Source organism: Dryas octopetala, chromosome 2 (genome assembly GCF_963921425.1).
Source record: "Dryas octopetala chromosome 2, drDryOcto1.1, whole genome shotgun sequence".
In the NCBI taxonomy this organism is placed as follows: Eukaryota; Viridiplantae; Streptophyta; class Magnoliopsida; order Rosales; family Rosaceae; genus Dryas; species Dryas octopetala.
In genome coordinates, this window is record NC_141367.1 from 26259579 (window position 1) to 26394421 (window position 134843).

Here is a 134843-nt window from a genome sequence, read left to right on the forward strand (position 1 = left end):
GGTAGCTCGAATCCCTATGCATTGTGGGCTCGCACGTGTATGGCGGGCAAGCAACTGTCGTCCAGATCAACACCATTCTCTAAACGAGTGGATAAGACTTAAAAGAGTCCCCCGGACATTCCCAACGAGCTCTTTCTCTGTTCTCGCTCAACCACACAGCAATCAAGCAAACACAGTGAAAAAAACGAAGATTCTGCAATATCGAAGTGAAAATAGAAGTGGGTATGTCTTTAAACGCAGTGGTTCGGCTTCCATTGTCGAGTTCGAGGACCCATGAAGATGGGTTGGTCAGGCATTCCCTGGTGTCCACGAAGACGACCCAGAAGGAGCAAGAGGATGAGAGACTCAGGGGTAAATTGGTCCATTTCCATATTTTTCTTCCTTTTTCAACGTATCACTTACCAGTGATGTCTGTGTCTGGCTCTGACTCTGAGAGAGAGGGAGATGAAGTCGTCCAACTGAATGGCTGTTTAGCCTGTTTATATAGAAGACGCATCTACGCACGTAAACTGGCTAATAATTGAAGCCCAAGATCCCATGCTGTTTTTTAAGGCCCACAAAAGAGCCCAACAACTAAATTAAAAGCCCGTTTATTATGGCCCATCCAGAACGACGTTCCCGCGTGCGCAAAAGTAACTGCAACTACACGGCGCCGTTTAGCTTGCTATCAGATTATCCTTATCCCAAGGAAGGTTTCTGGATTTCTCCAGAAACCGTTGTCTGAATGTGACTTCCATTCCTCTTCCAGAAATGTCCGCACCTCCTTTAAATCTCGGACAACCCAGTTTTCATACTCACTATACTCCTCCACTTTCTATTGCATTTTCTTTCCCAACCACTCTACTTGCCCTAAATTAAAACATAACCCAACATTTAAGTAAGCAAAAAAATGTCACAGGCCCTATCGAATTTGAGCCTCTTTGTCCCAATGTCATCTGGGAGGATCAGACCCAAAAGTGTTGGTTACCCTGTCTTCTCAAAACCAATCAATGGGAGCGTGAAGGCCATGGGAGGCGATGCAAGAGACAATCTTGACCACTTGCAGAGGGTCAGCAAGCACCAGCAAGCCCAGCCCAAGAAGCGAGTCGCCAATCCAGCCCCACCCGTAGGTAACTCACTCACTCACTCACTAACCCAAAACCCCATCTCAAAATTACACAACTAGAAATGAAAGATTGGTTTTTGCAGGGTTGTGGGACCGATTTCCAACGGCGAGGACGGTGCAGCAGATGATGGAGACAATGGAGAGAATGATGGACGACCCGTTTGCGTACTCGGGCGGGTCGTGGGCATCGTCACCGCTGCCAAGCGAGACGGGTGGGTACAGCAGGGGAAGGACGCCATGGGAGATCAAAGAAGCCGAGACGGAGTACAAGATGAGGTTCGACATGCCCGGGATGACCAAGCAGGATGTCAAGGTCTGGGTGGAGGAGAAAATGCTGGTTGTCAAAGCTGAGAAGGTGCCCAAGAAGAAGAATATTGATAAGGATCAAAATCAGGAAGAAGATGGTGATCAAGAGTGGTCTGCTAAGAGCTATGGCAGGTATAGCAGTAGAATTGCTCTGCCGGAGAATATTCAGTTTGAGAAGATTAAGGCTGAGGTTAAAGATGGGGTTTTGTATATTACCATTCCTAAAGCTACCAGCACTGCTAAGGTTTTGGACATTAATGTTGAATGATAAAATTCCTACATCTGTGATGGTCCTGATGGAGCAGAGGATTACCTTTTTTTACTTAACAATTGTTTTGATTTCTAAGTTTTGAAGTGTATGAAGAGTTTGAACTGTGCAAGTAGGACGGTCTTTTATATTACTTTAGCACAAAATTGCCTAAAGACCAAGAGCCAATCACATTAATGCCTTCCCTGCACAATCCATTTAACTACTCAACAGCAAATGTTGATCACATTGTTTTGAAAGTGAAAGACATCCTCATCCCTGGGATTTGAACTTAAGTGTGATGCCATTTACGGAGAGGAGCCTTCCGTACGAGGGAATGGCTTGTGGGATTTATGATTGAAATCGTTGATTTTTTAAATCAATAATGCTATTTGTCCCACATTTTTTTTCCCACATTTGTATCCCACCTGATGTGTCATTACTTTACTGGAAGGGTATTTTTTTTTTCTTTTTTAAGTTTTATTTTTTAATTTGTAGTGTCCAATGTATGAATGTCATATAAGATGGTATGCAATTGTGGTATAAAAATGTGGTAAGTGTAGCATTACTGTTTTTAAATATTTATACGATGATCACTTATGCATAAATTTAGACAAATTGAATTAATTGTGACCAAAATAAAAAGATGGAAATAGTGATTTTGGTAAATAATTAAATAATTTTTTATATTCTTAATTTTTTGCAAAATTAAGTTTTAGAAAAAAAATGATTTTGATTATTAACTTATAATGTGGAGTGATTTCTACAAGCTATATTTTATTATGTTTAAAATAAAGTATTTTTCAGCAAAATGACTTGCATTATAAACAATTAAACATGGTCTAATATTTTGAGTTCTAGACTTCTAGGATAAAGGGGTCCCTAATCTGGAATTTGGGTTTAGGAAGGGGGGGACTATTTAGATCACCCTAAAGGACTGAGTTGACCACCTTTTCATTTGTTTGTTTTTTTTATTTTTTTTTTATTTTACCCTTGAATAAAAAAAATAAAAAAAATCATGTTTCTAAATTTGGCCAGCCACCCATTCCACTGTCAGCACGACCCCATCCTTCCTCATTGTTGGCGTGACCTCAGCTCGATTTCCTTTATTTTTTTCTCTTTCGTCTCTCTGCCTTCCTCTCTTTGTGTCCCTCCTTCACCGGACCACTATGGGTGGTCGGTGTGATCCCCGATCTAATGGTCTATGAGGTTGTGCCAGCCACCCATGGTGGTCCGGTGAGGGAAGGAGGCAGAGAGGTGGAAAAGAGAGAAGGGATATGGGAGGTGGGGTTGCACTAGTCAAATTGGAAAAATTAGTTTTTTTTTTTTTTTAATGCAAGGGCTAAATAGGAAAAAATAGGCAAAAAAAATAAGAGGGTAGTCAATTCAGTTCTTTTGGGTGATTTGAATAGTCCCCCCCCCCCCCCCCCCCCCGGGATATAGTATTTGAGGTCTCACGTGCAGGTCTTGAGTTTGTGGTTCTCAGTCTAAAGCATTTGGCCTATTATTTTGGGTTTGAAGCCTCAAGTCATGAGTCTAAGGTTTTGGGTCTGGATTTTGAGGTTGGCCAAAAAAAAAAGAAAAAGAAGTCTCAAATCATGAGTCTAAAGTTTTGGGTTTCGAATTTGAGATGTGATGACATAGTTTCAAGTCTAAAAAATTGAATAAACTCTCGTTAAATGAAATTTAAAATAAAACTCAAATCTCATCCTTCTAAAATTAACACATCTCATTTCCAAATAAAATTGCAAGATCAAATTGTAAAATATTTATTTAACCCCAATGTCGCCTCTAATAAGGGACAAACTTACATTATATGGACAAAATCCAAAGCCGTTGTGAAACCTCTATAATTAGACTGATTTGTCTGTCTTGCACTGAGGGGTTCAAATTCAAAATCAACGATTATAATTAAAGAAATGCAAATCAACGATAAAATTAAAAAAAATGTATGGTTTGTCTGAATTAGCTAATAAATTAAAGTGTGAGATTCTGTCCATAAAATTTAAAAAGGTCCACGCATAATGCACATTATACACGTCCGAAACAAGTCAAGAAAAGAAGAACTAGACGTTGGAGCCAAAGCTTTTATTTTCCAACTAGTGGGGCCCAAGTCACACACTCCATTTGTCCATCACATAAAAAGTTGCTACTTTTAACGTTGGATCCATAGAAATGCAAAAAAAATTCCAAGAAAATAAAGAAGGAAAATAAAACCTGTGCTTTTTAAGGCAATCAAAAAACCCGCACACACTGACTCTGTCTCTCACAAAAAAAAGCTTCCTTTTTCTGCACATCTTGGGGTATAAACCAAACCAAACATGAAATGGACCCAAGAAGGCGCCTTTGCTTTGCTTGAGTTGGGATTCAAATTTATTGCCAAATATTGAATGAAACCCTTGGAGGGATTGATTTCATTCCAGAAAACAAGACTCTGTCTGTGACTTTGTGTGACGGCTCAGAAAGAGAGAGAGTGAAAGTGTAAGTGGCATTGTTTTCAAATTGAAGAAGTTTTAGATGGGTGAATCAGCCTGCTTAGTGAGATCGTTCTCTCACCCTTCCGAGTCTTCCCATGAAGTCAAAGAGGTGCGTCCTTGCAAAATTTCCCATTTCTTGGATTTATCTTTAATGGGTCTTGATCCAATTGCTTTGTTTTATCCGTATTGTGGTTTGTTTGTCTGCTCAGAAATTGTGGAAAAACGATAACTTTGGAATGGGTATGGATAAATTAGAGTTTTAGTTATAGCCATTAGCCATTCCGTTTGTGGTTTAGGGGCCGTAGTGTTAGCGTTTCGGCGGTTCGTGGGTTTCCATAGGTTGCCTTCAGTTGTTGGTTTCGTTCGGTTTATTCCTAATATTGCGTTATTGCTTTAGTTATTGAGAAGATAGAGTGAGAGAGAGGGCCTTTTAATATGCCTAATCAAAAAGCAACTCTTTCAACCAGTTTTGTTATCTTAGATTACAGTGATTGAGCTTCAATAATTTTTCATTACATTCTCTAAGATTACAGCAGTGAGCACCTTCATGGTGGTTTAAATGTCATGTTATCTCTCAAGTTTCTTGTTGAAACAATGCAATTTTCTCTTTGGATGTATTTGCAGGGGGACCCTCTTCGTGCCCTCGGTGAATCAATCTCCTTCGGTAGATATATGTCCGAACCTCTTGATTGGGAAAAGTATTCAGCGTTTTCCCAAAACCGCTACTTAGAAGAAGTTGAGAAGTTCTCCAAGCCAGGCTCTGTTGCTCAGAAGAAAGCTTATTTTGAAGCTCACTACAAGAGAAAAGCTGCTGAGAAAGCAGCAGCATTGCTTGAGGCGAAAAATGCAGGTGCCAGTACTGTTTTGGAGTCAGCAACTATGTACAAAGGTTGTGACAGCTCCTCTGTTGACGTAAAGTCAGCAAATGGAGAGAGCCACATGGTCATTAATAAACAAGAGGAAAATATTGTTCCAAATTCTGAGGTAGTATACTCGGCAGCTGATGTGAATGGCCATAATCCGAATGCTGAAGGGAATCGATTGGAAATTGCCAAGGTTGAAGGAACCGAGGCGGTGATTCAAGAAAGTGTTAAGGTGGAGAATTCTGTTCAGGTTGATATGGAGAACTCTATTGAGGTTGAGATGGAGAATTCTATTCAGGTTGAAATCTCAAACCAATTTGAAAATGATAATGACCAAAATAAGATTGTTGCTATCCAAGAAGAGAAGATGCCAACTAAGGTAAATTTTTGAGTTTGCCCTTGCGTTTATTTTTTAAATTGCTTGATCCTTTTTTTTTGCACCACTCCAACTGTTATCATCTTATTGATCCTGCAGGAAGCTGCTGGCGAGGAGAATCTAGCTTCAACAAGCAAGAAAAGATTGATGAACTCTTCCTCAAGGTTATCTACTCAAGGTAGAGCATCAAAGGTCCCATTGTCTCCTTCCAAACAAGCAACTCGTGTGCAAACTATAAATAGGAATGGTGCTAACCCAAAGGGTAAGAAGTTTGAGACAGATTTAGTTGACAAGAGGAGATTAACTACAAAATCACTCCACATGTCAATGCATTTCACTTCTCATGCTGGTGAAAGCAGTAAAAGAACTTCACCAGTCCTGGAGAAGATCAGAAACTTAGGAATTAAGACAACTGTGCTTAGTGCTTCCATAAACAGTTCAGTTTCTCTGCAAACTACAACTAGGGTATGTACTGTTCTTACCAACTTTCTTTATTATATATTTATTCTTCATTCATCATATTTGTGTGACCATCTGTGTGCACAAATGCACACATGTTACATTCCTGTGATATTTCCAATAGGGAAAAATTGTTGACACTTCTAAGACGATTTTTATTTGCAAACTTCAGGCATCTATTAATGGGGTATTAAAGAAACCTTCGGTAAACCCATGGTCCAAGGATAGAAGGTATCTTGCTTTCTATTTTACATGTCCACGAAATACACCACTACATTGAGTACTCTAACTTACATGATCATTTATATTATATACAGGGCAAAAACATCACTTAATAAGTCAGTAGCAGGAGGAATAATTGCAGATGGGATGTTGAAATCCGCCACAAAAGAGTAAGAATTCTAATGACATGGCTCGAAGGTTTTTGTTTATGTAGGCTGTGTGGATTGCTACCTAAATTGGTTGTGCTATTGCTACATCTCACTTTGTTTATAAGGAACTAATTACTTAACAGGCATAATTAATTACCTAGTATTCTGAGTTTGTTGTCTATATGAACCAAAATAGTTAGTAACTAGTTTACAGAGGAACTGCTGACAAATTTATAAACTTATGGAACTGATTGTTTGGCAGACGATCTTTTACTGCAAGCAAACCAAGATCTCCTATCAAATGCTGTCCTTTTAGCCTTAGGAGTGAAGAAAGAGCAGCAAAACGTAAAGAGGCAAGATTCAGTATTAAAGTTTCTTATTTCGTCATCATGCCATGGCTCATTAATTCATTAAATATTTATGGCTTTTCTTATTTAGTTTTTCTTTACTTCATTTGCTATGCCAGTTCCTTCAGAGGCTGGAAGAGAAGAAAAATGGAAAGGAGGCTGAAGATAAGCAGCTGCAAATGAGATCTAATAAGGTTAATTTCTTATGACTATACTTCATTGTTGACTAGTAATTTTCAGTCACTATTTGCATGAAGTTTGGTGTAACTTGGTAAATGCCTTGCTTGGGTGCTGGGGTAATTTGAAAAGGTGTAAAATACACAATAGTGTTCAGGAATCTAATGATTGGAGATGATTGGAGGATTATTTACAAAAGTTGCCCAAGTTCAGAGTATAGGTTATCCCAGGCTTGTGGAAGTTTTCCTTTGATCTATTTAGTTATTACAGAGGGGATTTTTACTGAGGGGGTTGCTTCTTCTTGGAGTTTTGCTAACAGCACAAGTGGCATAAGACATGTGCAAACAGCACACTGGTGATTGGGTGATATGCTATGTAGAATGACCTGATTATTTCCACGTAAAACTTGTGAGCAGAAATTAGTGCAAGTTGAAACTTTGTAATGCTTTCTTTTTGTTTCTTTTATTTTTACTTTTTGCTTGGTCAAACCCTTTAATGTTACGCTTAAAGAAAGAAATATCTTATGCAGGAAAAAGCAGTGCGGGATGTTAAAAAATTGCGTCAGAGCACTGGCTTAAAAGCTAAACTAAATGAAGATCTGTCTTCTGGATCCCAATTGTTAAGTAATCACTTGAAGAAGGTATACACATTTTCTTCCAAAATTTGTTTATGTAAGGTGCTATCTTTTTGGACTGCATGTAAAGTGCTATATCATACTACAATTACGCATTAAAGCATACTATATCATACTGCATTAAAGCATGTATTAGAACTGCAGTAAATGCTTTTTAACAGTGTCTGGAAAGTGTCTACAGCGATTTTAGTTTTTGAAGCAATGTCTACTACTACTCTTTGTTTGGTTACTTACAAGGGGAAGCCTTGAGTCTTTAACCTTTCCATTTTATCGCATCAATTACTTTTTCATTAATAGAGGACATGTATTTCTTGCAGATCCCTCCAACATGGCCCCAGTCACAAAAACTCGGGAGGCTGTCAACTCCCAGCAAGGTCCTTGACCCAAGCTGCCGGCCTTCAGTCAATTCTTACAGCTCCAAGGGTGCCACACAAAAATATAACCCTAGCACAAATAGATCGGTCACTTCCCTTTCGAAGAAGAAGGCTCGTGAGAATTCTTCTCCCAATATCCAGAGTTGAGAGGTTCTAGTGTAGGAATGAATATGCATGGAGATTGAGAGACCCAGCCAGTTACCACCTAGAGCTACTTTCTGTAACCATGCAATATGGAGAAAGAAAATATGTGAGAGCAGGTTTTCTTCTTGGGTGGGGGGCGGATTTGTTGAGAGGTCTGTCAATTAGAAGTCAAGTTTTGTAGGGCCATATTTTATTTCTCTGTTTGTTTCTTTTGTTCTTGGTAGTTGTAAATAGATTCTACCCGTCCTGGTCGTGAGAAGATCTATATTAAATATACAAAATTAGAATGATTGCATAGTTTGGTTGTGCCACGTGGACATCTTTATTATTATTATTTTTAATTTTCTCCATGTGGTCACTATAGATTTGGAAGGATGAACCTGTTATGGTACCTTGCAGGTTTGCAATGCATCAGTAATTTTCCTATCCATATATTGTCACCAAGAGTTAATGAACAAATACCTGAAGCTATGCCAAGTTTGATTCTTTCCACAAAATACAAAGACGTTATGTTTGGCTGGTTTTTAATTGAAATTATTTCTCGTATCATAATTTGTGAGGACAATGTATGTTATGCAGTTACAGCCCATAAAAACATTATCTGCCATGCAGCATACTTCCCTACATGCGTATAGAGATACAAGAAATCTAATGCAAATCCCATCCATATTAAAGAAGCAAAATTATTATGCTAGAGTTTGCCATAACCCCTACTATAAACATTTCAACATTCAAATCCAAACTGGTCAGAGATAACATGCAGATCCACTAAGTTGGACACTTAACTTATATTGGTTTACCAAACAGAAATAGCTAAGGATCATTCTTCATTGAAGATGTGCAAAAGAGCAGGGCTGGGAAAGAGTCAGGTCATGTTATGAATAGACCTGCATCTACGACAGAATATTCTGATGGGTCACTTGGATACTCATAGCCAGATCTCAGTGCATCATACAAGTGAGGAGGAATGTCAGTAAGAAGTGCAGCAGGATCATTAAAATCCAAAAAATCTATATTTTCAAGTCCACCATAATCACCTTGATTCCAACAAATTTGCAAGTCATTGTCCAAAGAAGCGAAAGGTGACCCACTTCCCAAGATTAGGTTCTTTTGGGCAGCTTCCAAGTCAGTAATGTAACTGAGATTGAAGCCCTGATTTTTCATTCTTGATGTACTGGTGGAAATGCGCTCAAAAACTTGAGGGTCTACCACACAGCTCTTGGTTTGATCAGGAAAAGAGTCTGTTACACTTATTGTTGGACTTGCATGGCTAACATGATTGTTTCTGTACTCAGCATATGAAGGTTTACTCTTAATGGCGGCAGTTATATCTTCCTCCACAATAGAAGGTCTAGAAGGTCTTGAACTAATGGAAGGAATTGACTGTAGTTGATCAGCTTGGAAGTGCTTCTGTGGACCAGGCAGTGATGGCTTGCTGAAGCCATTATCTAACTGAATAAGTGGCTTGTGTTCTTCTTTCAATTGAATTTCACTCCAAGAATACTTTGTTGGGATAGTGGAACTAAATGTTGTGAAGTTTAGTTCAGATTCTGATGATGCAAAAGAATGATTGGTGCCCTTCTGTGAACTCCTGATCTTCTGAGAATCGGGAACGTTGCCAATTAAACCTTTATTGGTTTCTGCATAAGTCTCCATGTGTGAACTCCTGGTCTTCTGAGAATCAGGAATATTTCCAGTCAAACCTCTCTTGGGTTCTGCTACAGGCTCCGAGATAATCCTCTTTATATCTCCTTCATGGATCTTTGGATCCACACTCTGAGAAACTAAGTTATTGCCAGAAAATCTGTAGCTGCCATTTGCAACATCATTTTGTTGAAGGTTGATTGAATTCTGAAGGCTAAAGATTCCTTGAGGATCTTTTGAGGAATAATCAGAATGCTTAATCCCACCAGAAGAAGATTTAAGATCATTTTCTTTTTGCAGCCTACTCAAGTAGAGCCGATACTTCTGCACAGGAAAGATTCTCCATGAGAATAATCATGCCAGGCAAACATATAACAAACTTTTTATATTTGTCTTCTCCTATTTTCCTAATCATATGTTTGCAGGCAGAGTAGACTGTGTTCCATACAATTTGTAGAATACAATAATATTTGGGTGATAAGAAAATAACTACATCTACTTTACAGAAAAGTAGAGAGAAAGAAATCAGTCAACACGGATAAGATCAAGAATTATTGTCCATCCACAAGAATTACATCTACTTCAGGTGACATACCAGCATGTATAATATCAGGAAAAGAAAATCATAAACATTAGATTGTTATTAAAAGAGTGATACTTTCTTAGAGAAGGGATGATTACAATAACTTCTTCTTACATCTGTCAAAATTTTGAAAAACAAGACAGACCAAACAAATGGGAGTAAAAATCTGTTCTCACTATATATACCATTGGATAGAATACATAAGTCAATTATTGAGTGCGGTGTATTCTGGCTATCAAAATACCATTATGAAAGTGCTGCAGTGTACAAAACCTACTAGATATGAATTTTAGATGTTATCAGCAGAAAGACTTAAAAGTGAGATATCTACCTGCAAGTGGCTAGCAACATTTTCTCTTGTCAACCAAGGTACATTCATCAGGTCAAGTATTTTCTTCGGACCAACTTCTGCCAAACAGACATTATACATCATCGCTCTGTAGAAACATAATAAAGATAGTGGCTATATCATTGGAAAACAACACAAATGGCAAACAGACTTTTGAAAAGTAGCATGATATATATATATATATATATAAGTTCATGATGGTGACAAAAAAGGAAAAGCTCTATTAGCTTTATTAGCGACAAATATACTTACTGTCAAATCCAATCTGATGTACCGCCTTTACAAATTTCTGATGAAGATCTACAGACCAAACTACTCTAGCTTTTTTGGTAGATGACGAATCACCAAAGTCTTTGTCATCATATTTGTTTTCGGCATCCTTTCTTTTTCTTGATGAAGTGAAGTCTTCTGCACTAAGCAAGTATCCATCTTCATACAGATCTGATCCATTTCTTGTCAAATGAATACCTTCAATACTTTCATGACTCTCGATGTCTCTTATCTCATGTATCTTTTTTCTGAAGACATGCTGCCATATATTTCGTAGTTCTTTCATTCTTATTGGCTTAAGAAGATAATCGCATGCTCCATGTTGAACACCTTTCATTACCCTACTCGTTTCTCCATCAACAGACATCACTGTACAGGTACAGAATTTATGATTTGTCAGAAACTAAATGGCAAAAGGAAACTTTGCTATTGAAAACAAAACTTTATATGCCAATGGCAGAGTACTTACTAATTACTGGAAGATCCATCTCAAGTCCAACATGCTCGAGAAGTTTAAAACCGTCCATGTCAGGCATGTTCACATCGCTGATTACAATGTCATATCCATCTTTCTTTTCACGAAGCAAGTTTAAAGCATCTATTGCCAAACCGCATGTAGTCACTGAATCACAGGAAAAAAAATGTCAGAATTACTGAAAATTTGATGCTGTCATCATAGAGTGGGTTGGAAGCTGAATATATTTTATGACTGGCTACAGTCATTCTGTATAATAGTCAGACAAAAAAAAAAATTCAGTATGACAGACAAAATTCCTTTACTGAACAAGCCGAACTTTATAAAGACTTGAAAAGAAAAATGAATCATCCAGCATTACAAATATAAATCTTCTCTATCTTGATTAGACCATGTACAAGAAAGCATGCATGAGAACATCCCCCATATAATCATAGGAACTGACTGAAGCTATGACTGTAAGAGGAAGTTCAGAGAAATGTACTCCAATTTCCTGTGAGGTACTACAAAAATTTTATTGAGCGAACATTATAGAACATAAAAGTATGATTAGGATATCAAAAAGCCCTCTTTAAATCGACATGGCAAGATTGGGAATATAAGAGGGATTTATCATTGCTAAGAAGGCCTGTGATGGCACTAGTTGAAACAAAGATATAAACGAAAATGTACCAAAGGAGGGTCGAAATCAGAAATCCAAGAATGGATGAAGGATTTGAGTAGTATCTAACCATGACCATTTTTCCATACAACTCATCTGGATAAGAATTATACAAGTACACTATTAGAGGCACCAAAGAATACTCCTGTTGCCTGAGATTGACCAACTTTAGGAAAACTTTTCAAAATAAAAACATCAAACAAAAATTTTCCCCTCATCTAAGCATTTATATTTGATTGAGAAATAAATATTCAACATTCAAACCAGCTAATAGAGGAAACACCTTGTACCCAATTGTCCTGCTATCACATTATCATTATCCTCCATAACAGCCTGTAGAAGTGTACAAATTAAAAAGTCCGGCTGATACTCCTGGTATGCATTCAAGCACACCCAATCAGTAGATTGATGAAGGGGTAGACAATAAAATACTCTTCTCATCTAAATCCTGATAACTCTGATAATCAATTTGCTTATTTGAAACTGAAATATCTAATTTGTTGCTTCAAAAAAGTAAAAAATAAAAATCCTAGCACTCCAAAATTATCAAATAAGATCAGAAGTCCATCAAGAACCGCAACAGTAATTCACAAAAGCATCATCAGCCAGCCCCAGACAAACTTCTACACCAATTTCACTGCTATGCATGGGATATTGTCCTAATACCTTCACATAAAGCATGAATACTGAATTCTACATGCATAGAGTACCCAGATAAACATTTTTAAAGAAAATTATGTAACAAAGCACCAAAATAGAAATGAAGCATACCCACGTACCCTTCACCCTTGGAGTCCAAAATTAACCCATAACTTCAAAAACCCATAACAAATAATTGAAAAGGCAAAATAGAGAGAGAACATAAAGCTTTAGAGAATGATTGGAACAGAGGAATAGTGACAAATACAGAGTTAGCGTAAAATAACCTTCATAGGAGCACTTCTTGAGCATCTTTTCTAAGATCTTAAGCCAAGTGGGATCATCGTCGACGACGAGAACACGGAGACCAGCCGGAAACGAATCGTTTCGAGGAGAAGCGAAGCTACTCTCCATGAGGGAAAAAAGTTAAAGATGGGAAGAGTTGAGATTGAAGTGGAGGGGGTAGAGTGGGGACTTACAGCTCAAATGAGACTATATAACTGAGGACTGTCTCTGAGTTTAAAAAATTGGTTTTTCTTTGGATTTTATGGGAAGCGTTTAGAGAGAGAGAGAGAGAGCCCACGAATATTTGGCGCCGGATAGCTAACGGTCCCAGTGGCTCACGTTAGCCTTTAACTACCTTTTGGTTTTTACCCTTTTTGTCTCACAACCCCAACAATAGTTTGTATGGGGGTTTTGATTAAAAAGAAGAAAAAGATAACAACTTTTTACTGAGGAAGAAATGAAGAATATGGGAAAGAGAAAAAAGATGGTAACTTTGTGAAATTGGGGGTAGAATCTTAGGTTAACCAGAATACCAGATAAAGAGGTAGAATCAAAACGTGGGGTGTGAAAGAATGTTTGAATGAATAAGGCAAAAGTCAAAGATTTGACCTACAAACAGATTGAACAGTAGAAAAATTCATACTTTAATAGTCTAGTATTCGAAAAATAAACTTATTAAGAATATATGATTAAAATGTATTTGTATACCATATATATGTTAGTATCCATATAGTAAAATTTTCCTTAACCATATTACCATATTTTATGTGCAAGGCTCTTTATTTAGGATAAGGTTCTTTTACAATATTGCATGGTGTGTCTAAAGCCGAAAGAAAGAATGAAAAAACAATGCTGCTCTGCTGCAGCCCCTGCTTTGTTGGATAAACAAATATTGTTTATACTTGTAGACCTTGGGAGGAAGATGAAGCAATTTGTTCATAGTTTCATATTGGGATAAACCAAAAAAGGGTTTGAGGACACGTGGAATGCATTTCAGAGACAAAGGTGGAAAGTTGTTTCAAGCAGATCCGAAGCGGTCGGACAAAGCCAGAGACCATCTGAACTTGAAAAAACAGCTGAAATCGATCCCATTGGTACAAATCCACAAAATTTGACCTTTTGTTACTTCCAACCAATGCTTGTTAGCCATGCATGCCCTCAAGAACAGTCTGACAACCTATTACTCAAATCCCTTCGGTGAAAGTGGAAGAGTATGGAAAACCCTTTATTTGTCTGATGCCATTACCAGCAATAATTCATGTAATTCAAAGCATCGACCTTTTATGTTTACTTAGAAGGGTAAGCATGGCACATTGTGTGACCCAAAATCAAGACTTGGTTAGAACCCCCTCCTCCTCCCTTTTCACTAGCATTAATGGACCCAATAAGAGTTCAAAGAACACAAATCCAATAACAGAGGGACAGAACTTCACATTGACATAGCAACCAGCTGTCACCATCTCATTAGTTCATGTCTTCCACGCTTTGATTTTAGTCATCTTTTAAACATGAACCAGTGAGTGCATATGATACTAATCGTGAAGGAACATAAACTTTTAACAAAAAGAAGGTCCATATATATATAAACTACTTTCTAATTACTCTAATTAATATGGCCTCTAGAAACATGACATGCACACAGTGACATAATCATGTTGAAAAAATGACAGGGTTGGCAGATTTTTCTGAAATATATATGACTAATGGAATAATAACCCATTGGAAGGATGGTTGAAGCTGGCTAATCATTGTTGTTAATTGAGGCCACGATACCCCCCTAGCAGAAAAAAGATTGAAGCTACGAGAGTGCCATTTGCTCCACATTGGTGCAAAATAAAGTGGCATCTTTTTTCAAACTCCATTTTAAAAAATGATTTATTTGTGCCAATCATCACTTAATTAATTTCTCTGCATCAGCATTAATTCAACAACAGCAAGTTTCCTCAAGGACTCTGTCTTGCACTGCATACAACCCAAAACATTGCCATGTGATTTGAGCCTAAAATACATGTTGAGCCGCATTAGTGGCCGAACCATTAGTAACCCTTTATATTTTTCTCCTTCAACTCTCAGAAACAGGGGTTTCAAACTTTAAAGGCATACTTTTTGTGAGTGGGGTAGAGAAGCTAGGGACTTTGAAGAAATAAAAACTGAATGGCTCTAAAGGGAAATGCCCACTTAGAAATTCTTTATCTTCTGGACAATTATTTACTTAAAAAGAGGGTGAGCATGATTGGTGACAAACAACTGAGGAGGATGAACTCCATGCAACTTCTCATGAGTGGAGTACCTTTGTATTTGTTTAATCAAAAGTTATTAGAAAATGGATCTGCCTTATGCTCTCCTATGATGCTTCCCCTGTTCTTTACCTGTTTATTCTTTTTAACTTTTTATTTTTGTTTTTCACTCTCTCTCTCTCTCTCTTTAACTGTTATATTGATGCTGAATAATGCACTCAGCAATCATTCTGAGAATATGCCTAACTAAGCCCTATTTTTTGGCACCACTTTACTTAATGCCTCAGATGGTGTTTAACATGAATTTTATAATTTGGCCAAGCCCTCAATGCGTCTAATAGCTTAGCAGTGGGTACTGGTTAGCGAGTGATGAGGAGGATGGCTGTATGAGACAGAGCTAATTTTAGATTCATGGGCCCAATTTAAATGATGGTGAACCAAATTGTCAATTAGGCCTTTTGCCAGTTCCTTTACTATAATGATTGGGACATTGAAACCTATTCGTTCCTGTATTTAACATCACTGAATTACATGGGCTTAGCACAATTATACAACTAATATGCTTCGTGGAACAAAACATTCTGAATTTGTGATAGTAATATAGCACGCCAATAACTATGTGCAACAGTTAAAGCCTTATTGCCAATAAAGCTTTAGTATAAGCTGTGACAGAACTTCTCAACCAGGTTATGAAGTTTGTTTAACCTTGTCACCCAAGTCCCTTAACGATGCAGTCAAGGTATTTTAAGCCATCCAGTGAAGTTAAACAGCAGGGTTTAACATGAAATAGCATAATAGTTTGCTTCCTGTTGAGGGAGTGTATGTGTTTGTTCATCATCACAGGGTAGGCACAAAGGTATCCCACCTCTTGGAACATCCAGCTAATCCCTAGCGAATATGCAATCTTCCCGTCCTACATGTACCGATATGTACCGGGGCAAATCTGCTGGTGGTGGCTTCAAGAGCTAAATTGGGGCAATTCAAGCTCAGGATCATTGCTTTTTAAAACAAACTCCTGGCTATTGAAGCAACACCTAGGGGTTAATTATTCATATTCAACAATTGTTTTTACTACAACTCAGCCAACAATTTCTTAAGGCCACAGTTCCTTACCAATGTGAAAATTATGATTCTATTGAATTTCATTATAATGAAGTTCTATCATGGCATGACATTATCAACAAAATAATTCAACTGTACTGACATGCTCTTATTATTTTATTGTCAAGCCAGATAAGAAATAAGGATGTGAGACCTTTTACTATAAACAGATTCATGACAGTAATAATAAGTGTTAAATATTGTAAATTCGACCATTAATTATATGATACATCATGAAGTAATGAGCAGAAACCATAGTACCAGCAAATTGCTTGCCATTTCCATTCCAACACTCAGGTTCCAAAAAGCTGAGTTGAATGCCAGGCATACCTGTTAAGGCTGTTATACATATCAATATTAGTGTATTCAGTGCCATTGCCAGACTTGCAGGTACCTTAGTCATTGGAGGCTGGCAGGCTGCTCCTTTGTGTAACTCAAGAATCTCCAAAGCTACCTGCTTATCGCCTGAAAGCAGGCATTCAGTACTTCAGTTGACCATATACAGCTACCATGAAACAGCTCATCAATTTGCCATGGTAGTTTACATTTAACTTCCCTATATTAGACTATATATACAATGGGGTACTCAGCATTTTGAGTAGTTCGCAAATTCATTCTTCCTCTGTATGTCAGAGCATGTAATCATATACCACAACATGTGTGGCAGGAACAAGTACAGGTAGACTTTCAATATAAAGGTAGAAACGTCTTAGATTATCCCTTGCAAGGGTTACTGCATCAATCACATCGCTGTTGCTAGTGAGAACCCACAAATCTCTAGAGCTAACTCTCTTTAGGCTGCGACGGCAAAAAGGGCAGGATTGTGATCGTGCATTCCTGTAATTCAGGTACATCACAGAAGAAATATTTTCCACAGATTATCACCAGTAAGTAAAACACTTATCAGTTTTTTACAATAATTGAATAAGTGAAAGTGGCAATTGATGGTACCAGTCATGGAAGCAAGTGATGCACATGGAATGCCCACAGTTGGGCAACACCATCTTTGTACAGTTTTCCATGCATATCCCACATTCATCATCTCTCTCTAGATCTTTATCAGAAAGCTTCCTCCGCTCTTCCATCCTCTTTCTGCTCAAAACTTCTGTGCACCAGCTTCTCTTATTATTGTCTTCCAGTTCGTTGAACTCGTCTTCAAGTTGTCTAAGATAAGGGTACATTATAGCTGCAACGGTTTTTCCAGCAGAATGCATTGAAATGTCAAAGAAAATCTACCAAGAGACTGGGTGATTTTTTTAATATGAAGCCAAGGAGGTTAGATTCTTTAATAAGAAGCTAACAAGAGAAGAACATACCATAAAATTCCCTTATGGTGACCTTCTGCTCTTTGGAGGACATTGAAGGCACTCCATCAACATACACCTGCACAATTATGCAAAGCTTAATTTGGGGTTTAATTTAGGCAACAAAAGATTCTCTTTTCCTTTCTTTCTTTTTTTTTTTTTTTTTTTTTTTTGGAAGGAAAAAATAAAAATAAATAAAGCATACAACCAATCTAATCAGAAGCCAATAACAACCCACCTTGTATACAAGTATGTGGAGAAGGCCTAAATAATTGGGAAGTATATCGGTGCAACTACAATCCATCCATTCAATGAAATACAGGAAAAAGGGAGCAAAGGGGCTGTAAGACAATCTCATCTGGATACAGTTCCCACCATAATCTCTGGGAATAGCAGCTGCCCTGCAAAAACCCATCTCAAAAACCAATGAAAAAAAATATCAAAACATACTTGAACCTCATCAGGTTACACACCAAACAATAAGAGTAAACACCCTGGGGAACTAACCAACGTAAAAACAAAATTTCATAAAATAATTATGTAGTGGCATGAAAATGGATTTTTTTTTTGTTCTTACATGATTTTAGAGGTAGGAAAATTCCAGAGAAGCGAGGAAATAGGTAACATAATGGCTATAATATGTATGAGGTTGAAGAATTTTTCACCTACAAAGTCCTTAAGCAAACATTACTAAATTTACATGCACAACACCCAACTTTACCTTCCTCTTAACTGACAAATACCATCTAACAACCCCAATTGAGTTGAATTACCTACCCAACAAACTACACAGAAAAGGAAAATAAAACAGGGAAAATGCATATGGATTCCACAGCTTTGGTTGATCAACAACAAAAAGAACCAAACTTAACCATAAATATCTAACAAAAACAGTTTAAAAAAACATGACTCACAAGCTATTGGCATGCTGTATATCAGCTTCAAGAGCTTTGATAGATTCTCCATAAGAAGATTTGCTGGTCTGTTTTTGCCGCATATGTTCTTCACTTCTTCCTTTTGAGTTGTGAAGGAAGGAGAAGGAATGGCAAGACAAAAAGAGGAAAGAGGGTGGGATAAGGTGAAAAGAGTGAACTTTTTTAGGTGGGCGTTGTTTGGTTTTGTTTTTGTTGATGAATGTTTAACGTGGGAGACATTAGATGGTGGGTTTAAAAAAGGAGAGAGAGAGAGAGAGAGAGAGAGAGAGAGAGAGCCAAGCTTTGCTTAGTGTTCAAACCTCTCACACTTGAACAAAAGAAAGGGATGCCTTCTCTCTCTCCCTGTTGCCTTCATTATTTTATCAGCTGGGTTTGGGCTTTACCATTATCTCCCAAGACCAAATATGACTTTTGATACTTTGGACTTAAAGTCCTCCTTAATCATTGTTGTCAAAGAATAAAACCACCCACGTAAGCATATGAATTACAAGTAAATACTGGTAAAAGGTTTTTTTGTTATTATTTTCCCTTTTTTGTCTAAATATTGGTACATGGATATTCACCTTCTTGTTTTGGGCCTGGACTACATTAACCAGTCAATTAGGACCAGCCTTTCTAGCTCCACGGGTCCAACAAAAAATCAGAATAACATTGGGTTTTTTGTGTGTGTGTGTGTGTTTTTAACTTTTTATACATTTTTACTTAGGGTGGGTGACCCACCCAAAGTTGCAGCCCGTGACTTTCTAGAAGAGTCGTACTTGAACGGAGCAAATTGTATGTATGGTCGATCCAAGAAAAATCAAACTTGGGCTGCAGCTTGCAAGGGGTGACTCCTTGAAATCAGTCTAACTAACGCCCAAAAATAATGGTTATCTATATAACAAAATAGAATAATTTTTGAATTATCTCCGGTTCTAAATAGTTGAGATCATTTCGGCTTAAATTTAATAGTTGGTTATCTATTTTTTAAATTTACTTTCTTACCTATGAAAATTGGTTTACCGCCTTTCTTTTTAATTAATTTTTTGTTATTATTAAACTGATTACATTTATCAAAATATCGATATTTGCGCAATAGAAAGAGTCGTTTCACACTCGCGGGAGCGAGTGTGGAGAGGCTAAATTAATTTTCCCTTAATTAATTACCACCTCTCTTTCCTTAATAAATTTTTTCAAATTTACTTTCTGTTATCTATTAAACTAATTACATTTGTCAAAATATCGGTGTTTGTACAATAAAAAAAGTCGCTTCTCACTCACGGAAACGAGTACTGAGAGGCTAGTATTACTACATATAAGCAACATTTTAAGCATTCTCTTCCACTCCCGATATCTATCTTATTATATTGGGATAAAAAATATATGATGTTATCCAAATACACCCACAATAATACTTGGATTATTCTCTTCCTTTTTATTTTTTAAACTTCATTCTTGTTTGTGAGATTTGTTATCTTAGTAAAAATAACCAATAAGATTTCGCCACATGGTCACCTCATCATGATGTGACACAAATATTGTTCAAACAACTGAATAAACTATCATTGTACGCCCATCTTTGGTCAACCCGACCTGATGAGGTCGACTTGATCATGCCAACAACCTATCATGGCCGACTCAACTTGGCCGCACCTCATTCTTGGCTAAGGCATAAAGCCACTCGTCCATCGTCTGCTTAGACGGCTATTTAATTGAGCGGTTGGAGATTAATTGAGAGGGCAACCTATGCCCTTCCCTTTGAAAAACAATTCGACATGTGGACCTAGCTGATTGATGTCATAAGCAATCTTCCTAGTTTTTTTATTTCATTATGACTTGGTTAGGGGTGTGTTTCGGACGGATCAGATTAGAAATAGAGTGTTCCAATTCTAATCCAAAAAATTTCAGAATGAATTTTCGATTCCAAAAAATCGAAATTTCAACATCTCATTCCAATTTAGAATTTTCGGATAAAAATTTGAAATTTTTCAGATAAAAAATCGGAATCTTCACGTTACCTTTTGTTAGGGGTGAGAATGGGTCGGGTCGGTTGTATATCGGCCAAACAACCGACCCGATCCAACAAGGCCGATAATGCAATTTTGACAACCAACAACCGACCCACTTATTATAGGTCGGTTGCGAGTTGGTTATCGATAAGGCCGATATGGCCAATATAGTCGATATGGCTGATATAGTCGATATAGGTGGGTCGGTTGAAATTATTAAACCAATATTTGATCAATTTCAAAACCAACATTCGAACCAACTTTGATGAGTCGGTTGGTATTATCGGCCCGACTTGGTGGATCGGTTGTTTGTAGAATTATCGGTTGACCGATAATGGGTTGGTTGGCCGGTAATGGCCGATAAAACCGACCCATTCCCACCCCCACCTTTTGTTATTAGTAAAAAAAAAAAATTAGTAATTACACGTACAAAAAATGTGGGTGTTTTTGTTAGCATTTATGTTATTATGATACACATATATTTATAATGTACATATGTTTATATTAATGGTATTAGTTATTTTTTTTAATATATATGTATGTATATGTTTGAAACAAATAACAAATTAATGAAACATATAATAAAAAATTAAATAAATGATATATATTAATATAAATACGGAATAAATTGACATAATTTCAGAAATATCGAATCAAAATGCCGTTGGAAAATTTTGGAAAATTTTGGATTGAAATTTACAAATACATTCTAATTACTTTTTTTTTTTTTCAGAATTTTTAAAATTCGGCATTTTTGAATTTCGAATTTAACTTGGACATTTCAAAATTAAAAATTTTCGTATTAAAATTGGTCGGATTTGAATTTTTCAATTCAAATCACACCCCTAAACTTGGTCGTTCCTCATCGAAAATATGTGTAAGGAAGCTCATCTGCCCGCGAGTTTATGGTTCCAGCAGGCAACCTAGCATACCAATCTGGAAAGAAGGAAGACTGCACGCCGCCCCTTTACTAGATTTTCTTCTTTTTGCGGTCAGTAGTTTGTTGAAAAAAGAGACTCGCATCAGGGTAACCTAAAAGAAAGGAAGCCCGCCCTACGGGAGGATGTGAACCGAGCTAGAATGACCACACGTAGGTCATGACAGATCTTCATCTCCTAAAAGATCTTCCCAAGATATTTATTAGGTTGAAATAACCACAATCACACATTTGTAGGGTTCCCTTCCTTTAAATAGAAACTTTCACCAAAGTAAAAAGGACTTCTCTTATTTGTCACATAAAGAGCTCTTACATAAACCAAACCCTCTCTGCATATTCATGCAATGAAAATGAAATACAAAGAAATATATACATATGGATGTAGCCCAAATTAGTGAACCACCATAAATTGCTTGTGTTCTTGATTTCCATTATCTTTTACACCCATTATTCATTTTTTACGTTAATTACCATTTGTTCGTATCAACAATTCTCAAATAAAAAAGCCATTATAATCGAATGATACAATTCATTAGTCACTCGAATCATCTTCTAACAAAAAATATAAATTTTGCTCCAAACCTGCAATACAATGCATTACAAAGTTGGTATCATTAACTTTGAAAAGCCACAATTTGCACATTAATTCGGAAAAGATCATCTTAATTTCTTGGTTCAAGTTCTATCTATAAAAAAAAAAATTAGGAATCATTGGATCAATTAGCCATATCACAACCATACCACCTCTAACTTCTTTTCAATAAGTGTCATAAGTGATGAGATGTAATTTCACAAATATACATTTTCTAATTTATTTATTTGGGAGAAGAAGAATTTAAACTTATATTTCTTCAACAAATTAGACAAAAATATCATTAAGTAATAGTTAGTTTATAAGTTCCCTAATATGGTGGTAGGTGACTAGTAGCCTAAGTAGATATATGTCCCTTTGCATTTACTTATTGTAGCAAATAACTACTCTATGTTAGTTTGTTGTGCACAACCATAAATAATAAAGGGAAAAATTTTCAAACAGGACACCTAGTTTGGGGTCAATCTTAGTTTAGGACACCAGTTTGGGTTTGTGCTAGTTTAGGACATATATTTAGGATTTGTATTAATGTGGGACAATCCGTCACCTCCGTCAAAAATTCCGTTAAAAATAGACATGTGCCATGCACATGACCTATTTTCAAGGGACAAAATGGACAATTCACCATAATATATTAAAATAATTAAAAATAAACAAGATTAAAACTAAAAATATATTAAAAAAGTTTAAAACTATAAACACAAAAAACACAAAAAAAAAGGATTGAAGAGGGAGATGCAGATCTCACCCCCCCCCCCGGTTTTCACTCAGCCCCAACCACCTCCGGCGGTGGCTTTACTGCCGGCGACGACCCACCCTCTCTTCTCTCTCTCTCTCTCTTATTCTCACTTCTCTCTCTCTCGGGCAGCACTCCCTGCACACACCCAGCTCCACCCAAGTCCAGCCCCTCCGGCCACTTTCCCCGACAACCCAAGATCATCGGCGAGCTGTTCTCGCCGGCGCCAACCCCCCCAGACCAGTCCCCTTTGCCAGCCCGCCGCTCTCTCTCTCCTCTGTTCTCTCTCTCCTTCGCGCCCCCTGCAAGCGCACATGGCCCAGCCACCTGACGCCGACCACCTTCCCGGCCGTCTCCTCACTTCTCTCTCTCTTTCTCTCTCTCTCTCTCTCTCTCCCTCTCCCTCTGTTCCATCTGCGCACCCCTTCTCCACCCAGCCCCAACTCGTGTTTGATTGTTTCTCAATCTCATTAATCAGATCTGTAATTTTAGATCAAGTAATTTGGGTTTTGTCTAAAGGCGTATGCTTTGATTCAGATCTGTAATAATATGAAGATGGTGAACTATTTAGTTTAAATTGATGGAAAGGGTTTTGGTAGATCTGAAATTGGGATGTATATGTGTATTGGGTTTTTGCAGACAACATCGAGGCGTTTGGCTGATAGGAAGGTGGAGAGGTTTGAGAAGAACATAATGAAGAGAGGTGCGGATATGAAGAGAGAAAGAGAGAGAGGGGGGAGGGTGGGTCGTCGCCGGTGGGTAAGGCCACCGCTAGAGGTGGTTGGGGCGATGTGCAGAGAAATAGAGAGAGAAAAAGGAGGGTGCGATCTGCAGAGAAAAAGAGACAGAGAGGAATAGAGAAATGGAGGGAGAGAGAGAGTGAGATAGAGAGGGGGGATGGTGGGGTCACTGCCGGCAAGTATGGCCACCGGAGGTGAGTTGGGGCTGGGTGGAGAAGGGGTGCGCTGCCATCTTGTTCTTCTTTCTTTTTTGTTTTAGTTTTATTTTTAATTATTTTAATATATTATGGTGAATTGTCCATTTTGTCCCTTGAAAATAGGTCATGTGCATGGCACATGTCTATTTTTAACGGAATTCTTGACAGAGATGACGGATTGTCCCACATTAATACAAATCCTAAATATGTGTCCTAAACTAGCACAAACCCAAACTGGTGTCCTAAACTAAGATTGACCCCAAAATACGTGTCCTGAATGAAAAATTTTCCCAATAATAAATTTGCTGGACCACCAAGTTCGACATCACCGATTGATATCGACTGCTGTGTGTTTTGCGCGTGGGGCCAGTCCAATTTGGACCGACTCACCGACTTGACTATCAATGTCCAGTGAACAAGTGTCAGAAACGGTGGACTCTCAGGATGGATTTCAGCCCATTATTTATTTACAGTTGTGGACATGCTTCACAAGTTCACTATCAATAAATGGGCCCAATTGAGTTCTTCCTCTCCTTTGATGGGCCCTGTGAGCCTGCAACAGCTAACACAATAAATGAGATTTTAAGTCTATATCTACTTTTAATGACAGAATGAGTGAATGAATTTGTTGTGTTATCTCTACCAAAAAAAGAATTTGTTTTGTGTTATTATTGATGACCATAGATGGGGACCATAAGCAATTCTGTCCAAGCCATTAAGCCAAGATAAAAAGGGTGCATGAGTGATGAGCCCATCATCTTCATGCTTTTTCAAAGTTGAGAAAAAGCTGAAGACAAGTTGGTCCAAAGGTATATGAGAAAAAGAGATTTTGTTGTAAGCAAAAGCAAAAGCCAACTAAAGCAGAGAGGATATTTAAATGCCTTAATTGGTGCTCATAATATTACTCCTTTCTTTCTATTTCACTAAAGATGCTTTTTGCATTTGTCAAGGTTTTCATCCTAATTCATGTCACATTATGATCATTAACATAATAATATATCAGGCTTTTTCCGCCTACCATACTTACATATGATTTTGCAAATCAAATAATGTAGAATGTATCATAGAATTTTGTGTATTGTAACACCATATATGACATTTATAAATCACATCTAGAAGAATACCTTATTTTTGAATAATAAAAATAAAAATTTAAAGTTTTTTTTTTAATTACATAAATTGAGCTTGTGTCACACTCTTTTTCAAAGTACAAGGAAAGGTGAACCCAAAATGAGCCACAAATCAATTTTCTTAGAAAAAAGAAGATTCCAAAATCACAAAAAAGAAACGAACGTGAATGAACAATGCACAAACTCGTCAGTCAAGAAAGTGAAAGGGTAAGTGGAGTACTAGAATAGATGGTCACTTGACATGTTGAGCTTAACAAACAGTTTGGATTTCATCAATCACTGAACTCAAAACTCTGAACACTCGTAACATCAAAAGAATTGCTTTGTCTTTCTCAATATGCCATGTTCAATGGGTTTTTTATTCCAATTCCTGGTTATATTTCTGTACTTTGTGTCATCTGTTGTATGCCAAGTTCAAGGTATGTTCTTCTTTGGTTTATATTTAAGGCATTTTGGAGAGATTTTTCAACTGGGCTTTTGATATCTGCTTTTTTTCATGCAAATTGAGTGAATCAAATGAAAATGGTAACATCTGCTTCAATTGAATATGCAGAGTTTATCAGTATAGACTGTGGAGGCACAAGCAATTACACTGACCCAAGTACTGCGCTAGCATGGATATCAGACATGGGGCTCATGAACAAGGGCAAGTCAGTACCAGTAGAAAACCCAAATGGAAACTTGGTGCAGTATCAGAGACGCAGAGACTTTCCCATAGACAACAAGAAGTACTGTTACACCTTAAGCACCCAAGAGAGGACAAGATATCTAATCCGAGCAACGTTTCAATATGGCAGCCTGAAAAGTGAAGACACATACCCAAAATTCGAGCTTTACCTGGATGCAACTATGTGGTCGACTGTGACTATATTTGATGCTTCAAGATCATATGTGAATGAAATGATCATCAGGGCATCCTCCAATTCGGTTGATGTGTGCATTTGCTGTGCAACAACTGGGTTTCCATTCATATCCACTCTGGAGCTGCGGCCTTTGAATCTTTCTATGTATGCTACAGATTATGAGGATGGTTTCTTCTTGAAAGTGGCAGCTAGAGTAAATTTTGGTGCTCTAAGCAAAGATGCCATAAGGTAAGAAATTAAGGATTCTCTCTTTCAAGTGAAAAATCTTTTGAAGACTTTTGAAGAAGCTAGTTTTAGTGCAAGACATTTAGTCATTTGATGCCTTCAGTGCAAGTATATTGTTTGTCTCAGGTACCCAGATGACCCCTATGACAGAATTTGGGATTCAGATCTTGTGAAAAGGCAAAATTATCTAGTGGGGGTGGCCCCTGGTACAGAAAGAATCAATACATCAAAGGATATAAACACAAGGAGTAGGGAATACCCACCTGTTAAAGTAATGCAGACTGCAGTTGTTGGCACAAAAGGAGTGCTCAGCTACAGATTGAATCTAGAGGGTTTCCCAGCAAATGCTCGAGCTTATGCTTACTTTGCTGAAATTGAGGAATTGGGTGCAAATGAGAGTCGGAAATTCAAATTGGAGCAACCTTACATGCCTGACTATAACAGTGCAGTGGTAAATATTGCTGAGAACGCAAATGGGAGCTACACTCTCTATGAACCGAGCTACATGAATGTGAGTCTGGAGTTTGTTCTGTCATTTGCCTTTGTTAAGACCCCAGATTCTACTCGAGGGCCGCTTCTAAATGCAATGGAGATAAGTAAATATGTACAAATTGCTGCAAAGACTGATAGGCAAGATTGTAAGTCCATGATCTTATTGTATTACTTACGAGTTTTCATCAGATTGACTGTGATTTACCATGATGATCTGATTACTATTTTTGGTTTTAATTGCTAGTAACTGTTCTCAATGCCCTTCGCTTCACGTCTTCTGAAAGTCTGTCAGTAGATGAAGGTGATCCTTGTGTTCCAACTCACTGGGAATGGGTGAATTGCAGCTCCACAACACCATTGAGAATCACAAAAATGTAAATTCTTCATACCTTCTTCCAGACAACTCTGCTTCATGTCAATTTTATTTTATTGTCATTTGATATAAGTGAAAAAGATCCAACTATAGTGAGGCTGCAGTATGACACTTGCAATATTCATCCAAATTTGTTATTGATTCACAAACTAGGGTATATAATCTGCCAATAACTCTACTGAATAGCATAGGAAACAACTTAAAACGTACAAAACCATCCAAAAAGACATATATAAGTCGGAAAGGAACTTTGTAGACTTTAAGCTTGTGGTCCAAAGTCAAAGTCAGAGCCATCGTTAGGTAAACTATTGTTCATCAATGCACCTTTCATGGTGCATATACATAAGCTGAACTCAAGTGCAGGAAGAAATCATTCACTAGTTATTGCATTTATACAGAGTTGATTGCTTATAGTTTTTATGATGGATGTCTATTAAAATCCCTTTTACAAACATTAAAAGGTATTGCTTCAATGGATTATTGCAAGTAAAGTAACTTGGTTTGTGAAACACTTTGTCGATCCTAAGTCATAAAAACCTATTCAACATTTTAAGTTCAAAAGCTCAACTGCAGATTGAACCTGACCTATGGTACAGTGACCTGTCAGGAAAAAATTTGAAGGGTGAAATTCCATTGGAGCTTAAAAACATGCAGGAGTTGACAGAGTTGTAAGTGCTATATTCCTCTTAACACAACTGTGTGCTTTTATCTTTTCATTGCTTTCTTAATGTCTCTTGCAATCAATTTTTTATTTTCTCATTTAGGTGGTTGGGTGGTAACTCCCTTACAGGACCATTTCCTGACATTAGTACTCTTATCAATTTAAAGATTCTGTAAGCTCTTCAAATCTTGCTTCAAATTTTTCATATTTAAATTTAGTGAACATCTTTTGTTTCAATGATGCATTTCTTTGTATTTTTTTCCTACATGGAGGCATCTAGAGAATAATAATTTGACTGGTCCACTACCTTCTTACCTGGGCAGCTTTCCAAGCTTACAAGAACTGTAAGTAGCAATCTACTTTTGGTGCCCCATCTTGAGTTAGACACTTCCATATATTGCCCATGATCTACCTTAATCCAACATAAAGCATTTATTGCCTGATATATGTTTTGAATATGCAGTAAATGTGAACTCCATATGTGTCAGGTACATACAGAACAACTTTTTCAGTGGGGAAATTCCTGCAGGATTGTTAACTGGGAAAGTCACTTTTAAGTAAGTGTGCTTTTAATTGATGTATGCAATGCTATAAACATGACAATAGACAATGAACTATAGACAATAGTGTATATACTTTTTTTGAATTGAAGACACATCTGTATCAAGTGTAGATAGTTTGAATTCCAAGATATATATCTTAACCCAGAAGATTTATCAACTGATACACTCTTTTATCTTGCAGGTATGAATATAATCCTGGACTACACAAGGGGGCACAAAAGCAGAATCATTATAAGTTGATAATTGGAATTTCAGTTGGAGTACTAGTGATTGTATCAGTTTTACTCTTGGGGAGTCTATTGCTATTGCGTAATCTTCGAAGAAAGTCATCTCATCAGAAAATTGATGAAAGAGGTTTGTACACCAAGAATCCGCTTACTGCTGTCACAATTTCTGCAATCCAACATCTTTTCTTGTGATCAGGTGATTCTCTGCGCACCAGAACCAAGCCTTCAACTGCATACTCAATATCGCGGGGTGGGCATTTGATGGATGAAGGCATAGCTTACTACATTACACTCTCTGATCTGGAAGAAGCCACTAACAATTTCTCTAAGAAAATTGGCAAAGGAAGCTTTGGATCTGTCTATTATGGCAAGATGAAAGATGGGAAAGAGGTGGCTGTTAAAATAATGGCTGATTCATCTAGCCACATGAATAAGCAATTTGTGACTGAGGTAGCCCTTCTGTCAAGAATTCATCATAGAAACTTGGTTCCTCTAATTGGATTCACTGAGGAAGAACATCAATGCATACTGGTTTATGAGTATATGCACAATGGAACCTTACGGGATCACATACATGGTCTACTCTCTCATCACTGCTAGTTAAAATTTTTTCTTTGAATTTCTCTTCTTCGTTGTTAAGGAAGCAGTTTCATCAAAATCCATGACATAATTTGATGACAACAGGTTCTACTACCATCCAGAAGCACTTAGACTGGCTCACTCGCCTCCGTATTGCAGAAGATGCAGCTAAAGGTTTAGACTTCTTTGTAATTCATGCATCATTTTTTAAGTTCATGCTATGGACACATTTTTACATATGTATAGGTCTCGAGTACTTACACACTGGATGCAACCCCAGTATCATCCACCGGGATGTAAAAACAAGCAACATTCTCCTAGACATCAACATGAGAGCAAAAGTGTCAGATTTTGGATTGTCTAGGCAAGCTGAAGAAGATCTAACCCACATATCAAGTGTGGCTAGAGGAACAGTAGGCTACCTGGATCCTGAGTAAGCCGTATTTATCATATATGCGTAATTCACTATGATGTCTCCTGTATGCACTTAATCAACCATGTTTATGCTCCAACAGGTATTATGCTAGCCAGCAATTGACTGAGAAAAGTGATGTATACAGTTTTGGGGTTGTTCTGTTGGAACTGATTTCAGGAAGAAAGCCTGTGTCTACAGAAGACTTTGGCGCTGAATTGAACATTGTTCACTGGGTATGCTTTCTAATCCACTAAAAATTGTTCTTCAAGTACTAAAACTTGTCTAGAAATTCAATGCTAACCTTCTTCTAGAACAAATCGTCAAGCATCATAAATACTAATCACTCAAAATTGTTGTTTTCCAGGCAAGATCCTTGATTCGTAAAGGGGATGTGGTAAGCATCATAGACCCTTTCCTAGAAGGAAATGTCAAGATTGAGTCCATTTGGAGAATTGCTGAAGTTGCAATCCAATGTGTGGAGCAACATGGAGTCTCCAGGCCAAGAATGCAGGAAATAATTCTGGCTATACAAGATGCTGTGAAGATTGAAAAGGGCACTGAAGCCAACCAAAAAATATTATCTCCCAGCAGTTCAAAAGCACAATCTTCCAGGAAAACTTTGCTGACAAGCTTTCTTGAAATTGAGAGCCCTGACTTATCAAACGGTTGCCTAGTCCCATCTGCAAGATAAGTCTGCACCAACCCCACCTTAGACTCACATATCAGCATAACATATGCTGTGTCATCAGTCATATAAATGCTGTTTTGCTTTTAACATTTACACCATTTTAACACACAGCTTTGCATTCAAGTTTCATAAGAAAGTTGTAATACTTTTGCACAGTGTGTACATGTTATATTGGGCAATGTTCTCTAGGTATGTTGTTGTCTGTATAAAAATAAGCTTACCTCACCATGCCCCTTGGGACATCATTCGTGGGTTATGTCGCCAAAACATACCTAATTATGTTGGCTACTAACTCAGAGTTGCCCACCTGCCTCCAAATATCTTTCTAAGGCGATGTTCACTTTGATGTCCCGCAACTTATTCTTCTTTTTTAAGGAAAAAGGTTTAAGTAGATAACTACTTATGATTATCTTATTATCATCAATTTCAACCACCGTTTTACTGTCATGAATGTTTATTTCTCACCGTTACAACAAAATTCTCTCACGTTAATTATGGTTTTAAAAAACTCCGGTAAACAGATATGAAATATGTGTATGAAAAGAATAAGGGTCCGTTTGACACTGCTTTTAGAATTGATAAAAACATTTTCAGATTAGTAAAAACGTTTTTGGTTACATTTGACATAAATAAATAAAAATGTTTCTAAGTTATAAAAACGATTTAAAGTAGTTTTTTTAGAAGCACCGGTCAGGTACTTCTACAAGAAGCACTTTCAAGTGCTTTTGTATGAAACACTTGAAATTTGTTACAATAAAAAATTGTAAAAACACTTACAATAAAAACGTTATTGATTATAAGTGCTTATGTGCTTATATACTTATGAACATAAGCGCTTACAATAAAAGCATTATTGATTATAAGTGATTTTAAGTAGCAGTATCAAATGGATCCTAAATATAGTTCGACCCGTTTTTTTTTTGTTTTTTTTAATTTCCTGGATAGTAGAGAGTAGTGGACCCATTCTTAAGTTAGAAAAATAATTTACCTAATTTAAAGGGATTTCTTTGTATAACCAATTAACCACCACAATAATATAATACTAATGCTTACCAGCAACAAAAATAAATAAATACATACTTGATAATGCAAAATATTATATTGCTTTAACGCTTTCCATATGGGATTCTCCACCTGATATGTTCAGTCAGTGGATAAAGTCCAAAGTGGACCCTCTGATCAAGTGGTATCAGATGATCGGATTATGTGTCAGTTATACACACAAGAGAAACCCACCACAAAATAAATCGTACATAATCAGGCGTTGAATTGAACGATTAGAAATATTCATAAAATTGGTTTCCATAAATACCATTGATTATAAATTTATAATAATCAAGGAAGAGCTTGAAAAAGGTACCGTGGGAAATATTAAAAGAGAACCAAATATGTTAAAGAAAGATTAATAGATTATGATAAGAACTTAAATAAAATGAGGGCATCCCAAATTCCCAATAAAAACATCTTCTTCATCATCATCACAGCAAAAGACGCATTTTTTCTTTTACGTATTCTATTTCTGACCATAAAAGCAGGCGACACCGAAAACAGTCATTCTCAGAGAGCCGCCTCTATCTCTATGATACAAAGATAAAACCAAACAAAGCCCTAAGGAAAGAAACCTCTGTGTGTGTCCCTCTCTTGCTTTGTCTGTTTCTTTGGGTTTTGGGGATTAAGTTCTCTGAAGCAAAAGAGAAGAAGAAAAAAGAAAACTTTGTGTGGTTCATCTATCTACTAGGTACTCTGAGAATAGAGAGGAGTTCTTGCTTTCTGTTCTTGTTTCTTTGCTACCCAAGAGAGAGTTTGTCTGTCTGTGTGTGTGGGTGTGATGGAGATGATATATTACCAGCTGGACAGGGCTTCTTACCAGGACTCCTTGAATGCTATAGAGGCTGATATACAGCATGCCAATTCTCTGTAAGCTCTTTGTTTTTGTTTTGTTTTGCATATCTTTTTATCAAGTGGGTAGTTTTCTGTTCGATTGCCAAGTCTAATTTTGGGCCTTCTGATAATCATGATCAACTCCATAATTTGCCAATTGAGGCAAGAAAAAAGCAAAACCCATATATGATTGTCTGTTTCATATCTAGACCCAAGTTTTGCCCTCTGCCTATAAGCCAATTTGGGATTTATTTTTCCATTTTCAAGTGCAAAGATCAAATTTTTAATTTTTTGGTTCAGACTTGATCATGGTTCAGCTATTAGGTTGACTTGTAAAGGTGGATACTGCCTCATCGTTTGTGCCATATAAATAATTATATCTAATTTTGGTTTGGATTATGTATAGAGCTGCTGCAATTCCAACAGCCAAGGGTGGTGCCCATCTTCAGATGAAATTGGTTTACAATCACTTAGCTCCCCTCTTTCTGTTTTTGTTACAATGGATTGATAGCTCATGCACGTGTCTACTCCCAAGATATCTAAATTTCTTCCACATACTGGTCTACAAGGTTGGTACCTCTTCTCTAGTCTATTAGTTCTTTATGATTGTTGAAAAAGAATTTACTTCGGTTGCTTTATATAATTTGAGCACGCCTTTCAATTAATTGCTCTTTAATCTAATACAGGTATACACAGATGGCAGGCCTAACATTTCAACACATGGAAGGAAGGCAACTATAAGGGATTTCTATTGTATGTTAAATTGTCTACCCTTTGATGTTATCACTAAAACCATTGGATATCAAATTGTCAATTGGTTGTGCTACAATAAATTAATTCTAACTTCGTCTGTTTCATCAAAAACTGAACTACAGCCGTTATCTTACCATCTCTTCAGCGGCTTCATGGGAATTTGGGGGAGATAGGTGATGCTAAGAAAGGGTATCCGAGCATGGAAAGCTCTGGAAAGAAGATGATTAAAGGAGATGATGTTAGTCTTGCCAAAGCTGAGTTGGAGAGAGAAGAGGAGTGTGGGATTTGCTTGGAGTCTTGCACCAAAATGGTCTTGCCCAATTGCTGTCACGAGATGTGCATCAAATGCTACCGCAATTGGTAAGTACAAGCTTTCAAATGTATCCCTTATATGTATGTCCCTTTTGCTTTTAGCTTTTTGCCATGAATGTTTAATGTTAAAAGAGTCATTATTCCCTGCATGTGAAATGTTTTGTTTCTAAATTGCAGGAATAGGAAGTCAGAGTCCTGCCCTTTTTGTCGTGGTAATATAAAGAGAGTTAATTCAGAAGACTTGTGGGTGCTCACTTGTAATAATGATGTGGTTGACCATGAAACGGTTTCTAGGGAGGACTTGCTGCGTTTCTACCTGTATATCAACAGCCTGCCAAAAGATTATCCAGATGCCCTTTTCTTGGTGTATTACGAGTATTCTAATTTGATTTAAAACCGAAGAATGGTGTACAGATAGTGTAAGCCTCCTGTCAAATGTAAATAGAATCTGGTAAGGAACTTCCATTGGATTTTTACAGAGGATAACAGTTCCCATGGTATGTATATTTAAAATTTAGAAGTCAGTTTAAGACTGCTTCATTATATCAAAGTTCTCATTTCTGATACTTGAGTTCCATTATCTTATTGGCTTGTTAAAAATCCATTAATAAGCACATCCACATACACTTATTAATCAGGGTTGACAGTTCTGTAACTTATTTGTTGTTGAATGGCTAGAATGACGGTGATGAGAAAATCCATGTAAAACTCATTGTGGTGTGGCTTCACATCAGAATTCTATCAGAGTGGGTCCTGGTTCCTGGTTATTTTATCTTAACAGATGACAGATGTTATGATTTGCCTCATAATATGTAGCAACCATTGTTAGTTTGAATTTGCACACATGGTTGAACCCTTTTGCTGTAGCAAATTTTTGAAGCTAGTCACCTCAGAATCAGGAAATGAAAGACTGCAGCCAGATTATCATAAAGTCAAATAGCTTGGGTAAGCCTTTTCCTTCACATTAGCTCTCTGCATTTTGATAACTATTCATATTATGAACTTCCCCTTCAGCATGATTGTACTCTGCAACTGAAAGCATAATGTGAAAATGGGCTTGATCAAAATATGAAATTATAAAATATTGAATCCAATTGATAAAAACATTTTTACATTTGCTTACTAGAATACTTGACACATTTGGAACAATTTGCACCTCTTTTCTGAATTCAAACCATAGTTCTAGAAAACCAGCACTGCCAACCAAGACTTCATTATGTTGTCTATAAACAACCAACACTTGAGCTGTAATCCCATGACTTATCTGTTAGCATTATAGTATCAAACCTTCTCTTGGATTCCTCTGCTGGCATCAGAGACAATTCTGGCCTTTGGGGAAAGGTAGTAGGAAAGAAAGAAGAAAAGAACAAAGTTTCAGCTTCTTGGACAATGGAAAAACTATTCTCTCTGCCAATATCACTATTTTAAGGAAACCCTATTTGTAGTTTTCAGAGAATGTATCTAGTAATGGCCAACGAATTATACTGGGTAGACATGTATGACCATCATTAATCAACTTGTAATTATCAAAAGGCAAAATGAAACTATACTGAAGAAACCTTCATCTTAGATTTAGTCCGCTCTAACTTCAAATTGGTATTTCTTATAAGTTATGGCTGGCGTTGATTTGTATCCAATATATTTGTTTTTCTTAAAATTTGTGTTTTCAAAATGCATTATCGCGACTCACGAGCTACTATTAAATTGGACAATAATCCAAATAACGTGAATAACAATCTTGTGTAGAAACGTGGTCAACCTATAAATGTCTTGACCATTACAATTAAATCGGATATAATCCAATCTAATAATAATTTCTCCTAAATCTCATCAATTCCAGAATAATATTTTGATTTAGCTCTTATTAACATACAGTCACATACTTTGACATATGTTTCTTATCGGACTTTAGACATTATTTGAAACTAAGATCTATCGCTTTGTCACCCTATCTCAATGCCAATTTAGCTAGAAATTCATAGCATTTGTCATATTTTTTTTTCTTCTTTCATAGCATGGTATTTGTCATATGTTACATGAAAAGTTTTTTTATTTATTTTTTTATTACATAGTAAGCAATCTAATCTCATACTATATTTGAATACTCACTCATGAGGAATTAAGCTCATCTCAAGAAAAATATTAAGTTCGTTAGAAAAATAAAATGAGTTTAAAATTTTGTATACTTAGCTCGTAAAATTAGTGAGTTGCTTGTATTTTTTGGTAGAGCTTGAGTTACCATATACTCAACTTTGGTATACCTAGCTCATAAAACTCATGAGATAAGCTATGCCGAACTTGAAAAATAGTATACGAGATTAGATTGAACATAGCTTTTAGAGCTTCATTTGAGCTTGAGCCGAGTTCGAACTCAATAAATATTATTCGGGTCGAGCTTGAGCATCTTGGTATTCAAGTTGGCTCAGCCTCATTTACACTCCTAAACTTTTTTTATTATTATTTTTATTTAAGAATATTTACAACCCCTAAGCTTAAAGCTGTAATGTTACATTATTCATAATGGTAACGGACGAGATTGAACCCGAATGTAAAGTTCAGTAGTAAATGCTGCTAATTGTGTCAAGCACTAATGAGAAAACAGTAACAGTGCCACAGTGGCCCTTCACCGCAGACAAGTGTAATTAAATAACGGAGAAGGTAAAAAAAAAAACCGAGAAAGAGGAACAGAGGGTGAGAAAAACTGGGAAAATTTTAGTCAGCTGCGCGGGCAGTCTGCAAAATCAGACACACCACAACCGAACCGGAAGTGGTTCATATTCTCCAAATCGAACACAAAAATCTGATTAATAAAGCAGGCGTTTTCTGGTCTCTACGGAAATCCATTCCAAGCTCAAACCTTTCAGTACCCGAAGGCCTTCAATTTCCATTCCAAGGGTTTTTCTTTTTCGGTTCACGACGAATTCTTATCTCTAGGATTGATTTCTCATGATTTAGGGTTCCATAGCGTGCGATTGGTTGATCTCTGATCTCAAACCTTGTTGCGATTGGGTTATGAACCTTTGAGATGTCTGAGAACCGTGATTCGGGGAAGCTTCTGGTGGAGGCAGACCAAGCTAATGGCTTAGCGGAGTCGCCGTCGTCGCCGTCATCGTCGTCGCCGTCGTCCTCTTCGTCGTCGTCGTCGACCAAAGATTCGAATGCGGTTCCAGATGACGTCGCTGAACCTGTCAATCAGGTAATCGATTTTATGAGATTTTGCAGGGTGCAATTTCGATTTGATCTAATACGTAAACATATCATATGATATCAATTTAATTGCAGAAATTGGACGCAGTCGAAGATGATGAAGGAGTTTCGGGAGATCAAGGGAGAGTGTTGGAGGACGCCGGGAAGGAGGACGCAGAGTTCGTCGATTGCTCGGACGAGTACGCGTTGGAAGAGGTGGAACGCCTGCGGACTATGCTGGAGAGTACTATCGACGAGAAAGATAGTTTTGCAAGCCAATTCGAGGTCGATAGTTTTTATTTTATAAAAATTTCTTTATAAAAAAAAGAGTGATGGTTTTCAAGTAATTTATGGGTTTTCGGTATTGACTGTGGGTGCAGGAAGAAAGAGAGGCTTTTGCTAGAGAAGTTGCTAGTCTTCGGTTTCAGCTTAAGGCTCTAACTGACCAACAGCCATTGCCGGATGAAAGTGGTAATTTTCTTCGTGAGGCAGAAAGTGAGGAAAATGATAAGTTTATGTGTACCCGGTGGAATGAGTTGATGAGCGAGTGTTCTGGGTTTGCTCAAAGGGCTTTAGAAAAACGGTTGCAGACTGAGGCAGCGGTAAGAGAACTCGATGGAATTGTGTTTAGGAAGGATCAAGAAATCGAGGGTCTCAATGCGAAGGTCAATGAATTTTCAATACTGAATGATGTTGTCACGATTTTTCTGAATTCTGTTCAGAGGTCTGCAGAAGTTTCATCTGAGTCTCAGCTTGAAAAGGATGCACATTTTGAAGTTGTAACAAACAGGATGTTAGCTTCCCTTAGCGGTGTAGTTGATCAACAAGAAATGGTGGATGATTCTGTTGGTGGAAAAGGCACTTCTATGTTAGTTGAGAAGTTCACGCAGATGCTTTCTGAAATTGAACAACTTAGACGGTGTTTGCCTGAGGCCAGGTTAGATCTTAGTTCGCAGGAGTTAGGGGGGGTTTTTGCTGCCGCTCGTAATGAGTTGTTTGAGCTCAAAAGAAAGGAAGCAGAATTTGTTGAAAGATTGAGCCATCTGGAAGATGAAACTAGAAAATTGGCTGAAGAACTTGACAATCAAAGAGTGAAAGTTGAGAAAGTGAATGCAGAACTTGGGAAAACAAATATGGAACTGGATCAGGAGAAGAACAGGTGTGCTAATACCAGAGAGAAGCTTACTATGGCTGTGACAAAGGGGAAGGCATTGGTACAGCAAAGGGACTCATTGAAGCAGTCCCTTGCTGAAAAAACGAGGGAGCTTGAGAAGTATTTGATTGAATTGCAAGAGAAGTCAAGTGCACTTGAAGCTGCTGAATTAAGCAAGGAGGAATTAATTAGAAGTGAAAATTTAGTTGCATCTCTGCAAGAAATGCTATCCCAAAAAAATGAGGTTCTTGAAAAATTTGAAGACATTTTGTCTCATAATGGTGTACCTGAAGAACTTCAATCTACGGATATTCTTGAGAGACTTCGATGGCTTATGGATGAAAACAACAAACTCAAGGGCATTTCCCTGGAATTCCAGAACTTCAAAGATGCTATGTATGGGATTGATCTACCAGAAGTTATTTCATCTTCCAACTTGGAATCTCAAGTAAATTGGCTTAGGGAATCATATTCTCAGGCCAAAGAGGAAGTATTTATGTTGCGTGATGAAATTACTGCAACTAAGGAAATGGCACTTAAAAATATTGATGAAAATGATAAACTCAAGGACATTTCTCTGGAATTCCAGAACTTGAAAGATGCTATGTATCAGATTGATCTACCCGAAGCTATTTCATCTTCTAACTTGGAATCTCAAGTAAATTGGCTCAGGGAATCATATTCTCAGGCCAAAGAGGAAGTTCTTATGTTGCGTGATGAAATTACTGCAACTAAGGAAGTGGCACGTAAAAATATTGATCACTTAACTGCTTCACTTTCAGCTGAATTGCAGGCAAAGGAATATCTCCAAGTCGAATTGGACAATCTGACATCTGAATACAAAGAGATTGCTGAGAAAGAGCATCAAGTGTCTTCAGAGAAAGCTGAGATGGTCAAAGTGTTACTTGATGTCTCTGGAATTATAACTGACAATGAAGAGGTTTATCAGCCTTCCTTGGACATTGCCATGCTCATCGACAGATGCATTGGAAAGATAAAAGAACGGAGCAGTGCCTCATTTGATTCTCCTAGTGTTGATGTTGAGCTGTTTGAAACAATTCAAAGCCACTTGTATGTAAGGGATCAGGAGTTGATGCTGTGTGAGAATATACTAGAAGAGGAGATGATGGTGAGGTCAGAGGTGAATAATCTGTCAAAAGAGTTGCAGGTTGTATCTCAAGAACTTGTAGCATTGAAAGAGGAAAAAGGATTCCTACAGAGAGATATTGAACGATCAGAGGAGAAAAATTCTGTGCTAAGGGAGAAGTTGTCCATGGCAGTCAAGAAAGGTAAGGGACTGGTTCAAGACCGGGAAAACATGAAACTTCTTTTGGAAGAAAAGAACAGGGAGATTGAGAAGTCAAGGCTTGAGTTAGAGCAGCAACAATCTGCACTGTCTGAATGCAGGGACAAGATAAGTAGTTTGTCTGCTGATGTAGATCGCATACCAAATTTAGATGCTGATCTTGTTGCTATGAAGGAACAACGAAATCAACTCGAACAGTTCTTACTGGAGAGCAATAACATGTTACAAAGAGTAATTGAGTCGATTGATGCCATTGTTCTTCCTGTTGATTTAGTTTTTGAAGAGCCTGTGGGGAAGGTGAACTGGCTTGCTGGATACATAAATGAATGTCAGGATGCTAAGGCACATGCACAGCAAGAGTTGAAGAAAGAAAAAGAGGAAGCCAGTAATCTGGCTAGTAAGTTAGCAGAAGCCCACTCAACCATAAAATTGCTGGAAGATGAATTGTCGGTTGTGAAGAATGATATTTCTCAACTTGCTGAAGAAAAGAGGGAAATGGAAGTTGGCAAGACCAATGTTGAAAAAGAGTTACAGAGAGCACTAGAAGAAGCTGTTTCCCAGGCTAGCAAGTTTGATGAGGTTTGTGCAAATAAAAAGTCACTAGAAGAGGCTTTATCACTTGTAGAAAATAATGTATCTGTTCTTGTCGGTGAAAAAGAAGAGGCTTTAGTCAGTAGAGCTACTGCAGAGACAGAGCTAGAGAAAGTGAAGGAGGAAGTTGATATTCAGACCAGCAAACTAACAGAGGCCTACAAGACCATAAAGTTACTTGAAGATGCACTATCTCAGACGCAGGCCAATGTTTCTTTACTTAATGAACAAAACAATGAGGCTCAAATTGGTAGAACGAATTTAGAGGTTGAGCTAAAGAAACTGCAAGAGGAAGCTGGGTTCCAGGATAGCAAGCTATCAGATGCCTGTGCAACCATAAAGTCACTGGAAGATGCATTGCTGAAGGCAGGGGATGATATTTCTGTACTTGGAAGTGGAAAGAAAAATGCTGAAGAGGAGATATTAACACTCAATTCCAAGTTAAATGCATGCATTGAAGAGTTGTCTGGTTCTAATGGCAGCATAGAAAACAGGTCCTTTGAACTCACTGGTCACCTTAATAATCTTCAAGTGCTAATGAGGGACGAGACTCTATTGTTGACAGTGAAAAGATGTTTTGAGAAGAAATTTGAGAGCCTGAAGGATATGGACCTCATTCTTAAGAATATAAGGGGCCATTGTGTTTCCATTGGTTTAGAAGAGCTGCAAAGGCACCAAGTAATGGAGGTATGGACAAAGCTTTCATCTTTATTCTTCCTTTTGTGCATGCTATGTTGGTGGATCAACATTCGTCTACCTTTAGAGCTTGCCTTTTTCTACTTTTATATTCATTATTTGTTGTCAATGTCATACTTCTGCCCAGGAAGAATATGTTTGCTAATATTTCAGAAGGTATATACTTCAACAAGCCAATCAAGCATGGTCCTTGGATTAAATATGTTTTTTTCTCGCTCTGATAAAACCAATTTCCTTTTATTTAGTCTCTGATTTAGAATCCCCAATGACTGAAAATATTTGTGATGATTGCTCTTATTTTCTGTGAGAACAGATGATGCTCTCAAGATTTTGGTTCTCTCTTATATGTTGTAGCTATCTCCCTCTTCTGCACATTTGTCGCATTCACTCTCTCTCTTCTTATGTATACGTTATAACATTAGAAGAACTTGATTTTATTTCCTCGCTCTTTGTTCTAATTAGTTCCTTGTATTACTTATTCCAGGAAGATTCATATGTGACAAGAGCTTTCTCAGATGGTCTTGACAATATTTCTAGTATTGAAAAGGATATTGGTGAGGTCAATGTTGCAGATGGTGATGATATGTCTTTGTATTTGAAAAAGACTGTGGAAAGGTTGCACTTGCGAGACAATATTCTTGCAGAAAAGTTTGAACACCTATCTTCTTTTGTAGATGAGTTTATTGCAACTCTGTTAAGAAATTTACAGGCAAGAAGGGATGAAGTAATAGCTATGTTTGAGCACATGGAGTCTTTTAAACAAAAAGCAAATAGTCTGGAAATATATAAACAGGAACAGGAGAATACCATAGAGAATTTAGAAAATGATCTCAAGTCTCTACTCTCTGCTTGCACTGATGCTACCAGAGAACTGCAGTTTGAAGTTAAGAACAATTTACTTGAACTGAGCTCTGTTCCTGAGCTCGAAAATTTGAGACACAATCTGTCCCTAGAAACAGGAGTAAATGGTGGAGAGACCACAGATACACATGAGCAAGGTCTTGACGGTAGCAAATATGGCAAAACAGCAGAAATGTTGTCAGTTGCTAGTAGAAAAGTTCAAGCTTTGCTTAAACAGTTTGAGAGCACAAGCAAAGTGGCGGCCTCTACAATTGAAGATTTGCAGATTAAACTGAAAGAAGCTAGAATAACTTCTGAAAAAGCAATTGAAGAAAGGGATCTAAGACAAAATTGGATTTCCAAGTTGGACGCTGATGTGGAAGCATTACAAAATTCATGCAGTAAGCTGACACTTAAACTAGAAGATTATCAAGCCAAAGAGGATAAGTTTAAGGACAAAGAGGCAGAAGTTTCATCCTTGTACAATACTTTGTTAATGAAAGAACAAGGTGAATATCTTTTTCTTTTTTTTTTCTCTCTGTTCCTTTCTCTGATGTTACCCTGAGATACTTTGGCTGCTCTAATGACTGTAAGTGCTCTAATGACTTATTTGTTCACATTTCTTGTTTCAGAGGCTGAAGACTCCCTCCTGTCGCCATCTGAAGTAAAAATCCTCTTTGACAAAATCAGAGGGATTGAAATTCCTATGGCAGAGTCAGAAATAGGAGACTTAGGGCCCTATAATTCAACTCATGTGAAGAAGCTCTTTTATATTATTGATAATATTACTGACTTTCAGCATCAGATAAATTTATTGTCTAATGAAAAAGAAGAGCTACAATCAACACTTGGGACACGGATGCTTGAAATTGAACATCTGAAAGAAGAGGTTGATAAATATGTCAGAGATAGACAAGATACAGAGAAGATGAAAAATGAACTGTCTGCGCTCATATATAGTTTGGAAAAAATTATAGAAATCTCAGGCGGTAATGATTTAGTTGGAGACCAGAAATCTTCTGGTGTGAGGGGACTTCTATCAGTATTAGAAAAGCAGGTTATGGCTTTGCTAATGGAGTCTGAAAATTCAAAATCAAAAGCCCAGGAACTTGGTACTAAGTTGGTCCAGAGCCAAAAGTTTGTGGCTGAATTATCATCCAAGGTTACTGTACTTGAAGATTCACTTCAAGGAAGGGCTGCTCAGCCAGAGATTGTTCAGGAAAGGAGCATCTTTGAAGCACCTTCTTTGCCTACTGGTTCAGAGATATCTGAAATTGAAGATGTGGTACATTTAGATTTATATTTCCGTTATAATTTCCTTCTTTCTGCATAGTTTTTCACTTGATTCCTTTTGACTTTTGTATTTGATACAAGGCTTTTCCAGTTAAGTTTAGGTGTTCAAGGTAAAAATGATATAAAATTATGATGGTGATTGAGGTTTAGGATCATAAAGGTTTGTTAGTTGCATGTTGATGAATGTGTGCTTTAAAGATGGAATATGCCAGTAGTTTTGTTCAACATCCTTGTACAATATTTTCTCTTGCATATCAGTAGTGATTCATTAAGGAGTTGTGATTATTTGCTTGAGACCTGGAATAATTGAAGTTGTTTGTAAATCAATTATCATTCAGGGAGCACTTGGAAAGAAAACGATATCTCCTGTCCCGTCAGCAGCTCACGTGCGAACTATGCGAAAGGGTTCAACTGACCATCTTGCAATTGATATTGATTCCGAATCTACTAGTCTAATCAACAATGAAGAAACTGACGAGGACAAAGGTTTGCACTTTAGGATTTGTCTGATGTTCCTAGTATTAAATCCTGGTAAACTTATTTCTTTTGTTTTTGTTTTTATGTGTCATTTTCCCAGGTCATGTATTCAAGTCTCTCAATGCATCTGGTCTCATTCCAAGACAAGGAAAGTTGATTGCAGATCGAGTTGATGGAATTTGGTAAAGTGTTGAGCTTAAACTTGTTATATAAAGGGTGGGGTGGGATCAAACCTTGCTAGGTCATCTTCCCCCCCCCCCCCCCCACCCCCCCACGAAAACCTTAGTTAGGTGACTAACATCCAAAACTTAAATATTTGGTCTGTCATGTCAATCAGTGCTGCTCACCACCCTTCTAATGGAGTCTTATTTTACCACTTAAAGTTGGAATAGGGTGCATTTACCTACTTGATCCTAAGTTGCTTTACAATCTTTATATGCAGGGTATCTGGTGGTCGAGTTTTGATGAGTCGCCCTAGGGCAAGGCTAGGACTTATTGTCTACTGGCTTGTCTTGCATATGTGGCTGCTGGGAACCATTGTGTAATGAAGTCTGTGATTAACCCTGGATCTCACCACAAGGTTTCTCATTTGGGTCCGCAAGCAAATTGTATCACAGAGATATGACTTTTTGTCATTTGTTTTCACCATTCGTTTCTTATCACTTTGCATAAATATCCATCCCCAAATTAGTTCTCTGCAATCACATTTTTAGGTTGCAGAGAATCAAAGGGCTCTATGCCCGTGGATAATATTCCACATTTGTTACATGTTTGTCCCATTTTATCATAGTTTGATACCTGACAGATGAACATGAAATGTTTGTAGTGAGTCTAGTCTAGTCTAGTCTAGTCTAGTGACATAGTGTTAATTTTTTACACGTCTTTTGACTCTTTTTTAGACGTCTTTTTGACTGTGAACTCCCAAGCGGCCAAGTCATGATGGATTACTTATTTGCGTAACAAGTGCAGCACCGAGTTATTTGCATTGTAACACGCCAGATATATGTACCAGGTATTTTGAGGCTCTATTGTTCAACCAGGACTTGGAGTAGCTATGAAAAAATGGAAAAAAAAATTGAACTATTCACAACATTGTTGATGAGCGAGCAAAATTGAGAGCGATTTTTTACCCAAATTAGCTATATTTATTTTTGGTCCAACGAGCCGCAAAACATATTGAAAACACTCGAAAATACAAAATCATTAATGGCCATTCGTTTCTCTTCTGCCAATATCCTAAATTCCCGGGCTACCCTCAACGATCCACGTGGCAATAGTAGATTCTTCAGATAACCAATAAAATGAAAAAAAAACTAATAAAAAGGCAAAACGCACGAAAACATTACATAGCCTGTTAGTCGTTGGTTCTTTAATCTTGGCCTTCAGCTCGGGTCTTTCTCATGCTTCTGGTTCTAAGCACCGGATTTTTAATATACGTTTATCTATACTTTTGTTTTCTGCTCAGGTGCACACAAAGAACTGCATAATTCCACGCAGAAACTGAAGAGGTTCGTTTAATCTTAACTTACCCATTTTTTGTTGTTGAAATGAATACTCTAAGCGACTTCATTATGCACTTGAATTTTGCTGGCCAAGTTGAATTTACGAACTGGGTTTTAACAGGCATCGAAGTGCACCCATTTTGCATTGGACGCTGCCATACTACTAACAAATGGGTTCGCTGGCTTTAAACTTTTGGCGGACTGGAGTAAACAATGCCTCTACAACCCCGTTGAGTTGGGGAAACTCTATCTTCATTTGTTAGTCTTTAACTTTACACAGCTTGAATTTATTTCTATCTTTCACGGTTTCTCCTAGTTTTTAGAGATTGACCCACTATGATATGAATTGCTTCATTCTTGGTTAGCATTTATGATTTTGATTGTACAAAAGTTCAAACACATGTGGTTAGGTGGGAAGTCTGTTGGCCTCTATGATGTGCAGAAGGTTTTACCTGTCAAATTATGCAGTGTGAGACTTTCTTTTTTACATTGTTTGGGCTATAACCTTAGGAAAATTACTTGAAGTTTCATTTGTTATAATGCATTTTATGTCTTGGCAGGGAGTTGCATTTAGCCCAAGAGCTTTTGCAAGTCGAAATTCAGTGAAGAATTTGAGACGAGACGGACAAGCACGCAAAAGAGTAGAAGATAAGAGTATTGCTTCTGGAGATGAATTTGTTCAAAATGATAAAACGGTGGACCCTCCTGATAATTTAGCTGCAGAGGAATTGAGTGACATCCCTTCCAGAGCTACTGTGCTTCAAGCTTGTATTGTTACTTCCGGCTTGATAGCTGCTTTGGGTATCATTATTCGACAGGTAGGATTGATTTACTTGTATGCATGATGCATCACCAGCTTAATATTATCCAACTATGCCTTTTGAATCAATGTTTTTATTGGATTTTTCTAGCCCACCTAATAGTTATTTCGTTCTTGTTCTGTTCTAGCTAGTTTCTAATGGCTCAGTTCTTGTTGCTAGTTAGTAGTCGCGACTTATAACTCTGGAGTAGAACATTACTCTCAAGTTTATTTAATGAATAGAAATATGGGTGGAATTTCACTTGACTTGGTAAACAATCTGCATTTTAAGTTTTATGTCTTATCTGTAATTTGCAGGCATCTCATGTTGCATCAATTGAAGGATTGCCAGTCTTTGACTGCTCATCGGAAGTATCATGTATGGACTTTCACATACTCTTCTCAATGCAAAAATTTGTCATTCAAAAGTTCATTTTCATTCTCTTTGATGAAGAGCACCTGCATCTTTGGCAAAGAGGCAGCCTATAAGATAGATTTGTCTACAGTGGTTTGTTTCAATCTTATGTCTTATTAGTTTAAAGAGCATAACTCTTTTCTCCCCTTCGTACAGTTGATTTTGAGATGTGGCATCTTCAGTTGGTTACAGGATTAGTTATTCTGATATCATTATGCCGATATCTATTATTGAAGACATGGCCCAATTTTGCAGAGTCTAGCAAAGCGGCCAATCAGCAGGTGTCTACTCTCTCTTCTAGCAATGTCTCTAGAGGGACTCAGAAGAGTTTGCCATAAATGATATGCAGTCAATAGGTCTCCATAACTATCTGATAATTAAATTTCTTGATAATATATTGATATGTTGAAGGAAAACTGTCTAGAGATATTTAAACTTTCATAATCAAACGGGTCCTAGTTGATATCACATTGTACTCACTCCCACATTGCTGCTCGTTGGCATCCCTCTAAGTGAGAGTATCATCCATAGCTGCTGATCTGCATCTCTGACATAATCTTTTTTGTAATTTAGGTCCTTACTTCACTTCATCCTTTGGATTACATAATCGTCGCCTTTTTCCCTGGGGTCAGCGAGGTAAGCAAAATACTTGTCATCACATTGTACAAGTCTTCTGTGTTCAATTAATTCTGCATTAATTCACAGTGCATTGGTTGGACAGGAACTTCTTTTTCGAGGTGCACTGCTACCACTATTTGGATCTAATTGGAGGAGTGCCTTGGTGGTCGCCATCATTTTTGGTGTTCTACACCTGGGCAGTGGCCGAAAGTATTCCTTTGCGGTTTGGTACTTATCTTCTCAAGTAAAATTTGTAGCACATTTACATTTCATGAAACTGTGTTGAAGACATTGCTAATTAGCTATGATTTTGTGGTTTAACATGTTTCAGGGCAACATTTGTTGGGCTTGTGTATGGTTATGCAACCATTGCATCCTCTAGCCTTGTTGTGTCAATGGCTTCTCATGCGCTGAACAATTTGGTGGGAGGGATTTTATGGCGCTACACATCAGATTCATCTGAGCAGAAGCCGAAATGATATGACTCATATGAGAAGAGTAGAAGACTGCTGACTGCCACTGCCTCATTTACCAAAAATTGTTCATAATATGTACATACAATAATATTATTAATGTAATATTACAGAAATATTATTGTAGTAAATAAAATTCACATAAAACCAAATATAAAAAGCTGTTATCTAAAAATTTGACACCGCGGTTTTGCCATGCAGCATATGCTGGCATGCTGCTTAGAATTGTCAAATTCGGAAGCCCGAAACCGCACCTCGTTACTAATTCTAGAAGCGGCACCCACTGACCCAGAACGCGCTTTTCAAACGACACCGTTTTCTGTCCCGCGTATGAGACGAGTGCAGCTAGTAGCAATACATAATCATTCAAATTTATCCTCTTCCACTGTTATGCCTTTAAAAGGCTTCACCTTCACCTTCACCTTCACTACTCCATTCAATCAAACAGAACCTCTCAGCTATTCTCCTCAGCCAAATTCTCTCTTACCTTTCCTGTGAATTCCAATCTACCCAGATTCACCAATCATGGCTTCAGTAAGTTTTTTTTTTTTTTTTTTTTCTAATTTTTCCTCTGTAGGGTCAATTCCATTTGGTTAGAAATTGATATTTTTTTCATGAACAAGGCTTTTTATGGTGATAATATGGGTTTTAGGGACATGGGTTTGGTTTTTTATTGCCTGATTATCTGAACTGTCTGCTTTTTTATCTGTTGAAACATTAATTTGGAGTATGGTTAATTAATTCTGCTTAAATGGTAACAGTGAATCTTAATCATGTCTATAAGTCACACAAACACCAAATGCGTACTGTATTATTTCTTGTTACGCGCGCATTCCTATGTGGTCTGTAACCTCTATCATGTCACATGCTGTGTGATCATTTAATTTTTGCATATAATTGTAATGAAAGATCATTAAAAGAATGGTTGTTTTGTTTGGGTTATTTATTTGCAGTATGAGAATGGAAGGCCCCTACCAAAATTTGGAGAGTGGGATGTGAATGATCCAGCGTCAGCTGAAGGGTTTACAGTCATATTCAACAAGGCTAGAGCTGAAAAAAAGTCTGGTGGAACCCCAATGAGCGTGACACCCCGTAAAGAAAATGATAAATACAAGTATCCCAGAAAGGTATATATGCCTTCATTGAGGTTTCTTCTGAACTATGTGTTAGTGATCTACTTTGTCCATCTCTAATGAACCCACTGAATCTCAACTAATAATCTAAATTTTGGATGCAGAGCAAGTGGTTGTGCTGTGGTTAAGTACAAATGAGTCATGCCATTGCCTCTTTCAAAGGCCCCAAGACAAGGGAACTTGATGCTTTGGTGGGTGGTTTAGTGCATGTCTTCTTGATTAGAGAGGCAGCTTAAGTTTTGCTCAGAAATTGGCTGAGAGTAAAGAGTTTTCTTTGTTATTCCCCTCTGCTTGACTCCTTGATTTTTCCTTCCATTTCAAGGAGAGTGATGTACATAGAGGAATATAATGTCGCATTTTTTCATGAATTGAAAGCCCCCCCCTTCTGTTTCCTTCTTCCTCACTTTGTTTGATGCAATTAAGAATGGACTCAAAGTGGTCAACTTTAAATTTAATTTGCACTCAATTCTTAATTGGAACCCTATTATACCAGAAAAAAAAAAAATCATAAAAGACCAGAAATGAAGAACATAGTATTTGGGGCCAATCATGAACATATTGGCTTTGGCACTTTCATGTAGTTATATTGACCAAAGAGCACTTTGTGTCTCGTTTACCACAGTGATGTCTTTCTAACAAGCCACGTGTACACTTGTACGCTTTAAGTCATCGATTTTGTCAAAAAAGGACCGCATATATTTCCACTCTGTTCCCTTCTAGTCAAACATCTTGTGGGAATGCCAATCTGCCATGCCGATTGCACTCTCAGAAAAGACACCTTGGTGGGCGTACTAAATTCTTCTAACCCCAGAAATCTCAGATCGTAAACATATGGTCACTGGGGGAACCATAGTCCAAACCCAGAACCAGAATAGACCCCAAATGCAAAGAAAATGGCAAGCTGTGCCGTGGATGGTGGCTGTGCCAGCGACTACATAGCCATCGCTATATCTGCCATCTGCTTCATTTTGTAAGCTTTTCAAGCTCTAGTGTGTCTCTATCTGATTAAGTCATCAAAGTTTTAGTGGGTTTTCTTGGTTGCTTGCAAATGAGTTTGCTTTGGCTATTTGGGATTCTAAAGGTCTTGCTGATGGGAAATTAGATTACGTGAAATTTTAGAACTTGTTGCTTGCTGGGTGTCTGTTTGATTTGATGTCTCGGAGAATTTGAGTTTAAGCAAGATTTAAAATTTTCCATGGGGAAATGAGGGATGGTTGTTTAGAAATGTTTTTCCATGGGAAGAATTTTTGAATTTTGAAGAATACCCAAATTTGTGGGGAATCACATGGTGCTTGTATGTTTTAGCTTTCTCTGAAACTTTAAGGTATTGACTACTGAGGTCTCACAACTGCAGAGCTGTATGCTCAAGTGGTCTAAGACTGACTCTGAGTTATTCTATGGTACTATATTTTTCCAGTGACGAAAACTCACCCCATAGACTAACTGGGATCCTTTCTATTTGTTGGTTTCTTTCTTTCAGGCTTCTTTCACGGTTAATTTTACCGTTTGCGGTTCTCAAAATTCCTCGTTCCAAACACAGTGGCTTTTGGGTTCCAGTGATTCAAGTTTTTGCCAGCTTCAACCTTCTGTTGTCATTTGTGGTAGGCTATAGATTTCTATGTTCATAGTCCATATATAATTTTCTCGATTACTCCAGCCACCATAAGTTATGTGTTATGGGCTCCATTGTTACTATTAACAGCAGCGCATGTTATATGCAGATGTCAGTCAATTTTCTGAAATTCAAAAAGAGATATTGGTGGGAGTCTTGCTATGTTTGGGCAGGTTGTTCACTGCTTTTGTCCTGACTAGTATCTTTGAAGTTACTCATTTGTAGTTTTGTGTACTATTTGAAGTATCTTTTGCTTTCAGTCTGGTTTGAAGCTCCATTTGGCTTTGGTTTACTACTGAGCTGTCGCATATCACAGGCCTTTCAACTATATTACATTTTTGTCAGGTTAGCAAACATTTTACATACTTGAGAAATTAATATTGGATTGTAATGCTCAATATTTCCATTGCACTGCAACTTATCAAGTACTTGACTTGATCAAACCATTATGCTGGCAGACATCTCTATATGAGCTCAAACCAATTCAGAAAGATAGTTAGGTTACATTTGTATTGGACCACTGTGGATAATCTGTGTGCTCCACTTGTGTGCAATTGATATTCCAGGAGGTGTTTACCACCAATCAGATCTTATATTTTCCTTCCACTAATTCTCTTGCCATGGATTTCTGCGGCTGCATGTAAGAATCTTGGAATTGCTTCATAGTTCATACTTGGATAACCACTACAATTGCCTGTCTTACATACTGTCTTATGTATGCTGTAGTTATCCAAATTAAAAGGCCTCTAAATTATCGATGCCACATGGGGACTCAGTGGATCATCCCAGTCGTGTCCCTCCACACAATGTATGTTGCCATTTTGGTTGGGTTCACTGGGGCTATTCGGCATATAGAGTTCAGGTTTGATGAACTCAGAGACCTCTGGCGGGGAATACTTGTCTCTGCCTCTTCTATTGGTACACCACTGTGACCTGTTTTTGGTTTGTTCTATATAAGTCGAAATTGTATGCCTTTTTTTTTCTGATGAAGGGGTTGTATATCTTTTATTCCAAATTCAGTCTATATGCTCATTATTTTGAATAATAAGTGACCTGATGGAATGAGATGTCATAAATACAGTCTTATTAAATGCCTACGAAAAATTAGCATCTCTGTTATAAATATTATTTTTGATGTTTTTGTCTGCATAAAAGGAGTATATTCATCATCAAAACTCTTTTTCTGTCAAAAACAATAGGAATCAAAATATATATAAAAACATAACTTGTTGAATCAGTACAACTTGTTGGCCCTGCTTTTTTTTTTTTTTAACTGGTTCTCATTTTTGCTTCCAGGAGTATGGGTTGCTGCCTACATTTTGAATGAAATTCATGATGATATCTCATGGCTTCAAGTTGCCTCTAGATTTCTGCTTCTATTTACGGTATGATTTATTATCTGATAGTACCTTGCATGTTATGCACTGGTATAGAATTTTTCCAACTTTATGTTTTTTGCTAACATTTATAATTTTCTAAGGGTATATTATTGCAGACAAGCGTTCTTGTATTAGCTTTCTTTTCGATATCAAGTTCACAACCTCTTCTATCACAAATCAGCTTGAGGAAAAGGGAACCTCTAGCATTTGAGACAATGGGTCAGGCTCTGGGCATACCTAACAGCGGACTACAATTGCGAAGGGAACCAGCACCAGTGATAGATCCTAATCAACCACTTGATAAACTTCTTATGAACAAAAGATTCCACCAGTCCTTCATGGCATTTGCAGACAGGTGTTCTGTTCTTCCTTAACTTTCATATTTTGAAATACATTTGCAGGGATAAAGTTTATGCAGAAATATGCTCTTGAGTAAAAATAAAAGGAAACAGTGAATTTTCCAGCCAAATGGAACCTTCAAAAATATATATCTTTTCACAAACTTTCAGTGGGATGTATTTTCTGTATGGACAACTATAAATAAAATAATTGATTGTGTGACACATGATGTATTTATTTTATTCTATTTGTTCTTCTTAATCACAGTTGTTTGGCAGGGGAGAGTGTGCATTTTTATGATGAAGTGCATGAACTTGGTAAAATACCTGTGGATGATCCTGTAAGAAGGATTTACATGGCACGGCATATCATTGACAAGTACATAACAACAGGTTAGTCTCACACCAGTTAGGAGTCACTTAAGTCTCATAAGTGTATGGGGGCATGGATTTCAATTTTCATCATACAGGTGCAGCAATGGAGGTGAACATTTCTCACCGAAGGAGACAAGAGATTTTGACTACTTCCAATCTGGCACAACCAAATCTTTTCAATGGTGCACTAAATGAGCTGATACAGTTGATGAAAACGGTACGAGGGTTTCTTGAGGTTCCCGAACTTTTTCTTCTTTTCTTAATTGACTTCTAATTAGTATAATACTATACTGGATTGATGTCTAAGCTTTTTTTTTTGTTGTTCTTTTTGTTCTGTTTTTTTTTTAACCCTCGTCCTGAAGAACTTGGCAAAAGATTACTGGTCATCCACGTTCTTCATGAAGTTCAAAGAAGAAGCCAGAATGAGATCTGGGGGCCAAGAGCTGGAACCGATGGCAGGTTGGAACTACTCTCCCAGGTTGAGTTCTGTGCATGGTGCTGATGATCCATTTCACCAAGAACCAGAGCCATTTTCAAATGGCTCTGGCTGAAACTCTCAAGACCAAGGCCCACAATGATTTAACTGGAACTTTGCTTGATCCTATTGGTATGGTATTGTCAAGTGTAGCATAAGCTGCCCACAACAATTATCGCTTGCGCCAGTATAAAGATACTGATTGAAAATTAAGGAAAGGTAACAACTGCAAAAAGCCATAATTTTCTGTTGGCAATTCTTCCAAATTAGGATGGACTACTGTACCAGAAGAAAACAAATTTTTACCATCCAAACAAAACTCTTGACAGTTAAATTGTATTATAAATGGATCAAGAATATACTAAATTCTCGGTCTATTTTGGACCTCATTTATTTCTAATTAGTGAGATACAAACATACATACTTAGACATTAGGTAAACAAGTTTGCTGAGTCTAACATTAATGTATTTACCTCACATCTAAGCCCACTCGTCCTCTTTTAGCCTCGAAATAAAAACACTCTTTTACAATACAAGCTACAGTTGGTAGGTACTGTAGATGTCAATTTAATACTAAAGGCCCTCGATATTTTTGGGAACACAACACATGAGAATTGCATGAATATGTACATTGTGGAGGAATGCTAGCAGCCGTGATCATGTTATGTTTGTGGAACCACCCCCTTAATTTTCACCAGCCGTGGCCTTACAGGATTCACAAAGATGAGGATAGGAGTTCCCACTTTCCCCACTCTGGCTGGCCACTCACCCACCCACCCAACTCACGTCCATGAATTTATGACCACATCTTCCGTTAACAATCATTAATGAGTTCCAACTCTTTTTCTTTTTCAAGGGGATTGAACCCCCTTGATTTTGCTGTACGTTCTTCTCTAACTAATTTAATAAGACTCCAAGCTAAAAGCATACAAGTATTGTAATATGCCTCTCTATGGATGTCCGGTAGCCATGTATGTAAGAGTATAATTGGTGATGCTACAAGATACGATTATTAGCTGATGTTTCAAATTTTAATATTTGTTCATTGGAACCATATAAATATATTCCCAGAACTCCTATTAATAAAAAAACAGAACTTCCTGCAATGTACAAAATAAATTTGGTTGCTGAATACAAACCTTTCTTTCCTTCCCCCACCCCACCCACATGGCCACATGGCCACATGGATACAAACCTTTTTATTCCCAAATGGATAAAACTGAAATTAATTCTAACTCCCACATGCTACCATTAGTTTCATTCACAGCCAGAGATGCATGGTAAGTGAAAATATATAGGTCTTAGTGGAGTTGATTACTTGATTAATACTACATGAACCACATTGCATGTTAATAGTTTGTGCAAGTTTGTGCAAGTGGGGACCGTGACTTCATCAATTTCTCCTTTGGAAATTCTGAAGTAATGCCCGGAGGTCTGTACCCAAGTGCCAGAAAAAATGGTTCCAACAACATGCATTGATCACCACCTAACAACCCAACCCATCTGGCTCTTCCTCCTCTCCTCTCTCGGTTTCTTCATCATCCTCAAGCACTCAACCTCTCTGGTCAAATGGGTGTTCATCACCCTTCTCAGACCCCCCAAAAACCTCGCAACATCATACGGCTCATGGGCCTTGATCACTGGTGCCACTGACGGCATAGGAAAGGCCTTTGCCCACCAACTAGCCAAGAAAGGCCTCAACCTCGTTCTAGTCAGCCGGAACCCCACAAAGCTCAACTCAGTCTCAGAAGAAATTCAAGCACAAGTCCCCAATACCCAGATCAAAACTATTGCTTTCGACTTCTCCAGTGGCTTCGATGGTTCCAAGTTGATAGAGGAAGAGATCAGAGGGTTGGAGGTTGGCGTTTTGATAAACAATGTGGGAGTTACGTACCCAGCTGCTAGATTCTTTCATGAGGTGGGTGAGGAAGTGTGGATGAATATTGTTAAGGTGAATGTGGAGGGTACCAGTAGGGTCACCATGGCTGTGTTACCAGGGATGCTTCGAAGGAAGAGAGGTGCGATTGTGAATATTGGCTCTGGGGCAGCCATTGTTGTTCCTTCTCATCCTCTCTTCACCATCTACGCCGCTACAAAAGCGTAAGCATATATAAATCATCACAAAATTCAAAAACCAGCTCTATTTTTCTGGTTCTCAAAAGTCTTTTCCACAACTTTTTTTTTTTTTTAATCTTTTTAAGCAATGATGCATCATAAATGCGACAGTTTAATAGCTATATCTGATCTCTATTTTTATTTCGAGTGATGTTTCTTTTTGGTTTTTGTCAACTATTTCGAGTGATGTTTCAATGCACAATTTTGTTATATACTTATAATAGAAAAGCCCATAAAATCTGCTTTCATTAATTTTGTATAAGGGTGCGCATTAGATCTGTTACATATTATAACAGATTTTTTTTTTTTTTTTTTGCTGGAGATTTTATACAAGATCTAAATGTCACGTCAACATTAGATAACGACAATTAGATAATAAATAATTGTTAAGGTAACTAAGTTGAAAAGAGCGTGCAATTTGCCAATGCACCACAGATCCCCCTCCCAAAAAACAAATTGAGATAATACATTGTGGTGTCTTGTGCTGTTGTTACTGCATGCAGGTTCCATGGTTGCCTAGCTAGCTTCCACGTGTGTGTATATACAGTTTTCCATATATTGTGAAATGTCAACCTCTTAGACTAATTATATAAAACTCCATTTGTATATTTATTTATTCTTGCATTTAATTAATTTAGGTTATTTTCAATTGTATATGCAGGTATGTGGATCAATTGTCAAGATCACTCTATGTGGAATACAAGCGGTACGGAATTGACGTGCAGACTCAGGTGCCATTATACGTAGCAACAAAAATGGTGTCAAAGGTTGCTTCAATTCAAAGGTCGTCCCTGTTCATACCATCGCCAGAGGCTTATGCAAAAGCAGCGATTCGGCGCATTGGCTACGAAGCTCGCTGCACACCGTTTTGGGCTCACTCCCTTCAATGGTGCTTCGCGCGCTTTCTCCCCGACTCTCTTCTCGATGCTTGGCGTCTCTCTATCGGTACGAACAGAAGGGCCGGGAAGCTGTTTGCGTAAATTACTGAATGATGGGTTCTTTTGTTTTGGTACAATGGGCCAATGGGCCAAAACTTAAATTGGTCTCAATTTTTAAGTATTCCATTGTTGTGATTGAAAACTATTAAATACTAGATCAATCTAGTGATATTCTCATTACTATCAACACATTCTCCTACGTGTGTGGCGAAAACAATTATAAAATATGAACAATTTTTGGGGTAAAGTGAAAATACATGTTGTAACTGTTGGACTGTATTGTCTACTCTGATGTTATGAAAATCAATTAACAATATATAGAGAGACTTAAAACGTTAACTATATACATAAAAGAACAAGTAAATTGATGAAACTTTCCAAATGCCGAAAAATTGCCTCCCACTAAAAAAAGGTTATAGTAAAATAATTTAATTAAATAAGGGTAAACATTGCTGACATTATCATTACTTTAGCCCTACTAACCACTTTTTATTCTAAAAAATAATAATCATCCAAACACCCACTCCATATTTATTGACATTGTTTAAGTGAATATCAGACATTAAATATATTAAATAAGATATTTTCCTAAATTTCATCAAAGTCTTTTGGAATAAAACCCCATACCATAGCTAATGGGCACATTGGGCCGACCAAAACCCTAGCCTTTGAAATGGCTTAAAGGGTCTTGTCAGAATAATAAAAGCTGTAGTTGTAACAAAAAGATATGTAGTTGTACGTGAATTTAATACTCTTAATGGTGCAGAACTCCCTTAACGTTATGAATTACATTGTGAACAACTAATTTCTGGAGAGCTGATTCACTGGAAATGAAATGCAAGAGTTTTTCATAATAGCAGCAAGCACTATAGGCTTCATATCTCTTTGTAAACCCTTCATCAATTTTATCAGATGGGTATGGGTCATGTTTCTGAGACCCCCAAAGAATCTCAAGGACTATGGATCATGGGCTATCATCACTGGCTCTGCTGATGGAATTGGCAGAGCCTTTGCCTTTGAAATGGCTTCAAAGGGTCTAAACCTTGTCTTGGTTGATCGAAACCCTTCAAACCTTGAAGCCACGTCCAATCAAATCCGTGAAAAATATGGTGCACAAGTTGAGGTTAAGAACATGGTCATGGACTTGGCCAAAATTAGTGGGCAGGAAATAGCTAATAGCATAGAGGAAGGAATCAAAGGTCTTGATGTTGGTATTTTGATCAACAATGCAGGGGTGGCTTACCCTTATGCAAGGTTTTTTCATGAGGTTGATTTGGAGATGATGGAGAACATTATCAAGGTGAACATGGAGGCAGCCACTTGGGTCACAAGGTCAGTGCTTCCAGGCATGCTCAAGAAGAAGAAAGGAGCTATTGTCAACCTCGGTTCTGCTTCCTCTGAGGCCTTCTCTTCTTTCCCTCTATACACTCTTTATGCTGCTTCCAAAGCGTGAGTTTAATTTTCTCTGCAACCTTTGTTTCTTACTTACAGTTTTTCAGGAGTACGTAGTCTGTATTATCAACAAAGTTCAATCTGTCTTGCCCTCTTGGGACCTCAATTGGTCTTTCTTTTGGGTAAATGAAATCCCAATTAACCTTAGCCCCTTCAATGGTAACTTCATATATTAGACCCTGATTATGAACTTCCCTTATGATTATGAGCTATGGCAGGTACCTTTCAATGTTCTCAAGAAGCATTAGTCTGGAATACAAGCAGCATGGAATTGACATTCAGTGTCAGGTTCTCATTCTCCCCCTCTTCTTATGCTCTTCTTCTTCTTCTTCTTCTTCTTCTTCTTCTTCTTTAATCCTTCTGAATTACACTCTTCATATTAAAACAATATTGCAACAAGCTGGTGTTCCTTCAAATAGACAAATATTTTGTCCTGAGATTTTTGAAATTTCATGGGAAACTTCATTCCGTCATTTGGGTAAAATTTTGCCACTACATATATATATATATATATATATGATATGTGGTGTTTTTATCAAGTTGTGATGAAGGGTGTCCCTGCTGCTCCTTCATATTTATATATAATTAGTTTGTTTAATCTTTTCCACCCCTCCTGCATAATACTTAATGCGCGCAGGCTCCTATGTTGGTGGCAACAAAGTTGGCAAAGGTAAAGAAACCCTCCTTCTTCATCCCATCACCAGAGAGGTTTAGCAAAGCAAGCATGCGATGGATTGGTTATGAGCATCTATGTGACCCCTACTGGGGGCACTCTCTGCTGTGGTTCATAACACACGCATTGATGCCCGAAGTGCTATTGAATGCTACCATGTGGTGGTTCCTCATTGGGATGCGAAAGAGAGGCCAATTGAAGGAGTCGCAGAGAAAAAGATGCACCAACACCAAATTAAATCCAAGAGAGTAGTACATACACTAACTATTCAGTCCATTATCCTAATTTTTAGAATTAAATCTCAACTAATGTCGCAGTATTTTAATTGTTCAATAATGAATTTGTTCTGGACCTCATTTATTTATGATTGGTAAAAATTGTCATGTCTTCTTAATAAACAAAAGTTGAGATACTAATTACTGTCTTTAGTATTATTAAATCCACTATGACTTATCAAGTAGATAATTAAGTATTTGATGCAGTATTGAAACTATATATCTTTAACTATTTTACCAAAAACAAAATTGTGTTCAACTAGATGGATGAATTATGATCACAAGAATAACACATTGCTGTTCTTTTTTAATTAAATTATGAATTATGAATTATGATCACAAGAATAAACCTAGTGTTTCTTTCAACCATGCATGTTAAATTTAAATTAGATCGATAGAGTAAAATAGCAAAATTTATAATTGTGTGTGAGTTATATATAAGTTGTGTGCCGATCAATGATCCAAAAAGATCAATTGTGCTTGATCCAAAAGAAAAAGAATTTATAACAGATGCATGGTGTCACGGGCTCACTTTTTACGCAGCGGAATTTGCCCGTGCGGCGCCAAGATCCCTCTGAATCAAGGCCAGCCATCTCTTCTCTTTACTCTTTGCTCGATATAGACCCATCTGTTACTTCCTCGAGGTTTGCCAACAAGAACTACTCCTCTTGAGTCTCGCTCATAGCGACTATACGATTGCTTCCTTGCGTCAAGGTTCTCAGCCAGGACACTCGCCCGATCGATAGGTTCTTATGACGCCGGCATTCCATTCTCCACATGTCGGGTCTTGCTTCGTTCCCACATTTCATTCGTCTTGGTACTAAGGGCTAGCTCGCGCCCATAGTCCTTTCCTCAAGTTGAACATGCAAGCAAACTTGCAAGCATGCCACCCGAGTGAGCAACTCTTCTCCGATGCCCCATATTAGCTTCTCTCGTTGGCACGGGGTCGCCCCTTCCCGTGCCTGCTAGCATCATATATTGCGCATGGCCGAACCCAAGCCAATGCCCTCGTTGAGTACTACATGGCCAATGTGCACCATGAAGTCTCCGGGAGTTCACATCTAGTTGGCATGATGTGTATACGGCGCGGCATAAGGAAATTCCCCTTGTAGCCTCGTGTGCGCGCGCCCAGCGCAATACAAGCACTCCCGCTCGCTCGTACTGTCCGTGGGACCTCCTGTCCCACGGAGACACATGACCGCCCTCCGGAAGTCATGTGCCCGCCCCCTAGGTCCCCTCCGGTTCCTAGAGTAGCTCGCTTAACGCTCCATGGGTGTGGGCGCCGGGGGTGGTGGAGAGCTTGACACCATGTCTCCCCCTAAAGAGCATTTTATGCCTTTCTTCACAAAACAGGAGGAAACATCAACTTGCGCGAGGAGTCATAATTGGCCATAATTAATTCATCCGAACTCCGATTGACGAACCGTCAGTTGCGTTGGACTCGTTTCGACCTCCTGGATTTACCGGTATTTTTAGATTTCCCAAATTCCAACCGGAAGACCCCGAAACAGCCAAATTACGAAATTACCCTTCCGCGCGCGCAACTCGGCCACACTTCGCCAAACGGATGCCATTCTCTTGGCATTTGGCCCTCCATACTTCATATTAATGTCACGGAAGCACAACTCTAAGTGCGGACCGTGACATCCTCCCCCACTTATCTTGTCGATGCCCCCATCGACGTGCCTCCTGTTTCGCTCCAAAATGCTCTTTAGGTCTTCTTCCTCCATTAGGGTTGATGACAACGAGTACTGTCCCTCTACCTCTGTAGAATCACCTCTGTGACGACCTTCTCGCGCCCACTCTTGGACTTGGCCAAAGACATGTACTGAAGCATTCACCCAAACTTCATTCTCCTCTGCTTGAACTCAATATTTATATGATTCCACCACTTCCATTGCCCGCTTGCTCCTCCGAGCTTGGATATGTCCATTCTTGGATATGGTTGTACTCGCCGTACTCCTTCAATTGCTCCTCTGAGCACACATGGGTCCACTTTTGGACTTGGAGTCGTAATTACATCTTGTTCGACTCACTCAAAGAGAGATGCACCCCGCCGGGTGTAGCTTAAAAGCTAACCGCACTCCTCTGCGGCACCCTCATGCTCATTCGTAGTGGAAAGGACCCGTTGCACTTCTGCTTTGTTGGTTCCTTCCCCATCTCGTCACTTCTTCATCTTTCTGGTCTTCATTGGCACTTAATTGCCCCATTTGCTGGCACCAGTCAACTCCTTGACACAACCTTCGTACCACCAGGCTTCGTCCTCTCACATACTAGACCCCGTAGTAGAAGTCATGCACAAGTCACTGAGCTGAACAACCCCTTGTTGCAGTTTCACCCTCCCGGATCCACTTACCAGCACTATCTCTTGTCCCTCGGTATGTCTCTTGTAATGCACCTCTGTGCGTTTGACTCCGATGTGCTCTCGTGGGCACCCCCACTTAAGCTGGGATGTACTTGTCCCCATCTGCCTCTTGATGTGCACCTCTGTGCGTTCCTTGTGTTGACATTTGTGGGCTCCCCCACTTTTGCTACCGGCACTCCTGTCGATAGCCTGCTTGATTAGCTCAATACAAACTCCACTTGATGACCATACAATTGTCTCGCAAGTTCTGAAGGAAGTGCGCCCCTCTGGGCGAGGTTCTCTAACCTACTACACTCTTGTAGCACCCCGCTTACACAGCTCAAGTGATCCACCGCATGTCCCTCAAGTAGAGTAAGCTTGAACTCTGTCCGCTTCATTGTTTCTCGTGTACTTTGGCCCTTGTGGCCTTCACTTCAGTGTATCTGGCCCTCGTGGCCTTTGCTTCTGTGTACTTGGCCCTCGTGGCCTTCGCTTCAATGTATTTGGCCCTCGTGGCCTTCAGCTTCAGTGTACTGAGCCCTCATGGCCTTCAATTTTGCGTACATGGCCCTCGCGGCCTTTACTTCTATGTACCTGGTCCTCGTGACCTTTGCTTCAATGTATTTGGCCCTCCTGGCCTTCAGCTTTTCCCATTCGACCCTCGTGGTCTTCTAATCTCAATTCTACTTAGCCCTCATGGCCTTCACTTCTATGTACTTGGCCCTCACGGCCTTTGCTTTTGAGTACTTAGCCCTCTTGGCCTTCACCGTTTAAGTACCTGGCCCTCCTGGCCTTTAGCTTTACCTCATTCGACCCTCGTGGTCTCATCTTAATTGTATTCAGCCCTCATGGCTTTCACTTCTGTGTATTTGGCCTTCCTGGCCTTTACCTCTCATATTGTTCGACCCTCGTGGTCATATATCAGCTCTTTCGCCTCTTGGTTTGCTCTTTCTCAGACTCTTCGCCTTTGTTGTGCTCAGTATGTTGCCTCTTGCAACTTTCATGTGGCTCTTCCACTCTTGTGTAGCTCCTTGCTCCCTTATGTGCCTCCGCACTAGGGTGCCTTCGTTTCAACTGATTTACACAACGTTGGCTTCTTTGCTCGTCTCAATACTTCAATAGGATTGTTGGCAACCATATGGCAACTGTCGTGGCTTACATGAACTCGACTATCACAAGAGCAACCCACCAATGCGGCTTACAAGGTACCTCTGAACCCATGCGCTCCTCTAGCGGCTTACATGCTTCAATAGATCAATGCGCCACTGCGACGGCTTATAAGAATCTAAGGAAGAATGCGCAACTTCAACTCTCAAGCTCTTGTGACTCCTCCTTGCACAATGCACTAGTCTGTCATAGGTGTCAACGCTTCCGTTCAGCATGTCTTTTCATTAGGGCTTCACTCTAGCCCATTTTCTCATTGGGTGCCTCCGCACGTTGTTCTTTTACTTGTTCAGTGCCTCTGCACATTGATCCCTTGCTTGTTTTGTGCCTCTGCACATTGATCTCTAACTTGCTCATAGGGCTGTGTCTCTGTAGCCCATCCATCTGTTTCAATTTGCCCTCTGTGGGCTTCTCTTTGCCTCATAAGATGTTGCCCCGCTCGACATCTCCGTCTGATAGCACCATTCAAGTTAGCATCGTCCCCAACTTGGCCACTCTTGACCAATCAGGCTCTGATACCAACTGTCACGGGCTCACTTTTTACGCAGCGGAATTTGCCCGTGCGGCGCCAAGATCCCTCTGAATCAAGGCCAGCCATCTCTTCTCTTTACTCTTTGCTCGATATAGACCCATCTGTTACTTCCTCGAGGTTTGCCAACAAGAACTACTCCTCTTGAGTCTCGCTCATAGCGACTATACGATTGCTTCCTTGCGTCAAGGTTCTCAGCCAGGACACTCGCCCGATCGATAGGTTCTTATGACGCCGGCATTCCATTCTCCACATGTCGGGTCTTGCTTCGTTCCCACATTTCATTCGTCTTGGTACTAAGGGCTAGCTCGCGCCCATAGTCCTTTCCTCAAGTTGAACATGCAAGCAAACTTGCAAGCATGCCACCCGAGTGAGCAACTCTTCTCCGATGCCCCATATTAGCTTCTCTCGTTGGCACGGGGTCGCCCCTTCCCGTGCCTGCTAGCATCATATATTGCGCATGGCCGAACCCAAGCCAATGCCCTCGTTGAGTACTACATGGCCAATGTGCACCATGAAGTCTCCGGGAGTTCACATCTAGTTGGCATGATGTGTATACGGCGCGGCATAAGGAAATTCCCCTTGTAGCCTCGTGTGCGCGCGCCCAGCGCAATACAAGCACTCCCGCTCGCTCGTACTGTCCGTGGGACCTCCTGTCCCACGGAGACACATGACCGCCCTCCGGAAGTCATGTGCCCGCCCCCTAGGTCCCCTCCGGTTCCTAGAGTAGCTCGCTTAACGCTCCATGGGTGTGGGCGCCGGGGGTGGTGGAGAGCTTGACACCATGTCTCCCCCTAAAGAGCATTTTATGCCTTTCTTCACAAAACAGGAGGAAACATCAACTTGCGCGAGGAGTCATAATTGGCCATAATTAATTCATCCGAACTCCGATTGACGAACCGTCAGTTGCGTTGGACTCGTTTCGACCTCCTGGATTTACCGGTATTTTTAGATTTCCCAAATTCCAACCGGAAGACCCCGAAATAGCCAAATTACGAAATTACCCTTCCGCGCGCGCAACTCGGCCACACTTCGCCAAACGGATGCCATTCTCTTGGCATTTGGCCCTCCATACTTCATATTAATGTCACGGAAGCACAACTCTAAGTGCGGACCGTGACACATGGCGTGTCTTCAGAGTCTTGAAATAATAAGTAGTCTCTTGTCAGTTGTCATAGGCTCGTAGCTTTCCAACTTAATTATACTCAGCTACTACATGCATTCCATGCTTACCTAGCTAGCTTTCACGTGTTTGTATGCAGCTTTCCATTTATTAGAGTATAAACTAAAGCTAAGTGGCCAAAAAAAAAAAAAAAGAGTATAAACTAAAGCTGAAGGGCAGGCAAGCTGTTTGCATAAAATACTGAATGGGCCAAAGGCCCAAAAACGAAATTGGTCACAAATGAACCTGGTCTTGCAAACCCTACTATATTATGGACTGACTGAGGAGGCCGCAATTTACTAATTTAGAGCTCCCCATTTTTTGTATTGAATATTTGAATCGTAAATTCTAATTTATTTCTTTATTTATTTATTTATTTTGGGGTGTTAAATTGTTATTGGAGTTGGTTGTTGTTAAAGGATAGTACTCGGATCAACCCTAGGGTACCCAAGGTCACTTTCCTAAATTTTGATTTTAGTAATGTTGATGTATAATTGAAATCGTTCACTTTTTAGATAATTTATTAAATATTATTTATACAAAAAATTAAATTAATTAAAAATCGTTTAATTATATAACTATTGTCAATTAAGTAAAAAAAAATGATGATTTTTTATTAAAGAATAATTTTTTAACTAAATCATTAATTTTTATTTATTTAATCGATAACAACAGTCTATCCTAAATCGTTAATTTTTATTTAATCCAACTACATTTTTTTTTTTTTATCATCTTTACTTCAGTCTTTCTAATTTCCGTACAGCTGATTCCCTCCCTGGAAATGGAATTGCAAGAATTTTTCATAGTAGCAGTAAGCACTATAGGCTTCATCACTTTTTGTAAATCCATCATTAATTTTCTCAGATGGGTATGGGTCATGTTTTTGAGATCCCCAAAGAATCTCAAGGACTATGGGTCATGGGCTATCATCACTGGCTCCACTGATGGAATTGGCAAAGCCCTTGCCTTTGAAATGGCTTCAAAGGGTCTCAACCTTGTCTTGGTTGGTCGAAACCCTTCAAAGCTTGAAGCTACCTCTAATCAAATCCGTGAGAAATATGGTGGACAGGTTGACATTAAGAGCATTGTCATTGATTTGGCCAAATCTGGTGGGGAGGAAATAGCTAATGCCATAGAGGAAGGAATCAAAGGCCTTGATGTTGGTATTTTGATTAACAATGCAGGGGTGGCTTACCCTTATGCAAGGTTTTTTCATGAGGTTGATTTGGAGCTGATGGAGAGCATTATGAAGGTGAACATAGAAGGAGCCACTTGGGTCATTAGGGCGGTGCTTGCAGGTATGCTTAAGAAGAAGAAAGGGGCAATTGTTAACATTGGTTCTGCTTCCTCTGTGGCCCTCCCTTCTTATCCTCTATACACTGTTTATGCGGCTTCCAAAGCGTAAATATTTCTGCAACCTTTGTATCATATTATGCTTCTTGTCTTTATGGTTGGACAACTTGGACTAATCTATTAAATGCATTCTATATAATATCCCCATATTATTCATTTTAAGACCTTAATCAACAAATTTCCTTTGAATTTGTTTATAGTAGCCTTGTTGTCAAAATTTCTTGTTGAACATTAACTTTGGAGAAATTAAACATCATGTAAAGTATGGACTTGATGAGTAACAAAACTATACCAATCTGTCTTGGCCCTCTTGAAAGCCAAATTAATCTTTTTTTGGGTGAATGAAAAGCCCAATTAATCTTAGCGCCTTCAATGGGGCACTAACTATGAAGTTTCTGCACCTAACTATGAGTTAAGGCATTGGCAGGTACCTTTCAATGCTCTCAAGATGCATTAATTTGGAGTACAAACAGCATGGAATTGACATTCAGTGTCAGGTTCTCTTTTTTCTTTTTTACTTCTTACTTGACAACCCTGGATCCTTTTGAAATTAATAAAAATTGCTGTTTTCATTGTTTAATTATATTAAAGCAACATTGCAACCAGGTGTCCCTTCAAACTAATACACAAATATTTTGTCCTCATATTTGGAAATTTCATGGGAAACTTCATTCCATCATTCAGGATAAGTTTTGCCACTATACATATGAAGAAGACTTCCCCTTCTGCTCCTGCATGTCAATTAGTCTAAGTTCTAACTCCCCCCTAGTGATTAAATGGTGACCATGCATAATCCACCTGCATATACTTAATGCAGATTCCTATGTTGGTGGCCACAAATATGACAAAGGTAAAGCCATCTTCCTTCTTCATCCCATCACCAGAGATGTATAGCAAAGCAAGCATGCGATGGATTGGTTATGAGCATCTATGTACCCCCTACTGGGGGCACTCTGTGCAGTGGTTTATAACACATGCATTGATGCCTGATGTGTTGTTGAATGCCACCTTTTTTCGGTACTTCAGTGGGATGCGAAAGAGAGGCCAATTGAAGGAATCGCAGAGTAAAAAGATGCACCAACACCAGACCCCATTATAACTTATGAAGTGTATAAGTATTTGATGCAGTACTGAAATTATCTTTTACTAATTTACCAAAAGAAGAAATTGTTTTTATTTAAAAGATGTATGATAAGTTGATAACAAGAATGACATAAATTTTCTATTTGATGGTTTGGTTTATTGATTCTGTGTTGTGTCACAATCTTACCAGTATTGGGAAATATACTCTGATGAGCTAACCTCTGTTTCGAAAGAGTAGCCAAATTATGCAGTTGGGTTACCTTTTGATTTTGACTGGTGGCTCTGGGGTTGCCCTTTGAACTTTAATTAGGCCTTTCCTCTCAAGCAGGGTAAAGATTCGACCATTCAAGTGGTCACGTTCAATATGATTTTATTAAGGGCAACTTAGGAAAAGAGGGAGTTATGATTTTAAAGCATTAAACGCCTAATTTTATGTGTAAGTAGGGAACATGTGGCAATAGGAGAAGGGAAAGGGTAGAAGGAGAAGGTGGGTGCAGAAGGTGATAGCATTTTACTTCAGTCTTGTTGGATTATCGCCTTTACTTCAGTCTTTCTAATTTCCGTACAGCTGAGATTCCCTGGAAATGGAATTGCAAGAATTTTTCATACTAGCAGCAAGCACTATAGGCTTCATCACTTTGTGTAAATCCATCATTAATTTTCTTAGATGGATATGGGTCATGTTTCTGAGATCCCCAAAGAATCTCAAGGACTAAGGGTCATGGGCTATCATCACTGGCTCCACTGATGGAATTGGAAAAGCCCTTGCCTTTGAAATGGCTTCAAAGGGTCTCAACCTAGCTTGTCTTGGTTGGTCGAAACCCTTCAAAGCTTGAAGCTACCTCTTATCAAATCCGTGAGAAATATGGTGGACATGTTGACATTAAGAGCATTGTCATTGATTTGGCCAAATCTGGTGGGGAGGAAATAGCTAATGCCATAGAGGAAGGAATCAAAGGCCTTGATGTTGGTATTTTGATTAACAATGCAGGGGTGGCTTACCCTTATGCAAGGTTTTTCCATGAGGTTGATTTGGAGCTGATGGAGAGCATTATGAAGGTGAATATAGAAGGAGCCCCTTGGGTCATTAGGGCGGTGCTTGCAGGTATGCTTAAGAAGAAGAAAGGGGCAATTGTTAACATTGGATCTGCTTCCTCTGTGGCCCTCCCTTCTTATCCTCTACACACTGTTTATGCTGCTTCCAAAGCGTAAGTTTTTCTGCAACCTTTGTATTATATTATGCTTCCTGTCTTTATGGTTGGACAACTTGGACTAATCTATTAAATGCATTCTATATAATATCCCCATATTATTCATTTTAAGATCTTAATCAACAAATTTCCTTTGAATTTGTTTATAGTAGCCTTGTTGTCAAAATTTCTTGTTGAACATTAACTTTGGAGAAATTAAACATCATGTAAAGTATGGACTTGATGAGTAACAAAACCATACCAATCTGTCTTGGCCCTCTTGAAAGCCAAATTAATCTTTTTTTGGGTGAATGAAAAGCCCAATTAATCTTAGCGCCTTCAATGGGGCACTAACTATGAAGTTTCTGCACCTAACTATGAGTTATGGCATTGGCAGGTACCTTTCAATGCTCTCAAGATGCATTAATTTGGAGTACAAACAGCATGGAATTGACATTCAGTGTCAGGTTCTCTTTTTTCTTCTTTACTTCTTACTTGACAACCCTGGATCCTTTTGAAATTAATAAAAATTGCTGTTTTCATTGTTTAATTATATTAAAGCAACATTGCAACCAGGTGTCCCTTCAAACTAATACACAAATATTTTGTCCTCATATTTGGAAATTTCATGGGAAACTTCATTCCATCATTCAGGATAAGTTTTGCCACTATACATATGAAGAAGACTTCCCCTTCTGCTCCTGCATGTCAATTAGTCTAAGTTCTAACTTCCCCCCTAGTGATTAAATGGTGACCATGCATATACTTAATGCAGATTCCTATGTTGGTGGCCACAAATATGACAAAGGTAAAGCCATCTTCCTTCTTCATCCCTTCACCAGAGATGTATAGCATAGCAAGCATGCGACGGATTGGTTATGAGCATCTATGTACCCCCTACTGGGGGCACTCTGTGCAGTGGTTTATAACACATGCATTGATGCCTGATGTGTTGTTGAATGCCACCCTTTTTCGGTACTTCATTGGGATGCGAAAGAGAGGCCAATTGAAGGAATAGCAGATTAAAAAGATGCACCAACACCAGACCCCATTATGACTTATGAAGTGTATAAGTATTTGATGCAGTACTGAAATTATCTTTTACTAATTTACAAAGAGAAGGATAACAAGAATAACATAAATTTTCTATGTGATGGTTTGGTTTATTGGTTGTGTACATGTGTGTTGTGTCACAATCTTACCAGTATTTGGAAATATACTATGATGATCTAACCTGTGTTTAGAGAGAGTAGCCAAATTATGCAGTTTGGTTACCTTTTGATTTTGACTGGTGGCTCTGGGGTGGTCCTTTGAACTTTAATTAGGCCTTTCTTCTCAAGCAGGGTAAAGATTCGACCATTCCAGTGGTCACGTTCAATATGATTTTATTAAGAAACCAATATAATAAATGAAAACTGTGACTAACAATAAACTAAAGACTCAACAACTAATTCAAACTTTTGAGAGCAAATTTGCTCACCGCCTTAATTTGGTGGTGAGCATGCATATACTTAATGCCTTAAATGGCAGAGAAAGAGAAGGGGAGACCGCCGGAGATGGAGGACGTGTCGCCGGCATTAATTGGAGGGACGTCGGAAAGATGGCCGGGGCGAGGGGTTCTGTAGATGTTGGAGTTGATGGGTTTCCTATTTTTTATTAGGTCCATTGACTTTAGGTACCAAATTATAATGTTTTTTCATTTCAATTACTAAAACATTTATTGCATTTCACTTTAGGTACTAAATTTCAGTTTAGATACCAACTTTAAAAAACATGGTTATATCGAACTGTGATTGTCTAACAGTCATAACTTTTTTATTGATTTATTGTTTTTTCAATATTTGCAAGGCTTAAACTTTAATATTTAGTCTTTGAGTTATAGGACTTCATCCCCCAAACCTAAATCAAAAGTATGAAACCCTTAAAATTTTTGATTTTTTATAAATTTTAAATAGTCACAACTGTGACTGTTCGACAATTACAACTGTAACTGTTCGACAGTCACAACTGTATAACAAACTGATTTGTGACCTAATCCAAAATGTTTTACTCTAGGTTAGTATCTAAACTAAAAAAAATTAGTGTATTGCTGCTTTATTAAAAAACTATTGATATTTGGTATTTAATCCTAATTTTCTATTTTTTATTTTATTCTTAAATCTATTCTCTCTCATAATAATATTATTTTAATATATTAATTTTAAAAAGTTAATCATAGTTAATTATTATTACTATATCACATAGTTAATTATTATTACTATATCAGATGTAAGACATATAAAGTAGGTGGCGAGCAAAGTTGCTCTCCAAACTGTTGGCCAAATTGTAGTTGCATTTTCTTCAATGCTGATTAATGGGGGCCTAAACTTCGTTTACCCTCAACAACTGTCCCCCTAACTGCTTACGGCTGCAAAACTTTAAGAAACCTCAATACTTCAATTGGTTTGTCCATCTATGATTGAGTCCAGAAAAGCCGTCTAAAATTATTATTACTATCATTGAACCTCTACTTTTCAGACACATATTACCTTAATATTTATTTATTTAGAGTATGAATTATTTATACATAGAAATGGAACAGTTCTTAGATTGTATCGCCTATAACAAGGTTGGTTTGTACTTTGTAGACAAACCTCCACCAAATTGAGCAAAAATCATTTTGGTTCACTTATCTAAAGAAAATAAGAAAATAAGAAAGAAAAAGAAGAAATGACAACAAAATAATTAAAGAAACTTTTTTTTTCTGTTAATTAGTAAACCAAACTTAGCAAGATATCTTCTTACTTTCCTTCTGTAATGGCGAACAAAACATAATAACATATAGTTGTCCTTTTTGTCCACCAGAAGGTCCAGAACAGAGTTTAGTTAAATGAGGTGGTTTTCCGCTCATCTACTTCATCCACCTTCTGAAAATTTCAATATCTGACGCTTCTATATAATAAATCCCCATCCTTCACTTCCCTACCACATCTCATTACTTCACGCCATTCTCTCCCCTGTTCTTTCGCTCTCACTACTTTCTTCTCAATCAAGTCTCAACCAACTATATCGAAAGCAAATCCTCCATATCCGTTTCTGGGTGACACTCTTCAATCTTCAAGTGCAAAAACCCAATTCTTGGGTTGACCACTTTCGTTCCAGATCCAAAGCAAAACCTCTCTGGAAGAGCATGGAGTCCTGTATACTAGAGCACCTCAAGACTCAGCCTTTCTGGGTTCTTGTGCTGTTCACTCTGGGTTCTCTCTCTATTCTCAAATTCTCTCTCACTTTCCTCAAATGGGTCTACGTCAATTTCCTCAGACCAGCCAAGAATCTCAAAAAGTATGGATCTTGGGCACTCGTCACCGGACCCACTGACGGCATTGGCAAAGCCTTCGCCTTTCAATTGGCTCGCAAGGGGCTCAATCTGGTCTTGGTGGGTCGCAACCCGGACAAGCTCAAGGACGTCTCGAATTCGGTCCTGGCCAAATTCGGCAAAACCCAAATCAAGACCGTCGTGGTTGATTTCAGTGGCGACCTCGACGAGGGTGTGAAGCGCATTCGTGAGGCCATTGAAGGATTGGATGTGGGTCTTTTGATTAATAACGTTGGGATATCGTACCCTTACGCTAGGTTCTTTCATGAAGTGGATGAGGAGCTGTTGAGGAACTTGATAAAGGTCAATGTTGAAGGCACTACAAAGGTCACTCAAGCTGTGTTGCCAGGGATGCTACAGAGGAAGAGAGGTGCTATTGTCAATATTGGCTCGGGTGCTGCGATTGTGATCCCCTCAGATCCTCTCTATGCTGTTTATGCAGCTACAAAAGCGTAAGTATTTGCACTAGTCATTTACTGTGCTTTTTTTACCCTCCTTTTGGATCCATTTGTGTTCATTGTTCATTTTGGAGTGCTGAAGTAGAAGGTTATGTTTTGATGCTAAAAGGACTGTACGTTGTGATATTTTTCAGGTATATTGATCAGTTCTCTAGGTGCCTCTATGTTGAATACAAGAAAAGTGGGATTGATGTGCAGTGCCAGGTATTGTTTCTGTATTTCAGCTCATATTGCTTTCTTTTGGTTACAGTTTTTAGATGTGATTCTAAGTAATGCTTGCGGGCCTGAATTTTTAATCTTTCCACTTCTCATATTAAAGGACGTTATCAAAGGTTTATAATTCAAGATACTAGCTAGCTCACTTTGTAAAGTCTTAGGTTATTGATCGACGATTTTGGAAAATAAAAAGTGTTAGGTAACATGTCGACAACTGTAGCTCATTTGAGCTTTCAAGTTAACTGTTAAACAGTTGATAAGTTAAGCTATAGAAGTAGAGCAGTGTTGTGTCGTGTGTTGCAGTGGAGTGGCCGTGATTGTTCCAACATAAAAAGTATGGCCTGTTGTTGCACACAGAGCATATCTTCATGCAATGAAGCAGTCAAATCTATTTACAAACTTATTTTCTCTTTCCTTGGCAAATGTTGAGTAGAAATTCTCTTGACAGATATATGTTGATAGAAATTCTCTTTCCTTGTAAATAGAAATTCTATTTACAAACTTAGGTTATTGCTTCATACTTTTCATTATCTGCTTTCTTTTTCAGAGGCAATTGATATCACTCTGAGTTTCATATATTGTGTGATGGTATCATTAGGATACATACATATATTTTTTAAGAGTAGAAATCATCACGGAGATGTTATCGGCAATTAAAAGCTGATGTCAACACAAATTAGGATGTCTGGAGCTTGAGTGTATTATATATCTAACCTCCAAATGTTGAGATAGGACATAATCGAGATGAGTCATGTGCATCCCTGACCATTTAATTTTATAAGCTACCCTGTCCGCGTTTCTGATGTATCCCTGAGTTTTGTGGTTTATTTCTATGCGGGGTTAAGAAATGGAAGTTAAATGTTCCATTGACTGAATGGTGTTCAAAAGTATTTTGTTTAAACGATATCTAATTCAAGGAAGGTGACAAGACCCCATATGCCATGAGACTCTGTATACCTTTTACCCGTAGTTTGGCACTAACCTGTTGAGCATTGGATGTTTGCCACTAGAGCTGGTTGTTCGTATCGGCTTTGCTTTGAGTTGTTTATGTTATCAACTGATGAGTTTCTCTTTGCAGGTCCCATTATATGTGGCAACAAAGATGGCGTCTATCAAGAGATCTTCCTTCTTTGTACCATCAACCGATGGCTATGCCCGGGCAGCTCTGCGCTGGATAGGCTATGAACCTCGTTGCACTCCTTACTGGCCCCATACGCTTCTTTGGGGATTGGCATACTCATTACCGGAGTCTGTTGTTGATACATGGCGTCTGGGATTTTGCCTAGGCATTCGAAAGAGGGGACAATTCAAAGATTCCCAGAAGAAGGAATAGAAGACAGGACACTGTTATTTTATTTAGTTGAGGCCTTCGGTTGGGGAATGCAGTTTGGTTTAGCGGATTAGAACTTGTGAAAGATGATTGTATGCTTAGAATTCAGCTTCTGTTACATGTTTCAGATTTTCATGGTTTTTGTTGATTAATGATCATCCCGTTTCTTTCTTGAAGATCTTTACCAAAAGAAAACAAAAACTGTTTTTCTCTTCCCGCTATATATTTTGTTAATGTCATGAACAAATTTTGGCTACTTTCAAACAGGCTAGAAATATTAGCAAATTAATGTCTTTTTTTTTTTTTTTTTTCAACACCAATAGTCCATCAAATGTAATCTTACATTACCCATTGAAAGTGTTTCAATCTAATGATTTACAAGTTGTGTCATAATTTGTGTTAAAAATGTGGTCTTCATCCTAGGGAATTTAAAATTTATAGAATCCATTAGAATTTAAAAGTGTGTTTGGATAAAGAAATTTAACTCGGTATTTCATTAAAAGTTTCATTTCTCAAATTCTCTTATTTGGCCTCATTAACACAGAAATCTTAGAATTTTACGTTGGAAAAATTATGGAATTTGAGAGTCATAAATTATGACTTTAAATTCCACCTAAATAAGTGTCATTTCCAAATTCCATGACATTTGAGTTAAGAAAAAAGATCCACCCACCACAATTATCATCCAGACTTGGATCCTTTGCCAGTTTTCTTCTACTAGACTATACCTAACTTTTGATCTTAGTCTTATAATAATCATTTGTGACATAGATCTTGCCACATCTACAAACTTTTTTTCCCACAAATAATATTAAGAAATTAAAAGGTTAGAAAAACAAAAAATCATAAAGCCCACTGCCCACCCACCCACGCCGCCTCCTTCCCCTCCTTCCAACCACCCTCATAACCTACTCCCATTTCTTTTTCTCTCTTATTTCTCTCTCACTTCCCTCCAGCGGCAACCGTTGCAGCCTTGCCTTTTTTTTTTTTTTGTGACAGTTACGATTGTGATTGGAATATGTTAGGCTAATCTTTGTTTGGTCTGCCATTTGGGATCCCCATCAATCTGATCCCAACTTGATTTCCAAGTTTATTCTAAGAAGATGCAATTAATGGAGATGTTTTTTTTTGTCTTTAGTTGCTGGCCTCTTGGAATTGGAGAAAAAAAAATCAATCTTGTGAAGGAATTTTAATATGTAGAGAAGAGATGGGGAGTATATAGAGAGAAGAGAAGAGAGAATGGAAGAGAGAGACGACTGTGCTTGGAGACTCAGAGGGAGGGGAAGGTGGTGGCGTGGGTGGGTAGTCAGTGGGGCTAGATTAATTAAAATTTGTAATTCATGTCATTTACTAAATTCTATATACATATATCAAAACAATAGAAAATACAATTTATAAAAATTTAAATAACAGAGTTTTAAATTTCATCATTTATAAATTTCTGTGAAAATTAAAATTATTTCATCCAAACACACTGTAAGAGAATTGGCTAGAATTTTCACGGAATTTGTTGTGTATAAAAAATGCATCTAAATTCATTAAAATCTTTCACTTAATGAAATCCATGACTTTTTTAAAACATCCGAATTTCATTGAAATTTATTAAAATATGAGTTAGAGATACCTTGATTTTTTTAATGCATTAAAATATAAGTTAGGGACACTTAGATTTCATTGGACTTTTAAAATCCAATGAAATCCAAGTTGGGGACATTCTTAGATATCATGAAATTTGTTTTAGTGGTACTAGAGATCCTAAACACTAGACTCATTTATTTACACAAGTAAAACACTAATATAGTCACATTATTTGAGATATAAATTTGGAATCCTTAATATTATCTTTTACATATTCATTTGACAACGATATAGGACGTTTGGCAATGCTTTTAGAATTGGCAAAAACACTTTCAGATTAGTAAAAACGTTTTTTGTTGTATTTGACAAAAATAAATAAAAGTGCTTATGGGTTGAAAGCGCTTTTAAGTGATTTTCTGAAAAGCACCTGACAGGTGCTTCTCTAAGAAGCACTTCTAAGTGCTTTTGCATGAAGCACTTAGAATTTTTATAAAAATTTGTATGTGCTTATGAGCAAAAACACTTCTAGCAAAAGTGCTACTGATTATAAGCGTTTCTAAGAAGCAGTGCCAAACGGGTAGAGTCCAGTCCATTTTATAAGCCTTTCTTAGATTAAGACCAGTAGTGATTTGTGGTTTTTAATTAAATCCTTTTATTTTTCTTCTTAGATGGCTTTATGTTAGATTTTAACTCCAAAATTTTGGGCTCCGCCCAAAACCTCGAAGTTACAACCTAATATGCATCATGTACAAAGCCCACTCTACACCCTAAGAGAGGAAATATCCTTAAAATAGAGAGAAATACCTTTTAAATTGGGGAAGAACTTTATTATGAATTAAAAAGATTTTCTTATAAATTAAAATAACTTTATTATGAATTAAAATAATTTTTTTATAAATTTTAAAACACCCCGTCTCTATCTAAAAATTGTTCTTCTAAATAAGCTAAACCTAATTATCTCTTTTAACAATGCTACCAAAAATTAGCTTTTAGACAACCGAAGTCGCTTTTGGCACTGGACTGGACTTCCAGACGCACTGAAATTGGTTGAGGCTCAAGTGCGGACTTGTATTAAACTTGGATCTGAGCCCAAGAGAAAATCCCAAATTTCAGGCCCATACACTTATACCCGCATTAAATTACACAAACACCCCTGCGCGCACTGCGCACCTCTCGTTGTAAACTATAAACCGTGTCGTAGCCGTACCGCATGCCGCCATTGAAATACACTGATACACTGAGACACCAACGGACCACGAGGTCCACCACCAACCCAGAACCCGACTATCGGTTCGAAACCAATGGGGAAGAACCCGAGTTCCGCCTCCGATTCGGAGGTCACAGTGTTCATAGACACCAGCCTCGGCACCCACTTGGCCATGACCGTCTACCACCACGACACCGTTTCAGAACTCAAAGGTATGATCATACCTTTCCTTCTCTTTGTATTATCATTGATGATACAGTTTAGCTCCCATTCAGAAAGCTAAGTTTTTAAGCTTTTGTTGCTTTGTGGGTAAAGATTACTACTTTGAAATACTGCTGACCCAACTGAGTGTTAATGTTTGTGCATTTACAATAGGTAAGTAATGTGGGCAAGCTTAGTCTAATTTTGTTCAACCCTAAAAACCCAATTGAATGAATTACTTTCATCTTTTAAGTAGTCTTAGAATCTATAAGCTGATAATTTTGTGTCTGTCATTTTTGTGCAGGTAAAATAGAAAATGAACACCAATTGTGCTTTACTAGCATGGAGAAAATTAAAATTGATGCCCTAAAGGTAATCATTTTTCTGATAAATTGTTAATTTTCTTGTCTGAAATATAGCCTTGGTACTGAGAATGACTTGTATACCTGGTAGGTAAAGCGCAAAGGATGCTTTTATCACCTATCAGATTCCATGCTTGTTAAAAATTCTTTCAGAGGGGTCGACAAGAACTGGTTTCTTCATGCTGATGCTACTAGTTTAGTGAAGTGTGGCGAAAATCAGCATTGTTTGCACAATTTCAATTCCAATAACCAAATCTGCTTTGAAACTGTCAGTAATGCATTGGTTCGTGGAGTTGATCATCCTTCTGGTGTTCGCAAAAGGTTGTCCAGTTTTGATGATTCAATGCCGTTGCTACTTGAGGGCAATGAGCATGCAAAAGAGAAAGTTACTATTGCTGATCGGAATGGTTCGGTTGATTCTGCTAGAGAAACTTCTAAAGATTTGGAGATGGGGGTCAAGCATTCTGATGATGATGATGATGATCATTACAAAACATTTCAGGAGACGATCAAAAGGCCAGAACCTGAACTGCAGGAGGATCGCAGCCTATGTAGCGAGGGATATGCATTTCTGAGAACACAAAATTGCAACGAAGATAGCTCAAGGAAAGAAATTAGTGATGTCAAATGCAATGTATCTTTGGAAAAAGCTTCGCCTGCTGCAAGGAAAAGACGATGTAAGACTAAACAGAAGTTTAAAGAAACAGTGCATTTAAGACAAAGTGATGCTTCAGTTCATGGATTTGATAAAGAACAGTTGCAGCTAGATATGACAATTGGAAACCATTATACTACTAGTAGTGATGTTTTATGTGATATGGTGATTGGAAACCAAAATACTATAGAAGAACCTTGCAGGAGTTCAGCTTCTAATATGGATAACAGGTCAGATTCTGGAATTCATAAGACTAATGACACCTACAGGGAAACTGAAGTTCCAGGAAAACGCATTGAGCACAGTAAGGATACATCTAAACATAACATTCTTGTGCACTACAATACTGTGACGGAAGAAGCTTCACATTCTCAGCCTGCTGCAAAGAAAAAGCGCAAGTTTGAAAATATAGCTGGCCGTCAAGATTCACTGACAGAAAACAATGTCTTGGTTTGTGATTCTAATAAAGCGACCTCCAAACCAGAGATTTCATCTGAACCCTCTTTAGGGGACAAACAGAAAAGTGCAAATGCTATAGTAGATGGTTCAATTGCTGTATCTTCGGATTTGTTGACAAACAGTTCAAGCAAGGGGAAGAAGAAAAAGAGAAAGATATCATCAAATCCTCCTAATGAAGTAGTTGATGCAGCTCCTTCCAGAAGAGATGTTATGGATGAGAGACCTGTGGTTGCTGCTGCAGTAATTAATGATAAAAATTCAAGTAGAGAAGATGGTGTAGCATCCAGTGGACAAGGTCTTCTGGGTTTAATGCCATCTAAAGTTTGTGAAATCTCTCTTAAGGAAAATCTCTGCGCTCATGTCCAAGAGTTGCAAGAAAAGGGCGAAGTACCCTCATCACTAGGTGAGTTTTGTTTGCTTTTTTGATATGTGATCTGGTATAGTCTTATGATCCCATTATAAATCATTTTTTCAAGAATTTAACTAATTTAGATGGAAAACAAAGGCCTTTTCTCTGAGACTAATGCTGTTTCTTTTATAGATGTTAATAATAATACTGATGCTGGCAATGTGGAAAGCGAAAGTCATGCATCTGAAGAAAAATTGGACGGCCATCCACCCCTTGTTGTCAAAGTTCCAAGTGAATGTGGAACTGATCAGGATGAAAGAGTTGGAGAGGAGAGAGATTCATCACAGAGAAATGACTCTGAAGCAGTGCTGTCTGAAAAGCGTAAATTGTCTAGTCTGGATAAAAGTGATGGGAACAATACAAAAGTAATTGTGACATCTGAAATGTTGGATGGAAATGGAACTAGCAACCTTAGTAAGAAGGCAAGGAAGACCAGAAAAACCAAGGATTCTATTGGAGAAACTCTGATTAAATCAGGTGCAAAACAAGCTGAAGGTTCCGAGCATGGCATTTCATTGGCTGAACCTCATGAAGCTGTACATGGTGAACATGTCAGTGATAAAGCTAAGAAAGAGGAAAGTCATCTTTCTCAGAAAAATGGGACAGTCATATCAAAAAAGGAAACAGGGAGTGCTCATTTAGTTAGGGAGACTGATAACCTTGATGGCAATGAGGTGGGAACCTTGCAGCAAATTGGTAAACCTCAAGAAGATGCAGAAAGTATGAATCCAAATAGGAAAAAGAAATCTAAGAGGAAACAAAGTGCTGTGATGGAAAACCTCCCAAATTTGCAAGCTGAAGCGCAAACTGTTGGTGAACAGAATCCAGCACTGAAAACTGATAATAGAACAGAGATGGTAGGTAACATAAAAAGGAGAAGTGCGTTGGCAAAAACAACTTCCATTGGTCATTCAAAAGAGAAAGGTGCGGAATCTGACAAGGATAATGGGGTTCAAGTTGATTCAGTCCCTGCTCGATCAAATTCTGTGTCTGTTGAGTCTACTAAAGTTCCTTCTCATGGACTAGAACACATTTCCGATGGGAGGCCTCTTGAAGCTAACCTAACTGGTAACCCTCCTAAAAATGGATGTTCTAATGAGGGTGATAACCACATGAAAGTTTCCTGTGAAGACAATAAGAACAACTTTGACAAACATCTGGTGCCTAGCCAATGCCAGCATGAAGTTGTTGCTTCTGGTAAAGGGCATGCTGAAGAGGTGACTAGAACAGATAGAGCAGATAATAAGCCGAAGGCTAAAAAGAACCGGAAAAAGCTTGATTTACATTCAACTGGTCCTTCATCTGATCTGCAAAGTTCACTCAAGTCAAATGATAACCAAGTGATTGGTGGAAAGTCTGAAGCTGGCAACTCTAGCTCCCTCCAACCGCAATCCAAGTCTGATGGTGTTATGCCTCACTCAGAAAAGAAGTTTCCAATGAAAGTTTCTAAAACCGGGACTAAAACCCTATCATCTGATACGTCTGGTAAGATAAATTCCATTCCTGAAGCAGCTGGAAAGAATGACAGTGTTGCCAATGATTCTGGGACCATTACTCATGCAAAGAGAAAGAAAGAAGCTTTCACTGTATCAAAATCTAACTTGGAAAATTCAGGCAATAAAGCTTACCAAAATAAAATGGGTAACAAGCGTCAACCTGGCGTGAACCGAAATCGTGCGATGGGTGGAAAAGCTTTTGGGGAAGTTGTGAACAGCTCAGAAAACAGGAAGAGGTTAGCTACATCAGGGGTAATTTTCAAGGATGACAGTAGTGGAAGTTCTGAAGGTGAAGGTGAAGATGAAGTTGATGATTCAGATGCCAGCACCAGAACTCCATCAGATTATTCATTGTCATCTGACTACTCAGATGGGGAAAGCAATGCACATACGAACTTGCCAAGAAATGGTAATTTAGAAAAAGTTCTGTTTTGGATTATTGGAACCTTCCACAGTTATCATGACTTAATTATCTGATACATTGCAATTGCCACAGGATCTTATGCCTCACCAAGGAGGAAGGCTGGTGGGAGAAGAGTCATTAAATCATGGTAAGTTTTATAGCAAATAGCAATCATGCCTCTTTAATAACTTTGTATATTCCATTTAATTAGTCTACTCTGTTGTTGCTTGCAGAAAGAATTTTCTTTTGTTAATCTTTAAGAAAAGAAAAAAACCCTAGTGTAAACTTTTTGAAAATGGAGTGTAATGGTAATTCTTTGTTAAAAACCCAGAAGCATTGTTTCTCTTATGTTGAAATGTTTCATTCTCATTATCTGAGTCTTTCAGCACTTCGGGCATAAAGGATATGAAATTTGCTGAAATCCTCAAAAGTTCAAGCAGATACAAAAAGGCTCAACTTTCAGCATCTCAATCACAACCGGATGAAGAAAGCGAGGCTCCTGAATTCGTACCAGACAGTCAACCTATCTCATAGTCTTTGATGCTTTCCTATTCTATCTCCTAGTCCTGCAGCCCTTCCATCTGTTTTTAGCATATCTTTTTGGCTGTAGCTGTGATGAACCAAAGAGTCCAAGTGTGTGCAGATTAAATGATTATGGTAGACCCTTCTGTCCTACGTTATATTTTTTGTGCGAAATGAAGGAAGGTGGCCTGGTTCATTTCTGGATCCTTCTTTCCCTTTTTTCTTTCTTCACATTTCATTCGATTACGCAAGGGTGTTGTAAACATTTTTGCGATGACACTTTATGGGTTTCTGCAAGTTTTTTATTCTTTTCCATGACAATGAGATAGTGTTAGGTCTCATTCAAATGTTAAGATATGTTGTTTTCACCAACTTTGCATTGAGATAAATGGAGATCCATGGCTTCCAATACCACTACTCAAAAAGTCAGATCAGTTTGATTCATCATCATTTAAAGTTGATATAAGATCATTTAATCTAACGAGTTATGAACTTATTTTTCTTTATCATTCCAATTTGATGGATGTCCCCGAATCCCGAAGGGATGAAATGATAAACTTAATTGAATATATTATGGAGCTATATAGGCAATCCATTGACCTAGAATGTAACCTAAGGCATGTTTTTGTATAATTAAGGTTGTTGTTATCAAAGGATAAAGTAAGCAAGGCATGTATGTTTGTGTATAATTAAGGTGTATGGGCACTTGATGGGAGAGTCTCACTAAGTTTCTTTTTTGTCTCATAAAGAAGTAACTAATTTCAGTTTATTCATCGGTTTAGTAGGAAAAGAGTGGCCATCAGTCCCCTATCTTTCCGCTAGTTTTTACTTTATGTTATGTTCCTAGCCAACAAAATCATGCATTTGGGCCTTTAGAAATGGATCCCAGCTTTGGTAATCCACAACTCATATAATTTGCTGTGAATGTGATTCCATCTAAACGTCAAAAGTAGAGTTTGAAATTAATTAAGCAAAAGAAGATGTTGGTGGCGCAATCTTTGATGCACCCATTTAACCTTTTATTATTTGTATTTATATATGTAGCACCATTAGGCACATAGTTGACACCGTATATTCCAATCAACCAAGTAATATATAGATTATGATCGACCTATGCAACACAAGAACGTTGGAAAAATGTAATATAACAATATGTACCAAGTAAAATACTCCATAGTGTCTGGATCAATTTCACAAAGCACAAAATATAAATCTATTAGCTTTTTTAGTTCTTTCATGGATGCTTTACTATAAGGTTCCAAAACCTTTTTTCAATCTCACAAAATTGATCTTAATCGAGGTAAAATAATTGGGCCAAAAAATATCACATCAAATAAGTAATTACAAATACATTAATGAATCAATTGTTCAATCTATTTTTTTACTGTTACAAAATTAGTCCATTATTTTTCTGCAGTTGTTTGGACAGTTTAGTTGAAAATTCTCCTTTTCCAACTTTAAAAAAAAAAAAAAAAAACAACAACACTCAAACGTGAGGAAATGGATAGACCGATTTAGGTGGGGTTGAATCCGAATCCGATAATAAATCCCAATGATATGTACAAATTAATTTGATGGTTAATTTTGGTGGCCAGATTTCATTTACTTGACTGATTCCACATGCATGGTTCAAGCCTACAATCCAGAATGAGATGGCAAGTGTGAATTAAAACCAAGCCAAGCCATATCATTCATGCTGACGTGGATATACAAACAAGACTCGGTGAATCACGACCGTTTGACTTTGATCTTTGCCGCCGGCCGTTTCCGAAAAATGACCTCCGTATCCAACCCGAACCCGTCAACCTTCCGGACGTGAACCAACTCACACCCGCAGCTCATGAACATCTCCACCAACGGCTCCACGCTGAAGAGGTCGTTGGCCGAGTACTTGTCCGGCCTATGCGCCACCGCCACGTGTAGCACGCAGACCCCGCGCGGCCTCAGCGTTCTCGCAATTTCGGAAACGAACTTGCGCGGGTAGAGCGCGTGGTCGAACACGTTGGAGAACTCGAAGTCGAACGTGTCGTTGTCGAAGGGCTGGCTGTGGAAGTCCCCCTCCAGCACGAGCGGCGGGTAGGGCACGAGGTCGATGCCGACGGAGTCTGAGACGCCCACGCGCCTCAGGGCCTCCACCTCCTGCCCTACCCGCGCGCCGACGCAGAGGGCCTTGGAGTGGTTGGTGAGGAGGTGCTGGCGCTTCAGTTGCTTGAAGAACTCGGCGAAGACGTGTATTTTGCGGTCCCAGTCGCGGGTGATCCAGACTTGGCGGAGTTTGGGGTTTAGGGTCTTGTTGACCTGGCGCTGGATGTAGGCCTCGTAGGAGGTGTAGCCGGGTCGGATTCGGATGCCCTGGGTGGAGGGTCCGGATGATGATGAGTGGTGGTGGTGGTGATGATTGGTGGTGTGAGGGAGCTGCTGGTGGCGGTGGAGGCGGAGGAGGAGGAGGAGGAGAGGGAGAGTGAGGAGGATGGAGAGGAAGAGGTATTTGAAAGTGAGTCGTCGGTTGGTTTTCATGATGATGATGATGATCAAGTCGTGTATTATATATGCATGAAGATGGAGTCTATTTGTTTCTGATTAAACTCTCTTCTTCTCTTTCTTCCTCCTCTCCCGACCCTAATCCCTGCTTAGAGGAGGGGACGTGTATATATTATTGGTTGAGGACATCCACCCGGCCTATACTTGTTTCTTTACAAGGTCACCGCTTAATTACCAATAAACACAAAATTATAAGAATTATAAATTTTTATTTCAATATATTGGTACATTTACTTAATTTATGTAACTATTCTGAGAATTATTTCTAAAATGGACAATAGATTATTAAGGAAGATTAGCATGAAATTGGAATGGACCGACACTCTAGAACAAAACTATATGGTATTGTGTTATTAATATGAAAAGCAATAAAAATAATTAAAGGGAAATCAGCGTATTTATTTAAAAAAGGGAGAAACATATAGAATCACACAAAAAAAGAAAAAAAAAAAGAAAAAAAAAAAAGGAGAAACTTGAAGATTAGTGTGAATTAACTTTCCAGAAAAGAAACATAGAATTAGTGTGAACTAAGCAACAGCCAAGGAACACATGGCCTGTAGTGCGCATGCACGAGACAAAGTGGGGGGTTTCTTTTGTGTGAATTGTGATTATGGTGATTAAAATTTACTTGTAAGCTGTATTCACAACGATGCTTTCAGCCATGCATGGGTAACCATCTGTTGAAGAAATATGTAGTGATCAGTGGGCCCCATTCCGACTAATTATTTCGTTCTTTGATTTTATATTGGGCTTTATACAGACTTGGGCTGAACTGTCTATATTAAACTCCACCTCGGACCCAGCTTTTGCTTGCTTACTTGCTTTATGAGGACCTGTGTGATGTGGTTCGGCCCAGGAATGTTTGTGTCTAGTTGTGCATGTTTAATTATCCAGGTGATGGTGGCCAAAAAAAAAAAAATTATCCAGGTGATGAGCTTGGCCAAAAAAAAAATTATCCAGGTGATGAGGTGAAACGTTATTTGGTGAGGTTCATTTTCAGCACTAATGTATAAATTGAAGAACTAATAGAGAATATTGCTAAGTATATACAAGAACGTATATAATCAGTGAAGACTTGGGCTATATATGATAATATGATACACAGTAGTTACACATCGAGCCTACTGATAAATTTATAATAATATCTGAACACTTGGGCTTGTATAAAAACTTAAAAAAGGGATAGTAAAAAAGGAAATGCTAATAGAAAATTAAGGAGAGATTAATCTCATTAATTAACATAATTAGGTGCAATTACAAGATTAATTAACTTTGTGCCAATATCACACCCTCACAAAACCCATATCTCACTAAGACCTCATCTTGTTAATCTGATTCAAAGCCGGTTGTAGGATGTTGTAGAGGACCCAAAGAATGGCAGGAGCAATCACAAAGAGCAGGAGTTGTCCCCTGTTGTCAGTGGTTGAAGAAGCAGCATCAGCAATCATGGCAATTTCAGTAGCAGCTGAGGCATGGGGTGTTGACATGAACCCTGATGTGGCCAGCCCACCAAGCCCAAGCCCAATTATGACCCCCTTGGAACTCATGCGGTTGATTTGGTTCAGAGCTGGCTGCAGAATGTTGAACAGAACCCAAGCTATGGCTGGGATGATGGGTAGCAACAGAGCAAGCCCACGGTTGTCGCCTTCGGCTATTTGGGCAATTTGTTGTGCAGCCAAGGCAGGCTCGGAGGTGCTTAGGGTGGAGAAGATGGCTGCAGCAATGGCTGTGCCGCTGGCCAAGGAAGTTGACATCATGTTGGGGTTTTCAATGGGTTTTGATGAGGAGGTTAGGCCTTTTGGGAGGTTTTGAATAGAGAGGAGGGAGGTGGGTTTTGTGGGTAGCTTGGTGGTGAGGTTGGGGACTTTGGGAGAGTTGGTACTCAAGCAATTGGCATTCATTGTTGCCATTGTAGCCATGGTTGCTGCCATTGATGGGTGTGCTTCTGTGGAGCTTAAGATCAAATGCTTGATGGCAGGTGGTATGCTAAAAGGGATTGGCAATTAAGGCAGTGAGAGAATGAGAGATGGGCTTCAATGGTTGGTTGTAGTGGGAAATATGGACTATAGATGTGGGGCAAAGTCAGGGCAATGAGAACCAATGGAAATGTGTTAAAAGGATTGTTTTCTTATCTAGAGAGTGTGATTGGTGAAACATGGACCTCATATTCAGACACCCCACTACAGTTTCTTATCTCTTCCTTTAATAGAGTTTTATGGGTAGTTAAATCCACAAATTTGTTTTAAGTGGCCAAAAAAAAAAACCCCACAAATTTGTTTGTAACTGAGAGTTAAAATATAATAGTTGATGCTTTTAATATTTTCGCAAGGGAATATGATAGAGAGGAAGAAATTTTTGTACGAACCATCACGTAATATTTAAATTCTAAATCCTCATTTTTAATAATTATATACGAATTATATTTCAAGTGATTAATATGTTACGTGATACCATTACATAGAGGTGTATAATGAACCGAGCCAGCTTGAATCTGGCACGGGCCTGGCCCATTTAAAGTAGGCCCGGCCTGGCCCGTTAATATCACAAGCAGATTGTCCAAAGTCTTAGGCTCTAGAGAGAGGAGAGAGAACAAAATGGGCCTATTATAGCCAACCTGCAAGTGCCAAGTTTTGAATCTCTGCCATCAGCACACCACACTCTACAAGAAGAGAGTGTTTGAAGAGTCCATCATGGATGGTTGTATGGGTAGTGAAGGAATTGAAACTTGAAACTTTGAAAGGAGAGCCAAAGCCCAAAACTCACAACCAAGTTAAAAAAATAAACGACAAGTCGTTGTATAGATATTTTGGTAATTTGACTCATTTTCCAAGAGTCCCGTAAAAGTGGAAAATGGAAAGCCAAACCCCAAAACTTTCCGGTCGGTCAATCTCTGAATAGCATCCACTCACCCAGACACGACATGCTAAACCCATAAGCTGCTCTCTGCATCAACAGCTCAAGCTTCTAGGGTTCCAAATACCCAAATTCAAATCCCAACCCCATCAAAATGACAACTTTATTGTCGTTTCGACCAAGCCTAGTCTTCTCCCCAACGCCCAAGTCCCCCAACACTCTCCTCCCTCGAACTCACCACTACGGCTTCTCGCACCGCAACCTCACCTTCCTCCGCGGCTCGCTCGGCGTAGCTCGGCTCGGATTCGGGCCGGGTTTTATTCCCGACCCGGAAGACGCGGAGGCGGTGGTGAAAGAGCTGTTCGGCAGAGCCGAGAGCTTGCTTTACACGGTGGCCGATGCGGCGGTGTCGGCGGAGAGCGTGACGAACACGAAACAGAGCAGCGATTGGCTTTCTGGGATTACCAATTACCTCGAAACGTTTCTCAAGGTTTTGAAAGATGGGCTTTCGACTCTGCACGTTCCCTACTCTTATGGTTTCGCCATCATACTCTTGACCGTCCTTGTTAAAGCTGCTACCTTCCCTTTGACAAAGAAACAGGTCGAGTCTGCCATGGCTATGCGGTCCTTACAACCCCAAGTGAAAGCTGTACAACAACGCTATGCCGGGGATCAGGTGCAGCATACCATCTTTCTTTCACCTTATTTAATACACCCTTTTTTATATTTATTTAAAATTTTGAATCTTTGGTGTTAATGAGCCCAAGTTATATGCTTGCAGGAAAGAATTCAACTTGAAACTGCTCGATTGTATAAATTAGCGGGCATAAACCCATTGGCAGGTTTTAATTTCTTGCTGAATTAGGATTTCTAATTTCCATTTCCACTTTTTTTTTTTTTCTTTTATCTTTTATTCTTCGTTTTGTACTAGGATGCCTGCCTACACTTGCTACAATACCAATATGGATTGGGTTATATAGAGCTCTTTCAAATGTGGCAGATGAGGTATCAGCTTCATATTTGTGCTTATTGGTTATTAGTGACTTCCTGTTTTAGTCTACCTTCTTTCTTCATAATCTCCCTCAGCTCTACTTAATGTTTGACATTCCTATATTAAGGGACTCCTTACAGAAGGCTTCTTCTGGATACCCTCTTTGGCTGGTCCGACAACAGTTGCTGCTCGGCAAAATGGCAGTGGCATCTCTTGGCTTTTCCCTTTTGTAGTGAGTGTTTCATTTTCAGCTAAAGCACTCCCTTTATTTTCAGTTATTGCCTATAACCATAACAACCTTGTATAACTTTTATTTTATATGAGCCTTATAAGTTTTTCACTGAAATTATGTAGCTATTTGGTTCAAACTCAAAAGTCTTGTAACAATACTCATAAGAAATTGTGCTCATTATAACTTCTAGAAATCTCAGATTGCACTGTTTTCTGTTTCTAGTGTCCTACTCTTAAATATGTCCTTTTTTCATATATATTTTCCATGCAGTTGAAATTTGATGGTTCTGATACGTGCTCGACTAGAGATCTCATATGTACCCACCTATGATGTTGAGGACTCCGTAATCACTTTTGGTTGCTTTTTAATTTCTCAGGATGGTCATCCACCCCTTGGATGGTCGGACACCTTGGCATACCTTGTCTTGCCTGTTTTGCTGGTTGTCTCACAATACATATCTGTTCAGATTATGCAGTCATCACAGGTCAGTCATTTCCCTGATCCAAATTGGCCTGGTTAGATAAACTTCACTAGCACTTCTAGGGTCTAACCTTCTTGATACAGGGTTTTCTTATTTGAGTCCATATTTATTATTAATTCCTTTTTGTTTCATGTGTTTACCTTTTTTTCCTTATTAACACGTGCTATAATTTTCAGAGTAATGATCCAAATATGAAGAATTCTCAAGTGATTACTAAGTTTCTTCCTTTAATGATTGGTTATTTTGCTCTTTCAGTTCCTTCTGGTCTAAGTCTTTATTGGTGAGCAGATATAAAACCCTTTTGTATTATGAACACTTTATAGCTTTTTTATTGTATTTTTGGAATTCTATTAAATCATAGATCTGTATCATGATGACATTGGAAATGCTTTTTGGTGTTGATAGTCCTGCCTATGTTATCTTACATCTTTCAGATATGTTTCTGCAGGTTCACAAATAACATACTTAGCACAGCACAACAAGTATGGCTTCAAAATTTTGGGGGTGCAAAAAATCCAATTAGTCAATTGAGTAATAACATTATCAAGGAAGACGAACCCCAGATTCAAAAGTCTGTCTCTGAATTAAATTTAACCCAAAAGGATGCCAGTCAAGGAGAAAAGCTGACATTGGAGGGTCTACGACCTGGTGAAAGGTTGATAGTTATTCCTGTCATTTCTCTATGTTGTTGCTGCACTTGTAGTTTTTATAGTCTTAATGCGTTAATATTTTCCAGATTTAAAATGATAAAGGAGCAAGAAGCACAGAGAAGACAACAAAGAGAAGGAGAAAAGAGGAAAGTTGAAGAGCCAGTGGCCAAAGGAACTCAAATAACTAACGAGACACGTGAGGGAGAGGCCAGGTTAGTTGAGAAAGAAAATGGAGTTGCAGTTGAATTAGTTGTTAGAAAGAGTGAAGAACGTCAATCTCAAACCACAACTCATGATTCCTCGAATGTTGGAGTTTCCGTGAATGGTGATCGTTCTATACAGGACTTGAAGGAAGATCAGAACACAATGTCCACAATTCAAAAGGAAAAGAGGGAAGTTTCTATTAATCTAGAGGTTGAAAAGAAGGATGAGCAGAAGTCGAATGAAAGTCTATGAAATAGAAAGGTATTTTGGAAGTAAGATTTGAAATATGCACTTTGCAAGTTTGCATCATGTTTGTTTTAGGGTAGGGTATACGTAAAGAAGCTTTAGGGGGAAAAGAAACTATTTGTTTCCTCCTCCATCTTCCTTTTTGTTTCTTTAGAAAAAGTAAAGATTCTACAGTGAACTATATCTACATATATGCTTGCATCATTTTAGACTATCTTCTGATTAGCAATTACCCTTCGTATTACAATTGTCTGACTTGATTAAAAAAAAGGTTCCTCCCCTCTCTCTCCCTCTTAAAGATTCTTTAGTAAGCTATGTATGCTTGCATTATTTTGGACCTACCTTTCTGATTAGCAACTGCATACTATATCTTCAGGGGGCAGTTGAAGTACAAACTTCCAAGACCATTACACATAAATAAGCTTCTGGAGAAGACACAAATCAAGCCAGAGGGAAGTGACCAACCATAGATTATACTCATTGTTGTGGTGGTATTGGTGAGTCAAGTTAATCAGCAGTGGCGGAACATAGAAGGGAGTAAGAGGTGTCAAGGCCTGCAAACGGATATAAGTTGTAGAATGCCAATGTGTTGAGCATTTGTGTCACTTGTAAATATATTTTTTCTTTTCTACTCTATTCTTCTCATGAACATTATAGTCAAATTAAATGCCACCTAACTCAATTTCACAACATCATTTAGATACTTGATCTTTGTAATTAGTGGTGAAACGGTTTGTTTTTTGTATTAAATTGATTAGTATTGTTTTTTTTAGAGTGGTTTTATTTAAACTCAATTATGTTGTATTTATGGAATTAAATTTCGAAATTTCCATTTTTTTAGGTTTCAAAATATTATCAAATTTTGTTAAAAGTTTCAATTATTTTAGTTTAAATTTTTAACGAAATCGAAAATTTTGAACTCAAAATCTGAAATTTAATTTCTTGGTTGTATGATTTGTATCTTATTCTTGACCCAACTTTTATATAATTTCTTTTCCTCACTTTTACACTTCAAAAAAATTACAACCATCGGTGATTTTTACTTACTTTCTTTTGTTCGGACCTCTTCAAAGGCCAATCTCTTCGTTAAGAACACTCTTAAGTCTTAACCTTAATGTCATGCAATCGGCCGGGCATTAGACAAGTGTCAAAGATAATTGAGGATAATGATTAGGACAACAAATATGTACAACTTAATATCACAACAATAATTTTTTAACATGCTTATAATAAACAAATTCTAATTTTAGATATCTAGATGAATTTTTGTGATTTTTACGAATAAATTTTGGGTGTAATGTCATTCAAAAAATATGTTGTATTATTCATACTAATTATATGAGAATTTAATATATGTATATATAACCAATTAGACAATTTTATACTACTTATTTTAATAATGGAATGGTTTTTTTTTTTAAATTAACTTTATTAAAAAATGAGATATTAGTAATATAGAATCATGTCTCCGCCAATGATCTTCTTATTTATTATCTATAGTAAAATAAGAGAGCAGTTCAACCATTTAAAAAGCAATCACAGATTCACAGGGTGTACATTATATCCAAGACAAATGAAAAGGATCAACAAATAAGCAAGATTTTGGTGTTTTTGATTTGTAGCTGTAACAAGTTTTTGAATATATTATGTATAAAAGGTTACTTTCCCTTCTGCTTCTCATTCGCGTGTATTATCTTTGTAACAAATTTTTCTTTATTTTTTGATTAAGCACGAAGAGAAAATAGATAGGAAATTAAGCATATGCCTTGGATTTTAAATTTTTTGGTTCATTGTACCACCACATAACTTATGAATAAACTATTAAAATTTCAACTGATTACTTTGCTTGGTTGTTCAGTTGCACTTGTTTCTTTTTCTTTCTTTTTTCCTTTACCTATATATTGCATACAATATTTCTTTTACATTTAATCTCTCACATTGTTGAGGGTGATTCCTTGAGTATCATTTAGGCCTCGACTTTAGAAGAGGCTCTTAAGGTTGTTGCATTCTGTCACATGGGAGCTAGACAAGTACAAGGCACATGTATGCGGTATTCATATTGGTCAAACTCATTTTACACCTCCATTTACAATATTCGATAGGGAAAGCCTTTTCTTGGGAATCCCTCATCTTGCGACCATAAGCGATCTACTGATCTAGGTTTGAAGGCCTTCAATTAGTTCAGTTAGAGAAATTGTTTTATGTGACGGTAGTAGGTACTAGGTGACATAGGGACGCGGTTTATAAACTCATTCAAATTATTAATAATCTATGATGATCTTAATAAACATGCGGTGACTTATTGATAAATCATAAATGTCATTATTGTTACGCCGACCACCAGGCCGTGAGGCTTTCTTTCCCAAACAATATTTTTTATTTACATTCACATCTCTTAGAAAGAGTCATTAAACTATCGAACCACATATATACAGGTAGCTTGACCGCCTTACTAACATATATTAATATATATAATTAATAAAATTTGAATTTTAAACCTTTCCTTTTAATGATTGTATACGTTTTAAAATTTGAATTGATTTGTAATATAATATGTCCAAATATTATCGTTACATAAAATAAATTTTTATTTAAAAGACTCAACCTATTTTCGAGATAAATAGGGGCTGGCCCAGACCCTCTTTGGCGAGCCCATGTGAAAACTGAAAACCGGTCTCCATTTCCTCGATCAACTAATTTCATCCAATTATGTTAGAATTGTTGGAGACCTCTAGCTACTAGCTACGTGGGAAGCTGGTTGATATGTGTTTATTGCTTTAGCGTACACGTAGGAGCTACCTATAATATAGTGCGATTTCCTAAAATAGAAAATACTAGTAATATTACATACGTAATTGAAGCTTACATACGTGAACAACTTTTGTAAAGACCTAGAATTTATGGTACATTTTCTATTTCCTTTTTTTTTTCGTCTGAATTTTCGAATTGAAGTATTATTTTCTTATTATTTTAATTTTTTGAAACTCTAATTTACGTGTAATGCAATGCAGTGCGTACATGTCTGTGTCAAGTGTGTTAGTGTGTTAAAAATTAAAATGACAATAATTGGTGGCAATAGAATAACGCTGGCGTTGGACCTGGTGCAGCACATGAATTATGGATACAATTGTACCCTAATTCATCATATAATTAATTATATACATGGAGTACGTACATAGGTAAGTGTGCATATGATTTATATACGTAGATATTTTGTTTTGAGACTGTTACAAATTATCATTACTTGTGCGTAATGCTGCTCAATTAGCGGATGGTGATAAGATTTAAGATAGAGCACGTACAGTTCCTTAATTAATTTGTCCGCAATTATCAAACATGCTGCTAATTAAGGTCCGACATGCATGCGCTAGCTGTAAAACCAAGCCAAACAAATATATCTTTGATCGATCTACCATATATATATATTGCATGCAATGCTGTCACACACATGAAGAACAAGTGCATGGCACGCATTTTTGTTTGGTCTGCCGTGTATCGCAAAGTTTAATTCATTGGAGCCCTTTAATTAACAAATTAACAGACCTAATCATTATGTTGTTTGGAAATTAATCAAGGTATCCCTAACTAGAAGGATACCTTCTTGAAATTATACCATATATCCAACTGGTAGCTATAAGTAAGGGTGAGAATGGGTCGGGTTGGGCTCATATTGTCCAAACAACCGACCCAACCCGACCAACCGAGTATGGGGAAATCTCAGAACCATTATCGGCCCAACTTTGGTGAGTCGGGTGTCGGGTGCTGGTGGGTCGGATGTGAGTTGACCCGATACAAAGAGACAACCAGTCACTCCCCGACTCCCTCACTCTCACACTCACACACAACAACCAATCAACCACACATAGTCACACACTTGCCGGCGAGAGAGAAGATGAGATCGGGCTTCTTGGTCACTGGCAAAAGAGATGATGAGTGAGAGAGGCTTCAGGCTTCAAGCTTTATGGTCGCAGGTTTCAGGGCAGTTGAGATAGAGAGAGGCTAAGGGTCTGAGGGGAAATCGATGAAATTAGAGAGAGTGAAAATTTCTCATTGACCGATGATGAGAGCATATTAAATAAGAGAAGAGATGATGAAATCGTGAGAGCAGATTAGGTTGACTTGAGAGTTGAGAGAGGAGAGTTGAGTTGGGTGTCTGGGTAAACTAATGAGTTATTGCCTTATTGGGTTTTCAATCTTCATATTGGGTTTAGGCGCTTAGCCATGGAAAATAGCCCATTTGATTCATTTATTAAGAGTCGGTTGTTCAGGTGATATCGGCTAACCGACTTTTCAAGAACTTAGCTACCACCAACCAACCCGCCTTTGGTGAGTTGGGTGGAATTATCGGTTCGACTTGGTTGGGTCAGGTGTCGGGTGCATATCGACCAAAAAAATGAATTGGTAATGAGTCGGCTATCGGATAAAAACCAATCCATTCCCACCCCTAGCTACAAGGGTGGCATAAAAATTTAAATATGAAATTAATAAATTTAATAAATCAACCAAGTGATGAGTTTACGTTTATAACAAAAACAAAACAATTAATGAGTTCACAATAAGCTAGGCACATGCTACATGCTAGCTGTATGTTTCACAAGTACTGCATTCTCGATCTATATATATATATATATATATATATATATGTATATATGTATGTTGTTTTTTTTTTTTGGCCACTCATATATATAAATATATCACATGCATGTCATTGAAACCTTGCTTGCTAATGGACGATGATCATGAAGCTGACCCCATACCTGAATCATTATTCATCATTGTTTGAATGTTCCCAAACAGGGTTCACATCCATCATTAATTAAAGACTTTCGACCAAATGGCCAAAAAAAAAAAAAAAAAAAGACTTTCGACCAAAGTTAAAACTTAAAAGTAAATATAATAGCAAGTTCATAATTTTTTTTTTCTTCTTCTAGGAAGTTTATAACATTTTTATAATTACTAGTGATACATATAGTATATATTAGATTATTAGGTAAGAAAATATTTATTTGGAAAATGAATTAAGTTAGCTAAAATGGGTTGTGGAGTAAATTAAACATATTGATTTCCAATACCATATTAGTTCAGACCAAAAAAATAAATACCATATTAGTTTGATGACATATCTCATTTTAGGTAGGTTCAGAGATCTGAATAACAATAGAAAAAAAGATGGGTTTAGAGGAGAAAGGTCCACCCTAGAGCCTACACTCATTTATTTAATTAATATTATTAATGGTATTGGTGAAAAAAAAAAAAAAAAAAAAAGAAGAAGAAGAAGAAGAATAGATTGAGTATAGTTTAATTACAAGTATGATGTTGCATGTAATAGCTAGGAAGATCGAAAATGATCACAATGGCACCCAATGGCGATCGATCAAAAGGAGAAACTATGATTTTTACCTTTTTAACTTTGTGCATGATGAAATTGGGTCAATTAATATGTCTTCCTTTATATATGCATGCAAGAATTAATGACATTGATGAAGAAGGTTGTGTCTTTCATACAAGTTGCACAATCAAAGCCCATGTTTCCTTCAATTTTGACACCTAATTGAGTTGCATGCAGATTGTCTCTTTAACACCTGGCTATGACTGATCGACAGATCAATTGGCTAAGTTGCTTTTGAAAGATCAAGATTCAAACCTCTTCCTTACACTTTTGAAAATAATAATATATAATTCACATCATGAAAATCTTTATTAAAATTTGCTTGTAATTTAGTTTTTGGCTCGCTTTGATAAATAAAACAATAATGTCGGAAAAATCAAATTTTTATCTTAAATTGAATCTCAAATGATATATTTTTACACATATAAATATTTTACTTATTATAAAATAAATAAATTTTAAAATAAACATATATAAATTAATTATATATTAATATATTATTTGAAATTTAAATTTGAGATTCTTAACATTGCTCTAAATAAAAGCCTCAGCTAGCCTTGAGCCTTATATTTTGAAGCTACAGTTTTTGACTTTTTGTAGTAACAGGTTTAATTTGTTAATGACCGTAGTATTGTAGCACTAGGTTCCTAATCTTGTTATACTTTCCCTTTACTGCCTTGTATTACTTGGAGACTAAGTCAAGCCCTTATCTTTGTACTCTATAAATAACTAATATAAATCAAATATTTGTCAATAAGAATCATATAATTCACATGGTATCAGACGCTTAAGCCCCTCTTTCTAGGTATTTTCTTTTTCCTTCTCACCCGCCACGGTTTAATTCGCCCTGCCACTTGTAGCAGCCTCCAGTAGTCCTTGTTGATAGAAAGGATGGATGCATACGTTTTGATGATGAGGACACTCTATACAACAAATTCAAGCAGATCTATTGGGGACCTTTCATTCTCTGATGATCGATTACCCTCATGGCCTCATGTAATCAAAATTAATAAATTAATTAAATCTTTTGGGTACGTATTCTTTGTGATTGTTGACCTAGCTAAGTAATGATCAATAATGGTATTTTAGAATTAGAGCCATATATAGGTGAGGAATTGCTAGCAAGCCAGGTAGATAAGTTCTAAATTTTAGCCTTGGGATTTGGGACCATTAATTTACGAATTGGGCCTCTAGAATATGGTAGACACTAGTCCCTCTTTCTCAAATTATTGTTAAGTTATAATAGTAATCTCATCTAGGGATGGTATCTGTTCGGTTACCGAATCAAAATGGCATAACCGATCATCGGCGGTATGGCCAGCTTTGCCATCGACATTGATACCGACGACTTCGGTATCGATGGTGGTCGGTTGGCTTCTCAGTGATGGTCGGTCACCTTCTCTTTCCTCTCTCTTCTTCTCCGACTTCTTGGTGGTGGTGGCCAGCTTTGTTCTCTTCTTCTTCTCCGGCTCCCTCGCCTGCAACACCGCCAACAACACCGCCAGCCTCATAGCACCGGAGCTGGGCAGTTTCGGCGACGTTGCAACTGGGTAGAGGCGGCAGCGGCGACGTTGCAAACTTGCAGTTGCGACGTTGCAGACTTGCAGCTGCGACGTTAAAGAAGAAGAAGAAGAAGGCATCAGCAATGTTGAAGAAGAAGAAGAAGAAGAAGGGTTGGTGTCGGTTTGCCAACAGTATGGGATTTCTAAACTGCCACCGCCACCGACAATCCGTGACACCTGTTGGTTCGATGTTCCACCACCTCGATTTTTTTCAGTTTGTTTTCGGTCGGTATATCGGTCCATGACGGTTTGTTGGAAGATTTTCCCAGCCCTGAATTTCTCACCTCATAATTTCAATTTTTAAGGGATAGTAACAAGACAGACAATGCAATATTTAGCTTATTATTAGCTAGATGGGAGATTTCATTTATATGTTCAACTCATTTGTACATACCATGCAACAATTTACGTAGAACGAAGTAATGGTCGAGTTTAAGAAAAGGTGGAGATGAAGCAACCTCTGATATATATATATATATATGTGGACCTTCTTGACCCTCGTATATACGTGTTTCATAGGCCAAATAATCCCTATTATACATATAAGTATATAACTCACTCCTAATTAATCAAATTGGACTTTCCTAAAACACTCTTTGTCAGAGTATTCCCAAATACCTGATTTAAGTATTTGACACCAAATTTGGCCACAAAAAAAAGTATTTGACACCAAAAATGGAAAAGTAACACAGAATATTTGACTAATACCACATTGAATATTTGACTAATACCACATTGGTTTTAGCTAGTCAGATAATTAGTTACTGTGTTATTCTGTTTCATGCTACCCTTTCGGAAAAATATTGATATATAACTTATACAGTTATACTATATATTAATATTTTTATATGATAGATATGATTTTTTTTTTTTTTTTTTGGTTAAGAAAAGTATATGATTTTAAATTTAAAGTAAATTATTATAAAACCCAAATTTGGGCTCTTTATACCTTTAAGACCCTGTGCTTTTTTTTAGTTTTGAAGGAGGTCCAATAACACCTAACCCGGTCCACATTCTAACAGTCTTTTCTTCTCCGTCTTGTTTTCTCCGTCTCTCTCTGACCTCACTTTGTCTCACCTCGTTGGCTCAGAGCTCGTTGTTGAATGGCTGTGCTGATGCCTGGAAGATTTGCTCTCAGAGCTTCTTCGCGATGGCGAAGATGGTCCTGATGCAGGCCTTGGGAATCGAATCGTTTTCGGCGGAGTAGGCTTCGCCGTCTCTCTCTCTCTCTCTCTCTCTCTCTCTCTCTCTCTCTCCGTCTCCCTCCCTCTCTGTTTCTCTCTCTCTGTCTCCCTCCTTTTTTTGTTTCTCTACAAGTGACGGGGACACACACTCACCTTCGTCGTCATGATCGTCGTCCTTCTTTACGAGAGGCTGAGCCATGGCGAAGCGAAATGGATCTCTGAGATCTGGAGGAACTGTACAGACCTGTTGGGCTCGTTCTCTGTCTCTCTCTCTCGCGCGCTCGGTGGCTCGCTCAGCAGATCTACAAAGATCATAAACCCAAAACCTCTGGCAACCAGATCATCGCGACCACCACTGGGCTTAGGGGACTTCGATCTACCGTGTGGTTGTCTCAGATCTGTGCAATTTGCTTCTTGGACGATGGCAAAGCAATCAGAGGCAAAATCGATTGCTGCGACCACTACTACTGCTTCTTGTGCATCATGGAGTGGGCTAAGACGGAGTCGCGCTGCCCAATTTGCCGGCGTAGATTTACCACCATTCGTAGACCGCCGAAAGACGGTGTCTTTGCCCGTGAGCGAGTGGTTAAGGTCCCCATTTGCGATCAGGTACTGAGGCTGTGGATATTTTTGTATTAGACTGTCTTTTTTGTTTGGGTTTTCTGTTTGCTGAATTTTGGGCCAAATGTACATTCCTGTCGAATTGGTTGTGTTACAATTTGCAGGTGTACCTTCCTTTTGGTAACACAGCTGGGCTTGTTCATTCTTATGAACAAGTTTTGTGTAATGTGTGCCACTGTACAACAGATGAAAGTCTTTTGTTGCTATGTGATCTGTGTGACTCAGCAGCTCATACATACTGTGTTGGACTTGGTTTTACTGTACCTGAAGGTGATTGGTTTTGCCTTCACTGCACTGCTTCTAGGGCTGAAATGAATTACACCTCTGATGCTAAGACCATGTGTACGTGAAACTTTAGACACTTTGAATGCCATCAAGCTTCTATGGTGTGCAGGATGCCCATGATATCAATGAAACCTGATACCTAACATATTATCTAGAAAAATTGAGGGGAAAAAAAAACAGTCGTAGAAACAGTGAAATACAATTTTTATGGCATAGCGTAATGGGTTGGTTTTGATTGTGAGTTTTCTGATTGTTGTTCTTGTTTGTTTCTTTGGAAAATTGCTCAATTGGGTTTTATTCTTTTGGTTGATGTTTGTATTTGCAGAAGGATGAGAATGGTTGAAGCTCTATCTCTTTTCAGAAAAAATGATTAACAAGGATATTGTTTCTTGGAATACTATGATTACTGGTTATGCTCAAGTAGGACAGATGGATAAAGTAGTTGAAATCTTTGAGTAAATGTTTATTTGGTTGTGGAGAGAATTTTTTTAGTTGTTACTGGTTGTTAGTGACAACTTATTATTGTAATTTTTATGTTTGATTTATTTTGATTTGTATTAGTATTTAACATGTTACTGCTACATTTACAACTATTTTTATTGATTTGTAATTGTTACTATTCTATAGTAACAATAATATTAATGTTATAAATTGTTACTATTCGACAGTAACAATTATATTTATCAGTAACAATATGTATATGAGGTTATGATTGTTACTGCCAAGTAGTAATTGATTTGAGTTTATTTTTGTTTTAGTTTGTTGTAATTGTGTCATAGGTTTATAATTCATTTGGTTGTTTATGCTTTCATAAGGATTATATTATGTTTAAATTATATTATTTAATTTATTATTATTGTTACTATCAAACAGTAGCAATATGAGATTGTTACTGTCGGGCAGTAGTAATAGGAGATTGTTACAGTCGGGCAGTAGCAATATGTGATTGTTACTGTGTGACAGTAGCAATCAGGTGATTGTTACTCTTTGAATTTTGTAATTTTCTATGGTTTGAATTTTGGTGATTGTTATTGTATGACGATAACAAGATATATTAGTTATCTTCAACAGGTGATTGTTATTGTAAGACAGTATCAATTTCTGATTGTTACTGTCAGACAGTAGCAATAAGTGATTGTTGTTATCAAACAATGATAATACTTGATTGCCACTGCCCGGCAGTAGCAATAGATGATTGTTACTATTCGATAGTAACAATTATATTTACTATTAAAACGTAAAAGATTATGGATGTCTCATCTTGATTTTTTGTATTTTATTTTGGTTATTATTTAACATGTTTTATGACATGAAAATACATAAATTATTATTTGTTTTTTTTTGGGTAGTTTATGTACCAATTGGTACTGAAATGGAAAAAAAAAAGAAGGGAAAAATGGCATTTTAAAAACACTGTAGCGCGCTACAGTAACGGCGTCACTGTAGCGACGTTACTGTAGCACCGGTTGTTTAAAAAGTGGGCCGCTACAGTATTTTACTGTAGCGCTTGGGCCGGATGAATAGTGAATTTTAAAAAATGGACTTTAAAAAAAAAAACCCTTAAATTTATAGAGGGGGGCGTTGACCAATGTAATTCCCATAATTATAAATGTAATTGACTTGATATTATGCAGGGTTATAATATTTACAATCATCAACTCATCAATAAATATAGGCTGCTCTCCCTTCATTTCATGGCCAAAAAAAAAATATGGCTGCTCTGGCCAGTGGCTACATAAGTACATAGTTGGACTTGGGATTGATTATTTTTCTTTCCAACTCATACTTCGATTGCAAATTTGCAATACATGAGACTTCAAATTAATACTATGGCCCCCCAATAAATGGAAAAGAGCCGGAAAAGGAGCCTACTAAAACGTGCAAATGTGGAATGCTAACAATAATGCTAAATGCTTTATGAGTAAAAAAAAGGTTTTTGTAAATTCATGATCAGTTAAAAATTGAGTGTGTGTATTCCCAAAAAATGTCGCTTTGAAAATCCTTGGAGTTAACCCAAGTGATGAGGTGAGGATGGGTGGATCAAGAGTTAGAATTAAACAATGTTCAGGGTTCGATTTTCTTCAATGTAACAAAAAAAAAAATATATCACCTTGACCTAGGATTCTATCTAAATTTTCGTTCAAAATATGTCACGTGTCATTCGAGTGAGGACAAAATGGACAATTCAAGTCCAAAGTCATACATAGGTCTTGTAGGTTTGTCCCAATTCACTCCAATTTGACTATATATTGTTCCTTTTTTTATGTCCTGAATTTCGCGAAAAAAAAAACGTTTTGGTAATGTCAAATGTTACGTCTGATCCATGTAAGGTTTTGAGTGTGAACTGTTCATTTGGCCTTCACGCGATCTTTTGAATAAAAATTTGGATAAAACTCTAAGAAATTAAGCTACATTGCCATATTTTAAAAGGTTTGATGGGTAAATTGGCTAAATTTTTTCAGTGCAGGGAATAATTTGGCACACGAGTCATAGTTAAGGGGACAAAATAACTTTAAGCTTAAAATTTGTGAAATAAACATAATATGTTATGTCTTATGAGTAAAATGATAATGTTACACCTTAATTAAAATTACAATTATGGCAAAAAAAAAAAAAAATTACAAGTAAAAAATTGTAAACAAATTACATAATTAATACTTTGGACTTGGTGGAAACACACGACACCCTCTACTAATTTGATTCTGATACGTCTCAAACTAGACAAAATAATCCTAAATTGTGGTTTCACAAATATATACATATATATTCAGCTATATATACTTATATATATATGTAAAAGCAACCAAAATTTGACCTTCAAAATGATTTCAACCAAACATAATATAATCAACTATCTACCATATAATTTTCACCTCAGTTTTCGTTACACCATAGGATGTCATGAATCAATCAGTTATTAGGAGTAAATACCATACTCAAAAGGAAGCTGACGTGTAAAATTGGGCATAGAAGAAAATATATATAGCAAGCAAAGCTTAAACACCACCCACACGGGCCACACCCAAGCGAAGGTCTCCCATAGAAAATAAAAATTAAAAAAAGCTCAACTATTTCATACCATATTCATCCACTCTCTCTCAAAGACAAACAAACAAACAAAATTCCCCTTCCTGTTTCTCTCTAAATCCTTGAGAAATATCCCCGTACCACTCTCTAGGATTTCAGAGCAGCCTTTTGATCAAAAACCCACTTCTCTGCTCTTTGTTTTGATCCAAGTTTTGCTCTTTTTCTCTAAGAAAAACGTGAAATTCTCTGCAATTGTTCGACGGATGCACATGGGTTTTCAGGAATCGTGGGTTCATCTGATATGTAATCTTCGTTCCCGAGTTGTTGGGTCTCGATCTGTTGCGATCATAATGTAGAATTGAAAAAAGTTTCTTTGAGCATGTGATTGTGTTCTGTTTTTGGTAGATTCTTTCTTTTTTGGCTTATTCTGGTTGTTGATCAAGTGGTCCAAATGGTTTTTGATAATTCTGATGATTTTGTGATCTAGGTGTGTCAAAAATTTTGATCTTTCTGGCCAACTCTTTGCAAAAGTTTGCTTATAACTGCAACCCCTGTTCTTGGTGTTGAAGGATGGAGGTTGATTTTGCTTGCTGGGTTCATTTTGATCGGGTTAATCTGACCCTTGTGAGTTATAATGAGTTTGCGTGGATAAAATTTTCTTTTTTTATGTCAAAATTCCTTCCTTTATTTGGGTGTCTTTTTTTGGCGGTGCGAATATCCATTCACGGAAGACTAGTATTCCTATTCTCAAAGTTTCCATCTTTTAGTGTACCTCAAGTTTATTTTACTGTTTTAAGGTTCTGGGTTTCGTTGTTTAGCCCCTCTTCATTTGGAGGGTGTGAATTGGGCTGTTTTTGCTTTGGTTGAACTATGATCAAATGATCGGGTCCTGAATTTCTCTGGGTTAGAATTTTTTTATATGTTTGGTCTTTTTTGTTCTAAAATTTTTGGAATCCTCAAGTCCCAGTGCATGCCTTCTGTTGCTTTGACACCATTCATTATGACATGTTGAACGGACATAATTTGTTGCATTATTTGTTCTTGTACTTGCTGTCATATAAAGAGTTTTTATAGGTATGTTTTCTATTTGTAGGTTTGAGAGTTGAAGTTGTTGACCAATAACATATTTTTCAAGGTAGATACTGCTGCATAGATTCTCAGTGAATAAAATTAGCAAGAACATTTTGAAGTTTTTTAAAACTTTTAGATGCTAATGCTGGATAATTGAAAGGAGTAATGCAGTAATCCTTCTACCAATATTTCGTAATTTTCAGCAATTTAGAACTTCTCCTTTGCCAAGCTTGGCCACTGCGAATCTTGGCAGTGCCCATGGATGCCACAGCGAGCGGAACCCCAACTATACAATACCATAACATTCCTGACCAGCCAATTACCACTATTGTTGCCACTCCTGTACCAACATTTGAAAGGCGGCAACGCCATTGCTTTGGGACCTCCATCCCTGGAGAATTCCCTTTAGCTGCAAACCCTTCCATTGTCCTTCATGTCCTTACTGCGTGCAATTTGGATCCTCAAGACCTTGCAAAGTTAGAGGCAAGTGACCTGTTGCTCTACATTTTGATAATTCAGCGCTGTTTTAAAGCATAGAATTGATAGTGCTGCTGGTTTGATTTTGGGATGTGTGTGTTGCAGGCAACATGTTCCTTTTTCAGGCAGCCTGCAAACTTTGCTCCTGACCTTGAATTGTCCATATCGGAGCTTGCTGCTCTGGACATGTGCCAAAAGAGAGCTATATTTAAGCCAATGACAGCTGAACAACGTCAAGAATTGAAGCAAAGATGTGGAGGTTCTTGGAAACTAGTCCTGAGGTTTTTGTTGGCTGGAGAAGCATGCTTCAGAAGGGAGAAATCGCAGGCAATAGCAGGGCCCGGTCATAGCATTGCTGTGACATCCAAAGGAACTGTCTACTCATTTGGCTCTAACAGCTCAGGACAGCTTGGACATGGCACCACTGAAGAGGAATGGCGACCTCGACCAATCAGGTTGCCATCTTTTGACTGCTCCTTAGACCCGATTCTATAAAATGCAAGAAAAAAGGAAAGAGAAATAGTTGACTTAAAAGAAAAGTTAATGGAACTCCATTATGTTGCAGATCTTTGCAAGGCATTCGAATTATTCAAGCAGCTGCTGGGGCTGGCAGGACAATGCTGATCAGTGATGCTGGGAAGGTTTATGCCTTTGGAAAGGACTCTTTTGGCGAAACCGAGTATGGGGTTCAAGGATCCAAGCTGGTTACAACTCCACAGTTGGTTGAGTCTTTGAAAGATATATTTGTGGTACAAGCTGCAATTGGAAATTTCTTCACAGCCGTGTTGTCCAGAGAAGGCAGGGTATATACATTTTCTTGGGGCAATGATGGCAAACTTGGTCACCAAACTGAGCCAAATGATGTTGAGCCCCATCCTCTGTTGGGAGCACTTGAGAACGTACCTGTGGTGCAAATTGCTGCTGGATACTGCTACCTCCTTGCTCTGGCTTGTCAACCTACCGGCATGTGAGTATTTCTTATCTGTTTGCATTGATATCATTGAGCATTCTGATTGTATTGAACAAAAAGGTTTCTGTTTTTGGACCTAAAATGGAGTTCCTTGAATAGTGATGTTCCTAAATTTGTTCACAATTTATGAGAATGTCACTAAAACTAAAAATTGCCTTGGCACACCAAGTTATTTCTAGGCAACAACATGTTCTTCATCAATCTTTGTGTAATTTTATTTTTAATGCATTCAAGATAACACCTTTTCACATCTTCATGTTTTTCCTCGAAAAATCCCAAAATTTCCTTTTTTGTTATTGTATTAAATGCATTAAATCTTATATCAAGATTAGTATTACTCAGTTATATATGATGTTGGAATGTATCAGGTCAGTTTACTCTGTTGGGTGTGGCTTGGGTGGGAAGCTTGGACATGGTTCAAGAACTGATGAAAAGCACCCACGACTGATTGAACAATTTCAGCTTTTGCACCTTCAGCCTATGGTGGTTGCGGCTGGTGCTTGGCATGCAGCCGTGGTGGGCCAGGATGGACGGGTCTGCACTTGGGGTTGGGGCCGCTACGGGTGCTTGGGTCATGGGAATGAAGAGTGCGAATCAGTTCCTAAGGTTGTGGAAGCATTGAACCAAGTGAAAGCAGTGCATGTTGCTACAGGGGATTACACAACCTTTGTGGTTTCCGAAGATGGTGATGTGTACTCATTTGGTTGCGGAGAATCAGCTAGTCTTGGACATAATGCTGCTGCCGATGGACAGGTCTTGTTTATTTCTTCCTATTTAAAAGATTGATTGAGTTGGTTTACTTGGTTTCAGAAAAGTTGTGCCTCCTTAACTGACATTGCAGAAGGTCAACATAGAAAAATTAATTTGTGAACATGGTGAATGATTCCAGAATCTGTCTTGGAATTACTTATTCCAAAATAGTATCAAATTGCCATCAAATTGCCTCACATCATCTTATATCCTTAAAATGAATTCACCATCCTAGGAAGAGATTTGGTGCTCTCCACTTATATCTAAAAGTGTTCTGCTTTCTGTCACAGTTACTACCTACTGTTAATTTTTTGTTTTTTCCTATATCAACAAAGTTCATGCAACTTCCATGTGCTTACACATAGACGGATGTTAGTAAGGCCACCATTGGCACATACAGCTATAGGTCTAGTGACACTGTTGTGGCAATGTGATGCAATACTTGGTGGCTATGCACCTCATTGTCGGAGCTCATTGTTGAACAATTGTAGTTTTCTGACAGTTATTTGTGGGCACCGATTTGGAGGGCGTTGGGGTTTTCATGGGATAAAAGGCCTTCTGATCTCACCAAGTTGCTAAATCATACTTTATGTGGTGTATTTTACAGGGAAACAGGCATACAAATGTGTTAACGCCAGAGCTTGTGTCATCACTGAAGCAAGTGAATGAGCGGGTTGTACAGATCAGTCTCACCAATTCCATATACTGGAACGCGCATACTTTTGCACTCACTGAATCAGGGAAGCTATATGCATTTGGGGCTGGAGACAAAGGGCAGCTGGGCATTGAGCTTGTTGCCAACCAGACTGAAAGGGGAAACCCAGAGCAGGTTGACATTGATCTCAGATAGGTCATCAATATCAATAGATTTCCCTGCGACGCCATGCTTTTATCCTCCATCTAATTTATCATCATCATCACGCATTGCATTTTGATGTTTAGATTTCCATTGTCTATTTTGTACATAGAAGAAGAAACAAAGAAGTGTGAAGGTTCAAGCTAGTAGGTATAGGGGCCTAAACAAATGCCTGCTATATTGTTGTTGATATCTGAAAAATTGGCTTGCACTTAGGCTTCAAGTAGTTGGTAGCTGAATGATACATTTGTGAAGGTTCATTTTATAACTCATTTATCTCAAATTGAATTAATAATTTATTGGCTTACCTAAAAAAGGGGAAATTGAATTCATGCATCTATTTTCCTCTCCTTTTAAGATCTACATAGGCTTAAGTTGTCTTTTGAGCATTGTGATGCGTATTCCAATGGTTGGTCAGTGGCCCAGTGGCATTGTTCGTTGTGGACCACTATCCATTTGGGTCATTGAATTACCTAGCAGTGAACTGGTGGGCGGACTGGGCTTATGTTTTATACTTGGCCTGGCCATAATTTTGGTGGGCTTTTCTCTCCCCATCTTGGTTTCAAATTTCAATCCAATTAAATTCCAATATCGATAATACTTTTAACGGATTGTTCTATGGAGATGCTGAAATGGAACTGATCCAACATTGCTATTAAAAAAAGAGCAAAATGCACGGTTGGTCCACTTATTTGTAATGTATGTTTACGAGCAAAATGCACCATTACACTTGTAATGTATGTTTAAGAGCAAAATGCACCATTGTTTAAGTGTTTGTATGTTTTCCACAAAAAAAATAAAATGTGTCATATATGTTGCACCCACTTCCAATACTTTCTATGAAGATAAACCAAAGTTTTGGTTAAATTAGTATTTACCAAGTATATGCATTTTATTGTTTTTTTTCCTTTTATTATTTTATTTTGTTACAATTTTTTTTCCTTTTCTTAAAAAGCCCCCATCAATCCATCATTCAATCCAATTCATATATTATTATATTAACAAAATAAATTCGTCTCAAAAAACCCGGCCATTTTCTTTAGTTCTCCAATTCTCCCTATTTCAGAAGTTTTGGTTAAAAAGAAGAATCCTTATGGACCTATGGTAATAATGCAACTTTGGATTTTTGCTTGGGTGGCAAAAAAGAATAAAAGTAAGACTAAATCAGAAGGTTAATGCTCACATCATTAGTTCTACAAGTTAGCACATGACCCAAATCCCAATCATTAAAGTGGGATCCCACCAAATTTCTATATTTTATATATTGGGTTATTATATTATACTTTGATGTTTTGGGTGGTTATTATATTATACTTCATAGCTTGGAATCGTGACTTGTATTCAATATTGTTATGTATAAAATAATATTTTTTACATGTTTACCATGAGTATTGAGTTATGTATTATATATGCAAGTGAATATACTTGTCATGTAGTTGATCGTACCAATCGTATACGACTTATGCACGACAAGGTGTTGTTGTACCACAAGAAATCAATGCTTGAATGATGAATGATTGTTTAATTAATATTAATTTATTGAAATTCGTAAACAGTACTAATTAAGGCCCTCAATCCTTATGAGGGCAATGTTGCAGAGTTTTAATACTCAACCTGGTTGCATGTTTTAATAATTAATTTGTACCTAAGTTGTTGTTCTTTGAACCAAGTTCAAGAATCTTACTATGTCAAACTCTTGTTGTGAACAATTGTGTGTGTGTGTGTGTGTGAGAGAGAGAGAGAGAGAGAGAGAGAGAGAGAGAGAGAGAGAGAGAGAGAGACAGAGAGAGAGAGAATATAGGCATGTGATCGAGAGGAGACATGGTTGCGATAATTGGAAATGGAACAAAAATCATGGAGTTTGACCCTCAGACTCAGACTCAGAGATGAGATGAGAGCCCTGGTCTTAAGGGCGTCTGCCTACCTACTTATTAAACTTCTCATAATCTCATCTCATCCCATGGACGACTGCGACTAGTTCATAGTAATTATGCACCAATACGCATACCCGGTTATATATATGTGGCGGATCCGTCGCATTATATTTTTGACATAATTTTTTATACAAATTTTCAATAGAGTTTATTCTGTACAAGGTTTTAAAAATTCGAATCGTCTATTTTGTAAGTGTTAATTAAAAGATCATCCTTACAACAAATTAGGTAAATAAAAAATTATTCACTTACAAAAATTAAATGGTCAACAAAATAAATATTTAAAATGTTGACCATTTAATATTTGTAAGTAAATGATTTTCGATTTAATGAATCTTTAAAAAATAGACCATTTAGATCGTTGAAATCTTATATAGAATAGGCTCTATTGAAAAATTGTGTCAAATTTTATGTAAAAAATTAGAGGCCATGGATCCTTCTCCATATAGACATACTTGGCCTAAAATCTAATGGAAGAATGTGATCCTAAAATACTAAGAGTTAAAATTGATCGAGAAATGAATCTTAATAGACGACTTATATTCTAAAATATTAAATTATGCTAAAGATTAGATTAAAAGGTGAAAAAAATCATAAAATATATACATATGTTATTTAATTAGAGAATGGACATTCTATATATATATATATATGTTTAAATTCAACTAATTATATATTAATTAAACAGAAACAAATAAATCAGAGGCTAGCTAGCTAGGCAAAGAATGCTACGTACGTACGTTAATGGGCTAAAATTGCAAACCCACCAATTACGCAATGGATGTGGCTAGCTTTCCCTTTATTAATTAACTGAAATAGAAATCACACATTCACACAGATTCCATTGCAAAAATCCAAAAATGTAAAAAAATGATCGATCATTAAAGTCCATATTTGGACCCTGCAAAGTGCAAACACAATTATTCATGGAATTTTTGTTTAATTAAGAGAAGTACAGCCAGATGGATCGAGAGCTAATCTATATATCGATCTGAGAATGAGATCGACGACCATTCATAAATAAAAGTGGAGGCTAAGTAGATATATAGAACTATGCACATCATTTTCGGATGCCTGTAGCGCTCCATTATTGGTGGATTTGGAAAACAACGTAACATTATATATTTGCTTTCTTATTTCATTTCCCTAGTACCTACACATAAATTAATAACATATTATTCAAATTAATTCCTTGCAGCCTTTCACATGCTCTACTTTAATTTCCGTGCATTTATTTATGGGTATATGTATATATACATGGCATGTGTCCTACTCACTCCTCTCTTCTTTTTCGACCAAAAAAAGAAGTTAATTAGTTTTGTAGGCTGTCGGTGAAGATTGAAGAATACATTCATTATTGCCAAAAAAAAAAAAAAAAAAGAATACATTCATGAATTGCATCGATGATATATATTGTGAGCTGCTAGTGTCCCACGTAGTGTCACTAGTAGTCTAGCACTATAACTTGTGACAAAACTTGCTCAAGGCACATCATCTGCGTTCACTATAACTAGGTGGAGGCATATATCAATTTATACATATATATATGTCCCATTTTTAATTTCATTAATTAATTTATTCTCTATAATTTGTACAAACACAGTCTTCATTTCTCTTACATTAATATTTTCAGTGTAAATGCTCTGCTTTATAATCTATAAATATGACATTATTAATTTCAGTTAAAATTAAATAATTAAGCTACCTACAAGCTATAAAACCAAGCTTGCCATTTTCTTTGAAGCAATCACGGGTGAAGTTTTCTGAGGGCGCAGATTAAGCCGCATATAGAGGGAAGCAAGAGATCATCTTTGTTTTCTGGGCCAAACTGGTGAGAACAATGTTCAAAGATACCCATAATGATTTGCCAAATGGCAATCTGCCCTCAATGACACGTGTTAATCAAGTGGATGAGCATGTGGCTTAACAGAGTAGTCATCGCATCACTCATTACTACTCATAATGCAAAGTTAATCAGCAATGGAAACAATAGCATTTGCCTTATCAACAACAACAATCTGGCATTTGCCATTTTGCCTGTGCATGCTTTTATTCCTACCCATCATCCACAATTGAATCCACATTGTTTCGGGTCTAGATGGGTAAGTTGATGATCGACTAACAGAATTAACGGCCCCAGATGCTCAGAAAGTCAGAATTGAATATCCGAGGGTTCGGATTTGACCTAATCCCCACTGTGGGACCCAGTTGAGCAGAATCTATGGGAACAAAGCTCACATGGGTGAACGTGACCTCCTAACACAAACATGCCATGTCAGCATGTTGACGGATAGTACGGACCCCCCATGTGGCCTAATAGCTACCCTCACTCAATTCTCAAATCTAAACCCACTTTCATATATTAATATAGCTGACCAATGTTTTAGTCATCAAGCTTCACTTTAATTATGGTTTTGGGCCTTTTGGCCCATGTTAATTTATGTTGTGTAAACTGTACAGAGATAAAAGTTGTGAAAAAGCTTATTTACGAAATAATTAATCTGTAAATATATCCCGCGCACTATAATTAGGAGTGGGAAATCCGAAATTCAGCAATATATAAATAAATAAAAGGAGGAGGTAAGGTCATTAATTGCCACATGCAACAAGGCACAAAAGTCAATTGGTCTTTATGATTTGTTATCTACAATTTTTACAGAGGAATTCAGATTCAAGCGCATACACCAGATAGCATGTGAGCACACACCAGAATGATCATTGCATAATAAGAGTTCCAAGTACTTGATCATATACAATTATACACACATAATGCTGCTATGAAATTTGGATGTGTATTTTGTATCAGGGTATTGCAAAACATTAATAAAAGTTGGAGATGAGCATATTAAACAAGAAACTAAAGTGTCATTGTGGTAAAGCAAGTGACAGAGCTTGGCTGCGGGGCACTTAAACAAGAAGCTAAGGTGTCATTGTTGTGTTTTCAGCTGCAGGGCACTAATTAATGCATCTGTACGTTTTAGCTTCAAGGCCATCCTAATTGAATGTTCCATCTATTCCACGATGCAAAAGAAGTTGTGTCGTGTGTGAGTGTGTGAATGTGATAGGGAAAGAAGGGTTGTCTATACATTAAGTTCATTAACCACAACACACCGACAGAATTTTCATTAGGAAAGTGTCGGTGTACAGTTAATTACATAATATATTTTGTTTTCTTTCCGTGGGAAGTTGCATCTCTAACATCCTAGCTAGGCCTCTCTAATTTGCTGATATCATGTCAGTTATATTCAAGAATTCCATGTTTTTCTTTTCCTTTTGATCATCAGAAAATCTCTAATTAATTAAGCATTTAGGTTAGTTTAATGCAAATGAGCAAAATGGGGTTGCAAAAATTCCTCTCAGAGAGAGAGAGAGAGGTTACTTAACGGCCTAACTGGTGTATTGGGACCCCTTAAAAAGAGAAAATCATAAACCTAGTGGACCACTGACATAATGTTTAATATTGAGGCTCTTAACCCCTTCATTCCTATATAAGTTATTCACCTTCTCTAACTTCTTCATAAGTATTCTCTCTGCCTAGCCTAGCTACTCTATTCTTTCTCTGCTTTGGTTTGCAGGCAGAGAAGAAATTTTCAAATTATGGCAATGCCACTCTCTCTTTTGCTCCTCTCTCTGCTTCTAATCCCAACCCTCATTTCCTCTTCCCCAGTTCAAGACCCTGAACTAGTAATCCAAGAAGTACACAAGTATGATATTGATACCTAAAACCTTACAGTTATAGTTATAGTCAATTTGCTTGGTTAAAAGTATAGGCAATATTAATATTCTAACAATGTGTTACATATGTTTTGGGAATCTTTGTGTGCAGGAGCATCAATGCCTCAAGAAGGAGTTTGGGGTATCTCTCATGTGGGAGTGGCAACCCCATTGATGACTGTTGGAGGTGTGACCCCAATTGGGAGAAGAACCGCCAACGCCTAGCGGATTGTGCAATTGGGTTCGGAAAGCATGCCATTGGAGGCAGAGATGGCAAAATCTATGTGGTCACAGACCCAGGGGATCACCCTGTGAACCCCAAACCAGGCACTCTCAGATATGGTGCGATCCAAGACGAGCCACTGTGGATCATTTTCCAGCGTGACATGGTGATCAAGCTGAAAGAAGAGCTGATGCTCAACTCCTTCAAGACCATTGATGGCAGAGGAGCTAGTGTGCACATTGCAGGTGGACCATGCATTACCATACAATTTGTGACAAATATTATTATTCATGGCTTGAACATTCATGACTGTAAGCAAGGTGGGAATGCCTATGTGAGGGACTCGCCTAGCCACTATGGGTGGAGGACTGTGTCTGATGGTGATGGGGTTTCTATTTTTGGTGGAAGCCATGTTTGGGTGGATCATTGCTCTCTGTCTAATTGCCATGATGGGCTCATTGATGCAATTCATGGATCCACAGCCATCACCATCTCCAACAATTACATGACCCACCATAACAAGGTTATGCTTTTGGGTCACAGTGATAGCTACACACAGGACAAGAACATGCAGGTCACCATAGCTTTCAACCACTTTGGAGAAGGCCTTGTACAGAGGATGCCAAGGTAAATTATTAAGAATTGACTAATGTAGCTTGATTGGTTGATCCTTAATTAATGTGCTTTGTTTCAATTCAATTCACCCGTATTTGCAGATGTAGACATGGAAACTTTCATGTGGTAAACAATGACTACACCCACTGGGAAATGTATGCAATTGGTGGCAGTGCTGCTCCAACCATCAACAGCCAAGGCAATAGATTTCTTGCACCCAATGACAGATTCAACAAAGAGGTGAGAAGCTGATCAAGCTAGGTTGCAACAATGCATTAATTCTTAGGGCTAACAATTCGTGTTCGTGTAATATTTCTAACTTGGAAATTCAATTGCTTTCAGGTGACTAAACATGAGGATGCACCAGAGAAAGAGTGGAGCAAGTGGAATTGGAGGTCATCAGGAGATTTGTTGTTAAATGGAGCCTTCTTCACACCATCTGGAGCAGGAGCATCTTCTAGTTATGCCAAGGCATCGAGTTTGGGTGCAAGGCCATCCTCACTAGTGAGTACAATCACAGCTGGAGCAGGTTCACTTAAGTGCAAGAAGGGCTCGCGATGCTGATGACTTGGGCTCCAAACTTGGCTATATTGTACTTAAAATGAGGAAATTGGAGGATTGAAGAAATCCAAAAAAAAAAAAAAAATAAGGCCAATTGTAATTACATGAATTAGCTATAGGAGTTTCATTTTCTTGTATATCAGTGTTCACTTTTTAACTTTGATGTTTTTCAACCTTGGCTTGCTTCTTATAAGACCCACCATTGACCATAGTGTAATATATGTTGATCATGGTGTGAAAGAAACAAGACCAAAGTGTTGATAATAAAATATTAAGTGAAAGCACACCTTTATACATCTCCTCTCTCTCTCTCTCTCATTCATTCATTAGGTCCCAAATGGGGTTTCCCTCACATGGGGTGGTGCAGTGGTTAAGGATTGAATGGATTGAACTAAAGTTGGGGCAATGCTTGCTGGTACACTATTTATGGGGCCATCCTAATTTTGCAGACCAAAAGCAGAAGATTTTCAACATGATATGTACGATTTGACAAACTTTCAAAAACATAAAGGCCTGGATTAGATCTCATTGCCTGCGTCCAATTCAACAATCACAAACAACCCAAGTGCTACAATTAATGTTTCTGCCCCGGACAATCCAAGTTTTCCATAAATGACAAATGCTACCACTATACCATCCACAATTACAAACTATATGGTCGGCAGAGATTTTCTTTAAGATTAAAAAAATGGCACTCTGCATCTTTCATTCTAATTCCAAAAATTTTAATATAAAATGTTGATTCTAGTTTTATTATTGGAAGCAGAGATGGGTTGTAGGCTTGTAGCAACCTCACAAATAGAAGATTGGATCTTTATGAGTAAAAAAGATTGGATCTTTATGAGTAAAAGATTGGTATAAAGACAAAAACTCAAATCCCAAGTTGTCACATATGACACAGTTCATCAGACATTCAAAGCACCATGCACATTGAACAACTGACAGATTATGAGCAGGATCGTCTGTAACGGCTAGCATTTGAGGTAGATCTAGAAAATGTGTGGAACCAAAGGGCTTGACTCTCAATTTCAAATTTACCTCTTATATTTCCACCTACAAGTTTATCTTGTATAGCGATGTAAAATCGAATTATAATTTAGTTACAGTAATATCCCTTAATTTGTTTTAGTTCTCATTTCTATTAAAAGGTTGGGTGGAAATTGAACCACTTAGGCGACCTAAGTATATCCAAATAGGTGCATGCATCGTTACGCAGTGGGTAAAATTTCTTAACTCTAATTGAAAAATTAATGAGAATAAAATTGGAATTATAAAATATGGAGTTTAGGTATATAATGCACGTTATTAGAATAATTTAAGAATAGAGCTGAGACATGAGATTTACACTTTAGTTTTTACACAATTTCATAAGAGACTTTATTTGGTGCGGACGTCTGCACTGCATATACACAAATCAGACGATTACAAATATATATTATATGATTAAAAAAAATGAATCCGTTGTATCTAACGGTCAAACACGCATATACATGTTATACGTGTCTGCACCGTAGCCTTTATATTCTCATAAATTTAGAAGGATAGGTTTTGGAATTACCCTATAAAATATTGCAAACACCTCTAAATTTAAACTCCTTTTTTTCCTTGCAAGTATAGTAAAATAGGGTTTTCGAAGGGCCTACTATATTCCAAACACCCGTCTTGCCAGAAGTCAGAACCATTATGAAGGAGGAGGATGGTTCATTATAAACAGGTACTAGCAAGCTGCCGATGCCTCACCATCCATTTATTGAAAAAAGGGAGGACCTTAAACTCAACCTTGCCATGCCAATATTTTGGAAACTTGTTATTATTTTGATGCCAAAGCCATTAACCAATTCAGTTCACTAATCACTTGGCCTTATATATCTCATTCTGATCACCTTCGCATGTCTACACTCCAGTTATGGCTAACTTCATTCCAGTACTGTAAACCAAGTGGGTTCTTTTTTATTTCTCAACAACAAAAAATGTATTCCTAACAAAAATCACCGATAGAACAACCATAAATCAACTAAAATATCTGCTGCAAAACTAACCTCTAAACATGCATATGGAAGTTGTACATGCTCACTCAATTTGCACAGAAATCGTGGACTAACGTGAACTTTTAGTACATACTAAAATTCCTAAGCCATTACAATTTACAACCATGAAAAATAAAAAGTTGTTTGGGCATCTTAGTTCCTCCAAAGAGAGCCATCAAAATTAAGTTTTAAAAATTAAACACAATTGTGTCCTGGTGGATTGTAGTCTTATGGGTCTATTAATTGTCCTCTCAATCAAACTTTGATTGAAATTCAAAGTATAAAAGTATAAAAATAAAAGGCTTATTAGCACATTTGCCCCCTGATTTTTAAGTTTTTTCTCACTTTACCCCCTCACATTTATTTATCTCATATAACCCCCTGAACTTTTATGTCGTTTCTCATATTGCCCGATTCCGTCAACTTCGTCTACACCACCGTTAGAAATGCTGACGTGGAAGGGTAATTTTGTCATTTCACCCGAAAAATATATTTAAAACAATATTTAAATTAACAAACTAATAAAACTTTAAATTAAAATAATTTTTTTTTTTTTTAAAGACCAAACCCCTCTCTCCCCACCCACTGCGCATGCCAGCCATCCCACTCTTCCCACACTCTGCACATTCCGGCCACCCCACCTTCTCCACCCACTGCATATGCCAGCCACCCCACTCTTCCCACACACACACTCTCTCTCTCTCTCTCTCTCTCTCTCTCTCTCTCTCTCCCTCCCTCCACATGCCAGCCACGCCCCACCCAGCCCCAACTTCTCCCCACCCAGCCAAGACCCATACCACCCAGCCCCAGACCCACCTCGCCTAGCCCAGCCTCGCCCCGCACAGCCTCACCCTACCCCGATTTGCCCTATGCAGCCCAGCCCCATCCCGGCCCACCCCCACCTTCACTCAACCCCTCCCTCGCCCCGCCCACCCCCACCCCCACCCCCACCCAACCCCTCCCCCGCCCTGCACAGCCTCACCCTGACTCGATCCGTCGCACGCAGCCCAGCCTACCTCGGCCCTCGCTCTGCCCCGATCCGCCCCACACAGCCGAGCCCCTCCCCGCCCAGCCCAACTCGGTCCAACTCCTCCCCGACCAGCCCCAGATCGGCCCAGCCCCTCCCCCAACCCCTCCCCCTCGCCCGCTTCCACCCAGCACCTCCCACTGTCCCACACCCCCTCCCCTCCCCTCCCCCAGCCTCACCTCAAACCCACAATCCAGAGATTTATTTATTTTAATTAAAAATTTAGTTTTATGTTTTTAATTAAAAAAATGTGGTAAGGTTGCCAACATAGCATATTGGGTCCCATAAATAACCACATGGCAAAAATTGGTCCTTTGTGGCTAAAAAGACAAAATTACCCCACCACGTAGATGCCACATCAGCATTTCTAACGGTGGTATAGACGAAATTAACAGAATCGGACAATGTGAGAAACGACATAAAAATTCAGGAAATTATATAAGACAAATAAATATAAGGGGGCAAAATGAGAAAAAACCTAAAAATCAAGGGGCAAATGTGCTAATAAGCCAAAATAACAAAATACAAGCATGTTAATCCAATCCAACATTCTGACTTCAGTGGAAACGCCCAAGATGAAGATGTCGGGTGAACAAAGACAAAAAGGGTCAATGTAGCGGAAGACAACAGTTAGCTAATAAATTCAAAGAGGGAACAACAACAGCAGAAAACCATAAGGAGTAATCATGCTACAATATTAGTGAAATCCAATCCAGGTTCTACAAACAAGTTTTCTCAAGCTAACATATGTTCCAAGTAGCTCAAAATTGTGAATTAAGCCAAGAAAATTACATGAATCCACTCCCAGGTGAAACAAACAAAGACAACAATGCAAACTATCAGTAATCAGAGGCGGAGATAACATCATCTATTTTTAGTATCATCTTCACAACTTGTGTTGCCAGTAAGATTTGCTGCTGCTTCCCAATTAAAGTCTCAAAGACATCCTGCTTGAGCATATCATTAGTGCCAGCATCATTGCAGTCTACTCCATAGTAGGGATTGTTCTCCTGCATACCAAATTCAAAATGGTAAATTAAATTAAATGCTAATATGAATGGGTGAAATACAAATTTACAATGTACACAGAGAGAGAGAGAGAGAGAGAGAGAGAGAGAGAGAGAGAGACCACCAAATCAAGAATAAATTGTCCATCATGCTCCTATTACCTTAATCTGCTGGGATTTCACTGCAGATAGAGTTTCAATGGGTTGAAGGCCACTATTCTCTGCAAGTGCCATAGGGACAGCATCCAAAGCATCTGCAAATGCTCTAATAGCATACTGTGGAAGAAAGGAAGATTTGATCATAACAAATACTTAACACTATTATAAAAATGAAAAGAAAAGAAGGGAAGATTATCTTCATACTTGCTCAACTCCTGGGTATTTATCTGCAGCAGCCTCTACAGCGATTGAGCAAGATATCTCTGCTGAGCCACCACCATAGACAATAGAATTGTTGCGGATGAGATTCCTAGCAACACACAGGGCATCATGGATGCTGCGTTTGGTCTCCTCTATCATCATTTTGTTACCTAATGAGTCATTAAACACCAAAACCTCTTATAAGAACTTCAGAATGCCTTAAAGATGATCCCTTAGGAAAAAAAAAGCTCAAAAAAGCAAGACTAGTTGAAAGGTTGCAAAATCTGATAACCATATAGAAACATACCTCCACGTATAAATATGGTTACAGCCCTTGAATTAGCACAGTGTTCAATGTACAGCATTCGATCTTTTGTTGTACCAAATGATTTTTCACGAACCAAACCAGCCTTATAAAAAGTTAAAAAGAACATCAAATCAGATTTTATAATGTTTTCAAGAATGGAAAGTAAATAGGCTAACTGATACCAATCAAGCAAAATTTAGCGTATGTCGCAAATAATGAATACTTAATATGTGAGATTACTTGCTAAGAAGAATTAAATAACAATATTCTCATAGAGGTATACCTTTCCTAACTTCTCGGGTGTCAACTCTTGGAACCTGGGCACAATTCTCCCCCCTACAAATACACAAATACCATCAGTTTGTAGGTAGGCAAAGATGACAAAATAGCAGAAAAACCATAAACAATTCCGGAATTATCTATCAAAAAACAAAGAAATATAATTAAAGACAAACCTGTAGCGATTGCAATTAGTTCCAACTCTACACCACCAACCCATCTAACAGCAGGTAAATTCCTGTGCATCAACAGGTGATTTGCTTCATCATCAAACCCCCATTGACAGATGACCAAGGTAGCACCAACATCCTGCATCACAATGTATCCATAAGTACATCCAGATGGCATAGTAACTATGAAGAAAGAGTTGCAACACCCCTCCACACACACACAGATCACAAAAGACAACAGAAAAAGGTTCTTAATACCAAAAAAATAAGCATCCATGAATGTCAGAAAATTGATTTTGATAGCAAAAACGTTATGGAACTATAGGATGCAACTGACCTTGCATTTTTGGACCATATCATCAAAGTACTTCTGTTCTTGCACACGTAGAGTCTGAAACTTTTCCACTGTATCAATATCAACCTTATGTTTTGTCTTTGGCTTAGGAGGCTCAAAGGGGCAAGTCAAGATAGCAATCTTTGCATCTTCAATTTGCTTTGGCATTTGCGGATGGCTCATATCCTTGTCAATAAGAATACCATATACCAGCTCAGTATCTTCTAACTTACCCCCTACTCTTCCCTCTACTTTTATCAAATCTAGGTTGACATCCTTCCTCTCTAAATCTGCAACAGCAAGAACTGCTTTCACAGCAATCTCAGCAAGGTCGCGCTTGCACCGGTTCACACTACAAGCAAATTTCACATTCAAGTCAACAGTAGAATGACAGTATGAGACATAGGACACAGCAAACCATTAAAATTAGCAATGGGAAGGGGTGCATAACAGCATAGATTTCAATAAGCCATGAAAAGTTACCCAAATGGCAACATGAAAGAATGAATGTTAACCAGAAATATACAATTACACATACTGTTATGATGACAAAAACCATCATAGAGCACAATGGTGAAGTATATATCATCGTGATGAGTAAACTGCAGAATTGGATATAAGCAGAAAGAAAACCTAAAATAGTGTCCTTACATTTTCGATGATAAAGTAGTCATGCAAGTTTGAACCAAAGGCTCAAAATTTTTCACCCCATATTCAAATTTCGTTGCTATATGCTGCAAATGGTCAAAAGCTATTCTAGATGCCATTTCATATCCTTCTGCAACCCGTATTGGATGAATGCCGCGTTCCAACAGCCTCTCAGCATGCTCTAGAAGTGCCCCAGCCAACACAACGACTCCAGTTGTCCCATCACCAATTTCATAGTCCTGACTTTGGGATAGTTCAACCATTAATTTGGCAATTTGGTTGTCGACGTCCATCTCCGCCAGAATTGTTGCACCATCATTTGCTGAAAAGAGAATATCAAAGGTAAGAGAATCCCAAAGCCAATGATAAAACTAAAAGCCAAGCAGAATGCAGAACAGAAATTGGAACTGGTCTATTCCCAAATCCAGAGGAACAGTTACCAAATAAGGAGGCATGTATTCCCTAAGGTACATGCCTGATGCCTCTACCTCAAAGCCTGTAGTAAAGTTAAGTGGGTGCTCGACCCTTATACCGAAATCCACACAACAGGGCAAGTATAGTTATGAGTCTTATGACCATGGAAGCACTCAAAGGTGGCAAATAATACACGGACTGGAATTCATCCCAAAATCAAACACATACCCACAGCAAACCACAGCTCAGAACCATGACTGAATTTCAATACTGACAATTGCATAGTGGAATAACCATGGCGAACCATGTAGTTTATTCTAAAAACTGAACTCAATTAGCAATGAAGAAACAGAACACATACATAGATGATAGATCTGCATAGTAAACCCTAAATCTCCAAAAACCCAGCAGAAATGACAAAGCAAAGAAAAACGAACTTCACATCGAGTGTGAGGGAGATGAAGAAACTTACTGACGGTGACCTCGCCGTCGGGGCTCTGGAGCATCTTGTCCATGCCCTTGGGTCCGAGGGAGGTGCGGAGGATACGAGCGACGGCTTTGCCGGCGGAAATGTTGGCCTTCTGAGCATCGAGGCCTCGCAATCGGGTCTTCTGCTCCTGCTCCCTTATGATTATGAATGGCCGCCCGTACTCATCGAATGCCAGCGCCATTCACGCCCACCACTGTAAAACCCAAACAATCGCAATATGCTCTCTCTGCCCTTCTACTCACTTGTTCACTCTCTCACTGCTTCTTTCTCTAGGTCTAGGTTCTTCTTCAAAAATGTAGTACGCTTGCTTTATTAGGGTTTGGGTTTCACAGTTTCACTATCCGAGTGCTGCCATCAGAGGTTGTTTATGGGCTTCTTGTTTTTTTTTTCTTGGGCTATAACTTGAAATACATAAAACATTTGGGCCCAGGTTGAGGAACAAGATCAGCCAGCTTCCACTACCAGCATATCCCAGTTTTCATTAAACCAACCCCTTGGGGTCTCCCTAAGGTTACTCGAAAAGAAAACTATGGGGTTTATTTAGAAAGACAACCCCAAGCGCAAAGACCAACTACCTACTAATGGGCTCCCTCTTTTTCTTGGCTTAGAATGATGCACTATTTGGGCTGAGCCCCAGGAACAAAATCAGCCCAATAGAGCCCACGTCCAAACATAGAAAATGAAACGCCAACCGCAAGACCAAAGTCAATGAAAGAAATTTGCAGAGACTTTTAGCTGAGAATAACGGAATATTAACTAAAATTTGGCGGTTAATGAACAAATTGGGTGTGTCACACTGTCACCGATGGGTGGCTTTCCGCAACGCTCTCCACGCCCAAGAAATCCGATATCACAAATTGATATATAAACCCCTCCCCAACCCTCACCAGCACCAGCACCATCCTCACGTACTACTGCAGTGTTTCTCGATCAACCCACCCAATCAAGAGAACCACCTGCTCGCGCGCTTTCGTTCATCCAATAATGGCACGCCAAGTGTTTGCTGTTGTTGTTGCTGCTCTTGCTCTGTTGGCCGCCACAGCCGGGTTGGGATCCGCTGCGGACGCCCCCAGCCCAAGCTCCGGCAGCGGTAGTAGTGCCGAATCGGTTTTCTCGTACAGTGGCGTGCCTGTCTCCGGACCAGTCTCTGCTGACCACGATGTAGTTGGAAACATTGACGGTAGTGATAAGGATAGTGGTGCCCCCGCTGCTGCCGGACCCGGCGTCTCCGACGTCGTTCCCGGCCCCATTGGTGGGCCCGTCCCTGAGGGAACTTTTGGCCCCATTGGTTCGGAAGGTCCTTCGGCCAGTGCTGCTGCTGCTGCCACCGCCGTCCCCGCTGTTGCCGGAGCAGTTGTTGCTGCCGTCGCCGCCTCCTTCTTCCTCTAAGCGCATGCATGCATGCATATAACATGGCCAAATTTGTAATAAATGCCACTATGTATGTATGTACGTGTACGTACGTACTAGTGCTTGTATTTTCCTTCAGCATTTCAGTTGAATAAAGAAGAATACACAACAATAAGTTAATAACATACAACATCATGGGATATGGGGATGTTTCGACTATTTTAACTGACTATTATGTCTGCCATTTTTTTATTAAAGATATATATAGTACCCAAGATGGTTTAAATAGAGATTTCGATTCTTTAGTTTGTTTTACTTAAAAAGGTAGCAACCAAACAGTTACATTAAAAAGAGAAAATACATTAAGTTAGCAACCAAACAGGTACACCATATTACCTAATTAGCAACCTTGGACAATTTCTTTTGTCATAAGACTGCCCAATTTTCCCACACCCATGAGTGACAACGCCTACCTTTGTCATTTCTTTTTCCTTTGGCCTTCTCGATCATTTACTTTCTTAAGTCTTGTTCCACGCCCTAGCTTTAAACCTAACTGGATTAGGTTCATTATATATAACTTGCTTCCATAGTGATACTCTTTCTTTTAGAAGCTTCCACACCTTCACTTCTACTTCCAAACAGTGGATTAATCTGCTCAATCACAGAATCCATGGCCTTACAAAATATTTGTTTTGCCTTATCATTTAAGATGGCCTTATTAATTACGTATGAGTATGGGTGGAATAATGCACTATGTCATTATCTTCCATAACTGTAAATACAATTAAGAGAACATACAATTGAGTTAATGGAATTACAAAAAAACAATATATAGAGTATATAAGCAAAGTTTACCTGTCCAATTAAAAAATGGAAAAAGAGAGAGAAATGGAGAGAAATAAAGATGGGGCAGGGCCGCAGTGGGACGCTGCCGGTGGAGAGGGGAGTCGTCGGCAGTGGCCGAACAAGGGAAGGAGAAACTGGGGGTGGGTGAGGGTAGGTGTGGGGAGGGTTTCTCCATCTCCTATCCCTCTTTTTTTCATATAAGTTTTTATAATTATTTTATTTTATTTTTTATAATTCATATATAGAATTAGTACAATTCATAATTCATATATAAAATTGAAACGGAAAACAAAGTTTAAGTCATTAAAAAAAACTTCCTATAAAAAAATCGATTCAAATCAAACCGTAAGTTAATTTTGTTTGAATCAATTTGTCGATTTACTGATTATATACTCCGTGAAGATAATCGGGGAGCGCATCTTCTCGCTAAGAATGTGCTTTTATCTCCCGACCTTCATGTTTTGACAGAAGATACGTCACCTTGGGTTCATGTTGTAATTTTCTCGGATGTTTATCATCCTTAATCAAGTATTTTATTACAAAAAAAAACTCTCAACTCAAACTCTCACTTTTTAATTTTTCTCAAAAAAGAAACTCTCACTTTTGAACACAAAAAAAAATTGTCAAGCCAGACCTAAAAGCCCAACCCGATCACAAACACGCAAGTACGCACCCTCCGTTGGGTGTCCTCAACTTATATTTTATTGGATTTTAAACGTCCAATGAAATTTAAGTGTCCCAAATCAGATTTTAATGGGTTCCAAAGAAATCAAGATGTCTCAAACTCAAATTTTAATGGATTTCAATGAAGTGAAGGATTTTAATAGATTTGAATGCATTTTTTACATATAACAAATTTCACAAGAATTCTAGCAAATTCCACAAGAATTCTATCCAATTTCCTTAAATTTTGATAGATTTTATGGATTTTAAAATCCATTAAAATCTGAGTTGGGAACACTCCCCACTCTCTGAGATTGAGGAGCTTTCTCTCGCTAAGAATCCGCAATTGCCGACTTCTCTCTCAGTAAGAATCACCTTCTCTCTAATCAGTTAGCCGTGTCAATCAATCTCTATTAAACCTTAATTTCCGCACTTATCCCTATATTTTTCAATTTCTAGGGTTTGGATTCATTTTGCGCTTGATTTTTCTTGGGTTTTATTTCTGTTATGCTTCATTTCAGCTTATGGCCACTACAGAAACTTTGCTTAGGATCTACGTTCAGGCATATGATAATGTTAGAAGACTGCGTCGGGAGATTCCTGTCGCATATGACAATGTCACTCTGCGAGCCGAAACCGTGCAACTGGGACATATGTTTTAGGGGTTTTTTTTTTTCAAATTTAGTGCATAAACTTTAACCCATATCCCAATTTGATACTTGAACTTTTTAATAATACTTGAAAAGTAATAAATATTAAAGAGAAAAAGAAGAGAGGGATGCGATGGGGTTAGTGTAGGATTCCTGTAGATCAAAGCCCGCTTAGATGCTTTGCAAACTTTGGCTGACTTGTCTCTGATAACATCCACAATGGAATCTGGTAAGTGTTTCACGGCTCTCTCTCTCTCTCTCTCTCTCCCTCTCCCTCCTGTTTTATCTCTGTTCAAGTGGCAGCTCTTTAAATTTCAGCCTTAGGGAGACATCCATGATCCATCCTCAATTATTTACATTTTGACCTTTGAGAGGATGGAAAATTTAAAGAAAAACTAATTAGATGAATGTATAAAATAAAATTCAGTGCAGCCTAGGAAGGATCTCAAGACGTGGGGTGGGGAATGGGGTTTTGTAGAATAAGAAGATAGGTGGGATCTGAATGAGGGAAACAAATTCTTGGGTTTGTATGGGATGGTGTGGGTCGGCGAACTCCGATGTGTACCAGTGGTAGTGGGTCGGGAAAATCGACGGCTTAGAGTGCCTGTCGACTCGGAAAATGAAAGTCTTCACCGTCTGATCGCTGTCCTGCTATACGGCCTGAGCTGCAAAATTGCATAATGAGAAGAAGAAGAAGAGCAGTGAAGGAGGAAGAGAATTGGAGAGAAATGTCGCCATTGGAGAGCAGAGAGTGAGAGTGAAGTAAAGGGACTGAGTGCATTAATCGACAGAGAAGGGAGTGGTTGCTGAGTTTCTGTGGAGGTTAACAGAAAAAGAAGAAGAAGAAGGAGGTTCACAAAAATATTATTCTACTTGAAACACAAACAAAACAAAATTCTTTCAAAATTTAAAATAATCCTAAATGATTTTTATTTTTATTTTTTTATGAGTATGTATGAACCCCATTTTAATAGTTTGATCTCAAAATCCAAGGCCAACCTTGAATTAAGTAGCAACCCTAAAAATAAGAATACAAATAAAAATAGCAATCCAAATTATGGAACCTTTTCAATCACTTCAAATTAAAAAGAAAAAAAAAACATATTTTAATACAAAAAAGGTGCGACTGTGTGAGCATATGGGTTCACAAAACCACACGGTCACCATGCACAACACAAACCTTGCGAGGCCCTAACAAACATCTTTCTAAAGCCAAAAAATGGCCTTCAAGTAAGATGACAATACTTTAAACGTTGGAAAAGGAACGAAAGAGCAGCTAATTTGTAGTGCCTAACTTACATTCCAACCTGCTGCTTAAAAATTACAAGAATCGTAATGGAATCTCATTAAGAACAAAACAGAAATAATTATCAAGGCGGTGGAACTGTATTAAAGGAGAAACAAACCATGCAACCAAAAGCAAGGAAGACACCTAGTAACATAACTCCAAAATCAAAATTACTTGTATGCTACAAGCAGAAAAACAGGTCTCAAAGATGCAAGTCAAATAGAAACAAGTATTCATAGGTTAAAGTATGAAAGGAATAAAGGATTATCCATGATGTAATTGGAAAAATAAACCACATGAGTGGCCTCAACTACTGAGTACTCAGAATCAGAATAATTAGAACCAGCTTCCAAGATAAAGATATAGCTCAAAACACCAAATTATATAAATGTCACTATTTTACTGTAAAAAGAGCATTAATTTGGAAATAAAATGGGTCTTTCCACTTTTTCTTGCCAAATCATTCCATCAATTGCCAATTCTGAATTCATAACAGGAGATTTAAACTTCAAAGTGAATCCAACTATGAAATTTAAACCAAGATAACGGCAGAGTTCAAACAACAGCAAGACTACATAGTAGATGCATAATTACTGGATACTAGTATAAAAATACAACAAAACAGAAAGGAGAAATTAAGATACAGCAAACACTATATACTGGTGATTCCAACAAAACCCAAAATCCTTCAAGACTTCATCAAGCAAGTAGTACCAACAGGCAGACATGCAAGGCAAGTGGCTTCCAGAGGACGCCTCCTTCAAGAATGATGCAGCTTCTCATACACTAAACATGACTAAATACCAAATTTTTAATATACATTGTTGAGAAACTATACAATTTGTCTCATTAAAAAAAAAAAAAAAAGAAGAAGAAACAGACAACATGAATTGATACATGAGGAAAAGTACAAAACTATGTCCAAGGGAAAAATGTACATAAGGAGCACAGCATAGGCCTCTGTGAAGAGAGAAACAAACCCTAAACAACCCTTTCAGTCCCAACTCATTTACAGTGCAGCACTGATTCACAACTCATCACCCCTATACCCAAGTACATCTTGCAGTTTACATTATACAAAAAACGAAATTAAGATTCTGTACAGGAAGTTGCTTCAACAGAAACTGGGTTGTAAAAATCTCACTAGACTAATTACAATTTAGCACGGCGGCTTCTTGGTACAATGTATTAATGGCTCAACCCTGACTCCCTAGTGCAGACCTTGACAGTTACAACACATTGAATATGGACAACTAAGCACATCAAATTCAGTACAAGACTTTTACAAGCTCACTAGTAAGCCTAATACAGTCATAAAAACAACAAAAGAGGGCATTACATGTGGACCTAATACAAAAAGTCTATATTTACACAAAGAAATTCAGTCCTTTACATGCACACTGACAAGTCTCCATTTAATATTTCACTAGTTTGAGAACACTCTTTCTAGATATTTTGTGGCAGGAGCACTAATACAGATTTTTAGGTGGTGCTTCAAGAAAATAAGGTGAAAGCCAAAATAGTCAAAGGCTTCTTTTGCACACTTGGCAATGCATCCATGCAACACATCTTCCACCATGTGACCAGCACAGGCTGATTCAATCATGAAAAGAAAGAGTTGCCCACTTTACTCCCTGGATATGATGATTAAAAGAAAATCCGAATGTCAATAGACATCAAATAAAAATAACCTGCCAAGACACCACCTTTCATAGTCTATTTCTGCCACTTTAATAGAATAATAAAGAAAAGCAAGACAAAAATGAAGCATGGCAAATCAAAGTTGACAGTCTCTAAGCCATTGTGTAATTAAACTTCCCTATTGGCATTGGGCAAAATGAGACACATTGGACAGCAATGACATCAAGCAACTCCCTCCCCAATTATGTTTACAGTTTGCAGATCAAAGCTATTCATACCTACCAACTTACCAATCAAAACTTACACGAACCAGGAAGAATATATCATTCTACAACACACAGACAATCAAAGTCAAGCACCACACCATGCGTACAAATCTTATCAAGCATTCCAACGTATGTATATATAACAAACATCAGTTAAATGTCAAACGAAAAGAAAAGAAACAATCACTTTTTTCTTTTTGGCACCCAATGTCTTTCTCAACCTTTCAGCTAAGATCAAACGTATGCTCCACAAGAAATAAAATAAATCGAGAAAATAACTCCCACGACCACATAGAACACAAGAAGTTTTCAAACTATAAATATCACAAACCCAAGAAAGCAATTGTCTTGAAGAACGATTGGGCAGCATAGTTATTAAACCAATAAGATAACAGCTGCAGGATATGTGTAGCCAGACACCCACAGCTATATCTTCATTGGTAGGCTATTAAAGCTACTAATTGTTTTTAAGCACACAAATATTAATTTCCACATCTAAATGTTCTGTAGAAAGCAGTATAAAAGCAAGGGGGAACCGATCCTTCCCTCCTATGCACACTGGTAGAACTTACTTCTTCCTCAAAAGCCGCGTTTGCAGGTGGGCCCATCGAAACCAAGAGGAACAATGCAGATTCACTGTAGCTATCCAAGGCTAGACACAATAAGGGTCAGAACATATATTATACAGTCTCAAAGACCTGCTAAAGAAGGATAAAATGGACCAGTTGTATCACTCAGATGGCAATCGTCTCCTCTTCCCATAATCCACATCCCTTGATCGAGATCGATGATCATCTTCTGGCATTGCTTTGGACCTGCTCCGCGGTCTTGAAGAAGACTGACCTCTGTCCCAGTCATCTTCATAACCCACATCACGCTCTCTCTGCCGATGCTCTCGGTAACCATCTTTTTCTTCCTTGTACCTGGGCTCCCTGTGCTCCCTTTCAGGCCTGTCCCAGTCTTGTTCCCTCTCATCACGATGCCTCCTCTCAGAGTTTCCTGACCAATCACGCTCAGATCCCCGTTCTCTTTCCCTTGAGGCAGCACTTGATCTTCCTCCTTTTTCGTGATTTGCCTCTCCATACCCATACTCAGAAGCACCATCATCACCACCATAACTTGACTCCCTAGTTCTTCGACCATGTTCTTCTCCTCCCCACACACCCATGCTTGGGTCATTCCACATCCCTGCATGATGCCCATCCATTCCAGAAGAACCCATCATTCCCATCCCATTAGTTGCCATTCCCCTGCCAAAGAAAGCTGGGTTTACATGAGGAGCCACCCCAGCAAGTCCCATTGTATTAACACCAGGAAATGAAGGAAGCATTCCAGGAAAACCAGGGCCTGGAAACCCTCCATAACCACCTCCTCGACCCATATATGTTGGATCAAAACCAGAACCCATCATACCCTGTGGATTCATCATACCACCAACAGGACCTCCAAATCCAGGACCTGCAAGGCCCTGTCCATAGCCTCCTCCATTAGCACCAGCTCCAACGCCAGCAGTGTTCCCAACCATGTTCTTTGCACCCATGGCCCCTCCTCTTCCCCTCATTGGTCCTCCACCCCCAGGACCTCTGTTGAGTACTCCCGGTCCACCTCGTCCCCATCCACCCCTTCCAAAATTTCTCCCTGTGTCTCCACTTTGATAATTCATGCCTCCCCCCCTCCCAGCACCATCATTCATAGGCCTTCTTCCGGGTGGCTGAGACGGAGTCTGGCCTTGGGATTTGTTCACATAAGAAGCTCCCATCTGCTTCAAAGTTTGTGGAGAAGCAAAAGCCACAACACAAGCTCTCCCATTGAAAACATAACCATCCATTCCCTCTTTGCATGCAGTGGCAGCAGTTGGATCATGAAACTCAACCTGACAATAACCTTTGGATTTACCACTGGCTCTTTCATCAAAAAATTTAATTTCCTTGACCCTCCCATACTGAGATAAAACACTTTCAAGCTCAGCATCAGTTGTCCACCAATGTAGTTCTCCCACAAACAGCATGGTTGAACCATTCTCAATGGGTGGCCGGATTTGGTTTTCACTAACCATTGGACGGTTAGCATTTACCCTCATATTGATTTGATTAGCTGGCATCTGTGTAACACCTGGAAGACCAGCAGTACCAGAATTCAGTGATGGAACAGGCTCGCTAGTAATTTTTCCAGTAATATCAGAAGAATCAACACCAATGTTGGGCACAGTTGTTGACCCCTGAAACCCCATATGTCTGGCTTGAGTATCATGAGTCATCTCTATAACCCTCCCCTTTTGTGATCCAGAAGCCCCTCCTGCATAACCTGTGGATCCCAGTTCTGGCTCCTTAGCCACTGGTGGCTGATCCTTCTGTTCAGGAAACTGGGCCCCGGCACTAGAATATTTTCCTTCAACTGAAACCCCAGGAATTTTCAGTTCCTGAGAGACACCAGCTTGAACTCTTGGTTCAGGAACATCAGTTTTCTGAGCTTGGATTCCTCCATTGCCAACACCACCAGGTGGGAGTGGTGCCTCAGACCGGTGCATCTGTAGGAAACCCTCTCCAACATTAACATCATTATAGAGATCATCGTACTCATCATCTTCTACCATGGGTTCTTCATCTGCGAGTGCAGATATGGCTCCACTCCCCTGATACTGGAGCTTCTGAGCCCCTCCATATTCCTCATCTTCATAATCTATTTGCTCTTCAGCCATCGGATCCATTTAGGCCAGCCAATATCAAGCAGACTGACGATGAACAATCTCTATCTCAACCTATATGATATACAGAAGCAAGAAAAAGAACCGTTCTTAGACCCATCTCATAGGCACCAGAAATCTGGAGAGATACAGATTTGAATCCAAGAATTCTTAACCACAGAGAGTAAGAAAGAGGACCCCAATCCACATAGTTCTATCTACAAAACAGTGCAACTTCCACCACCATCGACAAGAAAACAATATTAATTCATACAAAAAAATAAAATAAAAGAACAACAGCAAGGAAATGTCCGCTACCCGCCCAGCAGAGTCGCAGAGATCATAACTAATAAACCACCCTCGTCATAAATAGCTGAGAAAATATAAATCAAAACCCACTTCGGAAATCATAGATTCCATAATCGAACTTCGTAAATCAAAGATCTCATAATCTACTTCACAAAATCACATGAGAAATTTTAAATATCAGATACCCCAATCCTAAATAACAAAAAAGATAAAAAATTTAACACCCACTTCATAAAATCGCAGCAACGAAATGAAATCCCAAATAACCAAACCGCACAATCAGGAAAAAAACAGGTAAGTAGACAATACCCACTTCGCAAATCTCACAGAACAGACAGAAAACACAAAGACCCAGCAGAGATTTAACATTAGAGCAATGCTAAAAGTACCAAATCTGTAGCTGAAACGTATAATAAAGTAATAAACAATGCACAAAAATTATGAAAACAACCATAAAATGAAATTTGAAGATAGATTGCAGAGGTTGTCTTACTATCTTTCAGCTTTGTCTTGGGGTCTTAGGCTCTTAGCTACCAAAGGGTCCGACAAACTCACAGCTGCCTCCTCTTTCTCATCAATCAACTACGGCTGTTCTTCTCCTCTTTCTTTTTACATATTATTATTATTATCTTTTCTACGCAATTTCTACAGTGATACCATGCGGATCAAAGTCCAAGTTTCCTCTCCTCTCTTGATGGGCTGTAAAAAATTGTAAATTGTAGATTGTAAATTTGTAATACACGATGATATTCTCCTTTGGTTCTTTTGTTTTTTTTTATTTTTTATTACACTTAAGATTTGAGCCTCCAACAAAACTGAAAATTGACCCTTACCTTTTAATAGTCAAACTTCATTCATTGAAATGTTAAATTGTTAAAATGCTATTGATGTGGTCTCCACCACACAAATCACGTTATCAGAACTCTGTGTTTTTTTAATAGGTCAAGCAGAACTGAGTGTTGGTCACGCCTAAATCGTCTACATATTACCAGTAGTAAGTTAGTAACTACATTTTCTTTTGCTGGGCTGAACTAGTTTTACCCACTGCTTATCCAAAGCAGCCCAAGCCCCAAGACATACAAAATTAGGTATACCACGAAAATTATAAATGAGTATCTCTTACAATACATAGATATATGAATTCTTATTTATATTAACATCATATGTTACCATGTTACATGAGACGTAATACAAAATAAAAGGGATGGAACCTAATTATAAGGTTTGTGATACAAAATGCTGGTTATAATATGCCTTTTTTAAAGGATATGGACAATGGTGTGCACATAATTAATGTAATAAACATTTTATCATTACTTGCAGGTCTAGGTAACTTCTTTAATTAAATTCGAATGAGACCCTGAATCAGTCTCTTCAGCTGCAACTGTGAGATTCCTAGGTTGGTAACCTCTACATCACAAAAACTATTTAACTCGTTCAAAATGAAGTTTATACACAATCTGTAACAAATGTCTGCAAATGAAAATATATCCAACAGAAACTAGAAATTATTGTACTGAAACATTCCAATCCAAAAGAATGGAACTACCTACCTGAAATGTACGCCAGTGTAATTATCATTCAAAGAAAAAACAAAAGTGAAAGGATTAAAATTTTGAGCAAACTCTATCTAAGCTGAAGACCAAAACTGCAATTCAGACAGGTTCATGTCTACCCAAATCACGATTCTCATCTGATTCTTCAGGGCCACTTGAACATGCAACACCGTGGTCCATGGAAACTATTTCCTATTGGCTTCTAAGAGACCTATTGCCCGCTAATGAAATAATCATTACAAAAAGAAAACCCCACATCGAGTAACTATATTTTACACCACCTATCAGGAAGTAAATTTCTAAGCATGCTGGAGGCGGAAATGAAGAAGCATTCTATTTGATGGATATTTGCATCAATACATCCCCTTGAAAACAGGATTTGTTCTACATATGCTTGCACCATATTCCTCATACTCTGCTTTTGTATGGCAAGCCTGTACACACATTAGAAACTTCTCAGTCAACAAGAACAATTTAGCAAGAGAAAAAAAAAAAAAAAAAAACTTGGGCAGTATTTATTATAAGCATAAGAGAAGGTGAAAGCTCAGCATCAAATGCTAAGGTTGCAGAAATATCAAACGCTCCGTGTGTGTGTGGTTTTGGAGAGGAGATGGCTGCCAACCCTGTTTAGTATCAGCGTTACCCATCTCCTCCATGATCAGTAAAGTTCCACTTGACGCCATTCAATTTCTGAATAAATTGACTCCAGTTATGATAGCAAAAGGCATTATAAGGGACAAATGGGACAAACCTCTTGATCCCTACATGATGGGATTGCACAGATCTAGCAACATTAAGGAGTGGTCTAATTAAAAGCAGCCACCAGGAATATCATATACTGTTTCTACACAAAAATTGCACCAAACTCTCTTTTGGTCTCAAGTGTCAAAGTATTGTGATGCCCAAATCCCAAGTCATGCAAATATAATAAGATAATACTTGTTTTCATCTCAGTTTTAACTGGCATAACTCATCATGAGTAGTGGGTGAATCAATCAAATTTTATCTTCAATTTGCAGGATATTGGATATAGTCAATAACCCCATCAACAAAACATTGATATAAGGGTTTCAAACCCCTATAAACATCATAATTATCTGAGGGTTTCAGGATGTAGGAAGAAAGTCATAGAGCAATAATTTGTGTCAGCCTACAGTACCCAAAATCTTTTTTAATCTGAAGGAGTTGTTATTGGGTACACTTAAATAGATAAATAACTGGGAAACTCAATGAGAATGCAAGTTACTACAAGAATAGGTAGGTCCAACATATGGAAACAAAGTGGAATATGAATTCAAAGCTTTGCAGAAAGAATGAAAGCAATGCAATAATCATCAATCCCTCAGATTGGAAGAAGAAATTCTTACCGCAAAGAATTCAGGTGTGGATGCAAGTACAGAGCCTCCAAACCAAACTGCAAATCTCTGGATGGGATGGCTTACCACATTCACTTCCACTGGCTGTGACTGCAGGCCCAAACAAAAATAAAAGTCAAGCAAATTTGTTGTACTAAACTGCAGACATTCACAATTTTAAAGATAAATTACACATTGCACAGACATCTGAAACAAAAAATGCTTACTTTTACTTCCCCACCAACTCGAGCTTCAGATGCAAGAAGCCGGGCATCCACAATCTTCTTTATATCCCGTTGCAACCTCCTATGGAAGTCCTTGAACATGGTTGAACCTCCAGACAACACGATATTCTGAGAATAAGAGTGACAATAATAAGACTAAATCGATAAGTTGTATGTAGAAACTAAGTTTAAGAAATGAAGATTACAAAATTCATGAGGGCATAATGCCATAGTCTTTTGCGAATTCACATAAGAAAAAAAATGCATGGGACTAGGATTGGACCTTGGAGCTTAAAACATTTCAGACACCAGACTATGGACACAAGGGAGGAAATCAGTGCTAGAGTTTAACAAGGAAACAACTCAGAATCGAATGATTGTAGACAGTTGAATGCAATTGTACGAAACAATGCTCAGATAGTACGGCATAAATTATTTTTTGATACCCAGAAATCCCCCAAACCCGCTTTGCGGACCGGGGCTTGAAACTGGGGCCTCCTGCCGAACCCTGCAAATCTTTAGGAAGCAGGAAACTCTAGCAGGTAGTAGGTACCTTGAGGGGATTTGAACCCCAGACCACATAGGAGCGAACCATGGGCCTGATCATTCCAACCAAACCCTAGTTGGTGATAATAAGGCATAAATGAAGAGAACAAAATTGAACCTATGCCCAAAGACCATTGAGTAACTATTCATGAACAGAATTAGAAGCCCCAATCACCACATTTAAGCCATACATAATATTAATTCTTATTGTTTCAATTAAAACACAGCTTGTATATGAACAAACTCTCATAATGTTTTCCAGCCTACTTCACCTTATACAAAGACCTCCTAGTGTCAATTGGGGCGGACTGAATGCACTTGTCAATCACAACTGGTAAGGGAGTGGTGAAATCACTGCTATAAATCTCAGGATTAAAGAAAACCTGTTAAAAAAAGTCAAGAAAATTATCAGAAACAAGGTTAGTAACAAGCAGTAATTAAGAAGCAAGTGAGCAATTACTTCCTCTAAAGGAGGGGGGGGGGGGGTGTTGAACCTCTGGGCCAAGAAATCGTTCATAGCCAATATCACAAGTATAGGGTGCCCCTGTCTTTGGTTTGATGCCTCTCCATTGCTTAATATATTTGGATGGTTCTTTATCGTGCTTATTGAACTCCTGCAATCGTTGAAGAAACAAGAGTTTATCATCAAATAATCTCCAGATTTGAAAAATAAATCCACACAAATGGACAAAGTAACATAAGAAGTTGTGAACTTGGTCCAAGCTCATTATAAGTTATAACGGGTATAAAGAAATTACACCCATTTGTACCAAGGTCTTCAATTTAAATCAATATGGAAGTAAAGATGACCTTGACAATGTCAGAACTAGTATAGCAATACATTTCCTTCACTCTGCGAGCTACGTCAAAGGAGTCTTCTGGTGGTATATTCTCTCCTCTTTCCTGCACATAATGCAAGGAATCATTAGTATACAAACCCTCTATTTGTAAATCTTAGTCATGACTACAATTAAAAACCATTATCGTGTAATTACATGGAGAACGAAATTTTGTCAAAGTTCATATGCCGAATATAGTATGGGTTTACATATATCATTTGTCATTTCTATTTCTAGCCAATCATAAATATAACATAAGTGTGTATAAGCTCTCGGTTCTAACAACTAGCCCTAGCTTATCATTGTTATGAAGCCAAGAAAGTTAATAAGAATGCAACTGACAATAATGACATTATGGGAAATAACAAAAAAAATCAATGCACGGTTAGTAGTGAGAATAGAAGAAAACATACCCGCATAAGCTGCTGGATGAAGAGAGTGACATCTTTCCCGGCAATCGGAATTGACTTGATGCTGCTCCCGATAACATAACCTTCTGCAACAGGTACAACATGACTTGCCCCATCTCCAACATCCACTACAACCCCTGTCATCTCACACTAAGAAAACTGTAGGTCAATCTAAGAGGAAAAGATCAAGACATAATACATACATTAATTAGAACTTTACAATTTAATGAAGAGCAAAGAACTCGATGAAGCTCCTAACACAATTTAACGTATGATTAACACAACACACCCGCGTAATTCATAACACAAAAAGTAACAACAAAATCTTGAATTCTCAATACCAACCTTAGACGTAGTGTACCCAGCTGCAAGAGCAAGTACAGAGTTCACCGCAATATACAGCCCGGGAACATTGAAAGTCTCGAACATAATTTCGCCGGTATACTCACGACTCTCTGGGGCAGTAAGCGGACTCTCAGTTAAAAGAAAATAATGGTCTTCAGGGTCACAACGCAAATAGTTGAATATACATTGCTGCCAAAACCGCTCCATTGCATCCCAATTTTCGACCTGACCGTGACGAACTGGATAGCTCAGATTGTAAATAGAACTAGATCGAGATCTTTCTAAAGCCTCATCCCCTATAAAGAAATCAAGATCAGCCATTACGCCAGCATTGTGCTGCGCTTGCCAACTACCCTTCGAGGTGCTTCTGGACGGGTTCAAAAACGATTGGTTTAGGGCTACTACAGTCGGAACAATGTAACACGGCTCGACGTTACCCGCGAACCCCATCTTAGTATACCTACAAAAAATGGATAGAAACGTTCGTATGAAGCAGAATTTCATTGGGTAATTTCATCAAACAAGTGGTGCGCATACGTGAAATCGAAATTCTAAACCAATGGAGGATTCTATGGAACAGCCTGTGTGCGAATTACGTACCCACTGCCGTTGTCGATTACTACAGCAGGACGAGAAGCTGGGTCCATTAGAAAAAGATTGAAAGTGGTCTTGGTTTTGATTTTGGTGGATCTGCAGCTGAGATCCAATAGAGACTGTGAGGGAGGAGATGATCATGGTCGTGAAGAGCGCAATAATAGAGAGCACGAAGAGGAAGCTGGTGGTGTTGATGTTGATGTTGTTGTTGTTGTTGTTGTTGTTGATGGTGACGCACACTTGGATCGGAAGCGAAAGCAGCGACTCAACGCACAGCTTGGTAGCTTGGAGTCACAGTTGGTGGTTGTGATTGTTATTCCACCCATTTCAGCAACGACGACCACGACCATATAGACTGAATCCAACACCAACTCTCATCAACTTCATCATCATTGTTTCTTTCTCTGCTTCTGCGTTTTCCTCCGATTCGATTCGATGCTTTTATTCCCCACCCTCTCTTTTATCTGCCTTCTCTTTTTGGCTAGTCATGATTTGTCGTTTGGTTTTTTATACGACGTTGTTTTTGACCGTTGATCTGTTACCTTGGCAAGGTACAGCAACAGTCAGATTTGAGCTCTGGTGGGGACCCATTGTGGGACCCCTGGAATATGTTTTAAAATAATGCAATACTACAGTGGTTGTAACTTGTGCACTTGTACTAGAAACTTTCTCGGTATTGACGATCTGGTCGGTCGACTTCAAACTATTGACGTTGATGGACTCATGGACATGTTCTAGATACTTGGGTTAAATAAACCTCATATTCTTCAAGTGTGAATGTATGAAGAGTGTTAGAAGCTAATTTTAAAGCATGCATATCATAAATCTAAAAGAAATGTTTTCTTGTTATTAAAGTCGGTCATGATATTACAAGGATTTTAAGCAAATTATAAAAATGAGATTTGATCTTAACTTTTTTATATACATTACTTGAGTCTAATATAATAAGTATAAAATTTAAAAGATCTCTATATTTGAAAATTTGAGACGATTAACTTGTCTTAGGACTGGCCTTGCTAATCATTCGTTGTTATATAATCTATACCAACAACTCTTCTCATAGATTAATTCAACAATTCTAAGTGATCGTATTTTACAATAATGTGTTATTATGTTGTCAAAATAATTGGTAAAATAACTAATACTTCATAAAATTAAACTTGTGTTATTCTTTTTAATAATGTATTGTTGTCAAATTGTTATATCGTTGATGAGTTATATAGTATAAGGGCTTGTTTGGAACTTTTGTTACTGTTTTTGAATCAAGGGAGGGGCATATGATAGTTGAACTATGGTTGCATTTGAGTAAATGTTCTACAACAAAATGCTATAATCCCCCACGCATTTTGGTTATGTTCTTATTATTTGTTATACTTATTTAATTAATAAAATAATAAAGAATCGAATCCTGAATCTAGTGTAATCATAACTCTTACTCTATCCACACTTATCACTTGAGCAAACCCCATCCCATGAGTTTGTGAGAAATAAAGTTTAAAGAGGTGAATGAGGAGAAATAATAACTAATTCAACTATAAAGTAGAGTCTACTCAAAACTGTTTTGAGTTTCACATTTTTATTTTTATAACAATTCCATGTATTTTACCATCAATTTCTCACTTGTATCATATTTCTTTTTACTTTTCTCTCCATTTTTCTACTATATATTTATTTATCAAACAAAGTAACAAACCCCCAAATGCATATGGCGTGTTTGTTTGTTTTATTTTTTGTCAAATACTGCGTGTATGTTGATTAATCACATAGGCATAATTTTTAGAGATAATTAGGTTTGGATCATTTAAAAAAAAAAGTTTTTAGATAGAGACCGGAAATGTTTTAAAATTTATAATAAAATTATTTTAATTCATAATAAAGTCCTTTTAATTGATAAGAAAATTCTTTTAATTCATAACAAAGTCATTTTAATTTATAAAAAAATCTTTTTAATTTATAATAAATCATTGGGTTATTTTTTTTAAAGTCCATTTTTTAAAATTTACTGTTTATCCGGCCCAGGCTACAGTGAAATACTGTAGCGGCCCACTTTTAAAAAAAACCCGGTGGTACAGTAACGGCGTTACTGTGGCCGTTACTGTAGCACGCTACAGTGTTTTTTAAAACAACCAATTTTTGTTTCCTTCTTCAATTTTTTTCTTCATTTCAATGCCAATCGGTACCAAAAAAAAAAAAATTCATAATTTAGGTATTTTTCATTCCATAAACATGTTAAATAATAACCATCATAAAACACAAAAAATCAAGATGAAACATACATAATCTTTTTCAATCACCTATTGCTACTGTCCGGCAGTAACAATCACCTATTGTTACTGTCCGGCAGTAACAATCACATATTGCTACTGTGTGATAGTAACAATCACCTATTGCTACTGTCCGTCAATAACAATCACTTATTGCTACTGTCCGGCAGTAACAATCACATATTGCTACTGCACAGCAGTGGCAATCA

General features: G+C 38.0%; 22 protein-coding genes and 1 pseudogene across 33 annotated transcripts; 16 read left to right on the forward strand and 7 right to left on the reverse strand.

Annotated features, from left to right (window-relative positions):
• Positions 1-684: 684 nt before the first annotated feature.
• Positions 685-1757, forward strand: LOC147294827 (small heat shock protein, chloroplastic-like). The gene is made up of 2 exons (XM_086233880.1): positions 685-1109; positions 1189-1757. Exons 1-2 carry the CDS (start codon positions 890-892, stop codon positions 1677-1679), a joined length of 711 nt encoding a protein of 236 aa, XP_086090006.1. The 5' UTR covers positions 685-889; the 3' UTR covers positions 1680-1757.
• A 2144-nt stretch (positions 1758-3901) lies between these two features.
• On the forward strand, positions 3902-8230 carry LOC147294828 (TPX2 (targeting protein for Xklp2) protein family). The gene is made up of 9 exons (XM_086232273.1): positions 3902-4244; positions 4760-5377; positions 5474-5839; positions 6006-6064; positions 6151-6225; positions 6467-6557; positions 6671-6745; positions 7258-7368; positions 7680-8230. The coding sequence occupies exons 1-9, from the start codon at positions 4176-4178 to the stop codon at positions 7881-7883; spliced, it is 1668 nt and encodes a 555-aa protein (XP_086088399.1). The 5' UTR covers positions 3902-4175; the 3' UTR covers positions 7884-8230.
• A 299-nt stretch (positions 8231-8529) lies between these two features.
• On the reverse strand, positions 8530-13052 carry ARR11 (response regulator 11). 2 transcript variants are annotated; one of them, XM_086232271.1, is made up of 5 exons: positions 12789-13052; positions 11196-11348; positions 10709-11095; positions 10439-10515; positions 8530-9848 (listed from the first exon to the last, which is right to left on the reverse strand). In XM_086232271.1, exons 1-5 carry the CDS (start codon positions 12913-12915, stop codon positions 8751-8753), a joined length of 1842 nt encoding a protein of 613 aa, XP_086088397.1. In that variant the 5' UTR covers positions 12916-13052; the 3' UTR covers positions 8530-8750. The 2 variants fall into 2 exon arrangements, with proteins under 2 accessions (XP_086088397.1, XP_086088398.1); XM_086232272.1 differs by lacking the exon at positions 12789-13052 and adding an exon at positions 12642-12698.
• Positions 13053-16311: 3259 nt separating this feature from the next.
• On the reverse strand, positions 16312-18641 carry LOC147294830 (E3 ubiquitin-protein ligase AIRP2-like). Of its 2 annotated transcripts, none has more exons than XM_086231996.1 (5): positions 18343-18641; positions 17667-17824; positions 17441-17507; positions 17076-17310; positions 16312-16961 (listed from the first exon to the last, which is right to left on the reverse strand). In XM_086231996.1, exons 1-5 carry the CDS (start codon positions 18392-18394, stop codon positions 16754-16756), a joined length of 720 nt encoding a protein of 239 aa, XP_086088122.1. In that variant the 5' UTR covers positions 18395-18641; the 3' UTR covers positions 16312-16753. The 2 variants fall into 2 exon arrangements, with proteins under 2 accessions (XP_086088122.1, XP_086088121.1); XM_086231995.1 differs by having other exon boundaries at positions 17667-17829; positions 18343-18639.
• Positions 18642-24772: 6131 nt separating this feature from the next.
• LOC147294831 (Leucine-rich repeat protein kinase family protein) lies at positions 24773-30178 on the forward strand. 2 transcript variants are annotated; one of them, XM_086232670.1, is made up of 14 exons: positions 24773-24890; positions 25237-25774; positions 25898-26409; positions 26508-26637; positions 27233-27304; positions 27401-27469; positions 27570-27641; positions 27786-27854; positions 28042-28214; positions 28284-28664; positions 28772-28840; positions 28913-29099; positions 29182-29314; positions 29446-30178. In XM_086232670.1, the coding sequence occupies exons 2-14, from the start codon at positions 25311-25313 to the stop codon at positions 29770-29772; spliced, it is 2658 nt and encodes an 885-aa protein (XP_086088796.1). In that variant the 5' UTR covers positions 24773-24890; positions 25237-25310; the 3' UTR covers positions 29773-30178. The 2 variants fall into 2 exon arrangements, with proteins under 2 accessions (XP_086088796.1, XP_086088794.1); XM_086232668.1 differs by lacking the exon at positions 24773-24890 and adding an exon at positions 24923-25102.
• Positions 30179-31225: 1047 nt separating this feature from the next.
• LOC147294832 (E3 ubiquitin-protein ligase AIRP2-like) lies at positions 31226-33279 on the forward strand. The gene is made up of 5 exons (XM_086231823.1): positions 31226-31686; positions 32057-32219; positions 32337-32403; positions 32526-32763; positions 32893-33279. The coding sequence occupies exons 1-5, from the start codon at positions 31598-31600 to the stop codon at positions 33107-33109; spliced, it is 774 nt and encodes a 257-aa protein (XP_086087949.1). The 5' UTR covers positions 31226-31597; the 3' UTR covers positions 33110-33279.
• A 1773-nt stretch (positions 33280-35052) lies between these two features.
• Positions 35053-43285, forward strand: TNO1 (TGN-related, localized SYP41 interacting protein). The gene is made up of 8 exons (XM_086232916.1): positions 35053-35911; positions 35998-36186; positions 36282-39638; positions 40132-40996; positions 41120-41772; positions 42119-42266; positions 42358-42439; positions 42700-43285. Exons 1-8 carry the CDS (start codon positions 35741-35743, stop codon positions 42800-42802), a joined length of 5568 nt encoding a protein of 1855 aa, XP_086089042.1. The 5' UTR covers positions 35053-35740; the 3' UTR covers positions 42803-43285.
• Positions 43286-43585: 300 nt separating this feature from the next.
• LOC147294834 (CAAX amino terminal protease family protein) lies at positions 43586-46224 on the forward strand. 2 transcript variants are annotated; one of them, XM_086232920.1, is made up of 9 exons: positions 43586-43765; positions 43881-44017; positions 44170-44228; positions 44320-44577; positions 44877-44937; positions 45130-45254; positions 45547-45609; positions 45695-45814; positions 45923-46224. In XM_086232920.1, exons 2-9 carry the CDS (start codon positions 43930-43932, stop codon positions 45971-45973), a joined length of 825 nt encoding a protein of 274 aa, XP_086089046.1. In that variant the 5' UTR covers positions 43586-43765; positions 43881-43929; the 3' UTR covers positions 45974-46224. The 2 variants fall into 2 exon arrangements, with proteins under 2 accessions (XP_086089046.1, XP_086089045.1); XM_086232919.1 differs by having other exon boundaries at positions 43588-43765; positions 45695-45819.
• A 1097-nt stretch (positions 46225-47321) lies between these two features.
• On the forward strand, positions 47322-52421 carry RGS1 (REGULATOR OF G-PROTEIN SIGNALING 1). The gene is made up of 11 exons (XM_086232917.1): positions 47322-48167; positions 48678-48798; positions 48919-48982; positions 49070-49154; positions 49376-49449; positions 49536-49727; positions 50106-50194; positions 50305-50543; positions 50795-50919; positions 50997-51118; positions 51264-52421. Exons 1-11 carry the CDS (start codon positions 48091-48093, stop codon positions 51450-51452), a joined length of 1377 nt encoding a protein of 458 aa, XP_086089043.1. The 5' UTR covers positions 47322-48090; the 3' UTR covers positions 51453-52421.
• A 140-nt stretch (positions 52422-52561) lies between these two features.
• LOC147294836 (very-long-chain 3-oxoacyl-CoA reductase-like protein At1g24470) lies at positions 52562-54662 on the forward strand. The gene is made up of 2 exons (XM_086232918.1): positions 52562-53476; positions 54153-54662. The coding sequence occupies exons 1-2, from the start codon at positions 52833-52835 to the stop codon at positions 54469-54471; spliced, it is 963 nt and encodes a 320-aa protein (XP_086089044.1). The 5' UTR covers positions 52562-52832; the 3' UTR covers positions 54472-54662.
• Positions 54663-55238: 576 nt separating this feature from the next.
• Positions 55239-56862, forward strand: LOC147294837 (very-long-chain 3-oxoacyl-CoA reductase 1-like). The gene is made up of 3 exons (XM_086233650.1): positions 55239-55878; positions 56100-56169; positions 56519-56862. Exons 1-3 carry the CDS (start codon positions 55265-55267, stop codon positions 56804-56806), a joined length of 972 nt encoding a protein of 323 aa, XP_086089776.1. The 5' UTR covers positions 55239-55264; the 3' UTR covers positions 56807-56862.
• Positions 56863-62809: 5947 nt separating this feature from the next.
• LOC147294838 (very-long-chain 3-oxoacyl-CoA reductase 1-like) lies at positions 62810-64497 on the forward strand. Its single transcript, XM_086233491.1, has 3 exons — positions 62810-63429; positions 63809-63878; positions 64199-64497. The coding sequence occupies exons 1-3, from the start codon at positions 62810-62812 to the stop codon at positions 64478-64480; spliced, it is 972 nt and encodes a 323-aa protein (XP_086089617.1). The 3' UTR covers positions 64481-64497.
• A 453-nt stretch (positions 64498-64950) lies between these two features.
• On the forward strand, positions 64951-66795 carry LOC147294839 (very-long-chain 3-oxoacyl-CoA reductase 1-like; annotated as a pseudogene). Its single transcript, XR_015120658.1, has 3 exons — positions 64951-65672; positions 66052-66121; positions 66430-66795. The product of XR_015120658.1 is annotated as a very-long-chain 3-oxoacyl-CoA reductase 1-like (transcript).
• A 1692-nt stretch (positions 66796-68487) lies between these two features.
• LOC147294840 (very-long-chain 3-oxoacyl-CoA reductase 1-like) lies at positions 68488-71184 on the forward strand. The gene is made up of 3 exons (XM_086232185.1): positions 68488-69461; positions 69602-69671; positions 70762-71184. The coding sequence occupies exons 1-3, from the start codon at positions 68824-68826 to the stop codon at positions 71014-71016; spliced, it is 963 nt and encodes a 320-aa protein (XP_086088311.1). The 5' UTR covers positions 68488-68823; the 3' UTR covers positions 71017-71184.
• Positions 71185-73824: 2640 nt separating this feature from the next.
• Positions 73825-78706, forward strand: LOC147294841 (uncharacterized). 2 transcript variants are annotated; one of them, XM_086234525.1, is made up of 6 exons: positions 73825-74010; positions 74304-74371; positions 74453-75878; positions 76017-77789; positions 77877-77931; positions 78170-78706. In XM_086234525.1, the coding sequence occupies exons 1-6, from the start codon at positions 73893-73895 to the stop codon at positions 78315-78317; spliced, it is 3588 nt and encodes a 1195-aa protein (XP_086090651.1). In that variant the 5' UTR covers positions 73825-73892; the 3' UTR covers positions 78318-78706. The 2 variants fall into 2 exon arrangements, with proteins under 2 accessions (XP_086090651.1, XP_086090652.1); XM_086234526.1 differs by having other exon boundaries at positions 74459-75878.
• Positions 78707-79875: 1169 nt separating this feature from the next.
• On the reverse strand, positions 79876-81017 carry LOC147294842 (S-adenosyl-L-methionine-dependent methyltransferases superfamily protein). The gene has a single exon (XM_086233747.1). It carries the CDS (start codon positions 80820-80822, stop codon positions 80034-80036), a length of 789 nt encoding a protein of 262 aa, XP_086089873.1. The 5' UTR covers positions 80823-81017; the 3' UTR covers positions 79876-80033.
• An 890-nt stretch (positions 81018-81907) lies between these two features.
• Positions 81908-82909, reverse strand: PSBY (photosystem II BY). Its single transcript, XM_086233966.1, has one exon. It carries the CDS (start codon positions 82775-82777, stop codon positions 82157-82159), a length of 621 nt encoding a protein of 206 aa, XP_086090092.1. The 5' UTR covers positions 82778-82909; the 3' UTR covers positions 81908-82156.
• Positions 82910-83700: 791 nt separating this feature from the next.
• On the forward strand, positions 83701-87198 carry ALB4 (OxaA/YidC-like membrane insertion protein). 2 transcript variants are annotated; one of them, XR_015120617.1, is made up of 10 exons: positions 83701-84375; positions 84481-84541; positions 84631-84704; positions 84818-84922; positions 85299-85406; positions 85580-85683; positions 85852-86058; positions 86140-86265; positions 86396-86518; positions 86880-86895. XR_015120617.1 is itself a non-coding variant. In XM_086233658.1 (9 exons), the coding sequence occupies exons 1-8, from the start codon at positions 83854-83856 to the stop codon at positions 86507-86509; spliced, it is 1551 nt and encodes a 516-aa protein (XP_086089784.1). In that variant the 5' UTR covers positions 83702-83853; the 3' UTR covers positions 86510-86518; positions 86880-87198. The 2 variants fall into 2 exon arrangements, 1 of the variants encoding a protein (XP_086089784.1); XM_086233658.1 differs by having other exon boundaries at positions 83702-84375; positions 86140-86518; positions 86880-87198.
• An 11369-nt stretch (positions 87199-98567) lies between these two features.
• On the forward strand, positions 98568-102963 carry LOC147294845 (Regulator of chromosome condensation (RCC1) family protein). 4 transcript variants are annotated; one of them, XM_086233372.1, is made up of 7 exons: positions 98568-98874; positions 99665-99706; positions 99846-100125; positions 100225-100574; positions 100685-101086; positions 101458-101842; positions 102447-102963. In XM_086233372.1, the coding sequence occupies exons 3-7, from the start codon at positions 99901-99903 to the stop codon at positions 102687-102689; spliced, it is 1605 nt and encodes a 534-aa protein (XP_086089498.1). In that variant the 5' UTR covers positions 98568-98874; positions 99665-99706; positions 99846-99900; the 3' UTR covers positions 102690-102963. The 4 variants fall into 4 exon arrangements, with proteins under 4 accessions (XP_086089498.1, XP_086089499.1, XP_086089500.1 ...); XM_086233373.1 differs by having other exon boundaries at positions 98568-99706; XM_086233374.1 differs by lacking the exon at positions 99665-99706.
• Positions 102964-108137: 5174 nt separating this feature from the next.
• Positions 108138-110041, forward strand: LOC147294846 (putative pectate lyase 5). The gene is made up of 4 exons (XM_086234015.1): positions 108138-108333; positions 108456-109193; positions 109283-109421; positions 109524-110041. Exons 1-4 carry the CDS (start codon positions 108227-108229, stop codon positions 109743-109745), a joined length of 1206 nt encoding a protein of 401 aa, XP_086090141.1. The 5' UTR covers positions 108138-108226; the 3' UTR covers positions 109746-110041.
• Positions 110042-113464: 3423 nt separating this feature from the next.
• LOC147294847 (TCP-1/cpn60 chaperonin family protein) lies at positions 113465-117101 on the reverse strand. Its single transcript, XM_086234014.1, has 9 exons — positions 116788-117101; positions 115905-116223; positions 115257-115605; positions 114926-115058; positions 114754-114806; positions 114471-114573; positions 114167-114333; positions 113966-114079; positions 113465-113806 (listed from the first exon to the last, which is right to left on the reverse strand). Exons 1-9 carry the CDS (start codon positions 116984-116986, stop codon positions 113636-113638), a joined length of 1608 nt encoding a protein of 535 aa, XP_086090140.1. The 5' UTR covers positions 116987-117101; the 3' UTR covers positions 113465-113635.
• A 5348-nt stretch (positions 117102-122449) lies between these two features.
• LOC147294848 (RNA-binding (RRM/RBD/RNP motifs) family protein) lies at positions 122450-127234 on the reverse strand. Of its 2 annotated transcripts, XR_015120544.1 has the most exons (3): positions 126995-127234; positions 124082-126267; positions 122450-123236 (listed from the first exon to the last, which is right to left on the reverse strand). XR_015120544.1 is itself a non-coding variant. In XM_086233230.1 (2 exons), exon 2 carries the CDS (start codon positions 126214-126216, stop codon positions 124240-124242), a length of 1977 nt encoding a protein of 658 aa, XP_086089356.1. In that variant the 5' UTR covers positions 126217-126267; positions 126995-127234; the 3' UTR covers positions 123802-124239. The 2 variants fall into 2 exon arrangements, 1 of the variants encoding a protein (XP_086089356.1); XM_086233230.1 differs by lacking the exon at positions 122450-123236 and having other exon boundaries at positions 123802-126267.
• A 711-nt stretch (positions 127235-127945) lies between these two features.
• Positions 127946-132822, reverse strand: DIS1 (Actin-like ATPase superfamily protein). The gene is made up of 9 exons (XM_086231930.1): positions 132377-132822; positions 131777-132236; positions 131435-131581; positions 130993-131085; positions 130677-130796; positions 130455-130565; positions 129640-129765; positions 129425-129523; positions 127946-128491 (listed from the first exon to the last, which is right to left on the reverse strand). Exons 1-9 carry the CDS (start codon positions 132421-132423, stop codon positions 128411-128413), a joined length of 1284 nt encoding a protein of 427 aa, XP_086088056.1. The 5' UTR covers positions 132424-132822; the 3' UTR covers positions 127946-128410.
• Between the last annotated feature and the right edge of the window lie 2021 nt (positions 132823-134843).

Bases quoted from the DNA above. Each gene is read 5' to 3' on its own strand.
- ARR11 (XM_086232271.1), bottom strand. From the start codon at position 12,915: ATGGAGAGTAGCTTCGCTTCTCCTCGAAACGATTCGTTTCCGGCTGGT. The intron at 11,349-12,788 runs GTTATTTTACGC...CCTGTGATTCAG, and splicing joins CAAGAAGTGCTCCTATGAAG to TGACTACATGCGGTTTGGCA. The intron at 11,096-11,195 runs GTAAGTACTCTG...GTACCTGTACAG, and splicing joins GATGGATCTTCCAGTAATTA to TGATGTCTGTTGATGGAGAA.
- LOC147294840 (XM_086232185.1), top strand. From the start codon at position 68,824: ATGGAGTCCTGTATACTAGAGCACCTCAAGACTCAGCCTTTCTGGGTT. The intron at 69,462-69,601 runs GTAAGTATTTGC...GATATTTTTCAG, and splicing joins GTTTATGCAGCTACAAAAGC to GTATATTGATCAGTTCTCTA. The intron at 69,672-70,761 runs GTATTGTTTCTG...TTCTCTTTGCAG, and splicing joins GGATTGATGTGCAGTGCCAG to GTCCCATTATATGTGGCAAC.
- LOC147294827 (XM_086233880.1), top strand. From the start codon at position 890: ATGTCACAGGCCCTATCGAATTTGAGCCTCTTTGTCCCAATGTCATCT. The intron at 1,110-1,188 runs GTAACTCACTCA...TGGTTTTTGCAG, and splicing joins CAATCCAGCCCCACCCGTAG to GGTTGTGGGACCGATTTCCA.
- RGS1 (XM_086232917.1), top strand. From the start codon at position 48,091: ATGGCAAGCTGTGCCGTGGATGGTGGCTGTGCCAGCGACTACATAGCC. The intron at 48,983-49,069 runs GTTGTTCACTGC...TTTTGCTTTCAG, and splicing joins GTCTTGCTATGTTTGGGCAG to TCTGGTTTGAAGCTCCATTT. The intron at 50,544-50,794 runs GTGTTCTGTTCT...TCTTAATCACAG, and splicing joins TTCATGGCATTTGCAGACAG to TTGTTTGGCAGGGGAGAGTG.
- PSBY (XM_086233966.1), bottom strand. From the start codon at position 82,777: ATGGCAGCAACCATGGCTACAATGGCAACAATGAATGCCAATTGCTTG.
- LOC147294830 (XM_086231995.1), bottom strand. From the start codon at position 18,425: ATGCGGCAAAAACAGACCAGCAAATCTTCTTATGGAGAATCTATCAAA. The intron at 17,508-17,666 runs GTGGGTTGTTAT...ATAATTGTGCAG, and splicing joins TCCACATACTTGTATACAAG to GTGTATGTTGATGGAGTGCC. The intron at 16,962-17,075 runs GTACCATCAATT...CCTGAATTACAG, and splicing joins ATCACTTGCTTCCATGACTG to GAATGCACGATCACAATCCT.
- LOC147294847 (XM_086234014.1), bottom strand. From the start codon at position 116,986: ATGGCGCTGGCATTCGATGAGTACGGGCGGCCATTCATAATCATAAGG. The intron at 115,606-115,904 runs GTAAGGACACTA...ATTTGCTTGTAG, and splicing joins ACTACTTTATCATCGAAAAT to TGTGAACCGGTGCAAGCGCG. The intron at 115,059-115,256 runs GTCAGTTGCATC...ATTGTGATGCAG, and splicing joins ATATGGTCCAAAAATGCAAG to GATGTTGGTGCTACCTTGGT.
- LOC147294836 (XM_086232918.1), top strand. From the start codon at position 52,833: ATGGTTCCAACAACATGCATTGATCACCACCTAACAACCCAACCCATC. The intron at 53,477-54,152 runs GTAAGCATATAT...TTGTATATGCAG, and splicing joins ATCTACGCCGCTACAAAAGC to GTATGTGGATCAATTGTCAA.
- LOC147294831 (XM_086232668.1), top strand. From the start codon at position 25,021: ATGCCATGTTCAATGGGTTTTTTATTCCAATTCCTGGTTATATTTCTG. The intron at 27,305-27,400 runs GTAAGTGCTATA...TTTCTCATTTAG, and splicing joins ATGCAGGAGTTGACAGAGTT to GTGGTTGGGTGGTAACTCCC. The intron at 28,841-28,912 runs GTTTAGACTTCT...ACATATGTATAG, and splicing joins TGCAGAAGATGCAGCTAAAG to GTCTCGAGTACTTACACACT.
- LOC147294834 (XM_086232919.1), top strand. From the start codon at position 43,930: ATGGGTTCGCTGGCTTTAAACTTTTGGCGGACTGGAGTAAACAATGCC. The intron at 44,018-44,169 runs GTTAGTCTTTAA...ACATGTGGTTAG, and splicing joins GGGAAACTCTATCTTCATTT to GTGGGAAGTCTGTTGGCCTC. The intron at 44,229-44,319 runs GTGAGACTTTCT...ATGTCTTGGCAG, and splicing joins TACCTGTCAAATTATGCAGT to GGAGTTGCATTTAGCCCAAG.
- LOC147294837 (XM_086233650.1), top strand. From the start codon at position 55,265: ATGCAAGAGTTTTTCATAATAGCAGCAAGCACTATAGGCTTCATATCT. The intron at 55,879-56,099 runs GTGAGTTTAATT...GAGCTATGGCAG, and splicing joins CTTTATGCTGCTTCCAAAGC to GTACCTTTCAATGTTCTCAA. The intron at 56,170-56,518 runs GTTCTCATTCTC...TAATGCGCGCAG, and splicing joins GAATTGACATTCAGTGTCAG to GCTCCTATGTTGGTGGCAAC.
- DIS1 (XM_086231930.1), bottom strand. From the start codon at position 132,423: ATGGACCCAGCTTCTCGTCCTGCTGTAGTAATCGACAACGGCAGTGG. The intron at 131,582-131,776 runs GTTGGTATTGAG...CAGTTTTCTTAG, and splicing joins CTGGGTACACTACGTCTAAG to TGTGAGATGACAGGGGTTGT. The intron at 130,797-130,992 runs GTCATCTTTACT...CAACGATTGCAG, and splicing joins CTAGTTCTGACATTGTCAAG to GAGTTCAATAAGCACGATAA.
- LOC147294838 (XM_086233491.1), top strand. From the start codon at position 62,810: ATGGAATTGCAAGAATTTTTCATAGTAGCAGTAAGCACTATAGGCTTC. The intron at 63,430-63,808 runs GTAAATATTTCT...AGGCATTGGCAG, and splicing joins GTTTATGCGGCTTCCAAAGC to GTACCTTTCAATGCTCTCAA. The intron at 63,879-64,198 runs GTTCTCTTTTTT...TACTTAATGCAG, and splicing joins GAATTGACATTCAGTGTCAG to ATTCCTATGTTGGTGGCCAC.
- LOC147294842 (XM_086233747.1), bottom strand. From the start codon at position 80,822: ATGAAAACCAACCGACGACTCACTTTCAAATACCTCTTCCTCTCCATC.
- LOC147294848 (XM_086233230.1), bottom strand. From the start codon at position 126,216: ATGGATCCGATGGCTGAAGAGCAAATAGATTATGAAGATGAGGAATAT.
- LOC147294832 (XM_086231823.1), top strand. From the start codon at position 31,598: ATGGAGATGATATATTACCAGCTGGACAGGGCTTCTTACCAGGACTCC. The intron at 32,404-32,525 runs GTATGTTAAATT...ACTGAACTACAG, and splicing joins AACTATAAGGGATTTCTATT to CCGTTATCTTACCATCTCTT. The intron at 32,764-32,892 runs GTAAGTACAAGC...TCTAAATTGCAG, and splicing joins ATCAAATGCTACCGCAATTG to GAATAGGAAGTCAGAGTCCT.
- TNO1 (XM_086232916.1), top strand. From the start codon at position 35,741: ATGTCTGAGAACCGTGATTCGGGGAAGCTTCTGGTGGAGGCAGACCAA. The intron at 36,187-36,281 runs GTCGATAGTTTT...CTGTGGGTGCAG, and splicing joins GTTTTGCAAGCCAATTCGAG to GAAGAAAGAGAGGCTTTTGC. The intron at 42,267-42,357 runs GTTTGCACTTTA...TCATTTTCCCAG, and splicing joins AGAAACTGACGAGGACAAAG to GTCATGTATTCAAGTCTCTC.
- LOC147294828 (XM_086232273.1), top strand. From the start codon at position 4,176: ATGGGTGAATCAGCCTGCTTAGTGAGATCGTTCTCTCACCCTTCCGAG. The intron at 4,245-4,759 runs GTGCGTCCTTGC...ATGTATTTGCAG, and splicing joins CTTCCCATGAAGTCAAAGAG to GGGGACCCTCTTCGTGCCCT. The intron at 5,840-6,005 runs GTATGTACTGTT...TGCAAACTTCAG, and splicing joins CTCTGCAAACTACAACTAGG to GCATCTATTAATGGGGTATT.
- LOC147294846 (XM_086234015.1), top strand. From the start codon at position 108,227: ATGGCAATGCCACTCTCTCTTTTGCTCCTCTCTCTGCTTCTAATCCCA. The intron at 108,334-108,455 runs GTATGATATTGA...CTTTGTGTGCAG, and splicing joins GTAATCCAAGAAGTACACAA to GAGCATCAATGCCTCAAGAA. The intron at 109,422-109,523 runs GTGAGAAGCTGA...AATTGCTTTCAG, and splicing joins ATGACAGATTCAACAAAGAG to GTGACTAAACATGAGGATGC.
- LOC147294845 (XM_086233371.1), top strand. From the start codon at position 99,901: ATGGATGCCACAGCGAGCGGAACCCCAACTATACAATACCATAACATT. The intron at 100,126-100,224 runs GCAAGTGACCTG...TGTGTGTTGCAG, and splicing joins AAGACCTTGCAAAGTTAGAG to GCAACATGTTCCTTTTTCAG. The intron at 101,843-102,446 runs GTCTTGTTTATT...TGTATTTTACAG, and splicing joins ATGCTGCTGCCGATGGACAG to GGAAACAGGCATACAAATGT.
- LOC147294841 (XM_086234525.1), top strand. From the start codon at position 73,893: ATGGGGAAGAACCCGAGTTCCGCCTCCGATTCGGAGGTCACAGTGTTC. The intron at 74,011-74,303 runs GTATGATCATAC...ATTTTTGTGCAG, and splicing joins CACCGTTTCAGAACTCAAAG to GTAAAATAGAAAATGAACAC. The intron at 77,932-78,169 runs GTAAGTTTTATA...TGAGTCTTTCAG, and splicing joins AGAAGAGTCATTAAATCATG to CACTTCGGGCATAAAGGATA.
- ALB4 (XM_086233658.1), top strand. From the start codon at position 83,854: ATGACAACTTTATTGTCGTTTCGACCAAGCCTAGTCTTCTCCCCAACG. The intron at 84,923-85,298 runs GTGAGTGTTTCA...TTAATTTCTCAG, and splicing joins CTTGGCTTTTCCCTTTTGTA to GATGGTCATCCACCCCTTGG. The intron at 86,059-86,139 runs GTTGATAGTTAT...AATATTTTCCAG, and splicing joins GGTCTACGACCTGGTGAAAG to ATTTAAAATGATAAAGGAGC.